Below are 102408 nucleotides of genomic sequence, written 5' to 3'. Positions count from 1 at the left end.
AGGCCCTGCGGTGCCAGACTATTTTGCACCCTAGGCAAGGCAAGCTACTTGCACCCACCCCACCCCCCAAAAAATTGCCAACTTCGATTTTTAAGAACAGATGTTTTGTAGAAAAAATAAAAAGCACAAAACTTAAACTTACTATGGTTTCTTTAAAAACAGCTCAAATTTGTATAAAACTGTGAGCCTTAAAAGGTCAGTACTGCGCCCCTCTGAGGTCTGCCGGCTGCCAAGTTGGCCTAATGGTAGCGCCGCCCTGCTCCCGCTGGCCCCATCCCACCCTATGCTGGCTTCGGGCTCGCGGCATTCGCACGGGGGAATTTGCCCCAGCTAAGCCAGTGGTCCTCCCAAGGGGCACAAACCCACTCCCCTGCTGCGTATTTATTTATTTATTGCATTTATACCACCCAACAGCCGGAGCTCTCTGGGTGGTTCACAAAAAATTAAAACCATTCATGAAACAACAGTATAAAACCATAATATAAAATACAATATAAAAGCTCAACCAGATAAAAACAGCAGCAATGCAAAATTACAAATTTAAAACACCAAGTTAAAATGTATTTATAGACTTAAAATGCTGGGCGAATAAAAAGGTCTTCACCTGGCATCTAAAGGCATATAATGTAGGTGCCAAGCGAACCTCCTTAGGGAGCTCATTCCACAGCCAGGGTGCCACAGCAGAGAAGGCCCTCCTCCTGGTAGCCACCTGCCTCACTTCCTTTGGCAGGGGCTCTCGGAAAAGGACCCCTGAGAATGATCTTAGGGTTCGGGCAGGTATGGGTCCGGGCAGGTACACGCAAGGCACAATTTGTGCATACCTGGACTTCAAATCCCTGCCCAAGAATGCGGCCAGAGTTCCGCGCCACTTGGCAAGGCGAGAATGGTGGCTGGCTTGCCAAGTGGTTACAGCCATGCGGCAGTGAGCGGTCTCTTCCAGTGCAAATGCAGCTGCATCATTGCTACCAGAAGCCACATCGTGGGGGCCAGTGCCTGGCCGTTAGCTGCTTGTGTGAAGTGATACTCATGTCCTAGGGTGATTTCTGCCACATTTGGGGCAGAGGAAATGCCTCATTTCATTGGGGGTAAGGATGAAGCCAGCCTCCTCGCTCCCATGGGCCACACAGTATTCTGAATGTATGTGTGAATGCAGAGAAGGAGAAATACCAGAACTCTCATGGATGACAACTTCCCACTCAGCTATAAACGATGCGCACAGCAAACTAAAGGCCACAACTCTCTGGAAATGCCTTCACAGAAAGCACTTCTGTACAAGAATAAGCATGGGATCCGTGTGTAGACTGACACCTATGACTGACAAGCATTGCATTGGGAAGGACATTGCACTGGGAAGCCCTCATAGGACGCAGTTCCTTAGCATCCATCAGACATGACAATCTGCATGTGGATTTCATGATTATACCTATAAGGGAACTTTTTTCTGAGTAAGGTGTTCAAATCATCACTCAGTCATTAATAATAATAATAATAATAATAATAATAATAATAATTTATTTCTTACCTGCCTCTCTATTCCGATTGAGGCGGAGAACAACAGTAAATATAAAATACATAAAACTGAATTAAGAACACAATATACATTTTTAAAACTTCCTAAAAACATTCTAAAACATCCTAAAATTCCCCTGGATAGGCCTGCCGGAAGAGATCAGTCTTGATAGCTTTCTTGAATGCTAATAAACTGTCAAGTTGAGGAGTCTCCTCCAGCAGGCCATTCCACAGTCTGGGATCAGCAGAAGAGGAGGTCCTCTGGGTTATACTTGTCAGCCTAATTTTGGCAGACTAAGGACCTGAGTGTGCGGGGCGGTTTATATGGGAGAAGGCGATCCTGCAGGTAGCCTGGACCCAAACCATGTAGGGCTTTAAAGGTGATAACCAACACTTTATACTTCACCCGGAAACTAATTGGCAGCCAGTGAAGAGATTTTAAAACTGGTGTTTGTACCCCAAGTAAGCAAATGTAAGCATTTCATGAACAGCTCCATACAGCTCCGACTTTCGTTTCGTTGCTATCCACTGAGTCAGAGCTGAGGACAATCCTTGAGGTTTCAGAAGCATGGGGGTTGGGGGAGCTATGAAAGGCAAAGGGACAGGAGTGGATTCAGAACAGCAAGTAGCTACTAAAAACTGTTTCCCACATGACTACAGCCTTCTGTTTACCACAGTGTGCAGGCAAGCACATGGGGAGAAGGCCAGCAGTGGTATCCCTCAGCATCTAGTCATGTAACGAAAACATTTTCACCACAACCCACTAGACTGGATTTCTGATTTGTTGCAGAGGCAGTTAAAATAAAACTCGTTTCCCCCCGAGGTCAGCACTTAACAGGCAACAGGCTGTAAGTGCTGTAGGAACATAAGAACCTAAGAAGAGCCCTGCTGGATCAGACCAAGGGTCCATCTAGTCCAGCACTCTGTTCACACAGTGGCCAACCAGCCATTGGCCAGGGATGAACAAGCAGGACATGGTGCAACAGCACCCTCCCACCCATATTCCCCAGCAACTGGTGCACACAGGCTTACTGCCTCAAATACTGGAGATAGCACGCAACCATCAGGGCTAGTAGTCATTGATAGCCTTTGCCTCCAGGAATTTATCCTCCAACACCCTTTTTGAAGCCATCCAGATTGGTGGCCATCACTACATCTTGTGGTAATGAGTTCCATAATTTAGTTTATAAGTTGTGAACAAGTGGTTTTTTAAAAATGCTCATTTATGACCAGTTTAAAAAGCAGTCCAACAATGTCGCCGAATCCTAAAATCACAGAATGAGAAGGACGTGCAACCATCATTGGGGTCAAGCAAGGTGCTCAGCATCTCAGAAAAGGGGAGGGTTCCAGGCACTGCAGAGACTCACTGCAGATAAGCAGAGGCAAAACAGGAACGAGGTCAGCCTTGGAAAGCCACACAAGGCACAAGATCTAGGGGGTGGGGATGTGGGGAGAGGGGTTGAAGAGACCAAGGCTCTCTGTGGTTGCTCAAACAATTTGTGACCTGGCAAGTATTTATTTGACTCCTCAGCCAATCAGAGGGAAGGTCGCAGATAAGAAACCTGAGACTCATGTTGACATTTCTGAGCTTTTGCTTGAGCAATTCCATGGAAAGGCAATGTGAGGCTCTCATTCGAACCTCACTTTAGGTTTGTATGTTTTTTAATGGTTTTAAATTATGGCATCAATAATCAGCAAGACAAGAAGAAGAAGAAGAAGAAGAAGAAGAAGAAGAAGAAGAAGAAGAAGAAGAAGAAGAAACTCTAGCTACGCGGTGATGTTTACCAACAGCTGTTTGTCCAGTAAATGGTCTCGTTTGTTTTCTGATTCTCAGGATGCAAACCTCCCTTTTCCCAGATATGAAGCTATAAAAGGTATTGCATTAGTAGAGGATTGCATTTAATCTCCTGGGGCAGAATGCTAATTTATTAATCTGCAGCTAATTAGCAGATGTGTCGCATACACTGTTGGTCAACATTATGGTGTCGGCCTCAGTGCTGAAGCATAAAATGACAGAGCCTAGAGAGACAGCCCTGACAATCTCTTGCAGCAACGCCAACAAGTCTTGTAGCAAATTCATTCCCTGCCCTAGAACCCACTTATTCGTAGGTGTGAACATGTGTATGTGTGTGTGTGTGTGTGTGTGTGCGCATACACACACACACACACACACACACACACACACAGGTATAGAAGGAGGAAAATGAAAACCTGCCTTTCAATGTAAACCCTTTCCACTCCAGCATAAAAAAAGGCAAAGTGAGCCCAGTATTTTGCATTCGAATGTTCACTGTTGTTGTTGGCTATTTCAAGAAACTTTTGTAATAATGACCAAGACAACAGCCTTTCAACCCCTGCTGGCCCCTGTCCACTCTGCATTTCAAGTCTAAAAGCTTTGTGACCCACAACTCTGAATTGACTTGAAACATCAGCGTTTGTTTCCTGAGATTTACTGTAGCAAATAAAATCTTCAGGAGCAATGAGCGGGTGGGAGAGATGTTTTGGTAGGAAAGTGGTGTTCTTGCCTCCTTTCCCTGTTCCTGATACAGATTGAAACACACACACACACACACACACGCGCGAGAGAGAGAGAGAGAGAGAGAGAAAGAGAGAGATTGCATTTTTTTTTGTTTAGGAAGAGGCATAGCTGGTTCTATAGAGGAGGAGGAGGAGGAGGAGGAGGAGGAGAAGAAGAAGAAGAAGAAGAAGAAGAAGAAGAAGAAGAAGAAGAAGAAGAAGAAGAAGAAGAAGAAGAAGAAGAAGAAGAAGAAGAAGAAGAAGAAGAAGAAGAAGAAGAAGAAGAAGAAGAAGAAGAAGAAGAAGTCAATTAATGTAATGTGTAGTTTGTCCCTTTAGCTATTGATGAAAAATTCTAACTCACCTGCATGAATGCACTTTCCTTCATTTACCTACTACAATCTGTGCTACCTGTTTCATGATGAAGGAAACAACCTTGTAAATCCCTTTGTGAATGAACAGGGATGCTGACATTAACACCATTTCAAGAAGGGCCCCTCTCCTCCAATTCCCACTAGACCCCCTTACAAGTTATGTTGCTGTTCCTCCCCCTCCCATCAGAGTGAGGGCCAATTTCATTTTGCCTCAGCTCATGCAGTCATACTCCTCTCTGCTTTGTAGCGCAACCACAGGCAGTTCTGCTGATCCAAGCAAAGCAAGACTTGCTAGGAACCCCTGGCTGAGAGCCAAACATCTGGAGTGTGAGTGTGTGTGTGTGTGTGTGTGTGTTTCCGGTAAAAGGTCTGGTTTCTTTGGCGTGCAGCACATTTTCAGAGGAAAGCTGTAAAATAAAAAGGAAGTGTATTTGCTCTTATGTCAGTGGAATTGATATAGGGACCGAGGAAGCACCGTCTTGATCATCACTGGGAAAAACCAGTTGAGCATCCTATTTCTCATTGTGACTTATCCCCAGCGTGACTCCCTTCCAGTAAATTCCATGTTGCTCTTTAGCAGAGAAGCCAGGTTTGGCCTGGGATTGGCACCCTTTGTGTTCACTCAAGCTTGCCTGAACTCGCATCTCTCATCCTGCAATGTAGGTGAGGGTTGCCGAGGCAGACGGCTGCATGCAACTGACGGGCGGGCTGGATTCCACCTACGCAAACCTCCTGTGCTTGCTGGAAGCTCCCCCATTCAGAGTCTTGCTTGTTTCTTGCAATCTGGAATTGTTTCCTGGAGCTACAGAATTGGAAAATCAACCCTGTAGTGGCGGGATTGTCCTAGCTCTGCAATACTTCCCAGTGGATGTTTCTCTCTTCTCTTGGGAACATCCGCAAAAGAAATCCTGAGATGGAGGGGGGGGCTTTCCAGTAACCTCCCAGAGTGCAGTCAATGGGCGGTCCTAGGAACACAGATATTCTGCTGCATTCCTGTCTACTACAAATGGAGGTGTGGGAAGCAGAGGCTCTTGGGTTGCAGGAAATAACATGCTCCTTCTTAAAGGCACTGAAACCATGCAGGGGGGTAAAGCCCATGAACAAGCCAGAGTCAGAGCTGATGATAAACCAGGAATTTGCATTAAGGGCAATGACAGAAGCCGGGTCTGAAAGGTGAAGCTAGAACACAGGACTGAAGAGCTCGTGTCACGCCAAGCAACTCTGTGCAGGTAGCTGGAAGAACCTTTGAATTCCAGTCTCCTGAAGTATCTAATCATCTTTTCTTGCTGCTTTTATAGCCTTTTATTGCTGGAGGGTTCTCTGTGCCTGCAAGCAACCACACTGAACCAGGTGCTCTCTGTGGTTGATGCTCCAAGTCATGGCTAGAAGAGCAGGGTGTGTCAATAGAGGTGGAGGCGGGGTTCTGCTCTGGTTAAAGGGGAACCTGTTTGTAATTGCTCTAGGAATTCAGGTTGTACCTCCTTCCAAAAGAAGCTTTAATGACCAGGGAAATCAGAGATCATGCAGAACCAGCAAACTCAGGGTGAACATGGCTGTTTGAGAAGCATCTTCTCTTCCCAGTGATGCTGCCTCAAACGCTGGGTGCTTCTGCTGTGCAGATGTAGCATGTGTGGAAAGCAGGCTGGGGGCTGCAGCGAGCCAGAAGGAAGGAAATCCCAGGCAAAGAAACTCATGGTGAGTGAACAGTATCCGTCCACTGGAGCCAGAGATGTGTGGATGAGTCAATAATGGAGGGCAGGAGGGGGTTATGGGCTTGCACAGCTGTGGGGAAAATCGGGGGACTTGGCTTAGGGGCTCAGAGGGGGCTCAGGTTTTGGAGGACCATGAGGTGGATGGATGTGCATGTTGCGTTGTCACAGGGGCCAACGAGAAAGCCTTGCGTAGAGTTGCCTGGAATGCGAGGGGTATAATCGGAGCCAGATGTTTGGCTGTTCCCTGCACTCTGGGAAGCAGAAGACTCACTTGGATGCATGAGCTCATATTCTGCTTATGCCGAGAGGTACAGATGGACCCAGGGCGGGCAGCCGTACCGCCCACCCTGGATTCTTTTCAGGGTCTTTCAGAACTAGAGGGAAGATGACATCAGCCACCCACACGCCAGCCCCCAAGCAAGTGGAGTTCCTCCGCCATTGGGCTCTGGGCCTTTGAAAGTGGCTCTGCTGAAGGCCACCCATGACACACAGGCCCAGAATGGAGGACAAAGGCCCAGTCTCTAAAACCAGACCCCTTACAAAGGATGCTTTGTCTCCTTCCCATCCCGTCAAGGCCAAGGCTGGGTCAGGTTCTGCATCGAGCATTGCCACCCCCACGGCCTCGTCTTCTACCAAAACATGACCCAGCCATCCTGCCTCCGGAGGGTGACCTGCATTGCACACTGCCTCTGGAATGCCACTCAGGGCTGGATCTCAGCCAAGGGGACCGTCCTTGTGCTGCTAACCTAAAAAGTGAGCAGAGGACTGATTCCCCAAAGGGCCCAAGCTACCTGCTTCTGGATAACTTCTCGGTGATGTTTGGTGGGTGGGTGGAACCCCCCAGTGGTGGGGTCAGGAAACCGCGTTTAGCACAAGGGAACAGCTGCTGTGCCCAGGAAATGAGTGCCTGGGAATCTTTGCTGCCGACCGGTCCTCTGCTGTTGGGCTTTCGTCGCCACTGCTGTCTTTTACGCTCTCCACCTCACACACTTCCAGCTGCGCCCACTCCCTGTAGCATCTGCATGCAGCCAAATAAGCTCCGGCCAGCTGTGTCTTAGCTCAGACCCATTCCTGAGCCAAGACAAAAGAGCTGAGCAACTCCGCCTGTTCCCCAGAAGGCATCACTGCTGAACGCTGCTGCCCTGGGACCATTGCAAAATCAAAACATTGAAATGAAGAAGAATCAGCAGAGTATGGGGGGGCGTTCCATGGAGCTCTGTGGATTCTCATGTTTTGTAGAGATGGCCTTGCATCTTCATAGAATCATAGAATAGCAGAGTTGGAAGGGGCCTACAAGGCCATCGAGTCCAACCCCCTGCTCAATGCAGGAATTCACCCTACAGCATCCCTGACAGATGGTTGTCCAGCTGCCTCTTGAAGGCCTCTAGTGTGGGAGAGCCCACAACCTCACCAGGCAACTGATTCCATTGTCGTACTGCTCTAACAGTCAGGAAGTTTTTCCTGATGTCTGGCCAGAATCTGGCTTCCTTTATCTTGAGCCCGTTATTCCGTGTCCTGCACTCTGGGAGGATCGAGAAGAGATCCTGGCCCTCCTCTGTGTGACAACCTTTTAAGTATTTGAAGAGTGCTATCATGTCTCCCCTCAATCTTCTCTTCTCGAGGCTCAACATGCCCAGTTCTTTCAGTCTCTCCTCATAGAGCTTTGTTTCCAGACCCCTGATCATCCTAGTTGCCCCCTTCTGAATACGCTCCAGCTTGTCTGCGTCCTTCTTGAATTGTGTCTTAACATCATTTGTCCTAATGTCTGTGGACATTGGTAGGACTGGGATGCACTGGTTTGCATTCAACTCTGTCCTTAGCCATCAATATTGGATCAGCAGCCCATGTGTCTCAGCCTATCTTCTCCAAAGGGATTCTTCTTGTGAAGGCCCTCGAAAGGAAGGCTAAAGATGAGGTGGAGCAGAACCTTCACCGAACAAAACCCTCTGGATGTTTTGGACTTCAGTTCCCATCAGCCCCAGCCAGCATGGTCCATGATGGTCAAGAATGCTGGGAGTTGTAGCCCAAAACATTGGGAGGGCACCTGGCTGGAGAAGGCTGAACTAGAACGAGGGAACGGAGAACATCTGTGCCTTGGCTTCCTCAGGGGCAGTCAAGAAAAGGGAACCATTCTCATCTTGAGCAAGACCTTTTGCTCTGCAACCCACAGCAAAACAACAAAGCTAAAAAAAGAAGCAAGCCACAGCCAGACACAAGGCACACGACACGCCGGTCCCGTTCCGGATTGTGGGTCCTGTTGCGGTTGGCCAGCCTGGCCTGCTGACTTCCCCTCTGCCATGCTGCTGGCCCAGGACTTCCAGCATCTGTTGCTGTTGCGGCCAGTCAGATGGCCTTGCTCACCCCCTGCCCACATGACTCTCCTTCCAGCCCTGGGTGAGCAACCCACTAGGAATCCCCATCGCCTCCTCATCTCTCGGCTGCTCCTGCCAGCCTCTGCAGGGTGTGAGAGCTGTGCCCCCAACGTCCTCTCTGCTACGTTGGCAGAGAACCTAGGGTGCTACTCTCAGCAACCAAGCAGCCTCCGTGGCACCCTCAAAATATTGCTCCCTCTTCCCCGCAGCAATCTCTTAGCTTCCTCGCGTGATCCCATGAAGCGTATTGTTGGGAGATCCAGGACAGATAAAAGGAGCTGGTTCTTCACACAGTGCATGGTTCAACGACGGAATTCAATCCCACAAGATGTAGTGGCGGCCACCAGGTTGGATGGTTGTGGGCTCTCCCACACTAGAGGCCTTCAAGAGGCAGCTGGACAACCATCTGTCAGGGATGCTTTAGGGTGGATTCCTGCATTGAGCAGGGGGTTGGACTAGATGGCCTTGTAGGCCCCTTCCAACTCTACTATTCTATGATTCTATGAAAGGGGGGATGGGACAAATTCATGGAGGTGATTAAGGCTACCAATGGCTACCAGTCACGATGGATGGATGGATGGATGGATGGATGCTACCTCCAGTATCAGAGGCAATATCTCTCTGTCTGCCAGTGGCTGGGTAGAGTTGTTAGAAGATCTTTACATTCTGCGAGGAATTTCTTAATAGAAGATACAGTACGTTTTCAGCCTGATCTAGCAATAGGCTTTTGATTCTCTTGCGATGATTATTGAGTAAGTTTGTTAAGTCTATTTGGTTATTACTCTTTGTTCCATGGGGGCTTGAGTAGAGAGAGAGGCAGGGGATCAAGAAATCACTTTATTTTTATTTATTTTTATTTATTTAAGGATTTTTATGCCGCCATTCAGCCAAAAAAGGCTCTCACGGCGGCTTACAAAAGTATTTCTTGACAGTCCCTGCCCACAGGCTTACAATCTAAAAGACATGACACAAAAGGAAAGGGGATTGGGAGGGAGGAGGAGGAGGGGGGAAAGGAAAGCAAATTCAGGCACTACAATCTTAATTGCAAAGTTCAGCAGTTACTGTTGACAGCAGGAGGGAGGGGGGGCTCTCAGCTGGAGCTGGACCCAGGCACGGTGGAGAGGTGCCTGGCTGCTGCTTCCTCCCTCACTGGTGGCCTCTCCAGAGACAGTTGACAGCAGGAGGGAGGGGGCTCTCAGCTGGAGCTGGACCCAGGCACGGTGGAGAGGTGCCTGGCTGCTGCTTCCTCCCTCACTGGTGGCCTCTCCAGAGACAGTTGACAGCAGGAGGGAGGGGGCTCTGAGCTGGAGCTGGACCCAGGCACGGTGGAGAGGTGCCTGGCTGCTGCTTCCTCCCTCACTGGTGGCCTCTCCAGAGACAGTTGACAGCAGGAGGGAGGGGGCTCTGAGCTGGAGCTGGACCCAGGCACGGTGGAGAGGTGCCTGGCTGCTGCTTCCTCCCTCACTGGTGGCCTCTCCAGAGACAGTTGGTAGCAGGAGGGAGGGGGCTCTGAGCTGGAGCTGGACCCAGGCACGGTGGAGAGGTGCCTGGCTGCTGCTTCCTCCCTCACTGGTGGCCTCTCCAGAGACAGTTGGTTGCAGGAGGGAGGGGGCTCTCAGCTGGAGCTGGACCCAGGCACGGTGGAGAGGTGCCTGGCTGCTGCTTCCTCCCTCACTGGTGGCCTCTCCAGAGACAGTTGACAGCAGGAGGGAGGGGGCTCTCAGCTGGAGCTGGACCCAGGCACGGTGGAGAGGTGCCTGGCTGCTGCTTCCTCCCTCACTTGTTTTCACCACAATGCACTGTGCATTGGGCTGTTGTTCACTAGTATTCATAAAACAGTTGGGTGGACGTAGAACATGCATAGTGCTCAATGGTGCTTCTTCAATCAATGCTATTTCAGAAGCTAAGTCATCTTGCTCATTCCTCTCCGAGATCCTCATTATACACTGGGGCCCAAGGGAGCAGTCCAGTATACTCCCATTGTGCTGTGTAGATTCCAGCTTCTGACTGGAATGTGTCTCTGAATTGGGGCAGAGGAAGTCTGTGATTTTAAGTTGTTTTTGTTTTAGGGCCTTGATGTGGATCTCCACATCATCGATCACCAGGGCAATCCCCTGTAGTTTGTAACCACCTCTAGTAAGAACCATATTATCCATTGTAAGAGTTAATTCTGTAGAGCGTCTGCCATAAATCTCCAAGGCTATGCAAGTACTGTCAGCCCCTGAGTTGGGAGCAGCAGAATTTGACAGTACAGTCAATGTAAGAGATAGAAATTTGCAGATAATCTCTCAGCGGTTATTTCATGCCCTTTAGGTGCTTTAGTTTCCCTTCTCTCTGTATGCCAGTGGCTTGGGAAACATGAGTGGGAGGGTGCTGTTGCACTCATGTCCTGGCTGTGGGCCTTCCGATTGGGGCCTTTGGTTGGCCACTGTGAGAACAGGATGCTAGATGAGAGAGGCCTTTGGTGTGATTCACCAAGGCTCTTCTTAGTTCATAAATATCATGATTTGATAGGTCTGTTTGATCTTGGCTGCTCTCCAACCCAGTTCCACAACACCCCGCCCCTATCCCATGGATGATTTGTTTTTGAGAGCCAGCGTTGTGCAGGTCAGCTCAGGTCAAGCATGGATTGGGGAGACCCAGTTTCAAAGCCACACTTAGCCAAGACATTCCCTGGGTGGCTTTGGGCCGCTCAGGCCTACTCTACACCAAGCAGGATATTCCACTATGAAAGCAGTATATAAAAGGCAGGAGCTACACTACTGCTTTAAAGTGGTACTGAAGTGCACTGACAAGTGTTGGGGCCCACTGACACATACTATATACCGCTTTCATACCGCTATATCCTGCTTGGTGTGGTTCCTGCCTTTCTTTGCTATATATCTTGCTTTCATAGTGCAATATCCCGCTTGGTGTATATTAGGCCTCAGTTTTCCTAAGCCAAACTTGACTCTCAGGATTATTGTGAAGTGAAAACAGGATCATTCCCAGATGTGCCACTCGCTTCTCAGACAAAGGGTAGGAATAAGTGTGTGTGTGTGTGTGTAAGTATATACAGTATAATGTTCTCTGCTCTAACCCTTCATTGGCCCTGGTTTATATCAAAGGCTGCCACTTTCCTTTAATCCAACACGCCCTTTAATTCCAGCACCATGTTCAGGAAAACTTGCATAGCGGCTGAATTCCACCACCACAGCCATTTTAGTTTGCAGCAGCAGCAAAAAAGACAAACAGCTTTCACTTATGTAACGTTAAAAGCCCTTCAGTCATCATGGTGGGAATTTTTGATGATTCATCCAACAGATATTCTTACTCAGTAAAAGTTGCCCTTTATTTATTTATTTATTTATTTATTTATTACATTTTTATACCACCTTTCCAACAACTGTCTCATCATGATATTGGCAGACAACCCGATAGCAACAACGCACCTGAAGGATACGGTCTTTTTGTTTACAGGTACATGTAATGTGTGTGTGAACAATATGATGCAAGCATAAATCCTCCATAATCCTCAGCAGGATTGGTTCCAGATTTTGGGGGTGCCTTGGGCAAGATGCCTTGCATAGCCTGCTGTGTAAACCCCTCTTCACCAGGGGTCCATCGATGTGGTTTGACGTGACATTAAAAAGCTATTCACATTTATCCTGTTGCCCTGTTGTGGTTGGGAAGGGGAGGAGAAGTCAAAGATGCCTTTACTATAATATATACAAATTGATGAGTTTTTACATGTGTTCACCAATAAAACCAGAAGAATTAAAACAGCCATGACAGAGGGCAGATGTTCTGTACTTAGACAGATGGTCATCTATGCTCCAAAACCCCTGTGAGAACAAATGTGTAACACTTGTAGCATGGAGTCTGGATGGCTGCAAATACAATTGCTATAGTATTTGTGTGGATGTGGAGATGGTTCTTGTATCAACAGCGTCAATCTCTCACATGATCTGGATTGAAATCTGAAAATGAACTTTGCAGTTTGAACAAAGGACGTGCTCCTTAAAAGTGAACCAAACTGTTTTCTTATGTCACCCATATCCATTTGTATGGGAAATGTGCCGGACTTAGCCTACAACGATGAGAGTGACATGAAAACTCTTTCATTTTTGAACAGCAGCTCAAGTTTGAAGAAATAAAGTGGGAAACTGAAGTTAGCCACCTATAAGTCTTCTGAGGGGATCTCTGGACAACTGCTGTCTGTCAGTGTACACAGTATTGAGCCAAGTGGATTAATGAGCTGACTTGATAAAAGGCAGCTTTCCTATGGAAAAGGGCCCTTTGGCAAATTATAACCATGTGTCTATCTTGTCTTTACATACTGAATGTTGATTTGCTCAAAATGAGTACAAATCTTGGGGTAATATTCAATGTTAGTCCTACATAGAGAATGTGGCTATCAGGAAAAAGGCCTTTTCTGCTGTGGCACCCCGGCTCTGGAATGAGCTCCTTAGCGAGGTTCCTCTGGCACCTACATTGACCTTTTTATTATTTTAGTATTTTACCACCCTAGTCTTTTAGCTTTGCAGTTTAAAAGTGTATTTTAAAGCTCCATTTTAAATCTCTGCATTGCTGCTCGGTTTCATTCTGCTTGCACTTTTTATTGTGGTCTTTCAAGTCTCCATATTTTATATTTTATGCTGTAATTTGTGGCTTTAATTTTTGTGAACTGACCAGAGAGTTTTGGCTATTGGGGGATATAGAAATGAAACAATAAATAAACACCCTTGATCTTAGGGCATGTCTACACCAGGGGAGGGGAGGATCTTGCAATATGCTGATTGTGAGATCCTCCCCCTCAGTCCATATGCAGGGCGTAACGTCCCGGGAGGAAAGAGGACGTTGCAGCCACCATTTTCTTTATTATTGAAGATGAGCGCACAAGCACTCCGATAAGGTCAGGTGTTTCTGTGTTTTTTTTTTTTAAAATATTCCACTCCCCCCACCCCACCCCCAATGGGCACAGAGAGCCTGAGGAACTCTGTGCCCTATGTCCAGCTCCTCACATTTACTCGCGAGGAGCGGGGATGAAACTGGGACAGCTGCCCACACCTCCCACGGTCGTGGGATGATCCTGAGACCATGGGAAAAGTTGGGCTAAAAGCCGTCCCAGTAATCCTGGGGAAATGGAGGAATCATCCCTCCCTGCCCCTGGGACCCCCTGTGCGTCATGTGGATGCACAGGGATGATCCGGGCGATCACCGAGATAAGGACTCGTCTAGACATGCCCTTATTTTCCTCTCCCCCCCCCCCCCCTTCAAAATGCAATTACTGGTATGCTTCACTTCTTTGTTTTGCCTGTGGATCAATCCTTGACGCCCAAACATGTCATTTTCTCTGATTCAAGGATTAAGTTTGAAAACATTTGTATTCCTGGAGGAGAACCCCAAACAAAAAGCCATCTTCCCTCTCGTTTGCATGAGGCCTGTTCAAAAGTGAATCAATAAGTCAGAGGAGTAAAATGTCATTATGACCTAACTCGCCCCATCCCTATCGAAACCCCTGTAAGAAAGGACAATTGCATGGATACAAAATGAAACACTGTTGCTTAACCATGAACTAGAACACTGTTTACAGCTCAAAGGAATGTTAACAAAGGAAGCAAGATGTAATTGTTTGGAATAATAATAACAACAGACAACTTTGCTGTAGAATTAAAGGGGTTGAAAGGCAGCAATGAGCTTTCCACCTGCTTTGTAAATCTTTAAAAAGCTCTTTATTTTATACTACTATTCTTTTCAGTGTGGCTGAAATTTTTTAAAATAAAACAGGTCGCAACAATTACAAGAAGCGGGTATTATAGTCACGGGTATTATAGTCCATTTAGACCAGCACGGTTGATGCTGGCTGGCAACACGATAAAAGCAGCAGACAAACTAAAAAGATCCAAAGGCCCTGAAACCTCCCCAGCGCCTCCCAGACGGGTCTACTCAGTGCTCAGCGCGGGCGGGCCTTCAAGTCCATGACTCAGCAGCCAGAACTACGCACCCGGTTGCAACAGGAGCCGTCTTTCGCTGAGTCATAGCCCATGGCGCCCCCTGGTGGAAAGAAATCACGAAACAAGCGAGGCCGTACTTTGGGGGCCCAACCCTGCTGGAAGGAAAGCAAGCTTTCGGGCTTCACAGGACACTTTGTCAGGTGCAGGCGACACCGCCGCCTTTGGCCTGACTTGCAGGCCTTTCAGAAACCACTTGACAGAGCTGCACAGACAAGGGGCTTTCGTGTCTCAAATTAATTATTATTAATTATTATATTTATTTGTATCCCGCCTTTTGCCCAATGCTGGGCCTCAAGGCGGCCTTACGAAGTTTAAAATATACATGGGGGGGGGGGGGAGGGAAACAAAACCATAAACAATTAAAAATACACAATAAAATTATAAGACATTAACATAGATGGAGGGCTGGATTATTCTCCAAAGGCCTGCTTGAACAAAAAAGTTTTAGCCTGCTTCCGAAAGCCCATCAAGGAGGGAGCCAGCCTAGCTTCCCCTGGAAAGGAGTTCCAGAGCACTGGAGCAGCCACAGAGAAGGCCCTGTCCCATGTTCCCACCAAGTACCTGTGAAGAAGGTGGGACTGAAAGAAGGGCCTCTCCAGAAGATCTCAAAGCACGTGCAGGCTCATAAGGGAGAATACGTTATTTCAAATAACCTGGACCCGAACCATATAGGGCTTTATAGGTCAGAACCAGGACTTTGAATTGTGTCTGGAAACAGACTGGAAGCCAGTGGAGCTGTTTTAACAGGGGAGTTGTATGCTCCCTGTAACCAGCCCCGTCAACAATCTGGCTGCAGCTCTTTGAACCAGCTGGAGTTTCCGAACACTCTTCAAAGGCAGCCCCACGTAGAGCGCATTACAGTAATCCAATCGGGATGTAACTAAGGCATGTGTCACCGTGGCCAGGTCCAACATCTCTAGGAACGGGCGCAGCTGGCGCACTAGCTTTAACTGTGCAAATCAACTCCTGGCCACCGCCGAAACCTGGGCATCCAGGCTCAGGGCTGAATCCAGAAGTACACCCAAAACTGCGGACCTGCGTCTTCAGGGGGAGTGTAACCCCATCCAACACAAACTGAATCCCTAATCTCAAAACCTAAGTCCTTTGTTCTTGCAGTTCTTTATTTTCAGAAAGCTTGTGCCTCGCCTTGCAAGGAGTTGCTCACCCGTCCCTAAGACCGCTTGACACGCAAGTTTACTCCGGGACATGGGGCTGGTAGTTCCAGCAGAAAACGGCCCTCATGACTGGGAGTGGGCTCCGGCATGTGACTCCTGCAAAGCGTGGTGTGTGCTGCCGTTAACAAACATATAAGTAGCTTCAAAAGCCTGCTGGATCGAACTTTTTCCCACAAGTATATTATTGCAGGGAGTTGCAGCCGCTTGCAAGCTCCCCGTAGGCTGCGGCGTGTGCCCTGATTGCACGCGAAACTCGGGACTACGCTGCAAAAAGCGTGAGGAATTTGCCTTTGCCGTGTTTAAGGCAGCACGTCGCCATTGCATACGCACGAAACACGACTCGCCCGCATACGTTACGACCTGCACGTGGGGATGGCGCCACCTCGGACACACGAGGGTCAAGAACTGGGTCACGTGTGAAATGGCAGAGTGCCGGAACTTCTTGGCAGGGGCTCTCCCCGCACTGGAAGGCAAAGAAGGGTGCGATCCTCCTTAGAGGACTGGGATCTACTCCTAAAAAGATCTCCCCTAGAAGGATCTACTGCTATTAGCGCCCCACTGAGTACAATGGGCTTTACTTAAAGTAACCGCGCGGCAGGGATGCATTTCAGAGGAAGGAAGACGCGGCCACTCAATGAGTCTTACTCCCGAGTAGCCACGCCCGCGGCGTCCGCTGTCAGTCACACGCGCGCTATCCCTTTAAGGCGAAGTTCCATCCTGCCGCGCTTCAGCCAATCAGGAGAGGCGAAGGCCGGGCCCACCCGCTCTCCGTTGCCCCTCGGCCCCGCCCCGTCAAGCCGGAGCCGCCCCTGCCCGCTTCCCATTGGCTCCGGGAGCCGTTGTTTAATTAAAAAAAAAACCTTTAGGCCCCGCCTTTAGCAACCGTAGCCCTGCCGGCTCTCGGATTGGCTGCCGCGGAACCAATCGATGGCCGCCCTCTGCCAATGTAGCAACTTTCAAATCCGCACTTTGTGCCGCGGAGGAAGCGCCGCTGCCGCCGGAGAAGGAGGGAGGAGAAGCCCAGCAGCTGCCGCAGCAGAGCCGGAGCTAAGCCCAGGTGGACTCCGCCGCGATTTCCCTCTCGTGCATGGGGGCCGCCGGGCGCCGCCTCTTGCCCTGCTGCGGGACTCGGGGTATCCCCGGCTTCACCAGGCCGGGCAGGGGGTCCGGAACACCCCCACCCACCCGCGGTCCAGGGCAAGGGGTCCCACGACGAACCCTCCCTTCCCCAGGGCTGCATGCCTTCCCCCGCCTCGGTACCGGGAGACTGGGCCTCCGCCTGCTGCCCCGGGCGTGATCTCCTCTCCCGGTGCCGAGTAGGCCCTCCTCCCTTCCTCCCTCCTTCCCTCCCTCGAGGCTCGCTCGTGGATCGGTGCCGCCCTTAATCCCAGGAGAACCCCTCTCCCAAAAAACCACCGGCATGAAGACTGAACCCCCCCCCCCACACACACACTCATGTCTCATTGGGCTCCATGAGGCTTTCTCCGGAGTAAGCAGGGACAGGTTTGCGCTGTAAGAGGCTGAGGTTCCACCTCGTTCTGGGCTACCGGGTTTCATCCCTGCCCGTGGGCTCGCTCCATAGCCTCCCGTTGCAGGGTGTCCTGCTGCTGCTGCCAGATTTCACCCTGTGTGTGTTAAGCAGACACCCAGTCGGTGAGGAAGCGGCCTTTCCTTTCCTTTTTTTGCAAAAGGTGGATAAACCTGTTGCTCTTTGACTGTTCGAGAGACTTCTCTGCTCTTTGTAGCTTGGGTGTGGGATCTGTGCCTGTTTGCCCCTTCCACCTGCCCTCTTGTGCTTGGTGGGTGGTGTTTTTTTTGACGCACCTGGCTCTGCCTGCTAGTTTTATTTAGGCACATCACTGAGAAAACAAGCTTGCGTAGCTGGGACAGGTCTCCCAGTCAAACCTGTTCCCATTCCAGAGGATCTACTGGGAGGAGGGGGCCTAGGTGGCGATGGTCTCCGAGAAGGTAATATTTCCACCTCTCTTTTTCTCCAGATTTTCTTGGGGAGGCTGAAACCTGGAAGGATGCCACCCCCACGCAACTCCAAGAACGTGAGCACGAAACAGCCCTGGCCGGGCAGAGTGGCCGCTGTGGAAAACGCTCAAGTCGAGAAGGTGAGTTTAGGGTGGTGGGATCTGCTATCTCCCCACACTCCACAGGGCATCACATGCTGAGCATCTGTACGTGTGCGCTCAGCACCCCACTCCTCACCTACCAGTGTGGACAGGTTGCTGCTCTGCGTTGCAGGAAAGATGGGCAAGCCGCGGTTGTCAGGGCTGAGATTGGAGGTGCTGCTAGCTAGCTGGTGCGGAGTCCTCTGGAGTAGAGTTGGGCAACTGGCCAGGAGCAGAACTGGTATTCTGGCTCATTTATGGAGGCAATTTTGTGTCGGTGGAAACCTCACAACTTTAGAAAGAGATCCTACAAATCCATGCTGCTGGGTGTATCCCTCCATAGCTACTGCTGATGATGGCTAGGAGGACCTTCCATGTTCGTAAGCAGTATTCTGCTAATTACCAGTTGCAGGCAAGCTACAATAGGGCAGAGTGCAGTTGCCTTTAAGTCTTGGTTGTGGCTTCCTGGAAGCAACTACTTGACCATGCCTGGAAGCTGGGCTAGATGACCTTATGTACAGACCAAAGGTCCATCAAGTCCAGCATGCTGTTCTCTAGAGTGGCTAACCAGGAGCCCCACAAGCAGGATATGAGTGTAATGGCCTCCTCCTGATCATGTTCTCCAACAGCTAGTATCCAGACACATGGTGCTTCATGCAGTCATCCTTGATGAATATATCTCACCCCCTCTTTTAAAGCCATCCAAATTTGGGGTCCATCACTACATCTTGTAGTAAGTTCCATAGTTTAACTTCAACGTGATATGAAGGACTTCCTTTTACCTGTCCTGAATCTCCCACCAGTCAGCTTCATGGCATGACTCTGTTGGGGTTCTGGTATTGTGTGAGAGAGAGAGAGAGAGAGAGAGAGAAATTGTGTATAATTTCATATGCCTCTATCTATGCCCCTTAACTTTTTTTCCTAAATGAAAAAGTCCCAGATGGTGTAAAACCTTTTCTTCGTTGGGTAATTGCTCTGGCCCTTGATCATTTTGGTTTCCTCCTTCTTCACCTTTTCCGGCTTTAGAGTATCCTTGGCTTTTTGAGATCGGGTGACCAAAGCTGTGTGCAGTGATACAAGTGTGGTTGCTCCACAGACTCCGCTATTAGACTTCGGGCTCATACCATGTGCTTATATCTGCTCTGACAGGGTTCTGGCTTGTGTCATTGTAAGGACCAGCTTCCAGATGTATGGGGCGGAGAGGGGTCTTGGGCGTTCAGGTTGAATTCACCCTAGGACAGGGGTCCTGTCCTGTGTTGACCGGCTTCCCTTTCTCCCCTTTGCCGCAGGAGGAGAGCTCTCAGACAAAGCGGTCCCCCTCCTCACCCCAAGGCGCACCGAAAAAGCGCTCTGCTTTTGGGGATATCACCAATGTAAGTATGGGCTCTTGTTCTGTGTTCGGAGGCTGGATGGTGGGGCAAGTCCACGGATTCTGTCTGTGTCATTGGCTTTGGGCACGTGGGCCATGATGGGTTAGGGCCTGCTGCTTGTCTCACCTCAGCTTGCTTGCCTCTGCAAGGAAGGGTCTTTCCCCACGGTCCTTCTGGGGCAAGCAAGGAAGCGTGGAGGTAAATCTCTGCTTTTTCTAAACCCAGAAGCCTCCCTACTTCTGCAGAGGCGAACAGGATCACTCTTCTTTGCAGGCTTACAAGTCGCGGCACTTTGGAGGGAGGAAGGAGACAGCAAAAGTGGTTTCCAAGAAGGCACCAAAGGGATCGTCTGTGCTGGGCGTTGCGAAGAACAATGAGGTCAACTTGAAAAAGTGAGGGCAAGGAACCCATTTTTCTTTCCGTGTGCCACTAGAATCATAGACCAGTAGAGTTGGAAGGGGCCTATAAGTCCATCGAGTCCAACCCCCTGCTCAATGTAGAGATCCACCTCAAAACATACCTGACATAACCTGTCCAGCTGCCTCTTGAAGGCCTCTAGTGTGGGAAAGGCCACGACCTCCCTAGGTCATTGATTCCATTGTCGTACTGCTCTAACAGTCAGGAAGTTTTTCCTGATGTCTAGCTGGAATCTGGCTTCCTTTAACTTGAGCCCGTTATGCCGTGTCCTGCACTCTGGGAGGGTGGAGAAGAGATCCTGGCCCTCCCCTGTGTGACAACCTTTCAAGTATTTAAAGAGCGCTATCATGTCTCCCCTCCGTCTTCTCTTCTTGAGGCTAAACATGCCCAGTTCTTTCAGTCTCTCCTCATAGGGCTTTGTTTCCAGACCCTGTTTTCCTGGTAGCTCGAATGAATTCTTACAGTGTTCGTGCAAGAGAGGCAGAGGGTCAGGAACTGGTGCTGTGCAGGCCCTGGCCAGATATCCTACAGAACCGTGAGCCCCAGTGGCTTTCCAGTTGACAGCCCAAAGGGGAGGTGCCTAACTGGTTGAATTGGTGGCTGTGTTTGCCAAGTGTTGAGGCGGGTGCTTGGCCTCCCGGTCTAATACAGAGAGCTGGTGGCATGAGCAATTTCTGGCCGTGGGGACTCTTTTTATTTCAAGGTCCAGTAATTGACAGGAAGAGTCATTCCGGGGGCAGAACCATGCCTTTCCGCTCTCTTTTTCCACTGCCCCCCTTTTCTCTTCTCCCCTCATTCCAGCACCTGCCTGGATGGTGCTGAACTGCCATAGCCACTAAGAAAGCAGGCTGCCACCTGGCCAAGCAGGGATGCCTTTGAAGTGCTCTGCTGGGAGTTTTCCATCGTGTTTAAAAGAAGCGGTGGTACGGCCATTTCTTAAAAAGCCCTCCCTAGACCCTCTGGATCTTAACAACTATTGACCAGTATCAAATCTTCTCTTTCTGGGCAAGGTGATCAAGAGGGCGGTTGCTCACCAACTCCAAGCAGTTTTGGATGACACAGATTTTCTAGACCCATTTCAAACTGGCTTTAGAGCAGGATATGGAGTTGAGACCGCTATGGTCGCCTTAGCGGATGATCTACGCCTGAGTATTGATATAGGGGGAGTGTGTCCCTGCTGGTACTCTTGGACCTCTCAGCGGCTTTCGATACCATTGGCCATGGTATCCTTCTGGATCGCCTGAGGGGGATTGGGAATCTGGGGCACTGTCCTTCAGTGGTTCCGGTCCTACCTCTTGGGCAGAGGTAGGACCTCTTTTTCCTCAAAAAAGGAGCTGCTGTGTGGTGTACCGCAAGGTGCCATCCTTTCCCCAATGCTATTTAATATTTACATGAAACCGCTGGGAGAGATCATCCGGAGACATGGGGCGGGGTGCTATCAGTATGCTGATGACACCCAAATATATTTCTCTATGCCTTCGACAACAGCGTCAGCTAAGGACAGTGTGTCTCCTCTGAATGAATGCTTGGAGGCGGTAATGGGCTGGATGAGGAAAAACAAACTGAAGCTGAATCCAGACAAGACAGAGGTGCTCGCTGTCAAAGGCCACAACCTGGGTTTGGACGTGTGTCAACCGGTTCTGGATGGGGTTACACTCCCCCTGAAAGACTGTGTTCGCAGCTTGGGGGTGCTCCTGGATCCGTCTCTCCAAATGACAGCCCAGATAGATGCGATGGCCAGGAGTGCCTACTATCAGCTATCAACTGAGTACCTACTATCAACCCTTCCTAGAGTTGGAAGACCTAAAGACGGTAGTGCATGTGCTGGTAACTTCGAGGCTCGACTTCTGTAATGCACTCTACATGGGGCTACCTCTTTGCCTAGTCTGGAAACTTCAATTAGTCCAAAATATCACAGCCAGGCTGGTCGCTGGTACACCTAGGGGTAACCACATTACACCAGTTTTAAAATCTCTTCACTGGCTGCCAATTAGTTTCCGGGCAAAGTACAAAGTGTTGGTTATTACGTTTAAAGCCCTACATGGTTTGGGTCCAGGTTACCTGCGGGATCGCCTTCTCCCGTACAATCCGCCCTGCACACTCAGGTCCTCTGGGAAGAATCCACTTCAGCTAACAAAAACTAGATTAACAACTGTTACCCAGAGGACCTTTTCTTCCGCTGCTCCCAGACTGTGGAATGGCCTGCCGGAGGAGATTTGTCACCTTGACAGTCTTTTAGAATTTAAAAAAGCAATAAAGACTGATCTATTCCGGCAGACCTACCCAGTGAAATTTTAGAATGTTTTCAGGATGTTTTAATCATGTATGGTATGTTTTAATTCGTTTTAATGTGTATTTTATATCATGTTTTATACTGTTTGTTTTACACTTTGAATTGTTTTAGTTTTTGTGAACCGCCCAGGGAGCTTCGGCTATTGGGCGGTATAAAAATGCAATTAATAATAATAATAATAATTTCTTCCAAAGTCATAGACACCGGAAGGCAAAGCACAGTTATCCTCACAGCGTTTTTTGGAACGGCTGTCATTGGTGGGGCCTGAGAGGCCTCAGCCCAGCCCTCCTGTTGCTGGGGTCATGTTCAACCAGGCTTCATCCTTCAGTCTCCAAAGGGTGCATGTGTCTATCCACCCGTCTCTGGTGACAATCCCAGGAGTGGATGCCTTGGGCTGGGGTGTTTGCCTGGCAGCTGGCCTGCCTCTTGCCCAGTTCCATCTCTAACCCTGTGCCTGCCTCTTTCAGGTCCCTGAACAAAGTCCCCTCTGAGGATGCACCAAGCGAATCTGTGCCAGCTGAGTCTGACCAGATCACCAGTCAGGGCTCGATAGAGAAGGACGGTTCTTCGCTGACACCACTGGAACCAGCAGGGCAGGTACAGAGAGGCTGCTCCCCTTGGTGCCTATGTGGATAGCGGCGACTAAGGAGTAATGGAGGCGTGTGTGTGTAGGTGGGATCTGGGATTTCCTCCTCCAAGGGTGACCGTATTCCTTTTGGCAATGGCAGCGCTGGGATGTGTGTTGAGTGCATGGTCATAGCACCTGCTTCCTTGGTCCCTCTGAAGTCCTCTTCAGTCCTCTGTGGTGCATCAAACATTCAAGAACACGAGAAGAGCCCTGCTGGATCAGACCAAGGGTCCATCTAGTCCAGCATTCTGTTCCCACAGTGGCCCACGGGAAACCCACAAGCAGGACATGAGTGTAATAGCAGCCTCCCACCCATGTTCCCCAGCAAATGGTGTATGTAAGCGTATTGCCCCGATACTGGAGGTAGCACATAGCCATCAGGACTTGTAGCCACTGATAGCCTTCTCCTTCAGGAATTCATCTACAGCATTCACAGCCTTGTAATGCTGAGTATCCATTGGAGGGCTGGCTGTGAGCACTAGGCCTGAATCTTGTGCCCTGACAGAGGCCATGCAGTGAGATTGGGGTCGTAACTCCATAGGCGACCGGCTCATTCACATCGTCTGGCAGGCATCTCAAATCCACCATGTGCCGGCCACGGTCTCTGCCCCTGGCTGCAATCTCAAAAGCACATTTCCTGCTAATGAAGGCTTGCTAAACCTTCCCTGCCATGGGCACTGACAGGGACTGTTGGAGAAGGTCATGCCTCAGTGGCAGATCTTCTGTGCGCGTGCAGAAGGGTCCTGCTCCAATCCCTGACACCTCCTGGATCAGTAGACTAAGGCCATGGCTAGACCAGGTCTACATCCCAGGATTGTCCCAGGATTATCCTTGTGCATCCAAACGACACACAGGGGATCCCGGGAGCAGGCAGGGACGACCCCTCCATTTGCTTAGGATAGTCCTTAGGTCTAGCTAAGGCCTAAGACAACAGAGGCTCTACTTTGATTCATTTCATGTATTACATTTTTATACTGCCCCATAGCCAAAGCTACAAAAATTAAAAACCGTCAAGAACATAATATACAAAATACAAAAAGAAAGGGCACTTCACATAAAACCACAGACAGACAGCATGTATCTAAAAACAATTTGTTAAACCATCAGCCGAGACGATCAAGAACTAATTCAAACTCATTGTATGCTGGCAAAACAAGCTTTCTAGTTCCTCATTGTCAAGAGCAGCCTCCTGCAACCCGGTGCCCTCCAGATGTGTTGGATGGTGGGAGTTGTATTCCAACACATCTGGAGGGCAGGAGGCTAATCAGGAGCATCTAACAGTAAGTCAAGCTTCCAGCTCTTCTGCATGACTTTTCTCTGAAGCAGGCCTTGAAGAGAGGAAATTGCATATTGAGCCCAAGCCTCTCGGCTGAATTTCATTTCAGTCCGTGGAATTTAAGGTAGCTTCGTTCGTTCAGTCCTGCGGCCTCAAATGATTACTCTTTAAAACATACACACACAACGACTTATCCTTTGTGCAGGTGGTGCCAATTGAAGACATAGACAAGGGCCAACTGGTGGATCCTTACTCCAGTGCAGAGTACGCCAAGGATATCTTCACCTACATGCGGGAACGGGAGGTAGGTGCTGGACATAGGTACTGCCTTTGGGGTGGTTCCCTTCCTCCAGTGGTCAAGCTGACAACATTCATGGCATCTAGAATTCTGGGCTAGATCTATTTATTCCAGATGTGTAGTGGACTTTTATTCTAAATTCCGTGGTCTGGAATAAACTGGGCAAAAATGGCTGACTGGGCGTTATCATCCAAAACATCTGGAGGACGTGAGGTTGGGGAAGCCGGCTCTAAATAGCTCTGGTTTCTCTCCAAACCTCTGGGCTGGTTTGGGATGGTGAGAAACGAAAAAGGAGACCGTCCTGATTCCAAAAGAGAGCTGGCTTCAGACTGTGTAGAATTCTTGGTTGGTGTCAGGCTCCGGGACGTGGGTGGCAAAGCCTCAGCGCAGGAACGCTGGGGGCTGGGATGGACAGCGGTGGAACCGGCAAACAGAGTCCAGGCAGGGCCGGAGGCAAAAGGCAATGTCCAGAGGCAAGCAAGGTTCGGAGTCCAGAGTCAAACAGAGTCCAGGCGGGGCAAGGGGCATGGTCAGGAGAAACAGAAGGCAAGGTCCGGGATTTCAGGTAGTCAGGAACAGGCTGCAGCAGGCACAGGAGACAGTATTGCTGTGGCAAAGCTGGAGTGGAAATGCAGTTCTTATACAGCCCTTTCCTGGCTGCTCCCAGCTGGTCGGCATCAGCCCACCTGTGAGGGCTGAATGATATGAGCCTGGGTCCTGCAACTACTCTGCGGCCGGCAAGATGCACTGCGGCCACCAGGTGGTGCTGCAGGACAGAACCTGACAGTTGGTGCCAGTGGTCCTTCTCTGGGAATTGCTCTTCCCTTTAGAGGCTTGGGGTGGGGTGGGGGTGCTGTTGGGATGTGTGTGTGTGTGCTTTCTTGCACCTTTCTCACTGGCTCCCTCCTTTTGCAGGAGAATTTCTTGCTTCCAGACTATATGCAGAATCAGCGGGACATCACTACGGACATGCGGGCCATCCTGGTGGACTGGATGGTGGAGGTGCAGGTGGGTGCCTGTTCACACCTGCAGTGAGAAGGGGGTGCCAGCCAGCCAGCCAGCCTCATGACGAAATGTGCAGTCCTTCCTCTTGGGGGGCAGAGGAGGGGCCTTGACGTGATAGGGGAGAGGGAAGGAAGTTTTACTTTTATTTATTTATTATGTTTGTATACTGCCCCATAGCTGAAGCCCTCTGGGCGGTTCACATAAAATAAAAACACTTAAAAACAATATACAAAGATTAAAAACCACAAAAACAAGCAAAATACACACACATTTAAAACCATTATAACAGCTTTAAAAACAATGAGCCAAAAAACCAGACCCACGGTCTTTACATATTGCTAAATGCCTGGGAGAAGAGAAAAGTCTTGACCTGGGGCCGAAAAGATGACAATGTCGGCTCCAGGCGGGCCTCGTCAGGGAGACTGTTCCACAGTTGGGGGGCCACCACAGAGGAGGCCCTCTCTCTTGTTGCCACCCTCTGAGCTTCCCTCGGAGTAGGCACCCAGAGGAGGACCTTAGATGTTGAACGTAGTGTTCGGGTAGGTTAATGTCGGGAAAGGCGTTCCGTCAGGTATTGTGGTCCCAAGCCGTGTAAGGCTTTGTAGGTTAAAACCAGCACCTTGTATTGGGCTTGGATCACCGATCCACAACTCGGATTGAGTTGTGGATCACCTGTCAAGATGGTGGCAGCACAGGGGCGGTAATGCTTCCTCAGTCCCGTGGCCAGCAAGGGGTGAGGCTGGATCTTCTCTTCAAGCTCTGTGAATAGTTGGCTGGTTTCTCCAGAGTGGGATAGGGCTGGGGGAACTGTCTGCCTAAGTTGTAGCCCTCTCTGCCTACCTGATGTGTACCTTGCACCCTGATCCCAATCCACAAGTGCTCCCGTAGGCTGCCTGGCTGATGGATTTAGAGCTGTGCTCAAATGGCCCCTTGAAATTCTCCACCCTAAAGGTAGGACTTGCCATGGGCAGGGGGTGTAGCACAACGTCTTCCTTTTCCCTAAGGGTTTTTGTTGCCTTGCCCTGCCGCTGCGTATGGCAACAGCAGCGACTCCGTTGGTAGCCCGGCCCCCAGTTTGCAGCCTCCACAGCGTCCCGTACCTACTGTTGTGCTTGGGCATTGTGGGGTGGGAGGGTGGGGAGAGGGAAGGCAGTCACCCCACCCCCACCCACCCCAAATGATGGGGAAATATTGGAGAAAATTCTGCAAAGGGACCTTTTATTTCTAGGAGATAAGTCAAGAAAAGTCTCAGAACTTTTCTGAGGAAAACATCTTTTGAGGTATCACGGCTCAGTTCTCGGTGTCATTCTCCAGTATGTAGCACTTTCCCTGGAGCCTTCCAGACCTTAAATTTCCGAGGGGTGATTGTGGATACATTTTGTCTCTGCCGCAGATGCTTAGAATTCCTCTGCTTCCCTGAAAGCCGTGGAGCTGGTATGAGGGACGCAGTGTTGTGTCCGGCTCCAGAGAAGAGCTGGAACTAGGGCCGTGCTAAAATCTGACCTCCAATTTCCTGAAAGTTTTCTTCCCCTATGAAAGAGGCTGCCATTGTTCTGCCTCACCCTCTGGGAGTTTTTTATAATGTATTTTTGTGTTGTCTTTGAGCTTACCGAATCGCTGCGAGGTGTCTTAGAATGCTGTGTGTTTTCTTTCTACTACGTGTCTCTCCGTTGCTCTGCGGCCTCCCAGGCTGCCTGCACTTCCTGATCTGAAAAAGGCCCCGTGGGAGGAATTGCCTCCCGGTGTCTTTCCCCCGGGCTCCCATGGGAGCCTGGGAAGCTGAGGAGGCTGCCAGAGAGATGACCGTGTAACGAAAGACTCAAGTACACGCCTCGGACGTGTAAATTATTTCTTACTCGCCTTTCCACTTGGATCGAGGCGGGGAAAAACAATGAATGTAAAACACATTAAAACTGATTAAAAACATAGCATACATGATTAAAACATCCTTAAAACATTCTAAAATTTCACTGGGTAGGCCTGCCGGAATAGATCAGTCTTTATTGCTTTTTTAAATTCTAAAAGACTGTCAAGTTGCTGAATCTCCTCCGGCAGGCCATTCCACAGTCTGGGAGCAGCAGAAGAGAAGGTCCTCTGGGTAATACCCATCAGCCTAGTTTTGGCTGACTGAAGTAGATTCTTCCCAGAGGACCTGAGTGTGTGGGGCGGATTGTGCAGGTAGCTTGGGTCCAAACTATGTAGGGCTTTTAAGGTAATAACCAACACTTTGTACTTCGCCCATGCAAGAACCCTGACCCCAACCCATGAGAATTTCTCCAAAATGTTCTTCTCCTTTGAATTTCATTTTGGAAGCCATTTCTTTCCTAGATACTTTCCTAGGCCCAGCATTGGGCAAAAGGCGGGATACAAATAATAATAATAATAATAATAATAATAATAATAATAATAATAATAATAATAATAGATACGTGAATGAGAATGGTAGGGGAAGGGAATGAGCACGACATTTTCCGCACAGTGCTATAGATGGATTGGAGTGCTACAATGTGAAACGGAAGATGTAAAAGCCCAACTCATGCTCCTGCTAGGACAGGTTGGGAGAAGCCGTTGTCCGTGGCTCATCTTTTACAGGAACAGCTCCGGGGAGCAGGGCTTTCCCGGAAGGTCCTGGGTTCAGATCCTTGAACGGGCCTCTCCAGTGCCAGGGAACTTAGCCAGCAACACCCATCCCACCCATGACCCTGGGGAACTAACTGCTGCCTGTTGGAGCAGGCAAAAGCGGGCTGAAGGGTCCGAGGGTCTGACTCTGCTTCTTGCCTCCTGGGCAGGAGAACTTTGAGCTCACCCACGAGACGCTTTACCTGGCGGTTAAGCTGATGGACCACTACCTGGTGAAGGTGACCAGCATGCGGGACAAACTGCAGCTCATTGGCTCCACGGCCATCCTCATCGCTTCCAAGTTTGAGGTGAGCCCAGGCACGGGTGCTGGGGCACGGAGCTAAATGAGGAGCTGGGCAGGAGGGGGTTGAAGCCAGTGACGGAGAGCACCAGGGGCGTACCCCTCCCATGGCCATCGCTGACAGGCCTGTGGCTACAGGGCCAGGCTGGGTTGCCTGCTGCAGCTTCCTCCACCTCCTCAGCTATCGGGGCACATTCTGAGGAAGGTGCCTTGCCTGAGTCCCCCGGCCACAGATTTCCCCCTTAATTTCAGCTGAGAAGGATGTTCTGTATTCCAGCAAAAAGGGTTCCTCAGTGGCACGGCATAGTTGGAGGGCTGGGCTGGGGAGGGTCACCTCTCTGTGCCCCTCATGTTAACAGAACCCCATGCCAGCACCTTCAGAATTCCACGCTTTTCTAGATCAAATTCCCTCTGTCCCCTGTCACTAAATGCTAGAATCTTTCAACAAATGAAAATTGGCAAGATTTTGCCATTCGTATCAAGGTTGTATGCTGTGCCTTAGAACAGGGGCCCTCCTGCTGTGCCTGTATGGCCCCTGTGCCATCGTGTTGCTCGCCCTTGGGAAGGCCGGGTGAGTTTCCACCGGAGCACAGGGGACCCTCTTGCCTCGACCTCTTCTTGGATAGGCTGGGAGACTTCTGGGCTCAGCGTCAGTGTGGCGGGGGCTTAGGACCCCCTCTTCTTTGACCCAGAGAACGTGAGCCTCTCCTTCGCCTCCCTCTCTCTGCAGGAGCGCTGCCCCCCCTGCGTGGATGACTTCCTCTACATCTGCGACGACGCCTACAAGAGAGAAGAGCTCCTCTCCATGGAAGTGAGCATCTTGCAAACGCTCCACTTCGACATCAACATCCCCATCGCGTACCGCTTCCTCCGACGGTTTGCCAAGGTGAGCAGCAGCAGCAGCACAGGCACTGCTCTGGAAACGGGTGGGGTGGGTGGGCAGGGGTTCCTGGGGCAGGAGTGTGGTGGTGATGGGGTGGGGGAGTGGCATCACTTGAGCCTTCTCCATCCTGCACCTGCGTTTGAGAGAGGCCACCTGGGTCTGGACAGGTGCTGTACCCGCCTTCCTTCCGGGGATTCCAGATCCTACATTCTGCAGGGCCTGGGATGTGATAGACTAAAGTCCTGTGTGGGGTGGCACGGAGACAAAGCTAGATGATTTCCTCTGCAGGTTTGTGTGCGCTTGCTCCTGCCTCCGAGTAGCAGAATAGAAGTAGGCAAAAATAAGCACAGTTTATGCATGGCCAAATGTTGCCCAAATGCTTCCTACCCTAACGCTGAAGTGCTAGAAACTTGGGACCCTCTTCTCTTCAAAATAAAAGCCGTGCTTCTCAGAATTCTGACCTGTGTGTCACACATCCACCCCGCCCCACTCCTACCCCTGGGAATATGTGCTGAGGCAGGGAGGAGTGTACAGCTGCCCAATCCTGGTGAGTCCATGTTGGCTGTGTTTGGATAGCGCAATAAACCGTGGTTTATTATGATGGGAATGGAGCCTATGAGAGCCTGGGGCTCACCTGCTCCTCCTCCAGCGCAGCTGCACGGAGGCGAATAGAAGCTTCTACTTCCAGTTCATATTAGCCACAGTTTAGCACGTTGTCCAAATCCTATACTGTGGAACGGCTTCATGGTCACATTTAGTATCTCACCACACGACGACCGGCACAAAGGTGTACCTGGCGTAACGTTCCCTTTCTCCTTGTGAGGGCTGCCTCGGCCCCCCTTCTCAGGAGGTCTTCCTGCCCCTTCCCCCCCTTTTTTTGCAGTGCGCCCACGCGACCATGGAGACCCTGACGCTGGCCCGTTTCATCTGTGAGCTCACCCTGCAGGAATACGACTTTGTGCAGGAGAGTGCCTCTCGGCTAGCGGCCAGCTGCCTTCTCCTGGCACTTAAGATGAAGAACCTCGGTGGCTGGGTGAGTGGCTGGCATTGGTGCCCCCACCCAGAGAGTAGCTGAGACCCCACCCTGGCAGGGGGCTCCTCTTGGCTGCAGGAATCTGGCTGGGGTGGTAACGCAGCATAGGGGTGCAGGAACCAAGCTGGGCCATCATGGAATTCCTGGCAGGTCAAGGTAGGGCCACTCTGTCCCCTTCTCTGATGCAGAACCCCACGCTAGAATATTACAGTGGCTACAAAGCCCAGCAGCTTCCTCCTCTGGTGAAGAGGCTCAACTTCCTGCTGACTTATCACCATGACGACCGGCTCAAGGCTGTGCGCAGCAAATACTCTCACCGGTAAGGTGTCTCTTTCCCTCCGGGCCGCAAAACACTTGCACAAATGTACCCCTCGCCCAATGCTACGAGAGCAAGAGGGTTCGCAGCAGGTCCTGTCTCGTTTGTAGCCCTTTTCCAGTGAAGGGGAATGGATGGGGTTTGGGTGTGTGTGTGTGTGTGTGTGTGTGGAAGAGATAAATCTGTAGAAATCTGGCATGAACTGAAAAAAAAGCAAATGCTATTTTGGGCTGCGTTTAATAGAAGCATAGCTTCCAAATTGCGCAAAGTACTGGTTCCTCTCTATTCGACATTTGTTAGGCCTCATCTTGAGTACTGCGTCCAGTTCTGGGCACCAGACTTCAAGAAGGATGCAGACAAGCTGGAGGGGGTTCAGAGGAGGGCAAACAGGATGATCAGGGGTCTGGAAACAAAGCCCTATGAGGAGAGACTGAAAGAACTGGGCATGTTTAGCCTGGAGAAGAGAAGATTGAGGGGAGACATGAGAGAACTCTTCAAATACTTGAAAGGTTGTCACACAGAGGAGGGTCAGGATCTCTTCTCGATCCTCCCAAAGTGCAGGACACGGAATAATGGGCTCAAGTTAAAGGAAGCCAGATTCCAGCTGGACATCAGGAAAAACTTCCTGTTAGAACAGTACAACAATGGAATCAGTAACCTAGGGAGGTTGTGGCCTCCCCCACCATAGAGGCCTTCAAGAAGCAGCTGGACAGCCATCTGTCACGGATGCTTCGAGGTGGATTCCTGCATTGAGCAGGGGGTTAGGCTCAATGGCCTCATAGGCCCCTTCCAACTCTACTATTCTTATGATTCTACGATCATCTTTTAGCTGCAGCCTGTTGCTCTACGAAGACAAAATTGTTAAGGTTGACAATTGGATGTTAGAACTGTTGTTGATTTTCCTTTTGACTGTAGTATGATTTTATTGGATGAGCTGAAGGACATGAGAACAAACCAACTGTAGAAGGTGGTTGTAGACCGAACGGACGCTAAACCCTATTACTCTTTGGGAGCCCCCCCCCCTCCTGCTGCACAGGGCTGTCTCCGTTGTGATGACTTGTAACGCCCCCTCTTTGCCTCTCTGCTTTGCTTGCAGGGTCTTCTTCGAGGTGGCGAAGCTGACGCCCATGGACATGCTGGAGCTTGAGGGAGCTTTGCAGAGCTAGCCCCGGCTGGCCAGGGCACGGGGGCCTCGGCAGGAGACCCTTGGCCCAAGACGCTGCAAAGGAGCCAGCGTGTAAATACCCTGTAAATAGAGGTGCACTCTTAGCCCGAGAGGCCTGTATATAACCTTTCTTTCTTTTTAATTGGGGTGGGGGTGGGGTGGAGAGGGAGGGGGGTGGGAGAGGAAAAAAGGAAAAAAAACAATGTTGTAGGGGAGGGTATTGTGTGAGCAAAGTAAAAGAAGAGCTTTCAATAAAAGAATGTAAAAATACCCCCCTCGTGGTCAGTGTGGCCTTATGGGGACGCAGGAGGATGTTGGGCTGTGGGGCCTTGTGCCCAGAGAGGGAGGGGGGGAAGGCACAGCGCGGGCTCTGCGTGCCGGTTCGCTCTCTGGCATCTCTCTAGTAGGGGTGTGCACGGACCCCCCGCTCCACCCCGCCGACGGACCGCGGACAGAGGCAGGTAAGGGAGAGGAGGGCGGGGAGGGTGTTACCGGGCCCTGCCGCTGTCGCCGCATGGGCGACAGCGACAACGGCAGGGCCCGGTAAACCCACTTACCTTTCCGGCGGAGCTCCGGATCGAGGCGAAGGATCCGCCTTCACCTCGATCCTCTTCGCCACGCTCCGCCGGCCCCCCAATCCTCTTCGCCTCCGCCTTAAGGGCAGGCGAAGCCCCCCACTCCGCTTCTAATTCGCTGGTCCGATTAGAAGCGGAGCACATCCCTACTCCCTAGGTGCAGGGGTTTGGGTTAGCAGGTGGGGAAAAGAGCTCTTCACAGGGGCCCATGGGAAGCCCTCGTGGCTCAGAGCACACCCAACTCGGCTGAATGGACCCGGCTGTTCCTTCCACTTCACCTGCCTTGCTGCCTCTCTCCACTGGCAGTCAAGACCTTTGCCGTCTTCCCTATGACGTGACCGTGACGGCATGCATTGGCCATGCTCACCTGCTCAAGGCATCCTGACCCTGCTGTAGTTTTAGCCTCCACCCTGCTAACCACCCCCCTCCCCGGGAGAGATCAGGTAGGGTTGGAAGGCATTTCTCTCTCAGCAGGGCTTCCGTTTCCCAAGTAGGCAAGATGGAGCGTAGAGCGGACAAATCAGAGAGCTGTTCAAAGATCAAATCCATTTCCAAGTTTATTTTTTAAACATGACGTCTGAATTCTCGGATTAAAATTCAGTTTCGTTTGCCCAATTTTAGGGAGAGACACTGGCATCCTTCAGCCACAACAATCCCCTCCCCCTTTCTCTCCCCCCACCACCACTCCAAAGCGGCGAAGTTGGTTGAATGGCTCTTTTCTCTCCCATCTCTGGGATCTGCTCAGTTGGTGTAATCATGGAGGAGGTTTGCCCCTCTTCAGGGGTGGGGATACAGCTCCCCGCCCACCCAGATTAGCAGCTATCCAACAGGTAAAGCTCTTGATCACGTGGAAGTTAGCGCCTAGTCACTCCTGTCTATCATGCAGCTGTTAAAGACGGGAGACGCTTCTCGTAGAAGGTGGGGGCAGCTTTACTTCTACAAGGTGGCGTAGCTATTGGTGGCCATAGCCCTCTTCCCTTGCCTAATTGCAAGTGTGTTGGTAAGAGAAACAAGGGTGGGGGCAGGCTACAGCCCTTAAGTGCTGCCTTTTCCCTCCTGCTAGGCTGACGGGGGAAGAGATCATAAATAAAAAGGATCGGATAAATCAATCTCCGAGCTCATTTTAGCATCTGTACTGCTTTGTTACAACTTTTTTTTACAAAATAAATAAATAAAGGGGGGAAGCATACCCCCACCCCCAATCTGGGGAATGTGGGGGTGGGGAGGGTGTGTGTGTGATGCCCAGCCGGGTCAAGTGGCCAAAGCAGCAAGGCCAACGAAATGATACAGTGCGGTAGTCGCTCCCTGGGAAGCTGGCCCTTAACGAGGATTCCCCCCCGGGTTGCTTTCATGAGAGCTAGACGCTTGTCCTTTTTAGTTTTCAAGGAAAGCTGGGCCTTCCCTGAGCTCTAGGGAAAATACAAGCTCCTCATCGAAGGCAGAGCTGCCGCCCCTTTGTTACCTCCTGGCACCAGCTCCTGAGCAAGCCTGCTCTACAAAGGTTTGCTACCTGAACCAGGTGCCTAGTTTTCCATGGGTTGGGGGGAGGGGGGACGGACTATATACACTTTCCCCCCCCCCTCCCACACAAGTTTCCCCCATATGTTCACAATATAAATCAATCACTGGTCGACACGTGGAGACAGGTTACGACAGACACACACTCTCCTCCCGTAACGGTACGCACAGTATGGAGCAAGAGGTACGCCCTGGTCCTGCGTGCGCCCGTCTGCACGTACGGGATGTGGAGTGGTTTGCTCCACTTCGCTGCCGTATTGGAGTCGGCTCTTCTCTTCCGGCGGTTACCAGGCCTTCCTTACTAGAAAGAGCAGAGGGACGCAGCATGCTCTCAGCACAGAGGCAAACTCCACGCAGGCCCGCGAGAGTTTCAAGTAACCAAGTCCCTTTGGTGTTGTGGCTCTGAGGCATTGGATACGAGAAGAGGGATGGGAGAGGCTGTTCCAAGATCCGGTCGTGTGCCTCTTTCCCTCCAAATGAAAATGCCCCGCTGCTGGCACGGGTAAGCCTGGAGCTGAATTTCAGAGGGCGCGACGCAGCCCAGCACCAGGTGTTCCAGAAGGGAGAAGCTCAGAAAGCCCTCGCCGTACGCCTTCCTCAGCAAAGCCGGGCCCAGTTGAAGCCTCAGCCAGTGCGAGACGACTTCTTCGCCTGGCGCGTCAAGGCCAGCTGGGTTTCTCGCGTAGCGCCGGCTTCGTTGTCGCTGAGCCCGGGGTTCCCCAGCCTTGAAGCAGCGAACCAGAGAGCCAAAAGGGGCTGGAGATGTCTGCTGAGCTGCTGTGGCCCAAACAGCCTCCGACCCCACGCCTGGATTCCAAAGTGCACTCGCGCAACACAGGTGAAAAATAAATTAAGCTTTTTATATATTTATATTTATATATATTAAATCTTTAAATAAATAACTTCTCTTTCTTTCCAAACTATCTACATTCTCAGCAAGCTCAACAACAGGCAAGGAGAAAAGATGGAGCGACTGGCGCAAGGGAGATGTGACCCTTGTGCATCTTGGGAGGGAGTCCCCCGACGGAGCCAAGAGCCAGAAGCCCTTCTTCACCTACTCTCTTGTCCCCGACCAGTGGGGCAGGGACTTACAGCCTATCAATGGATGTGGGATGGAGGAGGAAGAGGAGGAGAGAAAGAGAGACTGGGTGAAGTTGGGTCAAGGCAGTGCATTCTGAACGGGAAAACCAGAACCCAGCCTGATCACAGCTTTCCAGGGGCGAAGAGCTCTTCAACCCACCATCTAGACATACATTGCTATGGTAGCACCAAAAGCATAATAAAATTAGGAAAGGTGTTTTCGGATTGGAATAGTTTGCGTTCGTTAATGGACCCTTTTGAGTGTTGCAGAACTGTTCTGCCTGATGAAGAACGCTGAAGAACTGGAAAGTTTCGCATGTTTACAGTGGTTCGGAGTCAGTCAAACAAAAAATGACACTTGACATGTTTCAGGTTGGGAAAAGGGGAGAAAAAGACCCTGAAATATTTTAGATTTTTTTTCTGGCTGCAGGTAAGTGATATGTGTGTGTGTGTGTAGGGGGGTATCATTATTCAGGCTCAATCGCTTGTGAAAAACCTTTTTATTAAAAAAAAAAAATGCAAGTTTTCACTCCCATTTTGCCCCCTCTGTGCCCAACCAATAGAAGGGCACAAATTTTAAGAGGCCAGAGAGGAAGGGTGGGTGGAAGGGCTACACCTGCTGAGCTTACGGCTGCTCTGGCCGCAGGGCAGCCCCAGAGGGAGTAGAGGGTTATTCCCCTTTGTGCGCGTGGGTTCTCTCGCCGCGCATAAATTACTGTTCCTTTAGCAGCTGCAAAATAGGCAAGACCGGGAAAAGTTGTGCCTGTTACAGCTGAAGGTGCCGTGCAGCTGTTAATAGTGCAGCCACCCCTCTCCCAGCCGCTGCTGAAAGCCACCCCCAACGCTGCTGCTGATTTTCATGGGAATGGGTTTTCCCTACAGTTCCATGGACTAAAAACTATAAAAATGAATAAATAAAAAGAGAGAGATCAAGGACTTCAGTCCAGCTGTCCTGCAGAGTGCAAGGCGTGTCTTACCTTGAGGCCCACTTGACCTCAAGTAACTCCACGTTCTCACCCCCTCCATGAAATGGCATACTCCCCCCCCCCCCCATCTACTGTCTCTAGGCTAGTGGTGAAACCTGGCCCAAAGGGGGAACAGCATGGCATGATGCAAATGAGCGGTTGCAGGAGGCAACCCAATCTCACTGAGCCCCTCCCAGGGATGAATGGAAATGAACTGTTTCCGGTGAAGCCAGATTCAAGCACATGAACCCAAAGCACACGGAGATGGAGGAAGAGGAGGATGAGACTGGAGGGCGCAGGGCTAGCACAGCGAAGCCACAATCTTTGGCAAACATGGAAATGTAAACTCTTGGCATGGGATGCACGGGAAATTGTCCTTTCATGAAATTCCCAGGGTGCCCTGGTTCAGGCCATGCCCAGCAGTCTAACCAGATGCAAAGAGCTCCACCCACCCCAGCCCGTAGCTGCCAATGATAATGGGTGGTGGTGGGGAAAGGGCCTCGAGTGCCTGAGTGCAGCTTCCTTTTTGGGTCGAGAGGAACGTTTCTAGAGCTGGCTGGTGGTGTCTTTAATGCCCTGGAGAATCCTCTTCAGATGGCCCACTTTTGATATCCCCAGGTCCTGCAAGAGAGGAGGCGGGAAGAGAAAGTGAGTCAGGCGGACAGCCACGGAGGACCACCATTTTACAGGCCCTGCCACGTTTTCCTGGCAGCTTTGGTAGATTTATCCCGGTACAGACACGTCGCCATGTCCACGCTGACCTTGAACCCTGCAGGGCTTAGTTCAAAGTGCCCTAGAGCGAAAGGGACGCCGCTAAAGCACTGGAAGACGCCAAGTGGTCATTTCTCTTAACTATCTGCAACGATCCGGTGAAAGGAATGGCAGAGGCGTAAAAAAGACAGACGCCTCCCTCCCCCCGCCCCCCCCCCCCCCGGTACCAGGGAAGTAGGACAAGGAAAGGCAAAGCAGAGGAGTTTGGCCCCAATGATGCAAGGTCCCAATCCCCCACCCCACCCCCGTGCACAGCAGGGAAGAAGTCGAGTAGGGCTACAAGATACACAGCCCATGCAAGCAGTGCAGCTCAGCAATGCCTTGCGCCATGCAAGCACCCCAGCCACGTCCACGTAGCCACACTTTCCCCCGTTTGAGCAAGTGGCCTGGGGAGGGACGGGCCAAGGAGCGGGAGTACCTTCAAGTCTCTTCTCTCCAGCAGGATCAGCTCGGAGCCCTGGATGTCGTGGCGCATAAAAATCTCTTTGTATTCCCCTAAATCAAGCGCCTCCAGCCAGGCCGCCACTTCCTCAGGGCCCCAATTGTCCACTGGGCAAACAAGGGGAGAATCAAAAGACGGAGCGTTCAGTGCTGGGGAGGACGAGAAACGACACAGAGCACAAGCCATGCGCGAGGCGGACGCATAGGAGAGCGGAAGCCGGCGGGGCAGCCTTGTCGGGTGAGCACAGGCAGGGCTCGGAGGCAGCAACAGCAAGGAGGGCAGCGGTGACACAGCAGGAGCCCGGAGACACTCACAGAAGGGACGTGTTGCTTGGCCACGGAAGCCAAGCCCACAGCCTCACCCTTCCCTGCAAGGTCTTGGGTGCCCAAAGAGCTCCCAGGTAACAGGGTGGCCGGGGGCTCTAGGAATGCACAACCCCCACCCTCAGAGAGAGCACCGGCACTTCCCTGGTCCTGCCCTCTAGCCATTGGGCATCGCTTCCCATGAAATGCACGAATCGCAAGAAGAGTTCCAGATCCCATCCTCTGATTTAGGAGAGCCTTCCGGAGGTTTTGGCCTACAAGTCCCAGCATTCGGGCCCAATGGTCATGCTGGTTGGGGCGGATGGGAATTGAAGTCCAAAACATCCGGAGGGCACAGGGTTGGGGAAGGCTGATTTGGGGCTTCCGGGCAGGATGTGGCATTGGCCTCCCCACCCACACCCATCCCGGCACCACACCTTCTCCTGCCACCCATGAGGACCTGCCAACCTTGCAGAAGCTGCAGCTGTGCACAGACCCACAGCCGTGGGCCCAGCATCCATCCACTCCCACCTGTCCAGAGTCTGGGGCACCGCTGCACGGATTGCGCAGTGTGGGGAAAGCGGCAGCCCTTTCACAGCTGTGCTACTTCCCACACTTGTGGGTCTTGGCTCCTCCTTGTTATGGGCAGAAATTTGCATTTGCCAGGGTTAGGCGTTACCCAAGCTGCCTGTTTTCACCAGAGGTGGTGAACCTCAGGCCCACGAGCCGAAGACGACCCCGCCCCCTTTCTCCTGAAAGAGGAAGCTGCCCTCGGCAAATGGGGATCCGAGACGGAGAGAGAAGCAGCCGTGCTCTCGTTATTCTGTCTGGGAGGCCATTTCAGCCCCTTTATCAAGGCCTGAAAAAGCAGCTGCTGATGTCTCCCCCCACTCGCTTTCTCTTCATGCAGAGCAGCCAGAGATGCTCCTAGCCTGCCCAGAGGCATCCCTGTGACATGCAGGGACCAGCGTGGCGGCCCTGGAGCGTCCTTTACCTGGGGTGACGCCGCTGGACCTCTGCTTCTGCAGCTTCTCCTTCTCCTTTTTCGGCTTAGCGAGGTTGATCCGCAGTTTCAGGCTGCCCTTGTTGCTGCTCCCAGAGCTCTCCTGGTTAATGCCCTACAGAGAAAGACGACTTGCAGTGTAGGGGCAGAATGGAGGAATCCTCAATTCTTTGCTCCCTGCCTGCCTCTCCCAGCTTGGCTCCTTCCTTCTAGGGCTGGGGTCGCGGCTCATTCGGAGAGCCCCTGCGTTGCATGCAGAAGGTCCCGGGTTCGATCCCTGCCAGCATCTCCAGGTAGGGGGAAAAAAACCGCCGGGCACCCCAGAGAGCTGCTGCTGCCAGTCAGTGTCGGCAATACTAGGCTAGATGGACCCAGGGTCTAACTCAGTCTAAGGCAGCTCCCGAGGTTCCTATGTAATCCCACACCTTCTCCTCGTTCTGCCTCTGCCTCTTGCTACATTCCCTTCTGCTTTTAAATTTCCCTCCCTTCCTCCATTGAAAACCGGGCGGACATTTCATCGCCTCTTGCTACCTTCCCAAGGAAACCCTCGTCAGCCGAGAGAAAAGCAGCCCGCGCCCCGTCTCAGCATCCCGACCTGTCCCGTCACACGGTGGGACCTGGATGCTGCCCCCTGTGTGCCACCTACCTCCTCAGCAGAGTTGACAATTGGCGCCATCCAGTGGATCTCAGAGAGTTTCTGCAATTCTTGGCTGACAGCGCTCAGGGCGTGCTGGAGGCCTTCCTCTTGCTGCGGAGAGTCCAGCTGCTGTCGGAGAGATGGATAATAAATCCCCATCCCCGGAGATCTGGGTCTCTGGCGGAGCGGTTGCGGGGCTGTGCTGGGAGCCCGGGGAACTTCCTCTCGAGGAAAGCCCATGGCCCAATGGTATGGCTCCTGCTTGGCATGCGGAATCCCTGGCATGCGCAAATAAGACCGGCAAACCTCCTCCCCAAAACCCCGGAGAGCCGCTGCTGCCAGTCAGAGCAAACAAGGCTGAGCTAGAAGGACTGGATCAGTGTACAGCAGCTCCCTAGGGAAGACCCACTGCATAAAGAAGCCAGGTGTCATGTCTATGGGCGAAGATGGTTTGCTCGGGCCACAGCTTGGTGGACAGATCCTAGCAGGAGTTGGGAAGGGATACCCCCCCCCGGTCCCCCACCACGTTTCTGACTGGGAGCACGTGTGAAAGGGTCTCTTTCTGCCCCAAACCCACCCTCGCCTAGCTGGGCAGTTCGCTGAAGGCAGATTCCCATATCACTGAGTTTTGGCGTTCTGGCAAAGTGGGGGCTCAGCTGGCACTAATAGAGTCCTGTAGTGCTTTGCTTATGCTGAAGCAAGCTTAGCGAGAGGAAAGCAAAAGCAGGTCGACATCTATCTATTGCACAAGGGGGCCACCCACAGGACACATGTGGCCCCTGGGTGGGGTCTCCTGCGTGGCCTGCCGAGGCTTGCTCTGCCCCCCAAAGCCCTTCCCATATCCCCACTGCTGCTGCCGATTTCCCCCTGCCGCAAAACCCAGAGGGTCGGAATCAATGCCCACCCTGCTCACCACGAAGTGGGCCCCATAAAAGGTCTGTTTGCATGTACAGTGGCAATTCTTGGGTTAATTAATTGGGGATGTATGGAGCGAGTGTGCGAGCCGCTTCTAGTTTCAATCAACAACCTATGAATGTCCCATTCTGGGGTTAACTCTGGGTTGTTTAACCCATGAAGAACCCAGAGCGAGTGGGTTCGGATATCACGTGAACAACCGACGAACGGGGCAGGCATAGGTCGTTTACTGAAACAAGAAACAGCTCTTGCACACTACGCATCCCCGCAAATCATAGGTTAATGAACCACGATTTCTTGCTGTGACATGTGAACCAGGTCAGAGGGTCTCCGCCCAGCACATTCTTATGGTCAGGCCTCCATGCCCATGTGTGCACCTGACTGACCCCCCGCCCCACCCCCCATTCTCACTCTGCCCTGAGACAGAGACAAAAGGGCATGGAAGAGCAAGAAGAGGCAATGAGTAGGAATGCCGGATTAGGACGCTTGTGCGTTTCAAGAGAGAGAAAGGGAATGAATGGAAGAAGGAAGTCATGGAAGATGAATGGCTGGGTGTGTGCAATGTGTGTGATGGATGGTGTGTGTGTGGGGGGGGGGGTGCATGGGAAAATTAGCTGAATGGATGGATGAAGAAAGGCTGGCAAAGAGAATGAAAAAAGGGTGCCCCCATCCACTTTGGAGTCCGCCCCCACTCATGGCTGTTACATGGCGCCTGACTTCAAAATGGTTGTCCACCTCCAACCTATTGAGAGAGACGTCAGATTCTTGACTCCCGGCTGGGCACAGGCTGAGCCGAGAGCAGTAAAGTGCTGCTCCCCTCCCTGCTACGTGTGTCCCAGAGCAGCCTGATCTTCAGCCACCAAGCCCCTTCCTCACGTTGCTGCAGCCCGTGGCTTCCGTGGGAAGAGCAGAGGCGGCGAACTCACCCTCTGTCCTGCTAAGCCTCATGCTTGGGAATAGACTGGGTCTTCCCCACCAGGAGAGTGGAAGGAAGGGGGAAGCCCAGGGCACCCTTCGTCCTGCCAGAAGGAAAACCGCTTCCAACTGCAGCCCTGCACTCACCAGTTTGCCTTCCAAAAAAGCGTGGGTTTCGGCATAAAGGGCCTTCACACTGACTGTCACTTCCACAGCGGTGCTCCTGCTCAGAAACTGAAGCGATCGGGCAGGGAAGAGAGAGAGACACACACACAGAAGGAGGAGCCAAGAGAAAGGAGCGCTGTTAGCAACCAAGGTGCAAAGCTCGCCTAAGCAACAGCCGAAATTGGCAAGAGACGGCAGGAGGACGGCCTGCCTCCCTGCCAGCGATGTGCACAAAGTAGCAGTATCTCTGTTCTCCCTCCTGCCTCCCGGTTCGCCACACAACGCTTCGCGGAACCGGATGGAGCAGCGAGAAGAGCAGAATCCCCTGGCCGCCTCTCCAGCGAAGGCTGGGGAATCTCTTGATTGAAACCCTGGAGAGCCACTGCTGCCGGTCTGTGTTGACAGTCCTGGGCTTCAGGGATCCAGGGACTGACTCAATAAAAAACAGCTTCCTATGAGTTGTCACCCTACAACATGCTGGTTCCCTGAAAGCTGGAAACTTACCCAAGGCCACCAGTGCATTCTAAGGATTGTTGCCCTATTGGGCAAAATAATAATAACAACAACGATGATGATGATGATGATAATAAAAATAATAATAATAGAGACATCGCCCCTGCTACAGAGATCTTCCAAGGTGAGCTTCCTCTGGGACTCTCCCTCTCTCTGCCCAGGACTTCATCCGACACAGCAGTGACACAGAAGCGCTTCCCCACAATATGGACACCCAGTGATTCCACTCCACCAACCGGTCCCTGAAACCCCAACACAGAAGCCTGTTGCAAGATGCGGCATCTCTCACCTCTGGGCCGCCGCCACTGCTCTTGCTGGGCAGGGCCTCGTTCAGCGCCAGAGCGCTGCAGTTCACGGCATGCGCCAACTCCTGCTCAATGGCTCTGCGTGTTTTGGCAGCATCACGGATCCTGCAGAGCAGCAAAGGAAAACGGGCCCGTCAGTCACCTGCAACTGGACCGACGCAGTGCAGGGAGCTTTCTGGTAGCTGGCCACTTTGCCCCTCGCTGCTGAGCCATCCCTGATGCCTATAGGGGAGAAGGCTCCCCTGCATCACCCACCCTGGACACCCAGCAAAGCTGTGGATGAAAAGAAGCAACTGCCATCCCCTGGATTATACTGGCTCATACGCTGTCCAGCGGACAGGGTCCCCTTGCCTGCTTTGCCCCCAACTACCACAAGAGGGCACTGCTGGCACAGGTACCTGCATGGGGTTGCGGTGGCACAGCCCGTCCGTGTCCCCCTGCTGGGGCGCTTGAGAATGCACCCTTTTCCGGCCTCCCACGCCCATCCGTGGGGTGGGACAAAGTCGGTACCTGCTAATGAGGGTTTCCGTGGCTTGGGCCAACTGCTGCATCTGGCTGTACTCCTCATCTGTCAAGTACTCCATGGACTGCTGGGAGCTGAGGCGGGGGCGGGACGTGGCTCGGTAGCCTTCGCCCTTTTGCTTGTCCTCCCACGATTTCAGGGTGCTCTCAAAAGCCTGCAAGGACACATGGCAGCAGACGTAGCTTCAGGAGGGCTGACTGCCGCCGGGGCACCTCCAGCAACATTCCACCCCGAGGAACTCAATACATGAACACAGGAGAGAGCCCGTTTCCTCCTCCCGGCGGGGAAGGGGGCACCGAACATTCTTCTGGGACTAGGCACAGAAGTCCGTGAGGGGACTCACCAGTCCGCTGATTTGCGCTCACGGGTTATCATTTTAGAGCCTACGATGCACAGCTTAATTTTCCAAAGTTGCTCATGGAGCATGCTGTTCTCCCATTCGCCCTTAGTACGCTGACCTCAGAGCAGCTAAGCCAATGGCAGCTAAGGAGGCTATGACGGTTTTATTTGTAATATGTACACACACACACCCCCATGGGCTATGCCGGATCTTTTTCGTCACCCATGCATGGCAGGTTACATGCTTCTCACCCGGTCTCTCGTCAGCATCTGAGCGCGGTTCTTGTGCTGGATTTTGATCATGCCTGGAGGCTGAATCCAGGCTTCCCCGTCCACCTGCACCGGGACGCCTTCATCTCCCCGAATCGTGATCTTTACCATCCGGCACTGGTGGGCAGACACAACGGGGCGATGAGAGACGTTCAGAAACAAACGGGTCTCAACCCTTCCTTAACTCCAGCCCATCTGAATCGAAACGGATCCCCTCCCATGGACAGTTTTGGGGAGGCTCAAACTGGGCAGGCAACATTTGGGCGTTGCTCTTACCTGGGCGATTCGGTGATGCTGCAAGTTGATGACCCGCGACACCGCCATCTGGATGCTACCAAAGACGGCAACCACCTCAAGCTTCTTGTCATCAAAGGAGGGAGCCCCAAAATTCTGGAAGGGAAAAGACCCAGACGTATAAATGCCTCAAGGGGAGGTCTGGAAGGGCGCCTTTGAATTCTGCATATGTGTTTCCCCCTTCTGCGTTGAGAGATTTCCCACCTTTAACAATCCTACCAGGGAAGTCAGGGAGGAGAAGACAATTAACGGCTACTAGTCCTGATGGCTGTATGCTACCTCGAGCATCATGCTGGGGAACATGGGTGGGAGGGTGCTGTTGCACTCGTATCCTGCTTTTGGATTTCCCATGGGCAGCCATGGTGTGAACAGAATGCTGGAATGAACCTTAGTCTGATCCAGTAAGGCTCTTAGAGTGAACAGAGTGCTGGATGGAACCTTAGTCTGATCCAGTAGGGCTCTTAGAGTGAACAGAGTGCTGGATGGAACCTTAGTCTGATCCAGTAGGGCTCTTAGAGTGAACAGAGTGCTGGATGGATGGATGGAACCTTAGTTTGATCCAGTAGGGCTCTTAGAGTGAACAGAGTGCTGGATGGAACCTTAGTCTGATCCAGTAGGGCTCTTAGAGTGAACAGAGTGCTGGATGGAACCTTAGTCTGATCCAGTAGGGCTCTTAGAGTGAACAGAGTGCTGGATGGAACCTTAGTCTGATCCAGTAGGGCTCTTCTTGTGTCCTTAAGTCAGAAGAGACGGAGCCAAACCTCACTCATGGGGTTCCAATCCAACTCCCTCTTTCCACCAGATAGGTAGAAGCCAGTGTGGTGTAGTGGCTAAAGTGTTGGACTGGGAGTCGGGAGATCCGGGTTATTATTTATTTATTTATTTATTTATTTATTTATTTATTTAGCACCATCAATGTACATGATGCTGTACAGAGTAAAACAATAAAATAGCAAGACCCTGCCGCATAGGCTTACAATCTAATAAAATCATAATAAAACAATAAGGAGGGGAAGAGAATGCACCAAACAGGCACAGGGTAGAGTAAAACTAACAATATAAAAGTCAGAATAAAATCAAGTTGTAAAAGCTTTAGGAAAAAGAAAAGTTTTTAGCTGAGCTTTAAAAGCTGCGGTTGAACTTGTAGTTCTCAAATGTTCTGGAAGAGCGTTCCAGGCGTAAGGGGCAGCCGAAGAAAATGGACGAAGCCGAGCAAGGGAAGTAGAGACCCTTGGGCAGGCGAGAAACATGTCATCAGAGGAGCGATAGTGTGAGATGAGAGAGGGGTTCTAGTCCCCATTCAACCGTGGAAACCCACTGGGTGACTTTGGGCCATCCACAGACTCTCTGCCCATCCCACCTCACAGGGCTGTTGTGAGGATAAAATGGAGAGGAGGAAGAGGATTATGTGCACCGCCCTGGGTTCCTTGGAGGAAAAAAGGCGGGATATAAATGCAATAAATAAATAAATGGGAGATGTGGCACATTAAGGAAGAGGGAGTCACGCTGCACTTCACCAGTGGCTGAAGAGAGGCTGCAATGATTCTGGCCAAAGGAAGCTCCGGGCCAAACTCACGTTATCCTCCTTGGTGCCTCCCCAGAAGTTGATGCCTCCTGCGTAGCTGGGAATGTTGAGCACGGCAATGCCCTGCAGGCTGGGCAAGGAAATAGGCACCCCGTCACACTGGAAGGAAGCAAGAGAAAGGAGCTTTAGGGACCCACAGGTCTCTCCAGGAGCCCCCAAGACGGCACAGCAAAGATCTTGATTGCAACGGTGGAAGCAGCTCACACCTGGCGGCAGAATCCCGGCACGGCTCCCTACATTTCAAGAGGCAGAGAGAGCGAGGGCTGGCCCGAAAGCCGCTTCCGTCAAGGCCAGCTCTGATTACCCAAGCATTTTGAAAAGATTACCCCTATCATGCTACTTATCTCTTATCCTGCTAGATCCCCCCTCTTTTTTTTTTTAAAGAGAAAGGTATTTGCAGGATTGTACAGGTGGGCGACGTTTTTGCACTGTTTTAGATCAAGAAAAATCTGCGCCTTCGTGATTCAGCCCTCCCTGCCCTAAAGGTTTCGCTGGCAGCTACCTCGAGCTGGACTCGTTGCTCCAGGTTCTTGTAGGTCCTCTGGAGCAGCTCCTTCGTTCCCAGAACGCCGTACCACATCATGTTCTTCGTGCGGCTGCTGCAAAGAGGACAAAGGGGGAGGAGAAGGGCTCACAGCTCCGCTTCCTTCCAGTGCAACACGATGCCTGTTTCGATCCGCTCCTGAGTCATCCCTAACCCGGCGCCGTTAACCTGTGTGGCCCATCCCAGATGTTATTTGGCACACTGGGCTAGACAGAGGGTGAGTTTGTGGGGCTTAACCTACTCCTGGCCAGCCATGGTTTCCGACCCCCCCACCCGAGCAGCCTGGTAATCGCTGCTCCTTAAAACAATCCGGCGTTGCCTTCATGCCTTATTAGAACCTTTCGGCGGCATGCAATTAAGGATAATTAAGTAGCACTATTAGGCTCTCTCCCAGAGCTCCCGAAGACTCCAGCTCCATTTCTGGCACACGCTTATCCCAGATTTCTATCTAGGCTCCGGTTCCTGGTGCGATTGCCCTGGATAGGTTGATCAAGCGCTGGAGCATAATTTCCTGGCTTCCCGAGGCCACCCTGGGGAGGCTTCCTTAACGAGCATTTCCAGAGTCCTTAAACGAAGGGCACTGCTGGAAGACGGAACTGACACATCTATCCCACATCGACGTCTTCACACAGCGCAGAGTGGAACTCTAGAATTCGCTACGACAAGATGTAGGGATGGACACCCATTTGGACGGCTTTAAAAGGGGGGTGGATAAATTCCTGGAGAAGGCGATCAAGGGCTACTAGCCCCGATGGTTATGTGCTACCTCCAGTATCAGAGGCAGTAATCCTGTGTGCACCAGTTGCTGGGGAACATGGGTGGGAGGGTGCTGTTGCACCGTGTCCTGCTTGTGGGTTCATGGTCAACAGCTGGCTGGCCACTGCATGAACAGAGTGCTGAACCAGATGGACGTCTGGTCTGATCCAGCAGGGCTCTTCTGATGTTCTTATCCTTAAATGGTGTGCCTGTGTGTGTGCAGAACACACACGGCTCTGTTGGAACAAGCATGCTCTAAGATAGGGGTGGGTAACTTCTGCCCCAGGGGCCAAATCCGGTTCACCTGAAGTCCTAGTCCAGAGTTCCCCAGACTGCCCCACCCCTTCCCCTGGCCTCGCCTCCTTGGCCCAAACCACCAATCATTTGGTCCTTTCCCAGCATTTGTGTAGTCTTTCCTTCGTTCTAAATGGTTGAAAACCCTCTCCTAAGGCTTAGTGACTTAAGAGTATGAAGCTAAAATATGCCAGGGTTTTTGGGGGGTATTTGTGCCACCACCACCCTTTTGCCTTTGACTCCATCCACCGCTGGAACGTGGTGCCTAATGGCTTCCCCATAATGGAGCCCAGATCTTGGCCTCAAGACTCTTGCTCTAAGAACACAGGCCTCGCGTCAAGGTTTTGCATGTAACGTTGAGTTTCCGGCTTCTTGGCCGTTCGGTGCGGAAAGTGGGTGGAGCGCCACCTTCTCTGCTTCTGGTGACTTGAAACATTTGCATGGTGGGACGCTGCTGCGGTGGTTTCTCCTGCCAGCCAGGGAACGCTGGGCCTCGTTCCACTTGCCCATTCTGACTGGGGAGTCCACCCACGCCTTTGCCCAAAGACAGATGGGGCCTCCATCTACGGCCCACATCAATGGCAAGCGTAGCCCACTCCATCCGGAGCTGCATGCCAGAGGCAGAGAACAGGGGTCCCTGGGCCAGGTGTGCTGCAAAAACCACTGAGATTCTGGGTCAGTGGAAATTTCGCAGTGCTGCAGAGGAAACGGTAGCAAAGGGGAGGACGTCTCTTAATCAGCTTGCAAATGTGATCATTTTGTGGGTGCACGTGGGAGGCCAGGAGGTCAGAACAAATGGCTTTTAAGTGGCTTTTCTATTTTTCCTGCAGCCAAAGTACGTGCCCATTGCTGCTTCTGGCCTTGACAGAAACCGAGATGTACAGTCCTTACAGGGCATCCCTGTGCCACCATCCGGGGCCCTCCCATTTTTGTGCAAGCAGTGAGGAATTTGTCACATACCTGCATTTTTTGGGATGTTCGTCCCTCTTGTTGTTGAATTCCAGAGAGATCTTCGCGTCCAGGCCGATGCCAAAATAATTATTCATGACGCATCTTTCAGAGAATTGTCTGAAACCAGCAGATGGAGGAAAAGGAAATTGTTCAGAAACAACCAGTGAAGCAGAACCAGAGAAATGCTAGCAGAATACAAAACGCCTGTCTTGTAATCTCAAACGCCTTCCAAGTACCACCAAAAGCTAGAAAAGGGATTTTGAACACCAGTTCCAGGGGCAGGGGTGCGAAAAGAGGGATTTTGGTTGGATGACAGTGAAGTCACACCCACATCAGATTGGCTGTGAGTGAAGTCATTTCCAGGTCTCCAAAGGCATGCTGAAATTAAATGGAGCGCTGTCTGGTTTTTCCATGTTCAGCGTTTGCCCATCTCGTTGCAGGATGGCAGCGGAATTAGCTGGGCATTTCAAGATCGCTGGAACTAAGCAAAAGCCATGGGAGGCCTCTGACTCCAAGTGGTCCAGCCAAGAGGGTGACTGGCCATCCATGTGCTCCTGACCACATGATGTGCTGAGCTGAAGTCTCCCAGGGCCTGCTTTGCCTCCCACGTGCCCCTGGGGTGCTCTCCAGTCTGCGCAAACATCACAAGCCAAGTGTGACCCATATTGGATAGCTTAAGAAGCAAACTAAATAGGATAAAACACGATTCCTTCAACTGGGTAACTTCACTCCCTTTAAATGCTACTAATAAAACTGTGCTCTAGGGGATCCATTCCGGTACCTTTTTGGTCAGTCTTAAGACTTACTTATTCCAGTAAGCACTCAATTACATTTTACCTGCCATCCCATCTGTGTTTTAGCCCTGGTTTAATTGTGTGCGCACGTGTTGAATGTATAGATCATAGAATCATAGAATAGCAGAGTTGGAAGGGGCCTACAAGGCCATCGAGTCCAACCCCCTGCTCAATGCAGGAATCCACCCTAAAGCATCCCTGACAGATGCTTGTCCAGCTGCCTCTTGAAGGCCTCTAGTGTGGGAGAGCCCACAACCTCCCCAGGTAACTGATTCCATTGTCGCACTGCTCTAACAGTCAGGAAGTTTTTCCTGATGTCCCGCTGGAATCTGGCTTCCTTTAACTTGAGTCCGTTATTCCGTGATATTTATTTGTATCCACTGATCTTTCAGCGACGGAAAGGCAAAACAGCACTTTGCTTTTAAGATATGAATAGTAATTAATTAATAATTATTAATAACTTGTCTTCTAAGCATGTTCCTGGAGTTCCTTTTAATTTATCATTTGTATGGGTCTTCTGGTGTGAATAGGGGGCCTTGTTGCTCTTCTGCTCCCCCGTCCACCCCCCAGCACCAGCCTTGTGAAGGCCATGACCCCTTTTTCCCCTTCCTCAAGGCCAAAAGGAGAGGGAGGTCATGTCCCAGAGAGGCCGTGGCACCGGCGCAGACTCACATGGCCCCAGGGTCCTCTGTAAAGTGGACGGTGCTGAAGCTCTCGGGTCTGTCCAGGATGATGGACGAAGTGGTGGAGATGACCGTGTCCCGACGGGACTCTGTTGGGAAAAGCCAGATAGCCGTCAAATCTCAGCTCATCCGGCTGCAGCCCTCACAGGTGCCAGCAACACCCCTCCACTGTAGCTGAGGAGAGGGATCCAAGGAAGGGCTCCTCCATTCACACGGCAAAGCCGCCATCCACATCTCTGAAATCACCGAGCTGTCATCCTGCCACTTCCCCCAAAGCACTCAGAGTGGAGCACCCCAGATCTGAGCCCATCCAGGCACTGGCAGGCCCCAGACCAGCTGAGATTCAGAGGCAGGAGGCGCCTCACCGGGCCATTATTGGGGTGACAAAACATTCGTGCTAGAAGAGACCTGGAAGGCCAACATGCTGCTAAAATGGACACCCAGAGAGTTTGTCCCCTGCTATTTCATCCCCAATCGGCAACATTCTCCTGACTTGGTACTGGGCTGAGGGCGTCCCCTCCTCATCAAGACCCCTAGGGAGGCTTCCCTCCCACTGAACCCTCACCCCAAAGCCTGCTTGCTCTGCAGCTGCCCAATCCTCCCCCGACAGCCCCTGAAGGCCTTTCTGGCACTTTCGCCTCCTCTCCCCTCGCACCCAGAGCCATGCCAACTGCAGCCTTACTAAGCTTTTCCGTCTCCTTGCTGAAGTCTTCGTTGCTGTCCTTCTTGCTGGCCAGAGAGAGGCTCCTGTAGGCCTGGGTCTGCTTGTTCTGCTCATCCACAGCTGCAGGGAAGAAGGCAGCAAAGAGAAGATGTTTTTGTGTGTGTATACATTGCCTTACATAGAATCATAGAGTTGGAAGGGGCTTATAAGGCCATCGAGTCCAACCCCCTGCTCAATGCAGGAATCCACCCTAAAGCATCCCCGACAGATGGCTGTCCAGCTGCATCTTGAATGCCTCTATTGCAGGACATCCCACGACCTCCATGGTCATTGGTTCCATTGTCGTACTGCTCTAACAGTCAGGAAGCTTTTCCTGATGTCCAACCGGAATCTGGCTTCCTGTAACTTGAGCCCGTTATTCCGTGTCCTGCACTCTGGGATGATCGAGAAGAGATCCTGGTATTCAGGACAGCTGATAAATCACTTTTTTAAAAAAACAAGGCTAAAACTACTTAGCGCCTACCAAAAACACACGAAAGCAAGAGTTAAAACCAACAGGCAGCTAAGCCTCCCCCCAGAAATAGCATCAGTTCAAGCATTACAAAGCCTGGCCAAATAAGGTGGTCTTTGCGTGATACATATGCAGCACACCGAGGCAGGTGCCACAGTAGAGAAAGCGCCTTCCCTGGTCGCCCCCTGCCCAACGTCCAACAGAAGGACCTCCAGTGACCGATGCTCTCAATTGAGGGCTTCTCCGGGCTATGGCTTCCAGACCAGGAGAGGGCAAAGGCCCCGGCTCAGCGGGGAAGCCCCGGCTTTGCATTCGGGAGGTCCCAAGTTCAACTCCCAGCAGCATCCTTAGGCAGGGCTGGAAAAACTCCTGCCTGAATCCCTGGAGAGCTGCTGCTGCCAGTCCGTGTCGGCAATACTGGGCTAGATGGGCCAAGGGTCTGACTCAGTCTAAGGCAGCTGCCTAGGTGGTGGTGGTGGTTATTATTATTATTATTATTTAGGGTGACCATATGAAAAGGAGGACAGGGCTCCTGTACCTTTAACAGTTGCATAGAAAAGGGAATTTCAGCAGCTGTCATTTGTATATATGGAAAACCTGGTGAAATTTCCTCTTCACCACAACAGTTAAAGCTGCAGGTGCCCTGCCCTCTTTTAAATCTGGTCACTCTAGTATAGCTCCTGCAGCTTTAACTGTTCTGATGAAGAGGGAATTTCTCCAGGTTCTCCAGATATACAAAGGACACCTGTTGAAATTCCCTTTTCTATGCAACTGTTAAAGGTACAGGAGCCCTGTCCTCCTTTTCATATGGTCACATCATCATTATTATTATTATTATTATTATTATTATTATTATTATTATTATTATTTGTATTCCGCTTTTTGCCCAATACTGGGCCTCAAGGCGGTATTACAAAGTTTAAAAAATACATTTTAAAACATAGGAAAAGAAATGTTAAAAAAGAAGAAGTTTAAAATACACAACACCCCCAAAGGAGCCTGCCTCTTAAGCTCCCAGTCCCAAAAAAGTTGTTGCAGCTGGGTGTGTGTGAGATGGTTCTGTGTTGGGAGCCTCAGGGGTCATCTACACCAAGCAGGATATTCCACTATGAAAGCAGTATATAGAAGGCAGGAGCCACACGACTGCTTTATAGTGGTACTGAAGTGCACTGACAAATGTTGGGCCCCCTGACTCATCTACACCAAGCAGGATATAACACTATGAAAGTGGTATGAAAGCGGTATATGGCATGTGTCCACAGGCCCCAACAGTTGTCAGTGCACTGCAATACCGCTATAAAGCAGTCGTGTGGCTCCTGCCTTTTATATACTGCTTTCATAGTGGAATATCCTGCTTGGTGTAGATGAGCCCTGAGTCTGCTAGGAGGCAGCTGCCTAGGTTGCTACGTGAGCCTGGCTGGTCACCTTTCTCGGCCTGCTCAATGATCTGCCGCAGAGCTTTCTTCAGGCTGTTGGCTCTCAGCATGAGCTGCTCCTTGGATTTGAAGATCCGAGGCACCGGGCTGGGGTGGAACTGGCCCTCTTTGCTGCCCTCCGGGGTTTCGGGGCTGGGCAGGGCGGCTGGAGAGGTGCCTTCCGGGACCACAATGGCCTGCGACTCGTCACTGAGCTCGCGCACCAGCGAGTCCAGCTTCTCGTTCAGCATGGCGCACTGCAAGGAGAGAGGCAGGTGAGGCCCAGTGTGAGGGAGCCGGGCTGGAGCAGGCAGAAGAGACCTTCTCCCAGCGCTGCTCTGTGTTTCGAATTTCATAAATAGCTTTGAGGGCACATAAAGAGCCAGTGCGGTGTAGCGGCTAGAGTGTCAGACTGGGAGTCGGGAGATCTGGGTTCGAGTCCCCACTCGGCCACGGAAACCTACTGGGTGGCTTTGGGCCAGTCACAGACTCTCAGCCCACCTCACAGGGTCGTTGTTGTGAGGATAAAATGGAGAGGAGGCGGGTTATGTACACCTCCTTGGGTTCCATGGAGGAAATAAGGCAGGGTATGAATGCAATAAATAAATAAATAAGACTGATCTAGAGCCCCAAAAGAAACTTGTCACCCGTTGTGCAATGCCTGTTCTGTACACCCGGGAATGCCAATTCCCCCATCACGCTTGCCTTTCGAGCCATGGTGTCGGCTTCCTGCTTGCTGTCAGCTGTCCGCTCGTAAGCTTTGCCAACGTCAGCCACAAAGTCATTCACCGTCCCACACAGGAACCTGAGAAGAAGGGGAGTTGAAGGACCATCTTCTGACCCATCCCTATGTGGGCTACTGAAACCAGACCCACGTTCTTTCCACAAACACATGTAACATACAGGCCTGAAAAGCCACCTCCAGCTGTGGTTCAAGCACACGCCTCCACGAGAGCCATCAAGGCTTCCACCTATCCCAAATGTCCCAGGCTTTAAAAAGTAAGCAGAAACCGCCATCTCTCTCTCTCTCTCTCTCTCTCTCTCTCTCTCTCTCCGCCCTCTCTCTAGTACTTAAAATTTTATTTTACATAAACAATCTTCATCTTTGTCACACTTATTTCCAGTGCAAATGTTCTATCATATATTATTCTTTAATCTCTGTCTGCATGGAGTTTTAATTGTCAGAAACTGCCCTCAATGGGATGTTAAACATTTGAATTTATATTCCACCCCTTAATTAGATTTGTGGAAAACCCAAAGGTGACACGTGGATGAAGTTCCATCTACTTCAACAGGGAGGAGAACTGACAACGCATCAAGAACTTCTCACTTCTGCAATAAGGCCAATAGTTTGTGGAGGTTGGTTTTCCAAAGCTGCCCACATATCAGCTACTTGCAAATGGCTGCGGAGGGGGCTGCAACCTCCTCACATTTGCAGCCCTTTTTTAATCTTCAAAGTACTTGAACAGCATTTGCAGGCTTTGAGCTAAATTAGTAATATTCCCATAATAGAGATGAAAAACTGAGGCTGAGTGATTTGCCCGCATGACAAGTCCACGGCACGGTGAGACTCAAATTTAAGTCTCCCAGAGCCAAGACCAGTGGTTTGCCTGTCATGTCACACTCGCAGCCCATGTGCCGGAATTTCCCCTCCTGCACACACAAATGCACAAAGATGCGGTCAGAGAACCACTCCTTACTTTGCTGAGGAAATCACCACTGAGTGTTTGTCAGACTCCAGGATCTTTGCCAAATGGAAGGCCACTGAGTCGGCATAGTGAGAGATCTGAGCCTATGGAGAGAAGGCAAAGGTACAGTCACAGTCTGAGTAGCAGGTCACAATAGTCCCAGGGCATGTGTTTTGCTGCCCCCCGCTCCACCAAAGGAAGAACACCAGAGCAGCCGACACATCCCCTGCATCCTTGGCTCCCAGAACCCCTTCTGCATTCCTCTGCTGCTCAGAGCAGGTCCTGCAGGTGACCTAACATCCTCCTCACCTGTATGGTGGAATCCTCACTCTCCTCTTCTTTGATGGCTGGTGGGGACTGCTTGGGAGCCTCGTAGGTCAGAACACTCCACCTGCAGGGGAAGACCGAGATGTCAAGGAGACACACCATGGACCCAGCACGAACGTGCATGGGAACATGGACTCGGGCACCACATGGCCAGCCTGCCTCTGGCTGTCGGGGAAAAGCAGCCCTGAAACCTCTGCTCCACGTGAAAGTCCCCAATTGAGGCATTTCAGATCCAAAAGGGGAGACATGATAGAGGTGTACGCAATGGTGCAGGGTGTGGAGAATGTGGAGAGGGAGGCGTTTTTATCCCTCTCTCAAAATACTAGAACGCAAGGGGGTCCTCCCATGAAGCTGAGTTGTGGGAGATTCAGGACAGATAAATGAAAGGACTTCCTCACACAATGGAATTCGCTGCCACAAGATGTAGTGATGGCCACCCATTTGGATGGCTTTAAAAGGGGGTGAGGCAAATGCCAGGAGGAGAAGACTATCAATGGCTACTAGTTCTGTTGGCCATGTGCTACCTGCAGTATCAGAGGCAGTAAGCCTGTGTGCACCAGTTGCTGGAGAACATGGGTGCAAGGGTGCTGTTGCACCATGTCCTGCTTTCTTGTTCCCTGTCCGATGGCTGGTTGGCCACTGTGTGAATTAGAATGCTGGACTAGATGAACCCTTGGTCTGATCCAACAGGGCTCCTCTGATGTTCTTCACTCTGCAACGCTCTGGTCTCAGCATAGGAATGGGAGAGACCAAAGGCTGTGGTGGAGGTGGACTGTCTCTCCATCACATACAAGGTGGCTGTGCGTCTTCTAAGGCTTTTTAGCAAGTGGGGGGGGGGAGGGTAGTAGGTAGCTGGAAGGGCTTCCCACCACCAGTCCCACTCTTAGCCAGGCTTCAACATAGAATCATAGAACCATAGAATAGCAGAGTTGGAAGGGGCCTACAAGGCCATCGAGTCCAACCCCCTGCTCAATGCAGGAATCCACCCTAAAGCATCCCCGACAGATGCTTGTCCAGCTGCCTCTTGAAGGCCTCTAGTGTGGGAGAGCCCACAACCTCCCTAGGGAACTGATTCCATTGTCGCACTGCTCTAACAGTCAGGAAGTTTTTCCTGATGTCCAGCTGGAATCTGGCTTCCTTTAACTTGAGCCCGTTATTCCGTGTCCTGCACTCTGGGAGGATCGAGAAGAGATCCTGGCCCTCCTCTGTGTGACAACCTTTTAAGTATTTGAAGAGTGCTCTCATGTCTCCCCTCAATCTTCTCTTCTCCAGGCTAAACATGCCCAGTTCTTTCAGTCTCTCTTCATAGAGCTTTGTTTCCAGACCCCTGATCATTCTGGTTGCCCTCCTCTGAACACGCTCCAGCTTGTCTGCGTCCTTCTTGAATTGTGGAGCCCAGAACTGGACGCAATACTCTAGATGAGGCCTAACCAGGGCCGAATAGAGAGGAACCAGTACCTCACGTGATTTGGAAGCTATACTTCTATTAATGCAGCCCAAAATAGCATTTGCCTTTCTTGCAGCCATATCGCACTGTTGGCTCCTATTCAGCTTGCAATCTACAACAATTCCAAGATCCTTCTCGTTTGTAGTATTGCTGAGCCAAGTATCCCCCATCTTGTAACTGTGCATTTGGTTTCTGGGGATTACCTGTCCAGCATCTTGGTAGTGGCTCGCTCCAGCTTCTCCAGAACCTGCAGCAGCTGCGTATCGTCGTCACAGAGGCTACCCCAGCCCAGCACCCGGGCGAGGTCATTCCCAGTCCCAAGTGGCAGGACTCCAAGTTGACACTGTCAGAAACAAGGTAGGGGGAGGGTCAGGAAGAGCTGGGCGTAAACTGATACACCCGGGTCTCTGAGGAACCTGACACCTTCGGGGTTCATGAAATGCAGCCTCCCCGTCCTCCTTCCATGCTCCTGCCCCCACTGAGCCACCCACCCACCCCATTCCAGATCTCACTGTTGCACAAAAGCAACACACACACACACACCCCCCTCAGGAAGCCAAGGACGTTACGGTGACGAAATCAGCTGCTGCAAAAACAAGGAGTCTCGTGGCACCTTAAAGGCTAACACATTTATCACGGCATGAGCCTTCGTGGACTGTGATGAAGTGGACTCTGTTGTTATGGCAACCTGGTATCATGCACGGATTCTTTATCCTTCTTCCCTATTTCCTGAGCGTGTGCCAGAGGGTGTGTATGAGAAAAAGAGAAAGAAAGAAAGAAAGGGGAAACGGTGGGGGAAATGGAGGCCAGATTTTACTCATCCCTACAGCCTGTTCAAATCATAGGATCGTTTTTTGGGGTGTGGTGTTTTTTTCCTGTGCATGAAATTTAGGATGTTTCACATTCAGACTTTTTCATCCTCGTACTACTAGCAAGGGCAGCAGGAGTCCTGCAACCACCCAATTCATACCTCTAAAGAATATATTTGGGGGAAGGAAGAGAAACAGAAAGAATGGATACACTCAACATCTAAGGTCCTCCTCCGGGTGCCTACTCCGAGGGACACTCAGAGGAAGGCAGCAAGGAAGAGGGCCTTCTCAGTGGTGGCCCCCCAATTATGGAACAATCTCCCCAAAGAGGTTCACCTGGTGCCAAGATTGTTCTCTTTTTGGTGCCAAGTCAAGACTTTTCTCTTCTCCCAGGCATATGTTGAGTTTTTAACTGACTCCCAGAATAGCTGTTTTAAATGGATATTGTCTGTTTTTATGCTTTTAAAATTTTGTATATTGGTTTTTAAATGTTCAATGTTTATAGTCTTTGTAAACTGCCCAGAGAGCTTCAACTATGGGGTGGTATATAAATGTAAATCAGTGGTTCCCAAACTTTTTCAGGTAACCGCCCCCTTGGTTTCACAAACTCATGCCCAGTGCCCCCTACCCTACACTATAAACACCATTATTCAGAATAGCGGTTTTCAACGACCCACTAAGGAAGATAATAACAATACAATTCAAAACAGTAACAATTAATTGAATATTCAAAATCCGAAGCACCCGCTGCAGGCTTGCTGAGGGAGGGAGGGAAAAGAGAGCGAACGCCTCTGTTTTGCAGCCGGCATGGCAGGGCACACCAAGCAGGGTACGTCTCTTCATTAGCGTTTTGGTGCTTTTGAAACATTTGAGTTCACCGTTAAAAGGACTCTTCTTAAACGGTATTAATACATGTGTGGATTCTTCCCCTATATGGCTTGGAACCAAACTACCTTCTCCCATAAAAATGTCTCTGGGTTTTAAGAATTTCTGGAGAGGCATTTCTCGGGAAAGACCACCTCGAGCGCTTCCCTGCCGCTCCTTTGCCTCTTAGTGCCCCCCTGCCGCCCCCTTGACTCTTAACGCCCCCCTATGCAATCCCACCACCCCCAAGGGGGCGGTACCACCTACTTTGGGAACCACTGATGTACATAATAATAATAATAATAATAATAATAATAATAATAATAATAATAATAATAATAATAATAATACCCACCTGCTTGTGCAGGCCTAGTGAGTCAATTTCGGAGAGTACCCAACCCACACTGCCATCACCGCCACACACCAGGATCCGAAAAGTGGAGAACTTCTGGAAGAGCCGCAGCCTGGCATGAAGACAAAAAGAAAGGGTTGGCAGCAAAGACGCGAATATTTTCAGCAGGCTGCTGCCTGGACGCTACTTCCTGGTTGTGCATCATCATGGCACAGTGCCTGGGTGGGATGCACGGTGCGCTCTCAGTGCACAAATGTCCTGCAGATCTGAGGCTGTGATAGGCCCCCATGGTGGGAGCTCATATCACCCATCCCTAAGGCAGCTCCACCCTGTCCAGCCTGGAAGACAGGCTGCTCTGGGGTCCACTCCAGGGAACCGGCCTCTGAGAGGCAAGTGAAGTTCTCTGGGCAACAGTGGTCAGGATGGGGAACAGTGACCTGCAGTGCCAAAGGAACACCGCAAGCTGCCTTATGCTGAATCAAACCTGGGTCTGCTTAGCCCAGTATTGTCAACACTGACTGGCAGCAGCTCTCCAGGACATCAAGCAGGGGTCGTTCCCAGCCCTACCTGGAGATGCTGCTGGGGGTTGAATCTGGAGCCTCCTGAATGTGAAGCAGGGGCGCTACCACTGAGCAATGCCCGCTATCCAGGGAACAGAATAGGGGACCTTATAGTCAGACACTTGTTCCATTTAGCCCAGTATTGTCAACACTGACTGGCAACAGCCTCCAGTGTTTCAAGCAGGGGTCATTCCCAGCCCTACCTGGAGATGCTGCCGGGGGTTGAACCTGGAGCCTCCTGAATGTGAACCAGGGGCTCTCCCAATGAGCTACACCCGCTATCCAGGGAACAGAATAGGGGACCTTATAGTCAGACACTTGTTCCATTTAGCCCAGTATTGTCAACACTGACTGGCAGCAGCTCTCCAGTGTTTCAAGCAGGGGTCGTTCCCAGCCCTACCTGGAGATGCTGCCGGGAACTGAACCTGGGACTTGCTGCCTGCAAAACAGGAGCTCTCCCACTGAGCCACGGCCTCCTCCCTGGTCCTAGGGTGATGAATGTGCAAGAGGAGCAGAGGGGCCTGATAGGAGGCTTACCCCAGGTGTGGCCCTCCATTCATCAGGTCAAAGACTTGTGCCGGGTTGAGGAACTGCTTGAACTTGCGCAGGAATTTCACCCCCTGGTTGTCCCCGCTCTTAGAGTTGACGAAGGCCAGGAGGGGGCTGGAACAGGAGGACGGGCAGGTGGCCTTCCAGAACCCTGGAGCCACAGGTGGAAAAAGAGGTTCCTGCAAGGTGGCTAGACAGACACCCTAGTTCATCTAGCGCTCTGGCAGGAGGGTTCAGACACAAAGTCCCTCCTGCCCAGCGTCACGTCCCTCCCCCGTGGAAAGCAGATGCCTCTGGGGAGCCCACAAATAGAACATATTGTTTGTGCCCATTATCTGGCCTTTGGATAGACTGCCTCTGTACAAGGAGGTCCCATACAACCATCATGGCTAGCAGCTGTTGGGAGGCCATCTACGCCCACTGCCATCGCTACCTCTAACGGCAGAAAATTCCATAAATGTATGGAAAGGAAGGATTGCCCTGAGGATTATGAGTTGGCCTTTATTTGCTCAGGATGTGGGACCCTGGTGAGAGAAGGGTCCCATTCTGCTATTTGAGAGCGGGCTGCTCGAAGTGCCTTGTGGGTTTTTCCCTTTCCTCTTTTTGCTCCAAGCTTGATGTGGATGATGTATCTTATTGTTAAGTTCCTCAACACAAAGTGTTTAGCAAATTCTCTTACGTTGTTGTTATCATCATCGGATATTGTTAACTGATCTCCTGGTAAGTCTTATCAGAAACATTCTGATACATTTTAAATGAACTGCGTTATAATTAGGGTGATCGCATTTGCCTGTTTTGTGCACCACTTTGAGCACAATGCATCGTGGGCAATGCAATCTACAAATAAATTGACCGGGATTCTGCTTTTGTCTGTCCTGACACTTCCACCCTCTTAGAGATAAGAGGAGAACCTCGTTCCCCCTGTTAGTTTTCTCCATGCTATGAATAATTTCGTACACCACGGTCGTGTCCCCCTCTTCACCCTCTTTTCCTCCCGTGGCGCTGCCAAGACGCCCCCACCCACGTTGGCATGGGCACAGTTCCCCGGCATTCACAAATCTAGGTTGCGTAACGAGGGTTGTAGGTTCTGACAAGTGAAGAGCCAGTTCTAGCTGGGAACAAGCTCTAAGCAACCGAATACAAAATGCCAGGATGCTTGGAGGCTGCCCTGAGACGTGGGAATCCTCTCCTTAGCAGAGAACAGCAGCACAGACTGCAAGGCAGGCAGGCAGGCAGGCCAGGCACTGGGGGGAAGTTGCAAAGGAGTTTCCGTCAGCGAGCACTTTGAAGAAATTAAACTGGGAGCAAAATGCATCGGCGGAGCCAAGCCTGGCACCACGACGACTGATCAATAGCAGACCGAGCATCGATGCCAGGCTCTGGGACGTCCGGCTCAGCTCCGGCCAAAGCCAGCTGGCAGGATTTGCACTGCTGGGAGCAGAACAAAAAGTCCCACTGAGCAGGAAGCCTTGTGCGCCCCCCCCATCCCCATCGCCACCAGCAGCTCAAATCTTTTCAGCAATTTGAAGAGCCACCCCCACCCCCTCGCCCCGGCCATTGACATAACCAACTTCCGCAAACAGCCGCCCCACCGGCCCCACAAGCTGCCTTTTCACATCTATCTTCAGACTTTGCAATTCAGAGCAAAACTCATCTATGCTGCAGGCACAGCCCGTCGTGGCCTCTTAGGGCAAACCCCCCACTCTCTTGTATCGTCCTCCTCTGCCCCTCCTCCAGCGCCAATAGACACAGAGAGCGCCGGAAGCCGCAAAAGCGCCAAAGCAGCCAAGAGGCCCAGGAGAACATTCTTAAACCAGCAGGGCCAGATGGACTCTACTGTGCTTGGCAACCATGCTTCTGAGCCACGGCCAAGCCCATTCTACAAGGGCATTGGAGTCTCTTGGGTACCGGGGGTGGGTGGGTCTCGGGGAAGAAGTCCTGCTCAGCCCCCTCTCCCCCCCCCCAGGGTAAAGCCGCCCATTGAGGCTCAGACTTCAACACTTAGAGGGAACGCCGCAGCGGAAACTGAGCAACTGGGTCCCAATCCCATTCCATCCGCTCCCCAGAGCTTTTTTGCATGAGCCGACAGACGCAGCCAGGGAAAACAGCAAGTGCTTAGCAACATCCGAAGCTGCCTTATACGGAGCCAGACCACTGATCCATCTAGACCGGTATTGTCGACACTGACTGGCAGCAGCGGCTCTTCAGGCAGGATTCTTTCCTTGCCCTCCTTGGAGAAGCCGGGGATTTAACCTGGGACTTTTCGCGTGCGAAGCACAGGCTCTACCCAGTGGCAGGATTTGCACTGCTGGGAGCAGAACAAGCTTTACCCAGTGGCTCCCTCCCCATCGCTGAGCAGGCAGTGATGGGGGCTCTAATGAGTCCTGAGCAGGCAGGACTCATTAGAGAGACAGACAGCAGAGAAGGGCTGCACCACTGGTCTATAGGAGCAACGGAAGCCAGCACCAGAGGGAGAAAGAGCTGGAACTGAGGCTACCCCGCAACTGTTTTCAGAGCAGCCTTCCCCAACCTGGTGCCCTACATATGTGCTGGACTACAATTCCGGAGTGCACCAGGTTGGGGAAGGCTGGTTTAGAACCTTCCTAGGGAGTTTTGGAAAAGTGGAGCCCCCGACCATCAGAGACGACAGGAAAAAGATGCTAAGAGATGGACGAGGCCCTCTGCCAGCCCTCGCTACGTACCGTCTGAGTCAATGCTGTTGAGGGCGGTGGGGGGGATGATGGAGACCTTGTACTGCCCCAGGGGGCACTTCTTGCCAAACTGCTCCTTGCAGGCGCTGTGGACCTGACAGGGAGAGGAGAGATGGGAGAGGTTAGGAAGGCTGCTCCTCCCGGAGGCAGAGGGGTAGGAAAGGACCAGGCCTGTGCTCAGGGCCACCCACAGCACAGACCACAGCCCTGCTAGGGAGCTGGTGGCCCAAATCATGCCCAGGGAGGGCCTTGGCGACTGGGAATGGGGATTGTTCAGTTGCCAGCACAGAAAACGGCTCTCTCCGGGGCCTGTCTATAATGAACTCTTGAGACACAAAGCAGGCACAAACACTGTCTCCTGTGCTTGTGACTGCTTTGGTTAGAGTGTGCAGACCTCACGGCCCACACAGGGCTCTTCACCAGGCAGAACAGCAAAAGCACATAGCCAGGAAAAGGTTTTCAGCCCTTCGTAATGTCCCTCGGCATACCAATGGCTATGGTCAACGTCCCACAAATGGGCCCCCCAGTAGCAAGGCAAACATTTCAGTCACCTGTACCTCTCCTCCTTCTTTTTCCTACGTAGCCCTGAGATTCTGCCCCTTCTCCCTCCTGGAGGGGAAGACGTCCAGGCGGGCTTGCTTAGCCCAACGCCAACCAGAGCTAGGCCAACAGAAGGCGGTTTTCCTACTTTGCAGCCTCCCATTTCCTTTGAGGGCGAAGAAAAGACCAAAGTCTCCTTTACGCGGTCCTTCCCCAACCTGGTGTCTCCCACATGTGTTGTCTGCGGATGATGGGAGTTGTTATCCAACAGACCTGGAGCGGACCAGGTTAGGAAAGGCTGTGTTTCCATGCAAGGGGGGCATTTATTTCACAGCCATTTTTCTCCAAACCAAACCACCCTTTTCTTCCTGGGCCCTCCTGTCTCTCGCTCCCCCGTCCACCTGCACTGCCCCCTCCATCGCCCTTTCCTCTCCACGCAAGAGTCAAAGGAATGCGATAGCCCCATTTCCTTCCACAAGGCTTGGAATGGAATCAGATATTCATTTAAGGGTGAGCTGCTGGCCCCACACTTCCCAGCACAGGTCCCAACGAAGCCACAATTCATCCCATTGCAGCCTAGAGCTTCCTTTCCGCTGGCATGTGGGGAGGTGGTGGTAGAGATGCCAGCACCTTCCCCACCGGCAGGGCAGGAGCCAAGATCCTGTAGCAGCTGCAGGTGGGAGAGCTGGAGAAAAGAGCAGGAAAGCAGAACGGGCGTCTCTTACAATCGCCTTGCACCAAAGACAGCGCCAGTCCTGCAGCCTCCGCACGCTCCCGCACGTCTTGTCGCACACGGCACAGCGGGCGCTGACGGGCAGGTTCCCCTCCAGCCACTGGTGGGGCATGGCCACCTGAGAAGAGAAGGCAGAGCTCAGAGGGGAGGCAGGGGTTGCGTGCCTGCCAGCAGATCCAGCCGCCTCCTTTGCAGGAGGCCTCAGAGAGATGCGACAGGCACACTCACGAGGGGCCGCACCTGCCCAGCTGTTAGCACCAGGCACAAGGATGGCACACCGACAGCTGAATCTGCTGCCCCAAGGCCCCCCGACTCGAGCTGCTCTGCATGTGCGACCAAGGAGGGGTGGTGGTGAATTACCCCGTCTTCATCTTCAATGATGTCATTTCCTATAGAGGCCAGGGTGGTCCATTTGCAGTTGTTGGTGGCTCTTACAGCACAGCGCTTGTGGGCTTTGAACTTGCAAACTAGGATGGGGAAAAAGGGGAGGGGGGGAAGCACACAGGAGTTGGCGTGGCAGAAGGAGAGGAACGCAAGAATATAAGAAACGCAGCTCTGACGGATAAGAGATACGGCCAGCCCTCCGCTCATGGTGGCAAGGTATGATCCTGCACCTAGCAAAAGCTTCTCGAGGATCAGAGAACCTCTGGTTGCACCTTGAAGGGCTTTGATGTTGTGCTTGAGTGGTTACAACAACAATTTATTGCAGCCAATAGACCATTTCAACAACAGTTACTTACGGAAACACTTAGCGTACAGTTAGCTATTAAAAAGACAAGTTATCATAGAGGATCTAATACAGCCTTCCTCAACCTGGGGCGCTCCAGATGTGTTGGACTGCATCTCCCAGAATGCCCCAGCCAGCTGGCTGGGGCATTCTGGGAGTTGTAGTCCAACACATCTGGAGCGCCCCAGGTTGAGGAAGGCTGATCTAATAGAAAGGGCCAAGTTCAAAAACTTGGCTACTTGCTCGGTGATTTATTTGTCTGTGTTCTGAAATAATAGGGACATTAAGAATTCCGTTGGGTGACCAGGAAAAGGTTGTAAAATGGAGTTCAGAAGATCATTCCTAGCTTGAGTGGTTCTGCTGGATGCAAGACAAAAAGCAGGCCAAAGGGTTCACCACCCCACTGCTCTACAGCCTGCATCTCCGCATACATCTTCTGTGCATTTCAGGATGTTTTTAGGATGTTTTAATAATGTATACTATGTTTTCAATTCAGGTTTATGTATTTTATATTTATTATTCCCCGCCTCGATCCAAATGGAGAGGCGGGTAAGAAATAATAATAATAATAATAATAATAATAATAATAATAATAATAATAATTCCCCACTTGTGTCTAACAAGGGATGGAAGGGTTTACAAGCAAGAGGTAGGAGCCACGTACCTTCACAGGAGAGGCCGTGGGATGTAACCCCAGAGAGGGCTTCCCGGCAGACGTTGCAGAAGGTGGGCCGGGCATGGGAGCAAGCGTACCAGTTGTGCATGCCAGAGAAGTGCTCCATGTTGAACTGGGAGGCCTGAGACATCACAGAAAAGAAGCAGGTGTTGACCAGGGAGGAGGCAACAAGGACAGATCCAGGATTGCCCTGAGCTACAAGAACGTCTCTCCGTTGACAGGAGAAAGGCTTAGAATGGAACCCTTTCTTTTCCGGTTAAAGGGTCCACCCCTCTCTACTAGAGAGGTCTCTTCATCCCTGACGATCAGCAGCGAGGTCTACAGAGGACCCATCCCCCAATCTGGGCTGCCAGCGTGGCCTGTTGCCGTTGCAACCTTTCCCTCCATACACCTCTGATGCTCCTGAATTGGCAACTGCAAAAAACGGCTGCTACTACATCCTATCAGGGGCTGGGTTTGGCCACAAGAATTCCAGGTACTGATCCTCAGCCTACACATTGAAAAGCTGCATTAACGTAAATAGCGTAGTGGTGGAATCAGTTGCCTGGTGAGGTTGTGGGCTCTCCCACCCTAGAGGCCTTCAAGAGGCAGCTGGACAACCCTCTGTCAGGGATGCTTTAGGGTGGATTCCTGCATTGAGCAGGGGGTTGGACTCGATGGCCTTGTAGGTCCCTTCCAACTCTGCTATTCTATGATTCTATGAATGTCCACCAGTGGTTCTAGGAGTAAAAACAGCAAACGCCCTCTGAGGACACCATCTCTGCCCCACCTCTCAGCCTTTCTCTCTCTCTCTTTAGGGCCAACGCTACGTCATCCTCCCCTCAAGGGGCACCACTCGTTCTACCACCTCATTGATTTCCCATTTCTGGACAGACTTCAGGGCACCAATCCAGTCTTCCATCTCCTTCCGGTTCTCTGCACACAAGATGAGTTTTCGGAACGGCGTGATCACCTGAGAGAAGAATACGGTGAGCAGAAGAACAGTGCAGCTGGATCACACCAAAGGTCTATCTGTCCCAGAATCCATTTCCCACACTGGCAGAGTGGATAAAAATCAATGATTTTTTTAAAACAAACAAAAAAACCCAGGTTTTTTTTAATTTAAATCGGATTTTTTAAATAAAATGCTTTTTGAGGAAAAATCTATCTAAAGATAGTGTTCTATTTAAGATACATTATAGTCCAAAGGTTATTAATCATGAAATAAGGATTAGTTTTTAATTATGGAGTATGAGGCTGTTTAATTTTTTGGTAAATGAATTCCATTAATCCATTCACAATGTCATGCTTTTCCAGAGGTTTCTGTAAGATTATTTTTCTCCTTCCAATAAAAGTACAGCAGAAAAGTTGTCCAAATGTGAACGATTAACCTATTAAACTGGAGATAGTTCACCTCGCAATAATTTCATAATTATCTATCTATGATGTGTTTCTAATAGTATAACCAAATCAGTATTTTTTATACATAACTGTAAAACTAATCTGAAAAGTTCCTATTCTAAAAATGAAACCTTCATCTGGTTGTTAATATTAAGATTATACCAGCAAGAACTTTGGTAATCCTGAGTTGTGTAAAATATAGCGAGGAAGAGCACACTTTTTTGGGGGGGGGAGTCACATGATTAAATCGAGTCTTTCTGAGTAGTGATTTAAATCGTGATTAAAATAAAATCGATTTAAATCAAATCCACCCTGCACACTCGCCAACCAGATGCTTCCTGGGGGCCCCAAACAGCACAGGGGCCACCAACCAACCACCCCATCCAACGGGTTTCATCGGAATCTGGACATTCCATCCTGCCAACCTCAGCAACAGCCATCGATGGCATTGCCTCTTCCACAAAGTGGTCCGATTGCTCTTAAAGGCATCCAAGCTGCAGGCTATCCCCCATCTCCTGTGGCAGTGAGCTCCATAAATGAATTATGGATAGTGTGAAGAGCAGCAATCCATGCTGAATATTCCGCCAATCAAATTCACTGGATGATGCCGGAGCTCAAATATTATGAGAAGTGGAGAAAAACTCCTATCTTCATAGGAAGTTGGTTCCTTCTAGGTCAAACTATTTTGCCGTCAATCTAGAATTGTCTAGATTGACCAGGAAGAACTTGCTGGAGTCTCGGGCAGGTGAGATGGGATATCTTCTCCATCACGTGCTACATGAGATGCTTTTTAACTGGGGATGGCAGGGATTGAACCAGGGACCTTCCACACCCAAAGCAGGTGCTCTACCACTGAGCTACATTCCTCCCAGAATTTGCCTCCTTCATCTAGAACATTCTTGGCTGAGTCGGCAGAACTGGCTCATCAGGGTGAAGAAAGCAAAGACAGACTTTGCCGGACCACAGGCCATCATTGGAAGTCCGTAGACATTCCCACCGGGAAACTTGCCAGTTCCAGGTGGCAGACATACCGTAAAGCTGTTGTTAATGTTCTTGGTGCTGGTTTCTGCTACGCTGGCATCTGACAAATCCACTTCATCAAAGATCAGTGACTGGAAAGAGGAGGGGAGAAAGCAAAGGATGCGTTGCTGGAGACAGATCCTGATCCGCTTAGAGTTTGAAGCCAACCACCACATGGCAGGTATTCTGCCCTTTCCTCCACCCAACCAGGTCCCTTTCATATATTAAAGTCTCAACATTTAAGCTCTGATGCACAACGCTACACAGATGAAGAAAATGGGTGGATTCCAGCCGACTTATTTCTGTGTATTTTTAGTACCGATTTCGAGATCGCCTACATTTGAGAGGTCTTTTTCTTAAACGAGCTGGTGACTGCAGCACTCAGGGGAGATGGCATGTTTTGAATTCCTTGCCCCTCTCTCCTTGGCCTGGGGCTTGCCTGCTAAATCTGGGTGTCCAAATTTAATACCTTTATTGCCTCTCAGAGTGGCAAAAGAGAATTTTAGCAGGAGGAGCTTCACTACAGCCTTCATCCAGCACCTGCCAAAATTCTCTCTAAGATACAGGAGCCCTTCTCCCGGGCTCCACCTGGCCACGGTACAGGTTCCTTTCCATACCCTCCTTACCTTGGAGTCCTTGGCATAATAGAGTGTCCGTCCTCGCAGCTTGAAGTACCTCCTCTTCCACCTCTGGAAGGAGCTGGTCTGCTTCAAGAGGAGTCCCTCCTTCACACTCTTCTGCAGATAAATCCAGAAAACCCATGGTTTCTTTAACATCTGAACCTTCTAGCCAAGTGCCCTCCAACCTCACCTGTCTAACAGGTACAGTACCAGTTTTCTCAGTCTGTATGCCAAGGACTGGAGTGAATTACATTTGTACCTTGTAGTGGAGCACATATCCGATTTCGGTTTTTTTAGGCGGGCATGATGCTTATTCACATATTGGGTTGGATCCAGATTTTGGCACGTGCAACTGGGTCTTCCCCATCCCTTCCTTCCCCCATCAGTGCTCTGAAAATGCTACAGAGGTTTGGGGAACCCTGCTGGGGTGAGCTGTGGGGCAGGAAGAAGGGAAAGGGGGATCCCCAGCAATCGGCAAGAGGCACCTTCCGTGAGCAGAATCTTTCTGTCCATAGAAAGTAGTTCCTAGATCCAACTCCTCACATTTGTGATCCAGAATGATGAAAAAGACTTATTTCTAATGCAAAGTTAAATACTGCTACTTTTGCAGATCATGTCCTTGTAAAACCTGCTGCACATGAGACAAGTCAAATTGCGTTGAGAAATAACTGAGAATTTAGCAGCTACTTGCTTAGTAAGTAAATAGTTTGAAGGATGAACACCTTAAGAAAAAATCATTTAACAGTCTGAGAATCTCGCTATTGCCTGGAATTTTTCTAAAGGTCTATGTGTAAAGCCAGCCCAGCCTTCCCAACCTGGTGCCATCCAGATGTTTTGGATGACATATCCCAGAATCCTTGACCATTGGCCATGCTGGTTGGGACAGATGGGAGCTGAAGCCCAAAACATCTGGAGGCCAATAGGTTGGAGAAGGCTGAGCTTGCTCGTACTGGAAATAAAGGGGAAGGATTTACTGCAATCCCCCCCTCTGCTCCCCAACAACTGGAACAGCAGGATAAGCATTTAGGGGATGAAGAATCCAGATGTGTATACATATTTCTAAGAAAGAAAAGTGGAACATGTATCCTCTTCAGGCTGCCTCGACTCTTTGCACTTGGGTTCTTTGCTCACCTGCTCTTAACACACCTGGTTACCTGCACAGAGGGGGACACTTTCCTGTACCCCAGCCCCAGAGCTTGGAGCCCTCTGTCTATTCTATCCACATTTCTCCTACAGGATCGTATCCCCCAGCCTGCCTTCATTCCTTGGGGATTCCCAGCAGCTGGAACAAGCAACAGGTGCCAAGCTACTGCTGATGAGCACCTGCTTCTTGGCCCACCCCTGCCCTGGGATTGCTACACACACTTAAGCCCTCTTAAGACAGAATGAGACAGAGACCTTTAGACACGGCAGGGGCAACTCCAGGGTAAAGGAGGACAAAGGTGAGTTTTTATTGAAGAGGCAACTGCAGAGTGATAAAAACCTACCAGCAACATTAACCAGAAAAACCTGATCCTTCAAACAGTGGAAGGAACCTGGGAGATCCCCCAGACTGGAGGATGGATCAACTAACCCACGAGGCACAGCTGACCAGGAAGCATTTAGCCACAAGCACTGCTGAGTTAGGCACACGAGCTGGAAGTGACAGTACTCTCCGTACATTTGAATGGGCTTTCGGAGCTAGCTAAGAGAGTGAGCTGGGAGCCAGAGAGACCAGGATTCAAGTCTCACCTCTGCCTTGAACTTGATCACGGATTTCTGCAAACCCTCCCCACCCCTATGCCTGCAATATGGGGATAACACCACAGACCCACCTTTCAGGGCTGTTTTGAAGAGTAAGGAGATCATTTCTGCAAAACCACTTTCAGCACTCTGACAGTACAATCCTATACACGTCTCCTTAGGAGGAAGCCTCATTGAATTCCATGGGATTTATTCCCAGATAAGTGTGTATAGGATTGTAGCCCAACATGCCACATAAATGGATGTTGATTTTATTGTTCTGGAATTCTTTTTTGAACTCTCTCTCTCTCTCTCACGCACACACACAGTCCAGCACGGGCGTTGGAGTGGTGGTGAGCAGCACCTTTCATGGTTGCCCTTGTGCCATTTTCCTAATGAAAACCACCCCTTCTCCAGTTGCTTTTACCTACACACCCCTGACACAAAATACATGGGTATACATCGGAGTCCCGCTCTCCTTCCGGAACAGCACTCACCACCCCTCAAGCATGGAAAGATCCCCCAGGTAATTCCAGAGACAGGAGTCACCCGGCTTGGCTCCTGCTTCTGCCCTGGGCCAGGGGGCTTCTCTTCCGGCCAGACACGCTAGCAATTTGCCCTGCTCCTATTTGCTCAGCTCGCTGCTGTGTTTGCAAAGGATTATTACTTGTTTGCCCAACACGAGCTGCTCCTTGAACTCTGCGCCACCCCACTGCCTGCCTGCAATATTTGATTGCTATTTAAATAAGATGCAAATCGCAATCCCAGTTGAGCTGCCTCCCCCAATTAAACGAGGACGATGATTGTGTCAAATACCAATGGATGGTAAATATGTATTTAACGGGAAGTAACCCGGCATGCTGCATGGGCTGTGCAGCAAAAGGGCATCCATGCGCAGCAGCGAGGTGGGACTTCGTTGGTCTAGCAGCTGCCCTTTCTCCTGAGGATGCTGAACATAAAGTCACTGTGTCTTTTCATTCACAAAAGCTTCAGAGGATCAGACATTCCAATTTATGTCACATTACGGGGCTCAGAGAAACTGGAAACTGCTGACGCCTTGCCCCTCTGCAAGCGCCTTAGGAGCAGAACACAGGACGAGCCCTGCTGGGTCAGACCAAGGTGGGCCAGTCTAAGCCTAGCATCTGGCTTCTAACAGAGGTCAGCCCAGATGCCTCTGGGAAGCCCAGGCAGGGTCTGAGAGCAACATCCCTCCCTTGCTGGTCACTTCTCCCCTACACTGCAGCAACTAGCCATCCGTTGTAGTATCTCTTCCCATGGATGGGGCTTTGTTGACTTCTTCTCTGCCACGACACAGGCTCTGAACACCAGACCTCACATCTGCCACCACTTATTATGGGGGGACACAGGCTCTGAACACCAGACCCGGCCGAGGCTACTCCCTGCTCAAGCCAAGCACCACCACTTGATAAGCCTGAGGCAAGGGATAAAGCCCACCTTCCTCCAAACTATGTGGAGAAAGGGGTTTAAAATGGAGAAGGATTTTAATATATATAATAATGTGCTGTGAGTTATATCTGCTTAGGTGAATGATTGTCAGAGTGAGTGCTGAATGTGTAAACTTAAGATGATAAATGCCAAACAGACACGTGGGATTTTTGTGGTAGTTTTAAAACAAAACAATCAAAATTTATTTTTAAAAGTTCATAAGCTTTGTTTCAAATAACAACATTTAAAAACCTTTTTGAAACCTTCCATACAATCCTGTCACTCTCACATTCACGCTTTCCTTTTTCTCACACAATCACTCTTGAACTTTCTTTATTCTCAGTATTGATTAATATACATCCACTACGTGCACACCATACTCTAAAGACACCACTCACTACACTGACTCTCAAATTTCCCAGAACTTAAGTACCATAAACACAGAGAGCACTACAGACTCTAAGAGTACCTAACAAGTCTCCCTGAAAAGCTTTCCTGAAAAGAACTCTGAAAAGATCTCTCAATCCCCTCTGTCTTTCCCTTATATATCACTCCTCCCCCCTCCCAAGACATTCTAACTCCGCCCACTCAGGCCAACATTCTAAAAACCACAGACTTACACACTGCAGACATACATTTGGAATTGACTTGTGGGGTGTAACGCCACATTCTCCTTCATCAATTTGTCACGCCGTCTTCTAAAAGGAACTCCTCTATTCCAGCCACTGCCACCACAACCGCCTCTACTCGCGAGGAAGTTCAAAGCATCTTACAAAAGGTTATTGCATGCCCGTCTTACCTGCATTGAGCGAGCGGCCCATTCTTGCGTCCTGCCCAGCACTGGATACAAGTAGGGCCCCGCTGTCCCATAAAACGTTCCCTACCTTAACAAAGTTGTAAATATTATTCGAAGGATAAAGGGGGAAACTGAGAAGCACACAAAGAGGCGCCTTTGGGGCCCGTAGCGCAGCGGCTGAGCTGCTGCTTTGCACGCAGAAGGCCCCGGATTCAATCTCCAACAGCATCTCCAAGTGGGAACGGGGGAACTTCCCACCTGAGACCTTGGCGAGCCCTTGCTTTCAGTCAGAATGTCAACGGTGCAGGGCTGGATGTGGCCTTTGGCTCACTTGATGGCAGCTCCCTGTAGACCTGTATGTTGGGGCCTCAATTGCATTCACTCCTGCTTGTGTGGGCGGACTTACGAAAGCAGGCACTGGGCCGCAAGCCCACACACCTTTAGGGAGAAAGCAGCCAGAGGGATGGCAGGCAAACGCTCCTCTGGGCCTCCTTGCAATGCCCGTTCACACGTGGGCTTTCACACATCGCTCACACATCGCCTCTGCAGAGGGTATTTTTAGGATGCAACCGTGAGTGAAGCAGCAGCCGAGCTTGGACACAAGGGGGTTGTGGCTCTCTCTGTGGCTGCCTCGACTTACGAGACTGGCATGGTCAGAAAGGGCGCGCGGGGCCACTCTTGGCTCGAGGGGGCGGCCGGGCGGCGCACCACCCTCGGAGCATCGCCAGCTGACGGGAGGCCCGCATAGGCAATGCGGGTGCAATTCCACACAATCCCCCCCTCCCACGAAAGAAAAGCTCACGCACCTCCACGGTCCTGCGAGGACGCAGCCGGAGCGTGCTTGGCGTCCCTCCCCTCCCGGAGCCTGCACAAAGCCACCTTCTCCGCCTCACGCAAAACGGCAGGACTGGAGACGGAAAAGGGCCCCCGGCTTGATCCCAGCCGTGGAGGAGCCAGCAGGAGACGGGCGCCAGGGATGTGATGGCTCCACTGCAGAGCGAGGCTTCGGGGGGGGGGGGGAGGAAGCCGCGGTGTCCCCGCGCAGAGCGCTGCCGCCCCCAGGAGGTTTTGCGAGGCAGCACCGGCCGGCGAGGAGTGGTCGCCTACAACCGCGCGCAGGGACTACGGGCCGGCAGCTCAGGACAGTCCGTTTGGGGGCCCGTTTAAGTTAAAACGCACAAAACATCATGAATAACGTTGTGCTACAGCAGTTTTTTCCAACCTGGCGCCCGCCAGATGTTTTGGACAACAACTCCCAGCATCCCCAGCCAGGTGGCTGGGGATGCTGGGAGTTGTTGTCCAAAACATCTGGCGGGCGCCAGGTTGAGGGAGGTCACTCTACAGCATAGACATCCCAGAAACAGGACTAGTGGAAGCCTGTCATATATCTGTCAGACGGCAAATGCCTGTTTGCCCTATCATGGCTTGAAGAGCCTTGGCTCTCTCAAGCCCACCAGCACCACCAGTAGCAAGCTAGTGTGCTCCTCCAGGCTCTGGGTATCTGCTTTTCCTGCTGCTGCTGCTTGTGGTCAGATCTGGCCAAGCTCCTCTCACCCAGGCTGTGGCCCTAATCACTTCCTTCCTTCCTTCCTCCTTGTGGTGTCAACTTTGGCATGTCATTAACATGAGCAAAGGTGATGGAGAAAAGAGGCACTCTGGCTGTTCCACGTGGCTTGGGAAGGGCAAGGTGTAACTGAGCGCCTGGGCTGGAGCCAGGACCCCAGGCCTCCTTTCTGCGCCTGTCGGGCTGCTCTTTCCCTGGCTGAAAATGATGTACTCAGATGTTATGCAAGAGATCCTGGGTTCAGTCCCTGGCAGCATCTCCAGGTAGGGCTGGGGGAGTCGGAACTCTGCCTGGACCCCTGGAGAACTGCTGCTGCCAGTCAGTGTTGACAATACCGGACTAGATGAACCAAGGGTGTGACTCGGTCAAGGCGCAGTGGCATGGGCCTAGCATCATCTCTCTCTCTCTCTCTCTCTCTCTCTCTCTCACACTCTCTCTCTCTCTCTCTCTCTCTCTCTCTCTCTCTCTCTCTCACACACACACACACACACACACACACACACCTCAATCACCCTTTCTACCTTGCCTTTACTAGAAAATCACACACTGCTGTTGCTTAAGAACAAACCCCCATTCTTTTACTTGGTGCAGGCAGGGAGCAATTAACCAAGTTGTGGAGCTGGCTCCTAAGTCTTTGGATCCAAGTTTAATTGACTGTTTTGTTTATGCTTCAGAACCCTCCTCCTCTGAAGGTTTGGTAGTGCAGACTAGACCATGGCCTGGTTCAGCCAACACGCTCAACCATGCGGCTTAACCACAAAATGGTTAAGGGAATGCATTTTGTGGTTAAGCAGCATGGTTTAGCATGCCGGCTGCACCAGGCCACTGAGGCAGAGAGGTGTATCCACCACTTACAGAAAGGAAACCAACTGACAGCCCAGCCAACATGGAAATCACATGAAGACAAGAGCTCAGATTGCGTTCTTTGCCCTGGGGGAGACCAGCTAAGACAACGACAGGCATGCATACCAGCCAGGTCTTGCACCTCCCACCATGCTTCAGGTGGGCTGCCCACTTGGGGGGGGGCGAAGTGTAGGAAATTCATCTTTTTATCCGTTCATTGTCTTGTTTTTGTGAAAAAGGGAAGTTTGTTTTTAAAGTGAAAAACTGCTCTGGGTTTGTTATTTTTTTCAGAACTTTTTTTTTGGCTGGGAGGCAAGATAGTTGTTCAGACCTCTCCCTTGCAGAAGAAAACGCATGTTTGGACAGAACAGAGGGAAGGCGCTTCAACAGCGGACCCACCCTTCTGAAAACGTTGCGGCCGTCTTTCTTGCGATTCAGGAAATGTGGGTGCAATTTCCAGTTCTGCTCTGTGACTTCCGCTCCCTCCCCGTATGTGTGTGTGTGTGGCTCTCCCTCCCTCCCTCAAGCTGTCATCAGACCGGCATTGCAAAATTAAGTAAAGCCCCACAAATGAGATGTCTCTTCTACCAGAGGTTAGTGCTACAAGTATTCTGAAACAAGACGTGCCTGTTTTATCTACGGGGCCACCTCGCTTTAGGAAAGAGGTGCTCAAACAGTCAGTGGCCGTAGCTCAGTGGCAGAACACCCGCTTAGCATGCAGAAGGCTCCAGGTTCAATCCCAGCCAGGAATTCAGAAGACGTTTACTTCTTGGGAGGAGAGCAATGACAAATCTTGACAAAATAGTTAAGAGCAGAGACACCACACTGACAACAAAGGTCCGCATAGTTAAAGCAATGGTATTCCCCGTAGTAACCTATGGCTGCGAGAGCTGGACCATAAGGAAAGCTGAGCGAAGGAAGATAGATGCTTTTGAACTGTGGTGTTGGAGGAAAATTCTGAGAGTGCCTTGGACTGCAAGAAGATCCAACCAGTCCATACTCCAGGAAATAAAGCCAGACTGCTCACTTGAGGGAATAGTATTAAAGGCAAAACTGAAGTACTTTGGCCACATAATGAGAAGACAGGATACCCTGGAGAAGAGGCTGATGCTAGGGAAAGCGGAAGGCAAAAGGAAGAGGGGCCGACCAAGGTCAAGATGGATGGATGATATTCTGGAGGTGACAGACTTGACCTTGGGGGAGCTGGGGGTGGCAACGGCCGACAGAAAGCTCTGGCGTGGGCTGGTCCATGAAGTCACGAAGATTCGGAGGCGACTGAACGAATAAACAACAACAAAACCCTGGAGAGTTGTAGCTGCCAGTCAGTGTTGACAATACTTGGCTAGTTGGACCAGGATAAGGCAGCTTCCTATGTTCCTAAGCCAAGGAAGCAACAGTTGCATGGTTCAGACAACGCGCTAAACCTTGCTGCTTAATCACAAAACGGTTAAGGGAATGCATTACCCTTAATGCATTCCCTTAACCACTTTGTGATTAAGCAGCAGGATTTAGCGTGCTGTCTGAACCAGGCCAGTGTGAGGCTCCCTACATTTCATGCACCGGAAGGCAGGTCAGCCAGCCAGTGGGGAAAAGAGCAAGTGCACATGTGCAGCTTCATGGATCACTGACACACTTTGCAATTGCCAAGGATGCAAAGGGAGGAGGGAGTGGGGAGGATAACCAGGGGTGTGTGTGTGTGCAAGACCTCTGCTTGAAGAAGTGTGGCAACAGAGCCCCTCATAGGATGGGGACCCCACATGCAACCGGCTGCCTGGCAACTTAATGGGCATTGCAAAATGAAGGAAGAAAATGAGAGCATTAGCACACCTTTCTTGCTAGCGTGAACGTTAAACCACTCATGACAACCAAATGAATGGTGTCTGTGTGTGTTTTAAAAAATATTGCTTAGCCAAAACAGTTGCAGGAAGTTGCATTTTGGGGGTGAAAATTCATGTAGGGGAATGGTGTGTGTGTGTGCTCATCTCTTTACCAGTGGCTGCTTTGTTTATCAATATGGCCTCCTTTGAGATGCTCTTTGTGCCTGCCAGGGGAAAAGATGCTAGGACCTATGAGGAGAGATTGAAAGTACTGGGCATGTTTAGCCTTGAGAAGAGAAGGCTGAGGGGAGACATGATAGCCCTCTTCATGTACTTGAAAGGTTGTCACACAGAGGAGCGCCAGGATCTCTTCTCAATCAACCCAGAGGGCAGGACACGGAATCATGGGCTCAAGTTACAGGAAACCAGATTCTGGCTGGACATCAGGAAAAACTTCCTGATTGTTAGAGCAGTATGACAAAGGAACCAACACTAGAAGCATTCAAGAGACATCTGGACAGCCATCTATCAGGGATACCTTAAGGCAGGTTCCTGCATTGAGCAGGGGGTTGGACTCGATGGCCTTATAGGCCCCTTCCAATACTACTATTCTATGACTCTTTGACCTGCAGTCTCCCCGCCCCACCCCCCAGCAAAAAGCAGTTGAAAGGTGCCCATTCTAATAAGCAGAACCGCTCACAGAGAAAGAGATAAAAACACCACCGTGCATACGAACTTCTGCCTCTAACTGCAGATGATTTGGGGTCTTTTTAGACTAAGGCCCTGATATAACCAAGCATCATGTGTAGCTTGAACCCAAGTTCAGCTATGTGTGGGCCTTGCTCTGACGGATGTCCAAGCGATGCAAGTCCCCAGCAGCAACGGCCTCTGCCCACCGCAAACTGACTCCGTCTCTGAAATAGGACGGCATGCAAACCCACGAATGAAACTCTCAGCTTACTGATCACAAGCAAGCCACAATGGCTGAGTCATTCATAACACTTTCAGCAGCAAAGAGAGGTAAAAGGGTGTGATCGCTATCAGGGAGGAAGAGCTAAAAATAGCCCCTCTGGCTGGCCTAGTAATGCTACCACCATGCTGGGACTGGGGAAGTCAGAAGTTCAGAGATTTGGGGCTATATGCGGCCATGCTCTGATTTCAGAAAGGTTGTGAGGCCGTGGCACTGTGTGGAGGTAAGGATTGGACAAAGTCCTCATCAGGATACATCTGAAAGATGCTAGTACATGGGTTCTCAACAAGGGGAGAATTCCCCCCGGGTGGGGGAATTTTAGGGTTCCAGGGGGGGAATTGGGACCACTATTAAACAAAGTATGATGTCCTGTAGATTATGTCTTCCTACACATGTTATTAAAAACGTCCCAGAAAAGTGTCATGTTGTCTGCAAAAGCCAGGCCTTCGCTCTCTTTTCCCTCCCTCCCTCGCAATACTAGAAGTTTCAAGCTTCCCATTTAAAGGGGCAACGCAAAGCATGGGAGCTGAGAATGTAAAAGGGGGGGGGCATGCTTTGCGTTGCCCCTTTAAATGGGACTAATATAGAAAAAAATAAAGATTATTATATACATATTATTTGGAATGCACCTTTTGAGTTAGACTACCTTGGGAAGGGGGGAATTATATTCCAAACAATGGTGAAAGGGGGGAATGGAGCAAAAAAGGTTGAGAACCACTGTGCTAGTAAGATAGATCCCTTCCCATCTTGTACTTTCTTCAAAGTTCTTCCAGAAGACCCATCTTCCCTGCAAAGCTTTTGGCACAACCCCTAATCTAGTTCTCAAGCCCATAACTAAAACCAAGCACATGCAGCAGAAATGACATCTCCTTTCCCTGTTTACAAACCTTTTCTCTCCTTCCTCTGTTATTTCCCCTGAGCTGGATTGCAGATTGCAAGTTCCTCAGAGAAGAGACCCGTCCTCTTGTGCACTGTAAAGCCCAATGCACACTGATGGCAAAATATAAATAAATAAAAATAATCCTGTGTAGGTCACACACAACCTAATAAATTGCAACCTCGGTGGAATTCTCAACTCTGAAGCGAACCTGGGCAGAATCCTCCGTGCTGGAGGGAAGTTGCCCGGATCGTTCCCTCCTTCCTGGGTGCTGCCTTCTCCCTGCATGGTGGCTGCTGGCACATTCCGCATGTGCCCTCGGTGTTGTGTCTTCTGCCAACTGAACCTGTCCTGCGTGACTCCCCTGGATCTCAAAACTGGGTTACTATGCTACATTTTGGAATCCTCATGTAAATATGCTGGTTAGCATTCTGGGAGCAAGGCCAGAAAAAGTGAATCCAATAAGGACCTTCAAATAGGAAAGGGCTGTGGAGAAATGCACACTTCAAAGCTTTTTGCTGGGACACCCCACCAACCCTCCAGGGAAGCTGTCTCTTCCTGTCCTGTTTGCTATCTGATTCTGAATCCCCTTTGCTTCACCTGCAACAAGCCAGAGGCTTTTCTGTTCCTTCCGTGTGGCTGCCGTGAAGGAGGCAATTCTCCCTTTCCTGCTAAGCGCTGAGCTTTTTGCTCCAAGGGCTTCTTTGAATGGAGATAATCTCCCTTTTGAGGTTGTTCAGTGGGTCTCCAGTGTTCTGTATGCCCAAACCAGAGAGGGTTGCATGTTCTGGGCATGGCATTTTCTTATTAGTTCACCTGCTGATGCTTAGGTGAGAACTTGGCGTGAAGTTCTGAGCCTCCAGCTACCCAAACTGACAACCCTTCTGTTGCAAATCAGTTACTGTTCAATAGATTTTGGTAAGAAAGGGAGCAGTGTTGGCGTTGGGGAGACAGAAACCAGGAACAGCCGTGTTCCAACTGTTTGCTGTGCAGTGGTGACATCAGGCTCTCTCAGCCAATCCACAGAGAGTTGCCTGGATTCATTTGTAACAGAACCACAAACCGATTGGTTAAGGATTACCAGTCAAAAATGCATGTATCATTGAGATGACCTCAGATCGGGGAATGCTAATTCCATGATAACATGCACCAGATTTCCTTTGCTCTACCCCTATCACTCCCCAACTAGGATTAGGAGCAGAATGACCAAATAACAGCATGGGAGGCAGCAAGCAGGGTCAGATCACCACTTCATCTGGCTGTAAGGAGAGAGAAAAAACCCTGCCTTAGTCAAAACCTGGATATACAAATAAAGCCACCTGCCCCAGTTACCCCTGAGAAACTGGAAAGCGCGAGGGCAGCCCTTTGCTGCCACCCAACATACAGTCTTTCATCGTGTCAGCCACTGATGCCCTGGGGTGAGGGAGAACTGCTCCTCTCCTAATGCCGGAGGCCGCACCTGAGGCACAAGAATGAGTAAATACAAGACTGGAACATTTTATGAACTCTCTTTTGAAGCTAGTAAGCTGCTCACCCACTCAAAACTATAGTTTTACCTTGCAAGACAACAACTGTAAGACCCTGTTCAGACGACATGCTAAACCGTGGTGATGAAGCATTTTGAGCTAGACATTAGTGTGACATGTGAACCATTCTTAACCATGGGGGCTGCATAACCATGGTTTCAACACGCTCACTAACCATTTCTGGCAAAAGGGTTAATAATGCCCTAGCCATGGCTTAGTGTGTTGTCTGAAAAGGCTCTAACCGGTACATGGAAGGGGCAGCCCATCTCCCCTGGACTCGTACCAGAGAGAGGAATCAGTGAGCGCTTTGCTAAATGCGAGAGTACAAGAGGTATCAAAGCTTCCCAGTTACACTCAGGAAAGAGGGTAAAATTCTGTACAGAAAGGTAATTTAAACATTTGCATTTATTAATTATTTCTAAACTACCCTTCATGCTTAGAGATACCAGACCAATAAACCATACAAAATAAACAACAACGTGACCCAAATTAGCCGCACAAAAGAGGACGGATACTAAAACAACGAACATAATCAACATGCCGCAATGGAAGAGCAGCTAAAACTGGAACGGAGCAACTGGCAGACCTTCATGATCCGGCTTCCTGTAACATTCTGGCCATTGTGGGCTTCAACTGGCTGAGTTGTGCTAACTTACAAACACTTTTAACTAAACGCACTGGCCTGGCTCCGTTCCCAGCTCAGACGTGACCCGCCATTCCTTTGCTGGGCATCAGGACGCTCCTCCAAGTATTCAGACAAGGTCCGTGGGATAAAGCGCTCCAGAACTACCATGACCCAAGTGAGCTAAGGGAGGGGAAGGGACCGTCACCTCCTCGCGCTCCCCGATTGAAAACAACAACAATGCAGAGTTGATTTCTGAAAGCAGCGGAGAAACCCACATGGCGTCGTTCATCATCCATGGCCCGTCACAAAGTAGCCCTCATAAGCCTTATTTATCGCCAGCCTCGCTCGCTCTTTCCATCTGCATAATAAACTGCTTCTTACAAGCCTTCCACCAGTACAATAAAGCCTATTGCAACGAGGCCGTTGGCTGCTGCCTGGTAATTGCAGCGTGCTCAGGGGATGTAAAATCTGGAGGAGGAGGAGGAGGAGGAGGAGGAGGAGGAAGAAGAAGAAGAAGAGGAGGAGGAGGAGGAGGGCTGCCTCTTCAAACTTCGTTGTTGCACGCCACAGGGGCAAGAGGTAAGCCTTCCACCTATCTGATTGGCAGCAGGGCCCAAACCTTGCCATCGTTCATCTTTGCTGCGGGTCTGGGTGTGGCAAGATCCAGATCCCGGGTGCTTTTCCCTGGCTCTGCTCCCACTTCCTTGGTTTCCTTGCCTATGAGGCGGCCTCAAGCCTCCTCCCCACCAGGAAACTGAATGAGGTGGGTGTGCATCAAGCTTGGCAGGAGGTGGTTGCAACACAATGATACACTCAGCCTCAGCGTTGTTGCAGTTCTGAACCAAGAGCATGGAGGCGGCGGCGTTCATTTGTGCCAGATGAACAAGGGCCTCCTTTCCTGCACACCCCCTCCAAGCAGCAGTGGCGGTGGCGTGTTATGCTTTGTGAGACCCCCCAAAACAACAAGGAAATAGGGGTGGGAGAGAAAAAGGGGAGGTCTGGATGACAGATTCCCCATTCCTTGGAGAAAGGAATGGGGAAACCGCAGAGGTGATGCCCTCCACAGAGCCAGGCTCCACCATTGTCAACCCAAGCTCATAAATCGTTAAGGCTTGGCAAAGGGGCGTTTACAAAACGCTCAATCCTTCAGCTCATTCATTTGTTGACAGCTAACATTTCAAGGATCCAGATGACTGCACCATTTCGCTGCGGCCAGAGGAAGGCTAAAAAATGGTGCAGCCTTAAGAAATGGAACCCAAGATTTCACTCAAACTCCTGATGCCAGAAGCCACCGCTTTGGGCCATTCTCTTGGCACAATGGATCCCCCCGCAAAAACATAGCAGGTTACATCAGGAGGATCCAAGTGGTGGTCTCAGAGACTGGGTGGACCCCCAAAGGAGGAGGAAGGGGTCTTCACGCTGTGCGAGGTAGGGAAACTTCTTGCCTGAAATAAGAAAGCGGGTAGAGATAGACGTGGGCAGCAGCAGCGCTCTTGTTTGGGGATCTAGTTCAAGGGAGTTGAAGTTTGCTGATACATCTATCATAAGAACAGTACCAATGTCCCCCCCCCCATCCAAACACATTGTCCTGGCCTCCAAAAGCAAGAGCAGCCAAAGTAGCTAAGACCATGTGGTCATTGGCAGGAATTTGAACAGGAGTCAGCAGTGCGAGATAGCTGCTAGAAGGGCTAACGCAGTTCTGGGCTGCGTTAGAAGAAGCATTATATCAAAGACGTGTGAAGTTCTTATTCCTCTCTATTCGGCCCTAGTGAGACCACACCTGGAATATTGTGTACATTTCTGGGCACCACATTTCCAGAAGGACATCGGACGGATAGAACAGGTTCAGAGGAGGGCAACAAAGACGATGCAAGGACTTGAGGACATGCCCTACGAGGACAGACTGAAGAGGGAACTTGGGATGTTCAGTCAGGAGACAAGAAGACTGAGGGGAGACATGTCAGCAGTGTTCAGGTGCATAAAAGGATGCCACAGGGAAGATGATCAAGAGCTATTTTCCATGGCCAGAGCAATTAGGTCCCCAAATAATGGGTATAAGTTACAGCTATGTAGATTCCAATTAAATATAAGGAAAAACTTCCTGACAGTGAGATCGGTGCAACAGTGGAACAGTCTACCTACAGAGGTGGTGGGTTCTCCATCTCTGGAGGTTTTTAAACAGGCTGGACTGCCACCTTTCATGGATGGTTTAACTGGTTTTCTGCACATTGCAGAGGGTTAGATGATCTTGTGGTCCATTCAACTCAATGATTCTGCCTTATACAAAGTCAGACCTTTGGTCCATTGAACCCAGTATTGTTGACACAGACTGGCAGCAAGGGCTCTCCAGGGTTTCAGGCAGGATTCTTTGGTGCCTACCTGGAGAAGCCGAGGATCGAATCTGGGACCTTCTGCATGCAAAACAGGGTATCGGCCACTGGATTACAGCCCTTTTGCATCACCTTGTTATGAGAAGTTGCACTAGCATCACAGGGTGTGCAGGAAGCTCTAAATACTCCTCAAGGCCAGGAAGTGTGGGTGTGGGCAAGAAGCTCTGAAATGTGCCACGGGGGACTTAGCCCTTTGGCTGCAATTAGCTTCCTGGGTCACCAAGAGGTTCAAGCAGCTGTAGGGCATCTTCCTTCCTAAATCTGTGCTCACCTGCTACCTACACCACCCTAGAGTGGGAGGTCTAAGAGAGGAGGCATTTTGCTGCAGAATCCTTTTCTGATTGGATGTTGCATTACACCCTCTCCTCCCCTTGTCCCTGCTTTCAACTGATACCACCTTTAATTGGGTCGCATTTTGCATTGCAAAGTCAAGCCCTGGTACTGGGAGGGGGAGCATCCCCTTTGGAGCAAGGATGTCACCTTGAAGGCCCAAACTCATTAAGCACAGGAAATGGGTAGTCGCCTGGTTGCGCTATTGCTGTCTATTCTTAGCCCACCACTCATTTCCCTTGGCAACAGCTCAGAATGAAAAGAGTCCAGCTCCCACCACCCCCCTGCCCCATTTTCACATGCTTTGTCCTCCTCCATGCATGGCGCACCTGCCCCTCTGGAGCAGCAGTGAAGGGGGAAACTGCAGGATTCGTACCAGCTGAAATTCGAGCAAGGTGGGATGCTCAATAAGGACGCCCCTCCTCAGTTCCCTCCTCTTCTGTGGCTCTGTTAGAACTTGAGATTTAGCTGTTCATTCACAAAGACACCATGAGATGCTAATTGCTGGGATGTCGGTGGAAATTCCCTGCTGAAATGATCAAAGTTTCTCCCATAGAGAAATTCAAATTCTGTTTATACGGGGCGAGGATGATGCAAGGCAGCTGCCTCTGCTTATATTGACTTATTGTGGCTGCTTGTTTTAGAATGCAGAATTCTGATTTTGGTTTTTTTGGGAACACACACTGGGGAAGGAAGGGTGGTGGAATGAGATACACAAAAACAAGAGGGAGACATAATAGGTGAAGGAGGCTCACCTCAGTATTACTGTCTGTGTACCAAATGTACCCACTGGCTACTTTGGAGGAAGAAGTATGTTAACCCATTACACGTATGTGCACGCACGCGCGCGCGCGCGCGCGCGCGCGCACTCACACACACACGGACATGCCTGCTCAATGCATTTAGCAAAACTAAGAGATGTGCAGGCTCCTGAAATCATCAACAATGTACACATGACAGCACAAGCCCTGGTTACTGCTTGGAGGAATACCTCAAAAACTTCCACATAGATGTCAATAAGATAGTGCTGTGCAGTAGTTATAGTGTTGGACTGGGAGTTGGGAGGTCTGGGTTCAGGTCTCCACTTGACCATGGACGCTCACTGGGTGACTTTGGGCTAGTCATAGACTCTCAGCCCAAAGCTACCTCACAGGGTTGTTGTTGTGAGGATAAAATGGAGAGGAGGAGGACTATGTTTGCTGTTTTGGATTCCTTAAGGAGGAAAAATATAAACGTAACAACAACACCACAAAAACAAATGAAGAACCCCTTCCCTAGAGCTGGGATCACATAGGGAGGGGTGGGGAAAGATTTGGCTGTAGGCCCTCCTCTGATATGTAAAGGCAAACAGCATGACCTGAGAATCTCCCTGTTCAAGTCCAGTTCAGATTAAAACCCACGGCATGGCATAAGGAAACTGCTGTCCACCTCACCTCTCCATCTCTAGCAAAGGTATACCAGCATTGGCTAACCTTACAGAGGATGGCTGAAGTCCTGTTAACCCAAACATCTCCAGATCACATCTGCCAACACTGATCTTGAAGGCACACAGCCTGCCTCTGCACAGAGTAAGCGAGAGGATGCAACCCGGGTGCCAGGAAGTTGCATGGGGATGGAAGAAACATGAGTTAAAAACCCAACTCAGCCAGGGCTTCCTGGGCACTGCTCACTCCCATGAGATCCCCATGAGATCCCCATGGGAGTGATCCCACCCCCCAGCGAGTTGCTGTCTCTGGCTAGTTTGATTTCACACAGGTGTGTAGAGTCCACAGCGTAGCTCTGAAGTACTTGAAGAGGCAGGAGAAAACCTAACACGGAACTGGGAAGGGAAGCCGTGCGTCTGGGGCCTCGCTCTGTTACAGGAGCGCTCTCCAGGGTGCTGGGAACAGCCAAAGAGGTGGAATGAATCCCTTGACCGAGCAAGAAACACTCTCTGTACTCCTGCTTCTCGGACTATGCTGAGCCCTCCCCTCCCTGTGCCACAGGAGCAGGGTTTCCGAATCCTGCTTCGGTCAGAACTGCGTCTCTGCGGGCAAAAGTGGAAAGAGGAGATGTTCACGGCTAGCTCCAGAGGATCTCCTTGACACACCTGGTTCAGGTGCAGAGCTGAGGAAAGGCACAGAGGACTCGCTCTCTTCACCGGCCTGTCCTGTCCTGTCCTGTCCTACACACAAACACAGCAGTTGAGTTAACCCCAACATCTCCAGAGCACAAGCAAAAGTGTTCAACGTGTGTTCCAGGCAATAACACTTCTCTCTTTTGCTGCTGGAGACTGCAGTGGTGACTCATCACGAGCAATACACCAAGGGACGTGCTGCTGCTGAAACCAAAGCCCCAGGAGGGGCCCTCCAATTCAGATCCTGCATTTCTGCTGCAGAAGCCCCCCACCCCAAGCATGCTGCACCCTCACAGAGTTAAGCCAGCCAGCCCAGAGGGGCTAGAGGGCTATCACACAAAGGACAGCAACGCTCCCTAAGATTGCCCTCTGGTAGCTCCCTTCTGCCCTTTAGGGGCCTTCAAAGGAGCTTATATAAAAATAACACAATAACCACTCTTCAAAAAACTACGTTTAAGTAATTCATTCACATACACACTTAAGAAAAGAGATGCCTAAACCAACAGAGAGATGAACGTCACATAACTGGTGTTCAAGGAAGAAACCCTGGAAGGTCTGACGGAATAATCTTTTGCTTTCCCCAAGGAAAATAGGATGGATTCTGTACCTTTCTTCAGATTGGTAAAAATGTCGTGCATGTCTACAGCTTTGATTCTTTTCACTAGTTGAATGTGAGCAATTGTGAAGCGGCTCAAAAATCTCTTATTTAAGAACATTTACTTTAAAAGGCCAATTAAGGCTGGAACAGGAAATGCTGCTTTTGCACTGGAGGACAGAGGCTAGAAAGTCTTTGAATTATCTGCATCAGCCATTGTGGTGGAAGACGTTAGGGAGAGACGTACATCTGGAATATTGTTTGTGGGAAGGCACCTGACGCTCTATGCCAAAATATAGAGGGCAAGAAATTACAAGTCAACAGGGCAGATGGCTTTTATCCAAACACTAGAAGAATGGAAATGTGAAATCAGCCTCCTTGTCAGAGGATTGGAGGATAAAGAAGGCAACATCCCTTTTAAAAAGGATTTTGGGGGAAGCCAGAAAATTACAGTCCTATCCAAATTAATTAGGGCAAAGTATTATTAAAGCTAGAACAAGCCTTGCTGAAGAAGAGTCAGCATGGCTTCCAGAAAGTGAAGGCCTGCTTCACATGCCTTTTAAAATTCTTCGAGAACATCAAAAGCATTTCAGAAGTCTAACTGTATAATGTCTGCTGGATCACTCCCATATACATAAATATATAAATACATGCTTATTGATGGAGTCCTTCTGAAATGCCCTCAGGTAGACTGAGAGGTCAGCAACTGATTAAATAAAAGGAAAATAGTAGTTTTCTCAGTAAAAGGAAGGAAGCAGAGGGTCTGCATTTAGAACCAATTCTATTTGAGTTGATCATAAATTGCCTGGAGTGAGCAGCAAGGTGGCGACATCTGTAGATTGCTCTAGATTATTCCAGATGGCGAATCTTAAAGCAGGCTGTGAAGAAGCCCCAAACAATCTCACCAAATTGGGTGAATGGGTAATAAAATGCCAAGGAGTACAGTAGTGCTCATTGGGGGAAGCCGTCTTAGTTTTGTATATGCATAAATGTGAACGGGTTGGCTGTGACTATTCCAAGGAAGTGATCTTGGGGTCATAGTGGCCTATTCAATTAGAAGTGTCACCCCAGTGCGCAGCAAATTCCATGGTATTTTCCATAAAAAAAGAATGGAAAAGTAAACAGTTGATACCATGACATGTTCATCTCAATCTATGGTGCAGTCGCAGTTGAAATACAGTGTACAGTTGAAAAAGATGAGTAAAATAGGGATGTATTGGGATTTTATCATTATGAACCAGAAGTCTGAGATCAAGGCATTTCATGAGGATTGGTGGATGGTATAATGAGAAGTTGGTTAAAGAATGGAGACATAAAAACGGAATAAGAGCCCTGATGCTGGATCAGACCAAAGGTTCATTTAGTCCAGCATTCTGTTCACACAGTAGCCAACCTGGTGCCTGTGCGAAAATGAGTGAAATAGCACCCTCCTACTCTGTTCTCAGCAACTGGTGTGCATTAGCACACAAGCCATTTTCACCACATCATTGGGAGCTCTCTGATCATAAAGAAGTCTGCTATGGGGAACTAGTATAGTAATTCCAGAAGCAGGATGCCAGATCATACTGTCAACACCATAGAATCATAGAATAGCAGAGTTGGAAGGTGCCTACAAGGCCATCTAGTCCAACTCCCTGCTCAATGCAGGAATCCACCCTAAAGCATCCCTGACAGATGGTTGTCCAGCTGCCTCTTGAATGCCTCTAGTGTGGGAGAGCCCACAACCTCCCTAGGTAACTGATTCCACCGTCGCACTGCTATAACAGTCAGGAAGTTTTTCCTGATGTAGCATCCTCAGTCAATCTGGTAATGAGAGCATTGGCCAGAAGCTGATTATGGTGGCCAGGGATGGGCAGTGATTTAGAAAGGATCGGGAATGCCTTCCATTTGTTAACTTATTTTGAAATAAAATAAAATGTCATGGCAATCCATCTACCTATCTATCAATATGCACACACACACTTCAGATGTATACGTTGAAATAGATATATTCAAATCTATGCAGCCACATTTCCCCCCTTTCTTTTCTTTTGTTGAAATTATATATTGTTATATTTTCGGTGCCAGACCTTTCTCTTCTCCCAGGCAGTTAACAACGTGGGCTGAGTTTGTTTGTTTTTAACGGACCCTGGAATAGCTGTTTTCACAAATACTGTTGTTATTATGCTTCTTACGTTTTTAAATTTTGTATATTTGTTTTTAATGTTTACTGTTTTAAACTTTTGTAAACCGCCCAGAGAGATTCAACTATGGGGCGGTATATAAATGAAATAAATAAATAAATAAATAAACATTAAATAAAGGCTTGTGAAAGGGAGCAGCACTTGGGCAAATTGCCTGCCATGCCCCCCTAAGGAACCAGCACTCCCCAGGTTACACATCCACCTTGGCTTTGCTGTGTCTTTTCAGGGCAGGGAAGTATTATGGACTCATACAAAACATGGCAGAAGTTCTCTGCCAATAATTTGCAACTGACAAAGCTCCAGCCATCATAGAATCATAGAATAGCAGAGTTGGAAGGGGCCTACTAGGCCATTGAGTCCAACCAGCTGCTCAATGCAGGAATCCACCCTAAAACATCCCCGACAGATGCTTGTCCAGCTGCCTCTTGAAGGCCTCTAGTGTGGGAGAGCCCACAACCTCCCTAAGTAACTGATTCCATTGTCGCACTGCTCTAACAGTCAGGAAGTTTTTCCTGGGCATCTCATAGTCCCAAACAGAGCGAGTGGTACAAAATAAAGAGAAAAGGATGCCTTTCTGGGGCACTGGAAATGTATGGTTTTATTAGCCCCAGCATATTTTGACTTAGGATGCTTCATTGGGGGCAAGGTGTTCAGTATTATTGGTTGCAAACCCAAGAGAGGCACTCGGACAGTTTGCATGACACAACAGCCCATGGGCTAAATGGGCATGCTACCTCTCACATGCCTGCCACTTCTGCTTTTAATCAGCAACCCATGAGCAACTCCATTGTAGATTGCTTAGCGTGTTGTCTGAATCTGGACATTAACCCAACAACAAGCCATGAGTGTGAGGGTGCTATTGCAACCATGTCCAACTTGTAAGTTTCCCACAGGTATCTGGTTGGCCACTGTGGGAACAGAATGCTGGATTAGATGGACCCTTGGACTGGGCAAGAAGAGCATGGCTCTTGTGTGTTCTTAAATTCATAGAGGGAGGAGGGCAGGTTCTATCAGTCATGAGAGTTGAATACAGGCTCCGTATTCAGGGCAAATATATATCTATGTATCAAGTGCTGGAGACATCAATGAAGAGCGGTGTAGTTGTCTTCATGCCCAGCTCATAGCCTTCCCAGAGAAAATGTACACATGCACACACATACATGCCCGCACGCACCTTACAAGTTTATTTTGAACATTATGCCATGATACTTAAATGGCAAGTATCATTATCACCATCAGCCGGCCTGTCTCTATCGGAAACAGGATCTTGGCCTGACCTAACAGGTCACTTCTTATGTTCTTATGCAAGATATAGTGTTTAGAAGCCCCCGTGCTAGATCATAGGCTGGCTGGGGATTACGGGGGTTGTACTTCAACACATCGGGAAGATGCCAGGTTGGGGAAGGATATCATAATGAGTAATATGACAGAGTTGTCCACCCACCTCAAATATTCCACAAATATCACATCCCAATCTTGTGTCCGTGTCCTTGCTCCAGGCTGGGCCTTACACACAAAGCCACCACCTCTGAAATTGCTGACAAGAGAATGTCTTGGCTGTCCTTCCAGAAGCTTCTCCACAGTCATGCATGGGTCCACTCAGCGTGCCTCAACAGCCCCATGGGATCCCCAGCCCCATACCATCAGCAGGCATATTTGGCCTGAGAAGCATCAGTGACGTCTAAGCAGGTTATGATGATTCAGAGACCAGGCATGGAAACAGACAATGCCAAATTAAAATGTTCCACATGACTTGCTGGATCAGGTGGCCATCCCCTTGGCATCCAGGCACTAGACCAGGTCACCCCAACCCTCCTCTGAGCAAACACTCCCACCCCACCTTCACAAGCAGGAGGCGCACCTGAGAGTCCTCCTCGTCTCAAGGCCACCCCAGTACTCACTGCTGCAGGGGGCAAATGTCAAATGTGAGGGGCTCAAAAGGGGAGTGGCACAAGGGGCTCCCAAGACTCTCTTCCCGGGAGGCACTCTGCTTTCGCTACTCCCCCATTGTTCAAGGCAAAAATAAGGGTTCTTCTGAAAGACATCGGCCGTTTCTACACCTGCCTTTTTTCCTGGGATCATCCCTGTGCATGCAAATGACACACAGGGGATCCCAGGAGCAAGCAGGGATGATCCTTCTATTTTCCTGGGATAATCCTTAGGTGTAGAAAGGGCCGTAGTGCCTTGCAGGGTTTTGGCCAGGGATGGGCAACTTCAGATGTTTTCGCCTACAAATCCCATCAGCCCTCACGGTTGGTTATACTGCCTAGGGCTGATGGGAATTATAGGCCAAAACAAATGGAGGGGCTCACATTATCTACCTGGCTATGGCGACACAGGCCATGCAGGGGGAAGGCTCTTCAATCCCCTTTCCTGAAACAGCATGAACATTTCTTGAGATCACACACACATCATGCTGAGACCTACATTGAAACTGAGCTGGAATTCAGAAGGGCCACCACACATTCAGCAAGCTTCAGAAAAGAAACTTGCATCAGATAGATTCTGCTCCAAAGTGTCCCAGTTGCCCTGTGCAAAGCTTTTTAAACCTCAGTGTAGCCAGACGTTTTATGGCAGGTGGGCAAAAAGTATCAATGCGGAACTGTTAGACTTCAGATGCAAGGACCCTAATATGCATAACGTCATTTTAGCTGGTTTTCGGTGTTAAGACGATGACTTATTGGTGCTCATCAGTAATCCTTGTGGATTTGTACACATTATGGTGAGAACGCTCAAACGGTGACTTCCTAATGAGCAGCCAACTGGGCAGGGAACTTCTAGCCCACTTTCTCTTCTATGTTGGGTGGGTGGGTGAAGAATGCTGAAGTCTCAGCAACCTGGTCTAGATGTACACTAAGCACGATATAACACTACAAAAGCAGTTTGAAAATGGTATATGGAATGTGTCATGGGCCCCAACAGTTGTCAGTACGAACATAAGAACATCAGAAGAGTCCTACTGGATCAGACCAAGGGTCCATCTAGTCCAGCACTCTGTTCACACAATGGCCAACCAGCCATCGGCCAGGGATGAACAAGCAGGACATGGTGCAACAGCACCCTCCCACCCATGTTCCCCAGCAACTGGTGCACACAGGCTTACTGCCTCAAATACTGGAGATAGCACACAACCATCAGGGCTAGTAGCCATGGATAGCCTTTGCCTCCAGGAATTTATCCAACCCCATTTTGAAGCCATCCAGATTGGTAGCCGTCACTACATCTTGTGGTAGTGAGTTCCATAATTTAACTATGCTCTGTGTGAAGAAGTCCTTCCTTTTATTTGTCCTGGATCTCCCACTAACCAGTTTCATGGGATGACCCCAGGTTCTAGTATTTTGAGAGAGGGAGAAAAAATGTATCCCTGTCCACATTCTTCACACTGTGCATAATTTTGTACACCTCTATCATGTCTCCCCTTAGCCTTCTTTTTTTCCAAGGTAAACAATCCCAGTTGATGTAACCTTCCCTCGTAGGGGAGATGCTCCAGCCCCTGAATAATTTTAGTTGCCCTTTTCAATACTGTTATGAAGCAGTAGTGTAGATCCTGCCCTGGAATCTTCCTTAAGTGACAGGCTCAGTTTAGAACCTGCTGGAATTTGCTTCTGCTAAACATATGATTCAACCCTTTCCTTTCTGGAAAAATGAGAGGTCATTCAGGGAGAAGAAAAACAAAAACATGAGAGTGAAATGATCTGGGGGCAAAAAAAGAAAGAACTGAGCTGTTTTTTCTGCTCATCTGGGTTTTGATTTTGAAGCATCGCTTAAAATTTGCTAGGGAGCAAAAAGGTGGCCACTCTTACCCCCAAGGCTCCAAACAGGGCCGGCCCTGCTGTTAGACAGAGCGAGGCAGCTGCCTCAGGTGGCAGATGCTGGGGGTGGCAAGGTGTTGAAGGACACCATTGTGTGTATCACATGACCTGCTCTCTACCCCTTAAGATAGCCTGTTGCCATCAGGTGCATGGAGGATGCTACCCCATCCAGGTCAGAGTTGACGTCTGGATAGCTTCTATACATGGAAGTGGGCTGGATGAGCAGGATCCTGTCCTTTACCCCAGGGAGCAAAATCTCTGAAGCCATCCCTGCTCCTGAAGTATCCTGCCCACAGCCTGGAGCAAGCCTGCTTCAACCTGTTCAAAGGGAGCTGCTCTGGCAAGCCACTAATGCGATCACGAAAATGACAAGCCTGAAAATACCATTAGGAAATTAAAAGAAGAGCTCAGCGTGTTCTGGTTCCCTGTGCTTCTTTCTTGGCCAGCTTCCTTGGCATCTTTTACTACTGTTCACCCCCCCCCCCAATGCCACTCCTTTGCAGCATGCCTGAGCAGTGCCCAGTTTTTAATTCTCATCTGTCAATTTGCAGCAAGCAAGCTGCTATCTGCACACAGGCACACTCTGGTCATCCAGACCAGGCCAGCACCCTCATCTGCTGCAGCCATCACTCCAGGGACACAAAGAGGGCATGCCATCATGCCCAGAAGAAGACGCTCTTCCAGGTGGGGACCAGCACCAGCCCTGGATGATGGAACTCTTTGGCAACCCAGCGAGCGAAGCTGCAGATGCTAGCTCCACACACATAAACATCTCATCATTTGTCAATCACCCCAGTTGTCTCAAGGTTGCTACGAACCTTCAGCTGGAGATGGATTTCGGAGAACGCTCGTCAGCTAATTTTTGTAATGGCTTAGAATTGATTTTCCCCTCTATTGTCTCCAAGAAACAATAAAACATCTTTGCCTGGCTGCTTTCCTCTCTGCCATGTCTCTTGCCAGAATTTTCATGGCTCTTGCAGTCTCCCTCTTTGAAGAAGGTCCACAGAACCCTCACCTGTACTCTCGAGAGAAAATTCCAAGAGGCGCGTCTATCAAAAGATGTTGTTTTGGAACACAATATCCACACAGATGCTGTAGGAGCAGATCAGAGCCTGAAGTTCTCTGCCTATGGATCATTTCCTACACAACCCCACCTTGGATTTTGCTCTCCGAGACAACTTATGCAATTCACACGTGTTCCTCCACGAAGGAAACGTGTTGTGTCAAGACCAGCTCTCAAATGCAGCCCAGATGGCCAAGAATTCACCAGAACAGGCTTTGGCTTTTCAGATCAGCAACAATAAAAACAGAGGAGTGAAGTCTCAAGCTATTTCCAATCAAGACATGCTGTTAGGCATTTTGTGGCTGATTTTACTTAAGTGACTCCAAAGCCATTTAGAGGAGGACTAGGAATTACTATAGCCCAGGAAGTGTGAACCAACAAAGCCACCGGGGCCCATTCTCTCCTTGATGAACATGTCTTTGTGGAGATTGACATTTGGGCGCTGAGTGCTCAGGGCCAGGTCCTTTCTGAAGGCAAAGCTCTGCTACAGACTAGCAACAAATGCCAGATCCTTCGCCAAGTACAGTCAAAACATCTTCCAACTGAGCAGGGCGCAACAGTAGGGGAACAGGGAGACCTGGGCCAGCAGTACTGCTCAATGCACCAAGGCAGGAGGAGCCCAACCTGAGCAAGCTCACCGAAGGTCCTTTTAGCCTACTATCTTGTTCCAAGCACGACTGTCTCTGGATATGTCCAGAAGAGCACAGAAATCAAGCCAAGCACCCACCAGACGTTGCCAGTTGGGGGTACCCTGGGAATAGGGCACCCCTCCAGTGCTCAGGCTTATTTAAAGCAGAGGAGCTGCCTTTAGGGCGATGCACACGGCTCAGCCAACTGGCATAACGTAGGAACTCCGCTCCTTTGGGGTGCACGGCTGCAGCTGCGAGGAGCCTGGAGGGGTGACGGTCTGAGAGAGCGCCCCAGGAGAAACCAAGCTGTCCCACATCCCTTAGGCAGCAAAACATCTAGGCACAAATTTAAAGCTACCACCTTTCAGCCCCTGAGCCCGCCAGCCAGGACAACAATTGCACAGTTATACTTTGGGGTCACAACCCACCCATCACCACACAATCCCGCAAAGTGATTTCTGCAGACATGAACCCAATGCCACAACATAATTTTCGCACCTGCGAATCTTGGTTTTCCCAGAACGGGCGCAATGGTGTTTTCCTGCCCTCTGCCCACACCACTCGTGGATCCCCCCCCTCCCTACAGGTGGCGGCCCATGGGAAGGGACCACCGCGCCTGAAGGATGGGGGCCCGATCCGCCCTCCCTTACCTTGGTCCTCATCTGGCCAGAGGTGGACACTTTGCGGATGAGCTTGTGGGAGCTGCCCTCCTGCTCGCCATCGCTGTCCGAGGACTCCTCGCCGGCCGCCTCGCCGGGGGCCAGCCGGTCCACGTCGAGGGAGGAGACGGACTCGCGGCCCTTGCGCAGGAACAGCTCCCCCGGGGGCGCCAGTTTCTCGGCCATCTTCAGCCGTCGAAGCGGCTCACCTGCGCGCGGAAGGAAAGAGCGGGGCAGCTTTGAGACGCGGTTTTCTCACTCCACCCCACCCCACCCCGGTCTCTCCGGCCCGGCGCGGGGAGGGGGCGGGGGTCCGACCGCCCAGGGCTGCCTCCGCCCCCAGCCAGCCAGCCACCCACCCCGGAACCCGGGTTCCTCTTTTCCGCCCTCAAGCCGTCAACACTGAGTCAAGCCGGGGCTGGCTTGCCTTCCTCCCACCCCGGGGGCGCGCTCGCTCGCTCGCTCGGCTGCTTCCTCTCCATCCCCCCCCCCCCCAGGATTCATTGGGGTGCCGCGGCGTTTCTATGGAGAGTCCGCGGCTTGCAGCCCCACCCTCCGCCTCCTTTGATGCTCCAGCGAACAGGTGGTTCGCCGAGTTCCTGGGGGCGGGGCGGGGGGGGGGCATGCGGGATCCGCACCCGGGGCCGGCCGGCCGGCACGTGGGTTGGAGGAGCCCGGTGGCGGCGGGGGTGGGGGGGTTGGGAGGCGACCTCCCTCGCGCAGGCGACCTACCTGGCGGGCTGGGGCGCTGGAGACGCGGCTGCCTTGCCTCGCACCGCCTCTCGCTCTCCCGCAGCGCCGCGGGGGAGCGCGCGTGCCCGCCTCGCGGCCGGCCAGTCGCAGCCCCACGCGCGCGGGGGGGGGGGGGAGAGCGCTCCCGCCGGCAACAGCCCCGGAGCCGCCGCACGTGTTGCTGGCTCGCCTCTCCGCTGCGCTTTGCAGCCACGAGCGCTCCCTTCCTCCCGCCTGCCGGCACTGCAGTGATATCTCCTCTCTCCCCCCCCCCACGCGTTTAACCCCTCCTGTCTTTTTTCCTCTCCTCACCCCCCACCCCTTTCAATCGATAGTGCGGCAAGGACCAGGAGCAGCCTTCCTTGGTCCTGCCAGGGTCACTTTAATCCGGATTAACGCATCCTGAATCGCTCCCCCCTCCTCCTCCCGGGTCTACATTCAGCAGGAGCAACCAGGACGATGCGCTTCCCAGGGTGGGGGAAGATGACCCCCCCCTCCATCCCCTTGTTCATCAGAGGACCGATTTGTCCTACCCCCACGACAAGGTCTCTCCTCTCCCTCGCGCCTCTCTTTACACGACTAGAGCAATGGGCTTGGGAGATACAGGCCATAGCTAGACCTAAGGTTTATCCCTGGATCGTCCAGAGGTCAAAATTGCTCATCTAGGGCCACAGCTAGACCTAAGGTTTATCCTGGGATCCTCCAGGGTTCGCCCCTGCCTGAGCACTGGATCCCCTGTGTGGCACCTAGATGAACAGGTTTGACCCCTGGACGATCCAGGGATAAACCTTAGGTCTAGCTATGGCCTGAGTGACACACAGGGGATCCAGTGCTCAGGCAGGGGCGAACCCTGGATGATCCCAAGATAAACCTTAAGTCTAGCTGTGTCCCCAGTCAAGTTGCGTGTGGACTTCGAAAGTCTGGCACGCATTCAGGAGTGTGAGCTCAGAAGCGGCGGGGTGGGGTGGGGGAGACAATTATTCTGGATTTTAAAAAGGGGGTCAGAGATCCTAGGTCAGGTATGCACCCCACCTTCAACCCGCATGTACACAGGGCTAAAGGCTGGATTGGAGCCCCGGCAAAGTCTAAGGTAGCAGCTGTACACAGAGCTCCAGCAGCAGACCCATTTCTCTCTGGGTAGGGAACTTGACAAACCCTATGCAGGGCCGGGGCATCTGCCCTGTCACAGGGGAACACTTTTGGTTGGGCTGAGCAGAATTTGTGAAGAGGAGGAACTAGCTGGACCAGCGCTGCTTTCAAAACCAGAGGGTCTGCAGAACTAGCCAAGGTGGCCATCTTGTCTGAGAAAGAGAGCTGGAGATGTTGGAAGCTTGCACAACTTTTTATTGACCTTTGAGTTGCCTTAATAAAGGAATTACCTTTCTATGGACTTTGGAATGCTTCTTATAGCTAGCACAGCTACCTTTGTTTTGTGTGTGACGTGGAGAATGCCAAATTTAGCTGTTCAACAGCAGGCTCCTAGGAGGTGGGGGATTTTATGCCAGCTTAAAATTCATTCCCTCAAACATATCGGTAAAAGCACACAATTTAGCTTCTGTTTACCTTCATTTGTTTCTTTAACCTAGCACACCATCTAAATGTAGCTGCAGCTTTGTTACAAAAACCACCTATTTTCTCTCTGCTTCTGTTTTCCACCTGTCAAGGAACCTGTGTATTTCATCTAAGAATGGAAATAGTTTTGAGTGGACTTGTTCAGAAGACATCTTAAACCCTGCAGGTTAAGGCTTTTGGTTAAGCAGGGTTTAAGGTGTCATGTGCGATGCGTTTTGTTACACCCTGCTCACTCAATAACCACAGTCGGACCGTTTGCATCAGGGTTAGCAGCTCTAACCATGGCTTAAAGTGTTATGTGCAACAGTACGGCTTGTGGTTAGTACTAACCCCAGAGAACCAGAGTTTTGCTAACCACAGAGCCTGAAGTGTTGTCTGAACAGGCCCCAAAACTCTTTGATTTCATATTTTCAGAAATAGAGGACCAACCATTGTTTGTTTCTTCATCCTTGCTGGTGAAGTGATAAAATCACTTTACCTGGAGGAGCCTAATGTGAAAGTTACATTCTCCTCCTCTGTCTTAAGTCTCTGACCATGATTCCAATATAAAGTTAGCCTCCCCATCCTAACCCCTGCTGCTTCTTGTAACATCTCAGTTGATGAAGAAATCTGGAGATCTCAAAATCTTGCACATTTTTGTGACTTTTGAGTTGGCTTAATAAAGGTACTGCCCAAACATGCAATATGTTCTAGTAACACCAACCTGGAACCCATTAGAAGATCTCCAAAATGCGTATCACCATAATATTTTTATTAGGCCAACTCAAAGCTCCCCAAAGCTTCCTGCACTGAGCAGGGGGTTGGACTCGATGGCCTTACAGGCCTCTTCAAACTCTACTATTCTATGATTCTATTATACTTCACAAACGTTTTAGACCTCCACACCTCTTCATTAGGCAAGATGGTAAACAAAGAACACACGTGTGCGTACCCACACACCCAAAGCAGGGGGAAAGAGGGGGGAAAGTGGCTGATATTAGAGCCATGGAGTGTGCATTTGGTTACAGTCTTAACACTGTAGGAAAAAGAAACCAAATGCACAGTTACAAGATGGGGGATACTTGGCTCAGCAATAGTACAAATCAGAAGGATCTTGGAATATGAAGCCAACAGTGCGATATGGCTGCAAGAAAGGCAAGTGCTGTTTTGGGCTGCATTAATAGAAGTATAGCTTTCAAATCATGTGAGGTACTGGTTCCTCTCTATTCGGCCCTGGTTAGGCCTCATCTAGAGTATTGCGTCCAGTTCTGGGCTCCACAATTCAAGAAGGACGCAGACAAGCTGGAGCGTGTTCAGAGGAGGGCAACCAGGATGATCAGGGGTCTGGAAACAAAGCCCTATGAGGAGAGACTGAAAAAACTAGGCCTGTTTAGCCTGGAGAAGAGAAGATTGAGGGGAGACATGATAGCACTCTTCAAATACTTAAAAGGTTGTCACACAGAGGAGGGCCAGGATCTCTTCTCAATCATCCCAGAGTGCAGGACACGGAATAATGGGCTCAAGTTACAGGAAGCCAGGCCCCAGCTGGCCATCAGAAAAAAATTCCTGACTGTTAGAGCAGTACAACAATGGAACCAATGACCTAGGGAGGTGGTGGTCTCTCCCACACTACAGGCCTTCAAGAGGCAGCTGGACAACCATCTGTCAGGGATGCTTTAGGGTGGATTCCTGCATTGAGCAGGGGGTTGGACTTGATGGCCTTGTAGGTCCCTTCCAACTCTGCGATTCTATGATTCTATGACTTAAAGAGGGAGGGTGCTATAAACATTCAGGTTAGGTTCTGTCACTGAAAGGAAGAGCCATAGCTCAGTGGTAGAGCCCCTGCTTTGCATGCCGAAGGTCCCAGGTTCAATCCCCGGCTTCTCCAGGTAGAGGTGGAAAAATTCCTGCCTGAATGCCTGGAGAGCCACTGCCAGTCAGTGCTGACAATACTAGCCTAGATGGACCAACGGTCTAACTCAATATAAGGCAGTTTGCTATGTTCCGACTGGGAACAAGAAACAAATGAACAGTGGATGATTCCCCATTTTTTAAAAAGAGATACATCCCAGCTGTTAAAATCATCTCCGTTCCATCACTAGGCAGAAAACAGAAGTAGAGAGAAAGTAGCCAGTTTTTTTTTTAATATTAACAAAGCTGGAATTTAAATTTAGATGGTGTGCTGGGTAAGAACCCATTGAAACCAAAAGGGCAACAGATATTGGTGCTGAAAATGTAAGTGATGCCTCCACCTCACTGGTGGTAAAATAATAATAGAATAAACCACATAATTTATCATTTGCAACTGCTTTAATACTCCCCACCCCACAGACACCTGATTCTTAAAACCTGGAGTATGCGCTTTGTTGTGATGGCTTGTTGCTTGTTGCAGTTTTCAACACCACCAAAACATTTGCCATTTAACAGACTCTCACAGGTGGGAAGCTATATCTTTCTCCGGGCCAGGGATATGTCATTACAATAATTTTTGTGTACCGCTCAGAGAGCTTTGGCTATTAGGCATTACAAATAAAGAAATAAATAAAGATGCATGGATTTTGATGGTAAGAAATGGCTGCTCAAAATTCCCTTTGCTGTCCTGGAGATTGTCAACAGCTACTATTCTCCAGAGTATTAGTCAGAAATCACTTCCTGTCTCCAGTACCTTCACCACCATCTCCTCTTGTGGTTCAAAGGATACGGGGGCACCATGACATGTGATTTATCCTCCCCCACACAGAGACACACACCTACCTTGTGGCATTATGTTTGTCAGAAACTCTCACCTGGACTACTTCATCATCTCCTCCTCCAGTCCAGAGATTTGGAGTAGTTTCCCCAGGTGTGCTGCACCAGTTTGTGGAGGTCAGCTTGGAGAAGAACCCCTTTTTGAGATTACTTTTCTAGCCTCTGTTGTGACTTAAGATTTTAACCTCTCTTAACTCATCACAGGAGCATGGACCATTGTTCCATATCACCCTTCCCCAACCTGCTGCCCTCCAGATATTTTGGACTTCAACTCCCATCAGCCCGACAGCATAGCCAATGGTCAGGGATGCGGAGAGTTATAGCCAACAGGTACAGGTCACCCTAGGGTTTCTCTGCCAGCCACCAATCCTCTGTATCAGCCCCAGGCATGACAGATGAATGCTAGAGGCAGGCAGCAAACGGTTAAAGCTGCTCCCAGCCAGCACCAGTTGGTCTGCAAGCTATGATGCACGTGGATAGCTATGGGAATGGGGGAATCTGTTTTGAGGTCCAGGAACATTATCCTCCCAAGCAAAGGGGGAAAGCATGGGCGTGGAGGAGGGAGAATGGCACCACCTGGCACCTGTGAACATCGCCAAAGGCACATTTTGATCTTATGAGCCTTTCGCCACTTTCAGCAGACAACTGAAACCCAAGCAGCCTCTTTCCCGGGGTGTAAGGACGTTTCCCACAAATCCCATCAGTACTTTGCCCTCCCAACACCTGCAAAACCTCCTCTAGCACTATTCAGAGAGCAGTGCAGCCAACCGGCTACGAGGTTGACCTGCCTTCTGCTGTAAAGCACAGTCTGGCCCTCGGCAAGCAGGTCTTTCAGCCCGCCTCCCCACCTGTAACAATCCTGGCCTACCTTTGTGCTAAGTAGCGTTATCAAAATGAGCACTTGGGTTTCAAAATCCACTCTTCCACTCGCTGTCCCAAACGATCAAAGTTTACAGCACGTAAAGAACAAGAGCAGCTCAAAGGTCCTTTTAGGGTCATAGGTGAAAAACCTGCTAGACTTAAATAAGTTTTTATTTTTAATCCCACCTCCCAAGCTTTGGGTTGTTTTCAACCATAAACGAAGGGATCTCTTCGGAACCATATAGGCTCTCTCCTCTAATCCCCAAATCCATCTAAGAGGGTAAAAGTATGTTCTGCCTTGGATTCAGCGGCTGACCCATGTTCCAAATGCCTCCCTTCTTTAGGCAGCATGGAACGTCAGACCCGGTTGTGCAAAGCCTGAGCATGAAACCCCCCCCCCTTTCTCCATCTCCTCGTGTTCGCAGTCATGAATGCTCATCCCGGTTGTGCGGAGACGCCCCACTGAGTTATGAATCCTTTTGTGGTTGTATCGAGGAGGAACAAGGGTTGAGAACGATGCTTTTGTAACATGACAAAAAAGGACACACACACCCCGGTGTGATTTCTCTTTCCGCCCAGCTCCTAAAGGTAGAGAAGCCCTCCCCTCCCTCCGCATGGTAACGCTCATCCATACCTGCTGTTACCCAACCTGGATTATTGAACGCTAATTAAATGCACTCATCTGTCAATTAGTATTACTTCCCATGACTACGGAGTTTAACGGCTGCCAGTCTTCACCCCTCCCCCTCCATGCTTGGGACTGTAAAATTGGGGGTCTGCAGGGTGGAAGGGTGCACTCCTGTGATGGGCTCATTGGCAGGACAAGAAACAATCTGTCAGGAACTCCACACCCCCCCCCCCAGGCCTAGCCAAATGTGTCAGCTGCTTGACAAAAATGTATGAAGTGGGCCACTAATACCTCCTCCTCCTCCTCTATTCTCAGGATTGCAAAACAAAATAGGATCACGTGGGAGTTCTCAGTCTTTAAAATACTTTTGTCCCGGTGAGTCATCGCCCAGAAGTCTCTACCGGAGCAGCTCATACAACATGGTCCTGTGAATCCAAACCGCAGCTGCCTTCCCGGCTGCATTGACCCGGCCGGCTGCTGTACTGCGAGGGCCCTCTGCTGGCAGCCTCTTGCTGAGAAGGAGAGCTGGCCAGCCAGAAGTGTGCAAGAGCTTTTCCCTTAGAAAGTAAGCAGGGAGATCTCCCCGCAACCCTTACGCACACACTTGTAGCAGCTTTGCTTCTTTTTGCAGACGAAAACGAAGCCTGCATCTTAGAACCCAAGCCCGCCCGAGGAGCCACAGAAAGCCAAAAGGGCGTTGTTGCCAGCGTCTGCCTCCTACTCTCCAGTACGAACAACCACACAAGACCCAGAGAAGTTGGTTACCATTAGCACCGTTTAATGCAACATGTGATTCTGCCCCTTTCCACCTCCCCCCCCCGCCCCCCACAATTGCACCCACATACAAGGCACAAACTGACAGAGGCAGTGCTGGAACAGAAGTCGACACCTTCAGAAATGCAACTGAAAAGATCCTGCTGTGGAAACGCCGGACAGCAACCATGGATTTCTTTAGTGTGTAGGAAGCAACAAAATTACACCCAGCGATACATGTACTTAATAACATAGCAACGTAGCGTTGGCGCTCTGGCTCCTCCTGCACAGAGGAAGGGGCGTGCTTGGCTAAGGACCAGATGCTCAGCTAAGCCTGGAATGGCAAGATGGGCCGAGGGGGGGGGGGGGGAGGCAGAAACTCACAGGGCCTGTACCTGAAAATGCAGGGAGGTGCAGTCTGTCTCTTCTCAGCAGGGCCGTTAAAAAAAGCTGGGCAGAAGGAGATAAATTTGAAGTATGCAGATTTCCAAATTGCACAGAACTCTTCCATCGATCAGTTTCTCGTCCCTGCCTCATGAAGAGACCTGTGTCACGTGAACATCTGCATGTTCCAAAAGCATCAGGAGCTGGTTCCAGAGAGAGGAAGAGACGTCCTTACTCATCTTCTATTCTAATGGTGGCAGGGCGGGGGAGGTGGGGCGCACAACCAAGGAACAGGCACGAAACAGATGCAGCCCGTGCAAAATCCCAAGAGAGTTTTCCTTCCCAGGCCTTTGGTCTAGAGGCGGCTCCCACACAAGCTCCATCTCAAACAACTCCTGCTGGGAGAGGGGCTTTCAGTACAGGAAGTGGTGCGTGGGAGGTCAGAGGAAGCTCCTGGCGAGCAAAGGACAAGGCCCAGGCCTGCTCTGTGGAGGAGGATGAGAAGCAGGCCCACGCTGCCGCTAATTCCTGAAAGGACAAACAAGGATGACTCCCGATCTCTGAGAGTCCCTTTGAAAGAGCAGAAAGGGGCTGCAGCTCAACCAAAAAACAGGACACAGTTTGGACAGGGGCAACTTGATCCTCAGCAGCTCCCAGCCTCACAGGCACCTGAGATTAAAGCCGCCTGCCCCCAGGAAGCCAAGAGCAAACCGCAAAGAAGCGGCACGCAGCAGCTGAGATCGATTTTCAAGAGCAAGCATGCCCAAGCACTGTTCCAAAATGTTACGACGAGGCAGGCGTTCAATTCGCTCAAAGGTCGTGCAGGATCCAACTTCCCCTGCCGGGCTGAGGACGCCAGCATTGCACCTCTGTGCAAAACACAAGCTGCGAAATGCACACACATCCCCCAAATGCCCAGGAATGGTGGTCCCAGACCGGACTGGGATTGCAGGGGTGGTGGCAGCGGTTGAGAAAGAAAGCACACTGGCGTATCTGCCTGGGCACAGAACAGAAAGGGAGTGTCCAATTGCAGGGAGGCGGGGGTGGTGGTTCTGGAATGCCCGGGGCTAGAAAACAATAGAAGGGCTCCCACCGGACTCTGGGCTCATTCAAATGCGAATTCCAGGAATGTTTCCCCATTAGGGCTGGAAGAGCTTGTGTGAGTGTGTGTGTGTGGGGGGCTAAGAGACCACTTCCTGTCTTGATGGTCCCTCAAAGGATGTTTTGGAGGTCCGTAGGTCCATGCCCCATTCAGCGTCAAGGCCAAATAAAATTTGGCTAGACGTTTCTGAGGCTTGCTTGGCAACAGTAACAAAAAATTTCCCAGTGCAGGGTGAAAAGCCTAGTGATGGATTCCTATGGCTGTGTTGGGGAGCATCAGCCGGTAGGCTGGCTGGGGTTGGGAGAGCAAAGATGGGAGCCTCCTCATGAGTTAAGTGTAGCAATGGTTTCAAAAATGGGAGAGGATTTAAAGAACGGCTTCTTCTCACCTACCAACCAGGAGCCCGGACCGTTCCCAATGCAAAGAGCAAAATGAGAGGAGGTGGCCCTTTACAAACACAGCAGGCTGATCCCACGCAACACACCCTGGCCAATGGGGCTTGTTTCTAACACACTTGCACACCTCCTGGGCAGAAGCTAGGATGAGAGTGCATCTTGGGGGAGGGGGGATTGGAAGGGCTCACTGTGGGCCCTTAAGGGTTAATGGCTCCTCTCCCCACCATCTCCAGTCCCCCAGAGGGGGCAGACCTTGGACACAAGGCAAACCCTCCTGCCAAGCCACAAATCCACCCCCAAGTTGTGCCAACTGGGAGATCCCCCCCCTTCTTGCAACAGCAGCCGATTCCCAGCCCTTCATGGGAGTGTTTGCAGTCTGAAAGAGGTTCAAAGCAGCCCAGGGCAGAGGGGGTTAAATGAAGGAGCCCAGGCTTCCAACATTGTTCTGCACACAATGGAAGAGGAAGAGGATGTTGGGGCCGGAATATCTGTGGCAGGATCCCAGCACATTCCTTTGGCCACATATGCCTGGGGGGGGGGGCGTGGAGAGAAGAGGAGAAAGAGAGAGAAGCCATTAACTCCTTCAGCCCCATAGCAAGCCCAGAGCATCCTTCCAACAGAGGGGCTTCACTGCTGGGAAAGATCAGCCCCAATCCGTGCAAGCCTACGGCAGGCGCAGAGGCAGGAAGGGAAGGTCTCCTAAATGCAGCAGCCCAGTGCGCAAGCAGAAGCCAGAGAGGACGTGGCTATGGGATTAAGGCTATGGGATTAAGCCAATGGAGTTGCATCCAACCAAGCCCAAGGTGTCTCCCCTTTGATATCACTTAGATATATTAAAGCACCATTTTGTCTGAGACCCAGGAGACACAGCCTACCCACACGGAGGGTGCTGTGCTCCAAACGAATCGTGGCACACGGCCCCGCAAAGAAGGAAGAGAGGCTTTTGCCAAAAGTGCACCAAGCTGCACTTTCTGGAGCATAGTGAGATCTCACGCACACCCACCCACACACCCTGTTTATGTGGGCCTGGTACATGATGGGACCAGGGCTTTTGCTTCTGCGGCTGGGAAGGCCCACGCTGGCTCAAAGGAACTACAGCTGATCTGCTAAGTGTAAGAGCTCTTGCCAGTGCGCCTTGGGGACTGCGGCTGCAATTTCCCAGCCGGTGCACAAGCCGTCAGAG

At 50.7% G+C, this 102408-nt stretch overlaps 2 protein-coding genes across 4 annotated transcripts; one reads left to right on the top strand and one right to left on the bottom strand.

Moving 5' to 3' along the window:
• Positions 1–16644: 16644 nt before the first annotated feature.
• Positions 16645–31504, top strand: CCNB3 (cyclin B3). The gene is made up of 12 exons (XM_063141992.1): positions 16645–16712; positions 17653–17772; positions 19062–19145; positions 19416–19534; positions 22320–22449; positions 23962–24060; positions 24970–25062; positions 27849–27986; positions 28710–28865; positions 29746–29895; positions 30084–30214; positions 31308–31504. Exons 2-12 carry the CDS (start codon positions 17683–17685, stop codon positions 31375–31377), a joined length of 1260 nt encoding a protein of 419 aa, XP_062998062.1. The 5' UTR covers positions 16645–16712; positions 17653–17682; the 3' UTR covers positions 31378–31504.
• A 4263-nt stretch (positions 31505–35767) lies between these two features.
• On the bottom strand, positions 35768–92257 carry DGKK (diacylglycerol kinase kappa). Of its 3 annotated transcripts, none has more exons than XM_063141989.1 (29): positions 92063–92257; positions 66115–66225; positions 65500–65580; positions 63936–64040; positions 63077–63209; positions 62046–62152; positions 61678–61803; positions 60404–60506; positions 57690–57852; positions 56596–56704; positions 54771–54910; positions 53103–53184; positions 52806–52897; positions 51811–51910; positions 51116–51362; positions 49198–49299; positions 48505–48604; positions 47048–47155; positions 44996–45092; positions 44485–44592; positions 42891–43004; positions 42597–42731; positions 41993–42159; positions 41467–41587; positions 40647–40733; positions 38679–38798; positions 38024–38147; positions 36704–36834; positions 35768–36135 (listed from the first exon to the last, which is right to left on the bottom strand). In XM_063141989.1, the coding sequence occupies exons 1-29, from the start codon at positions 92255–92257 to the stop codon at positions 36061–36063; spliced, it is 3483 nt and encodes a 1160-aa protein (XP_062998059.1). In that variant the 3' UTR covers positions 35768–36060. The 3 variants fall into 3 exon arrangements, with proteins under 3 accessions (XP_062998059.1, XP_062998060.1, XP_062998061.1); XM_063141990.1 differs by lacking the exon at positions 92063–92257 and adding an exon at positions 78570–78710; XM_063141991.1 differs by lacking the exons at positions 36704–36834; positions 92063–92257 and adding an exon at positions 78570–78710 and having other exon boundaries at positions 36022–36135.
• Between the last annotated feature and the right edge of the window lie 10151 nt (positions 92258–102408).

Source organism: Elgaria multicarinata, chromosome 15, assembly GCF_023053635.1.
Source record: "Elgaria multicarinata webbii isolate HBS135686 ecotype San Diego chromosome 15, rElgMul1.1.pri, whole genome shotgun sequence".
In the NCBI taxonomy this organism is placed as follows: domain Eukaryota; kingdom Metazoa; phylum Chordata; class Lepidosauria; order Squamata; family Anguidae; genus Elgaria; species Elgaria multicarinata.
Note: the sequence above shows the minus strand (reverse complement) of the source record. Positions and strands in the feature narration are given on the sequence as shown.

Excerpts from the sequence above, each read along its gene's own strand:
- CCNB3 (XM_063141992.1), top strand. The coding sequence starts at position 17,683 with ATGCCACCCCCACGCAACTCCAAGAACGTGAGCACGAAACAGCCCTGG. Across the intron at positions 24,061-24,969 it reads CCTACATGCGGGAACGGGAG|GAGAATTTCTTGCTTCCAGA; the intron begins GTAGGTGCTGGA and ends CTCCTTTTGCAG. Across the intron at positions 30,215-31,307 it reads CGCAGCAAATACTCTCACCG|GGTCTTCTTCGAGGTGGCGA; the intron begins GTAAGGTGTCTC and ends CTTTGCTTGCAG.
- DGKK (XM_063141989.1), bottom strand. The coding sequence starts at position 92,257 with ATGGCCGAGAAACTGGCGCCCCCGGGGGAGCTGTTCCTGCGCAAGGGC. Across the intron at positions 64,041-65,499 it reads ACATTAACAACAGCTTTACG|GTGATCACGCCGTTCCGAAA; the intron begins GTATGTCTGCCA and ends TTCTTCTCTCAG. Across the intron at positions 36,835-38,023 it reads GTCCAGCGGCGTCACCCCAG|TGGACAATTGGGGCCCTGAG; the intron begins GTAAAGGACGCT and ends TTGTTTGCCCAG.